Source organism: Ixodes scapularis, unplaced genomic scaffold, assembly GCF_016920785.2.
Source record: "Ixodes scapularis isolate PalLabHiFi unplaced genomic scaffold, ASM1692078v2 PGA_scaffold1__304_contigs__length_218370807, whole genome shotgun sequence".
Taxonomy (NCBI): Eukaryota; Metazoa; Arthropoda; class Arachnida; order Ixodida; family Ixodidae; genus Ixodes; species Ixodes scapularis.
Window position 1 is genome coordinate 149074175 of NW_024609846.1, and position 110677 is coordinate 149184851.

The 110677-nt window shown below is 43.4% G+C and overlaps 1 protein-coding gene across 1 annotated transcript; it reads left to right on the plus strand.

The window, feature by feature from the left end:
- The first annotated feature begins 30121 nt into the window (after window positions 1–30121).
- LOC120848059 (neprilysin-1-like) lies at window positions 30122–97160 on the plus strand. Its single transcript, XM_040219989.2, has 21 exons — window positions 30122–30215; window positions 43479–43541; window positions 44228–44290; window positions 48548–48709; window positions 55293–55379; window positions 56608–56822; window positions 64468–64662; window positions 65694–65780; window positions 67773–67903; window positions 69852–70086; window positions 72026–72124; window positions 76976–77053; window positions 78458–78570; window positions 82310–82368; window positions 83167–83218; window positions 83846–83913; window positions 86575–86705; window positions 92244–92309; window positions 93186–93287; window positions 95560–95636; window positions 97024–97160. Exons 1-21 carry the CDS (start codon window positions 30122–30124, stop codon window positions 97121–97123), a joined length of 2277 nt encoding a protein of 758 aa, XP_040075923.2. The 3' UTR covers window positions 97124–97160.
- The last annotated feature ends 13517 nt before the right edge of the window (window positions 97161–110677 follow it).

The window sequence follows — 110677 nt, forward strand, 5'->3', positions numbered from 1 at the left end:
AATGATAGGATTTTGCAAAGTGGGACGTGTGTGGCGTTTCCAAGGTTCATGCTAACGCTTTCTCTAACAATCCACCAATGGACCTTCATGTAATTTCTTTCACTATTTTTTACCTCAGCCTCTCAGAGTACGACGAAGCCGTTGGTTACAGTCATTCTTTTCTTTGCAGATGGTACCACTCTTTTATTTAAGGTTAAACAACCTCTGAGATCGAAAGTACGGCGGCAGTTGTTCTTGAAAATCTATACTTATGTACGCAAGTTAATGGACTAAAAATAAACACAGACAAAACTAAATGCGTACAGTTTAGACCACGGAATCGTAATATATTGTTGCCTTTAAATATCACGATGAATTCATCTCCCTTAGAGATTGCAAAATCTGTTAAAATTCTTGGTGTCATTTTTACCGAATCACTCTCTTGGACTGAACACGTTGAGTATATCGACTGGAAAGTTTGCAAAGCCATAGGAATAATATCAAAAACTCGTTTTATGTTTCCTGCTCGAGTGAAGTTGCTCTTGTATTACTCTCTGATCTACACACATTACGTGTACTGTCCCCTGGTTTGGGGAACCACAACAAAACAAAACGTAACAACACTGCTACTAACACAGAATAAAGTATTTTGCATAATTGAAAATGTTTCTTTTTTTTTCATTCTTCTGAGGAGCTTTTTCGTAAACATAAAGCTGTGACAATTAATCATTTGTACAACTATCGTTTGATGGGAGTCTACAATACGGCAGTAAAACAAAATAACAACTTTTTTCTTTCTGTACTGTCGGGCTTGGAGAGAACAACCCAGACGTATGAAACTAGACACAGTGAGGGCTGGTGTGTTACTACTTCCCGCACGAACTATGGACTAACTTCTTTAAAACATACACTACCGTCACTTTTAAATGACCTCGAAGGTGAAAATATTGACATTACTAAAAAATCAAAGGGTATGCTACACGAAATGCTCTAGGAAAACAGTGTTAACGACTTTTGTTTGTAGATAATCGATGCAATAAGGTGTAGTACTTTGTTTTTTGCTTTTCTTGTTTGAAATGTCTCTGCTGCTTTGCTACACGGAGTAGGGCCTCGTCAAGCTGCAAGCCACGCAGCTTTTTGTCCTATCTCCCTGCTTTGTAAATAAAGGAAAATAAATTAATTATTATTATTAATTATCCGTATCACTCGAGGAAAAAAACATATACCACTCGTGGAAGGAACCGCATACACATCACTCGTGGAGGAAACCGCACCCATCGTTTCAACGACACACAGACACACCACCCGCCCACGCACCGCTACTACGCAAACCTAGAGCGAAGAACATCCGGCGATGGGCAAAGCGACAACGGAGCACGCCCGCATTCCACCGCCCCGAGGCGCCTCTTGCTTTCTAACTCTGCCCCAGCTGTGCGACGCTCCTTGACGAAAACTAAAACGCTGGTTGTGACGAAAACCCGGCGGTGTCTGTGAGTTTTCAGCGTATTTACATCAGTAGTTGGACCAACGGTAGCGTCGCACGCGTCACCCTCTCCTTCTCCTTCTCCCCTCTCCCCGGCGGTGACATACTGACAGGCACCACCGGGTTTTCGTCAAAACGAGTGTTCTAACGCTAACGCATTAAAACAAAAACAATTACTGGATTTTTTTTTCCATACGGCGCCCGCCTTCTAACCGCGCACGCTCTGACTGGCGCAACAACCAACACATGGTAGGAGTGGCTGTGTCAGCTTAGGAAATTGTTCCTATGGCGGTCAATGAGCTGCAGTCGCCGTACGGAAGGCACTCTGAGTGCCGGGGTCGCTGCCACGATCTTTCTGTTGTTACTGAAAGATGGCGGTAGTAACATCGGCTGTCCGGAATGGCGGCGATCGAAGGAAGCTGTGTTGACTGCATCGAAAACCGCCAACGCTCGGGAAAATAAACTGGCTATGAGAATACAACTGTATGCGTACCGTGCCGAGGTTGGCATTCTCTTGATTCACTGAGTCGGAACGCCAGTGCAAATCCTAACGCATGTTGTCGAGAGTCAACGAAGCAACAGGAGAGCTTTCGGCATCATTGTTTTCTTGAGGGCGGGCTCCTAGTTGCTCAAGTTTCCCCCACTAGGTGCGTTTTCTAGGAACCCATCAGTATCAGTGTAGCAGTCGGTGTTTCTACCAGGCGCTGCGTTTTGCTCACGTGAATAGTTTTAATGCGTTAGCATTAGAACGCTTGTTTTGACAAAAACCCGGCGCTGTCTTTCGTTTGTCAGCGCCGGGGAGAGGGGGGAATCACGGAAAGAGGGTAACGCGTGGGACGATTTGATTGGTTCGAAGCGCTGACGTCAGCACACATTACTCTCTCTGTCCCTCCCCAGCGCTGACGTACTGACAGACACCGCCGGGTTTACGTCAAAACTAGCCCTTTCATTTTCGTCGAAGTCACGCCCACAGCTGGCACGGAGCTAGAGAGGAGGAGGCACCGTTCAACACCTCCTAAATAATACTGCCGAAGTGCTGAATGGGTTGGCTTAATCGGAGAAGGCCAGCGCTCTACACATACTGGAAACCAGTGCTTCGTCAGCGCTCGGCTTTAAGTCAAGTTTGAGCCGAATGTTGACGCAATCGTCGTGTCCAGTCTATGCCCAGCGTTGGCCTTCTCTGATGACGCCATCTCTTTCAGCATTACTGCTTTGTTATCTAGGAGGTGTTGCGCCGCGGCGCGGTGGAATGCGGGGGTGCTCAGTTTCCGCTCTGCCATCGCCGTTTGTTCTTCGCTCTGGATTTCCGTAGTAGCGGTGCGTGGGCTGTGATGTGTGTATGTACTTAAAACGATGGATGAGGTTCCCTCCACGAGTGATACCGATGCGGTGTCTTTCACGAGTGGTATGGATGCGGTCCTTTCCACGAGGGATAGGAATGACGGTCTCCAAGGGCTTTGACGTACTCTGACAGGCAGAGTGTGGAAATGGGATGAAAAAAGATTCATTAGTAGATTCTTAGGGAATTCGTTAGCAGGACCCTTGGGAATCGCCATCCAAGTTTCATTTTGGGAAACGCTACCAGTGTCCTCGTAACGAGGAAAAAAGAAGAGGCAGCAAAAAACAGAGGATGCAAAAGATAAAGCCAAAAGACAAGCCAAAAGAGAACGCAAAAAGAAAAAAAGTGAAGGGGTCAGCGTTAGCCTTTCCCAAAGGGGGTGTTTTCTACGGTCATGCTAACGCATTCCTTAAGAACCTACCAATGAATCTTCCAGTAATTATTTGGAGACTCAGCGAGTTTGCCTATTTTGTGATGGATAATTTATACGAACAACCATAGCCTCCTCTATACTCACAAAGGCTGGCAGTTCAATGTCGGAGCCATTAAGTGCCCCGTAGCAGATTTGGAGCGCGAAGATCTGGTAGCACAGAGCATTTCCCGGGGAGCCTGTATTCAGCGCACAGCTTTTGAAGCGGCGAGGACCCGAAACATGGTTTTAAAACCCGATGAGAAAAGAGGCGGTAGCCCGAGGAACGCGAGAAGCACGAGTGGACATTCCATTGCTCGGGACAAGTGTGTTTCGGCGTCTCGCCGCAGCGGCGCGCCCGTTACACGCGTCTTGTCTGCCACTCTATCGTTTCACTTTTGGCGGCCGCATCTCGTGGCGATCTGCCAGGCTTGGTCAGTATAGAGGAGGCTATGGAAGAACTTACGACAGTGTAATTTTGTTTCCTACGGAAGAAAAGTGCGCAGGTGATGCCATAAACGCCTTACAAGGAGGCTTCTCGAAGTAAAATACAAGTTTACGAATGTTTCTTGCGTTTTAAACAACGCGAAGTGTTGATTCACGATGAATATCGTTCAGGACGTTCTTCTAACAGACGAACTGAAGAAAGTGGGGCAAGAATGTGTTAAGCCATCCTTAATGACCTCAGTCGTATCATTGCTGAACTCGTTGAGTTGATAGGAGTGTCATGAAGTTCCAATCAGTGAAATTCCAGGTCATACGGTCAACCAAGGTTTCTTTTTTTTTTTTTTTTTTCTGGGAGGTTTTAGAAGGTTGCGTGGCGATTCGCCACCATGATTTGCCACCATGCCACCATGGCTGGTTTGCCCACCATGACAATGCGCCTGTCAACACCGCGCTGAGTGTTCAGCAGTTTTTTGACAGAAATACGGGCGTGGCCCCCGTACTCCACCTTCCCTTTTCACCCGACATCGATTTTTATGGCTCTGTACAGCGAAGCTGTATATGACTCGTTGATAGGGTTTTCCTTGTGTCCGTCGACAGAACAGTAGTCGATGGAAAACCGTCGAATGCCCCTTATCATCGCTCGCGCGCGCCTTATCGTCTATCAGTTAATTTTGGCACATAATTTAATAAGAAACGCACAAAATAAGTGTCAAAACCACATGATAGATGATAAAGTGCCTGCGATCAATGCGAAGCACGTAGTGCTCCGCATATGCGTTTCGCAGTTAAGATTGCGGTCGCATAAGCTGCCACCGGAACGGCGGAGTACAAAGTGGGGAGTGACGTCATTAGCCCCGCTAAGAATGCGAAGCACGTAGAGCTCCCCGCATCCGTTTCCTCGGTAAAGATTGCTGGTGCATAAGCTGCCACGGCAACGGCAGCGTACGAAGTCTTTCATATATAAGAACATTTTTTTGTACAGTGCATTTACTTTTCTTTCGTCAATAATTTGGTACCGACCCTTTCGCTGTTTACAAAAATGAACTGCTGCTGTGCCCCAAGCCACTTCCTGTCGTGCAGTCTTTGCAAGCCTGTTGAGCTTGCTTATGTCACAAGTGCTAGAAAGTATCAATGCGACACAGGCAACAAAGTTGGACATTTAACGATGGGCTTTGGCTGTACAATATTACATCTTGGAGGAGGCAAGTTGGTTTACAAGAATACTCGAAATATTTTATCAGATCTCGCACTCCACCGTTCTTTTGGTGTTCACCTGGAGAATTGGTAATTAAACGTTTTATCTACATTTCAAGCAACGATGTTTAGGTGGCATTTGTTCATTCTTTTTATAAACCGCGAGTTGTCTGGAACGTCAAAGACTGGATCACCACCTGGCGGCGCTTGCCATAAAAAGGGTATATAGCGGAGTGGGCAATCCTTGCAGGAGATACCACAACTTCGCTGGTCAACCACCCTCAAAGCGTGAATGGAAGCCCCAACTTTTGTTTTTTTACCCTGATGAAAACTTTTTTTTTATCAAAGCAGAACGGTTTGCCGATCTAAAAAAAAACAAAGGCAGAAAAATTGAAGGGCATTTAAGTGGATGATTTAAAAAAGTTGTCTTGATCATTGTAAGAAACGTTTTGACAATAGCGTGTATTGCATAAGGCAGAGCACATTTTTAAGGTCACTAAAATTTGATCGTGTGAATGAATACACATACACGATTTTCAATAAAAAAATAAAAAAAAAGTAACAACAACAAAAAATCCGGTTTCTTGCCGAGCTCAAAAATATCAACAGCATCAGTTTGAAGTAAGCCATTTTCCTTGGAGTAAATTCGGTTTCACATTCCTCACGCCGGAACGCAGTTGTGAAACTTGAGGCTTAGCTGCACGTCTTAAATAAAGTGTGAAGGCGCAGAAAGCAGAATGGCGTAGTATAAGTTCACACGCGTCTGGAACTTACAGCGTTGGTGACAACCGGCAAAAAATATTTCACTATAAACTTCGCGCACCGTTGCGCTGTGTTTAGATTATCAGATTTTTGTGCCGTTTGTGTGTGTGTGGAGACGTGTCTAGAAACACCACCAACATCTGACATGCCACTCGAAGTAGTTTCGTTGTTCAGCCCCACGCGAGAACGCAGTTATGGAGTGGAATACGTTTTCGATTAATACAGAGTCTGGACAGTGGACATGCTCACTGTATCGACTGCCCGTGGTCATCGATGAAAGAAAGTGCTCGACACCAATCGCGTGTGTCTTTTGTATGGAGCTGTATTTATGCCGTTAAGTTCTTGTTTTCTTTTTTGTAGGATCGGTACATTCGCGTAAGATCGATGCTTAATTGTTGGTCTGCAGTCAAAGGATTCAGTTTCTTTAGTAAGGAACATAAATGTTGGAGTTAGTTTTTGTTTCTATCAATGTCACCTCTGGCTGACTTGCCCCTTTGAGCAAAATATTATTATGCGCGGAGAGAAATAAAAATAGTATTTCCATAGACGTGAGAATTGAAAAAGACTCGGTGTATATTCGGTTAAGGTAGCGTTCAGGTGCAAGAATTGTCGATGTGTACTCTAAGAAATGTGCTTTTGCGTGTTTTGCGTGCGGATGGTCCAAAACACGAAACCACCAGATCGATGTCGTCCGTGTCAGGAACGGTGGACTCGCATAGCCTCATGTAGTCTATGTGTCGTCGGCAATTGAACGTACCACCGGGAGTTTTCATTCGCACTCGGTAGGACAGAAGTGCTGCCCGATACAAAGTGACTACTTTCAGCCAACGGTCTCAGGGGCGGGAGTTCTTGACATACACACGCTCACCAACTGCAACCTGACGTTCTCAATGACCACCGAATGACAGCTTCCTGTATTCTGCGTTCTGGACATTTAGCTCAGTGGAGGGCTTCAAGCGATTCAGGAGTGTGGTAATGCGACGTCCAAGCAGTAGTTAGTTTGGACTTTGAAGCGTGGTGGAATGTGGCGTGCTTCTGTATGTAGAAGAAAACTAGCCAACCTAAGGTTGAAAGGGTGACCTTTTGTATCTTTTCGCAGGGCCTCTTTAGTGTGCGAGCGAAATGATGCGCTAATATATTGCTTGATGAATGATAAGGTGCGGTCTTCACATGATGCACTCCGTTTTCTTTCAGAAATGTTTCGAGCTGGTTCGACATAAATTGCTTACCATTGTCGGTTATTATCCCATCAGGTAGACCAAAACGGCTAAACAGCTCTCTCAAGTTGCCAATGGTGGCTTCTGCTGTGGTGGTGCTAGCCACGAACACTTTGGGCCGTTTAGAATGGGAGTCGACAACGATGAGAAAGTGAAGTCCCTGGAACGGCCCTGCAAGGTCCAGGTACAGGCTCAGCGAGGGACGGCTGGGCCACGACGGGTTTCCACGAGTGATATAGCTGACCGTTTTCAAGAGCGACGACGAAAGACAGCCGACGCCACGCTGTCATTGAATTGAATCCGATAGAAATGAAAGCGCGTTTCCATCTGATGAATGCCACTGATCATAGAAAAAAATGTTTTTGCGGTTTTTGTAACAAGGTGTGTCTGTCAAGTAAGCTAGAAGCGTCAGCTGAGCGTTTGTCTGGTATTACCTTGACATTATAAAGCACTGAAGCAGCGATGTGTGAAATCCAAAAGACGAGGATTGGTTCGCAGGCAGAGCTCGTTTGTCGGCAAATCGAGCTTAGTCGAACGTTGTGTGGATACAGTTTTGTAAAAAGGAAGCATGTATGAATGTTTTTCTTTTTTCAATAAACAAGTTTTCGTCTTGCAAACAAGCAATATTTATGCTCCTGTTTTGTAATTTTGCTGATACATTTTAGTACTAAAATTCAGTTGTGCTAGAACTGTGTTTCATTTAGACTGCCTTACAGCTTAAAAACGCTCTTCAATTCTTTTGAGCAGTGGGTGGTATTTTCCAAAGCCATTAAGAATCATCGTAGGATTTAGTAACGCAGAGCCTGCTCAGGTGTGGTACTGGACCTCTCATCCAACGCCGTTTCATCAGACGCCGTTTTATTGAACGTCGTTTCATCGAATAAGTGGAAAATACATCGAACGCTGTTTCATCGAATCGCTTGACGCCGTTTTATCAAATTTCACATTACCGAATTTTGCAGGGTTATAGTTTTTTTATATGTTTTACTTTCGATTTCGAATTGTTTTGGTGGTGATGTGGACTCAACAGAAATATGCTTACTACTCTGGTGACCTTTTTATTGATTTTTTTTTACTGAATTTTAAAAGGTATCAACAAAATAGAACTTGAGTGCGTATGCGACATGACTGTTTTCTGTTAAGATAAGCGGCCGTTCTCCAACACACGCTTCGCTATATTTTTATCTCCCTATTTGATGAAACATGAGAGGCACTTTCTGAAGAGAAATACAACTTTTCTCCAAAGCGCCATATTTATTTTGTATTTGTGTGTTTACTTCTGTGTTAATTCCATTCTTCAAGAGTATATCCCTCTTTAAGACATATGTTGAAATGCCGGCAGGTCCACAGTACTGCCGATTATAAAAAGAAAAAAAGTGTAAAGGAGAGAGACACGTGTTTTTTTTTGCTATTTCACGGGACATGAAGAAAGGTCACTGCTTTTAGGATGTCTTCGTTCTTCAAGCAGAATACGTCTCTTAAAGGGCGAGATATGCCCGCGAAGGGATGTACCTTCGGCACTGCACCCAAGGATCACTTGCTTAAGAAAAAATGGAAATCAATGTATTCTTTTTGCTTTTATTTGCCACAATGGAAGCACAAGTAATCAGTTACAATGAGAAAAGAAAGAAATAAAAGGCGTAGCATGGAAAATATATTTTTGTAATATTACATACCCACTTCGGAGGAAAGGGAAGTATATCAAATATAATCATTGATATGACACCGCTCTACTTTCGGTGTTAAAATAAAACTATTTCCTTGATTCATCATCTCTATTTCTCAATTTTATGTTCGGCGTTCCATGAAATGTCGCTCAATAATACGACGTTCTTTAAAGCGGTGTTTCGTGAAAAAGCGTTCGATGAAAGATCCGGAGCCCAGTTCAGGAGTTATGATGATAGCTTGCAAATCGCTAGACCGTTAAATGCCACAATCACTAAAAGCTGTTTTTCAATCGATGAATCTTTATATCCCCTTGCTTTAAAAAGATAGACTGATTATACTCCTTCTTGTGGTTTTGGCTGCTACAAGTCGTGTGGGCACCTGAAGCGTTGACATATCACGTGGTGTTACGTCCCGCTCAGTTTACAAGGACGCAAGCCAACTAATCTTATCGGATGAACGTACAGCCTCCATCTATATAAAACACCCAATAGGGGCGCGCTGCCGAAAGCGTGGCCCTGCGCGGGCGTGGTGCGCGTTTTCGGCAGTTGCATATTTCTCTGAGAAGAGCAAAACTCGATAACGTGGCCGGTTCTATTTTTTGTCTTTTTCAGAGATGCTGAGCGGTTAGTAAAGTATGTGCACTTAGCTTGAACTTTCCTCTTGCGTTGGCGCTGGTTAATGCACGTATTCGAGAGCTCGTCGAGCCGCCTAATGCGAGTGGTTTTCTCTCTCTCCACCATTTACTTGAAGTATAATTAAATCATTGTATAATTACTATAGACCTTGTCGGGAAGCACTGACGAAGTCCCTTGATTCGCTTCAAAGCGAAATGGCATGGCACTAATAGAGTAACAAGGTGAATGGCGGAGCCAGTGTAGCCTTCCTTTTCCCGTTACAAACTCAAAGCAAAATGCAAAAAAAAAAACAAAAAAAAAAAAAACGGACACAACACACAAGGTTTTAATGAGACCTTGGGTGTTGAGACCCTGTGTGTTTTCTCCATTTTTTTTCCTCGCCTCGAGCATGTAATGGAAGCTATTGACCAGCTCAGCTGTGTTTTCCCCATTACTTCGCTCTTCCTTCTCCTTTCAGCACCAAATTCTTATTTGCGGAGTGAGAGTCAATGCACCAAATATGACCAAAATCACCAAAATCTCTGTGGAGCGCAGGGTTTTGAGACGCAACATAGTTTCCTCTCGGCGTTTGTGATATGTAGAGCTTAAAGCTGGTTTACACAGCACGGTTTTCGCACGTTTTCTTAACATACGCATAAGTCACCGAAACATTCGTCTCTTGAACGTCGAGTGCCAAACTACCTCCTTGAACTGTTAGCCTTGCTTAATATAAATCATATATGCTCCGGTGCCTTATGGTGTATTTAGAAATAAGCTTTCGTAACGGAACGTCGTGTAAGAAAACGTGTATTTGTGAATCAGACTTTACACTGAAGTATGACGAGGAAAAAGCTTTTTAAACCTTCGGACCTTGTGTGTGGCACTTATACACGATTGATCGCGTTATTTTTCTAAGGCGAGCCCTATTTTAAAACGACTGTAAACATGGAGATGACGACTCGGCGCAATCTCGCGCGTTTTCCGGGGGACAAGGTCTCCGTCGGCAGACGTGCCGGGCAAAAGTTGATTTGGGCCGAAACATATTGTGTACCTTACATTTGCGAGAGAATCAAATTTATAACACCTGCCATGTTTAGAACACTGACGCGGCAGAGAGCACGAGCGGACACCATCTCAGCTCTCGAGGCCGATTGCGCAAGACACACGAAGGCGCATGCGCGGCGCATCTCGTCGTACCCGTCGCGTCTCCTGCATGGGCGACGGTCGCTTCCCGCAATATACTTTGAGGCGGACATTTGAGACCGTTGCAACTTTACATGCTCCGCACGGAGCATGTAAATTTGCTATAGGCCCAAACTGAGAGCAGCTCTTCTAATAGCTGCTGTCTCGCCACGCGCTCTGAGTGAATTCTTTATATCGGTGTAGGCGCTACGTTTTGTTGTTATGCTTTCGCGGGAATCAGAAAAGTATAAAACAGCATTTTATGCAAAATAAAACAAATTATCCCCACGATTTCTACATGCACATACGGTTTGCATGCGATAAGTGCCACAGTTTATACATATATGGGTCGCGCTGCAGAAGTCAGGGGATGCTAGGTTCAATCCCCACCTTTGCCCGTTTCGATCTGGATGAGCATCGTACCGGCGTGCGATCGCGTATCACTACTGTGTGATGCACGTTAAAGACCCCAGGCTAGCGGTTGTTATGCACTGGCTAAATTGCTCTTCTACAGCTGGGAGACTCGTCGCCCGTTGAGGCAGACCAAGTTCTAGGCTGTATAAACATACACACTACCCAATTTTTTATACATATATGAAAGGGACATACGCAGACTCGACAAAACTATATATTATTTCACCCTAAAGTGAGACTGACGGGGTATTTATTGTCACCAAGGCTTTTATTCGCACTGTCATATGAGAGTCCAGCTACCCAGAACACAACCTCCGGCTCGAAATTCGTTCCCTTTTCGCCTGAAATCCGCCGATCGAGAACCGGCCACTTTGAGTCGCGGTCACCCTCTTCTTCGTTGTTTCGTTCCGTTCTTTATGGTTTAGACACAACCGCCAAATATAATGAAAGTCGTGGGTTACCGAAGGCACACATTCCATATATATATATGGGTGGTTTCATCTCAAATCGTGCAGGCAAAAAGGGTCGAATTTTTAATTTGGATGAAAAAAATATATGTTATGGCGCCGTTTCTAAAACCGCAGTCGACACAAACCACAAGTTCGTCGGATTTTTTGTTCTCGACTTATGAATTTTTAAAGAGGCCGCGGCGAAAAGCAGTGTTTTTCACACCCGTCGTGGGTCGGATGTTTCGCTTGATCTCCCGCCATGGATTTTCAGTCCACATTATATTATCTTTTTTTAAGCACTCTGTGGACACATTTAAAAAGCTCCAATACCATGAAATAATTTTAGGCCTTTTGCTTTTTTTCTGTAAAAATGTCAAAAACGCCTCCTCGGTCAACTGTTGACGAACTTTGACAATTAATTACTGGCGATCTACTTGGGTTACACCAATATTTTTTATTTCCATGGAGAGCCCAAAACACGCTCTTTATATTTATTATAAAATGTCTTGGCTGTATAAAATATCCTTTGCGGTACGTTTACGTTAATATTATGCAAAAACCAAAAAGTACCATTTTTGAAATTGATTTTCTCAAAAAACCCATTTTTTATTTTTTTTATTTTTTGTTCAAATGTAGATATGATAGTTGTCTACACGAAAATCAAGCCTAGAAAGTGTATATATTGTTTGTATGTTCTACATTTAAGCATCAATATCGTACAAAAACGTGTTTTTACAGCTCGAAATGGACTTGCGAATTGCGCGTCTTCACAAGCTTGGAAATAGTTTTTTTCTTTTTTTCAACGTTCCCACATAAAAATGAAATACAGTATTTCCACCCTGATATGTTTATTGATTATTTAAATTTTATTATAGGCGGCAAGCTACATCGGAGGAGTTCCAAAAAGAGAAAGCAACACTTCTTAACAGACCAGCAGGTGTCGTAAATTTTTAACGTGTGGGAGTCGGCCGACGTCTTATTGATTTGGGGCCCTCATTGGCCTGCATGAACGTCCCGCCCTTTCGGAGCCAGCAGATGACCACGACCTTTCGCGCTCGTTGTGTTAGATGGGACGGCCCGTGACAGTAAAGCGAGCAGCGCACCCTGTGTCACGAGGAGTGAAATGGTACGATTCTGTCGTTGACGCGGCGAACAGTGACAGCCACCCAGGAGGAGTCAGTCAAAGCATTGCACAAGGGAAAGCAAAGGAATCGTTGCCTGAAAGGATGAGGACACCACGGCCATACAATGTCGACGGTCATCAACTGTTCTGCCAGCCAAAACAACGCCGCGTGCGCGCTAAAACCGGCGGCGCGGGACAGAAATCCCGCAGACGCACACACGAAGATGGGCCGGTTTCGTTAGGGATGTGGGGAAATTTGAAACCAGCCATCCGTGCATGCGTGAAACGATACCGCCTGTTTGCCCTAGCTTCGAGCGCCCTATCCTTACCTTGAAACGGCCGTGCTCTCTCTCTCTCTCCGGGGAGATCCGATAGCACCGAAGGGTTATCTATTAAACTTGAGGAAGAAAACGAGAAGGAAGTGTTTAAGTTTAATTATCCCCACCAACCCACTCGTTCTGTCCTTATAAAGGGTTATCTCTTTTCGAAACAGCAAAGCCTGGAGACTGACATTAAAACGAGCGTGTTGGTAAATATACTTGTGTTGTATTCTGCCCGGAGACTAGTTGGGTCGAAGTCAGCCTCCTTGTCAACTATAGCCGTTTGTGAAGAGTGGGCTTCTCCCGGGATGAAACGTTAGCGCCGGCTGACGTGTTCTTTTGAAAAAGGGAAGGGGAAAGAGAAAGTTTGAGTAACTGCAGAAACTACCTCGAAAGGCTCCTCTCCCGATATGAAGCTTGAAGCATAGTATCGGTTACCTTCTCGCGCATCGCCTGCTCGAATCTATTCTTCACTTTCTTTCGTACAGCCACTGTTCCGCACAGCCGTCGTGGATGTGCGTAATAGAGGGAGGAACAGATTCCAGCATGATCTGGACGCCGTCATTATGCCAGACTTCAATGTCGTGGGACCGACTCGTGTGTGTTTCTTCGCCCCGCTGAATTTTGTTTCTCGGGTGCGGTTTTTTCTGAACGCTTTTTTTTTTTCAATGTTTTCTTATTGTTTGTTAGCACTGTTCAGTTGTTGTGTTTATTTCGTCATGGCGTAGCGGCCTGGCGGTGATGTAGAGAGCGTGCTCGCACGCATTTGGTTGCGTCCCGTTTAGGGAATGCCCGGGGGAGTTGGTTTTTGTTCTTGCCATGTGCGGCTGAGTTTTCCCCTCTTTATTAAATTATTGATTTTTTTTTTGTTTTACCTTTACGTGCCGTCGACTTCTTTGTCTGACTTTCCACCAGGCGTGGACCTATCGCCTTGCCACCACTCGTACATACTTTTTTTTAACGCAATTTTTGTTAAGATCGGAGTTGGGCAATTTAATTCCTATTTATTTATTTTTATTTCCTACCCCTCTCCATGACACACTCTCTGTGTGTTTCGGAATGTTCCTGTGTCACCACTTTTGTGTATTACGGAAGTGAAAGGACATTCCCTGGTGACCTGTGCGATGTGCGGTGAACAAGCACCAGTGTTTGGTTTCGTAAAGAATTGTATATAATATATCGACGATGTGGTGACTTTCTTTGTCATAGTAATATGACAGCTAATAGCTAGTCGTGCTAGTTTATTTTGAAAGGTTTATAAATCGAAACAATACAACGTCTGTGCCTTTTGGCTATTGAAAGTCTACTAGGCCTGCTGATTTGGTTAGATACGTATCTCATGGTTCCCGCTCTTATCAAAACATACATAAATATTCAATACCACAAAATCCGTATATAATCGATTACAAAATGCAGAAGAAAATTCAAGAAAACTTTTTCACAATTCATAGAGACGCATGGGTCGCTATGTCTGACTTAGGTCTTGCAAACCAAAGACGTCTTTTTCCGATATTGAGGACTAAATATAAAACATGCAAACAATATATACACTTTCTAGGCTTGATTTTCGTGTAGACAACTATCATATCTACATTTGAACAAAAAATAAAAAAAATAAAAAATGGGCTTTTCAAGAAAATCAATTTCAAAAATGGTACTTTTTGTTTTTTGCATAATATTCACGTAAACGTACCGCAAAGGATAATTTATACAGCCAAGGCATTTTATAATAAATATAAAGAGCGTGTTTTGGGCTCTCTATGGGCATAAAAAATATCGGTGTAACCCAAGTAGATCGCCAGTAATTAATTGTCAAAGTTCGTCAACAATTGACCGAGGAGGCGTTTTTGACATTTTTACAGAAAAAAAGCAAAAGGCCTAAAATTATTTCATGGTATTGGAGCCTTTTAAATGTGTCCACAGAGGGCTTCAAAAAAGATAATATAATGTGGACTGAAAATCCATGGCGGGAGATCAAGCGAAACATCCGACCCACGACGGGTGTGAAAAACACTGCTTTTCGCCGCGGCCTCTTTAAAAATTCATAAGTCGAGAACAAAAAATCTGACCAACTTGCGGTTTGTGTCGACTGCGGTTTTAGAAACGGCGCCATAACATATATTTTTTTCATCGAAATTAAAAATTCGACCCTTTTTGCCTGCACGATTTGAGATGAAACCACCCATATATATATATATATATATGGGTGATTTCAGATAAGATCGACCAAAGGGTGGCTGGTCGACATTTTTAAATCAACTGATGTTTTTATATGACATTGTCTAGTGTCTGGTATAAACGAATCCACACTTAGTTTTGATCAGAAAAAAAAATTTGGAGACAAGAAAAATCGTAAGGCAGGGAGAGGTGGACAGTTGCAATAACGCGCACTGATGGAGGAGGCAAGTTTGAAAGTGAATAATTAAAACAACAAAATTAGGAGAATTTTAAAACTTTTTACAAACAAACTATGGGTACAACTTGCTTGTAATATAAAGTAATAATATTTATTAAAAATTTATTTAGTTTTCTAAAAATTGCCAAACATGCCTGCTCGAACGACAAATGGCAAAATTTGGAAATCTGTATCTCATGAAATAATTTAATCATTATTACATAACTTGCAGACATTATTTTACTAATATATGGCTATTATTGAAAAAATAAATAAGGTATCTGAGTGACACAATAGTTACAATATATTTAGGCAAACATGGGAAAAAAATCAAACAAAGAAAAATTCCAATGCGAATAAAAAAAAACGCCACCTTCGATTTTTTTTAAATTTGGGTACCCTGCTATACTCTATTTCAGCATTCATTTCTATTAAAAACATGTTGCATCATTGCACTGTGAAAGAAGAAACAACTCCCCAAAGTAGGGTCCTTTTTCAAAGCCTACACTTAGCAGTGTCCTATACAAGAAGTGACTCTGAGTTCCAGTTTCATAAAACTTGCACAAATCTTTTATATACATTTATTCAGATGAGGTTATTGATAAAAAAAGCGATCGGTCACACAGTAAAAGGAGGAGAAACTATATACAGCATTTTACATAAGCGTACAAAGTGGTATCATATTAGAGACTAATGATTTGAGAAAAGATGATGCAGTGTGAAGTTGTACCTTCCGGTATATTTTACATCCAGAGTAAAATAAATAAGTTTACTTCCACACACAAAAACACAGATATAATAGTAAGATATTTAGGTTGGCTGTGTATTTACGATTACAAACAATTTCAGGTGACGGATGCCACAGTGCCTAACTGGAGCAGCTTCGATGCTCTCGGTGTATGAATGAATCGTGGCAAGCCGATATACTTTATCCTGCTCGAGGATAACATTTTGGGATTTTTTTTATAGTGATCATATAAAAATTATTAGTAACCACCAACAAAAACAGTAGGTTAAATACTCAGTGAAGAAAAATGTGATAAATAAGATGTCCCTGCATTCAAAATAAGCAGTCCTTGGGAAATCAAATTCGGCACTTTACGCTAAGGTTTTCCTCGCTGTACCCATTTAATAAAGTTGCTTCCAAGCAGATCCGACTGTCCGTGCTACATATACGTCACAGGTCCCTTCTGTTGATGACTTGCTGAGCCGCCACGCGTGCCAAGACTGAATGCCAGGGAAGGCGCGCACCGTCAGCCACTCTTCTTTTTTTTGTTCACGATACCGAACAACCTCATTTTCGTCCAGATATACAATATGCACGCCTTTCAGTTTCTTTGATAGAACGCTCACCATTGTCCTGGCCGTCTGAATTGCGCTTACTGAACGTTCTCTCAGGTTGTTCAGCGTGGCCTGGTGCTTCACGAGTCCGCCAAATCCGTCACATGCATTTTTCCCATGTCCAGATGCAGAAAATAACCACTGGGCTTGTGGGCAATCGTCCTTTGCAAATTGGTGAAGCTGGTAGTGATTCTTGAAATGACTGGCGGCGCCGTCACTTACGTACGTCACGTACGAGTATACCGCAACGTTGTCTTCAACCCACTCCTTCACTTTTTCTAGAGCCAAGCAAGCGTGAGCGGCGTCGTGACACAGGTCCTCACTGATGATGGCAAAGCTGTTTGTAGATTTTCTTGTCGTCACTACACATGTAAATATCGAAACTTGTTTTTTTTTCCAGTGATATGCTTGCACTTCGTCAGGAAGCACGATGGTCCAGTTTTCAGCAAAGTCAAAATGAAAGACAATGCTCCCGCGTTGCATGCACTGTTTTTCATCGTAGATCGCTTTACCTTGCGTTTGCCGGATATGGTTGTGAAGTTCCCAACTTCCAACCGTCACTTGGATGACTTTTAGGAAAGTCTCAGGTTCCAAAGTTTTTTTCACAAGGTCGCCGGACTCCCATGTTGCAAGCACAATCTCTTCATCCTCCGGGATATCAAGTTCCTGGAGTGTAAGAAACTGGCCTTTTGGGCAGTGATCACAGTCTCCTTGAAGGCACAGTTCTGTTGCTGGGTCGCACAGAAATGCCGAGTTCATTTCACCAGTGTTGAATGTTGAGCCTGTAACGTTCTCTAGCGCGGAAATACAAAGATAATAATTGGCGCAGCGCACACAAACGCACACTTCCTGGTGTGGAATACATTGGACCCATCTAGGGCGCAACGAATAAAATTTCGTTAGCCCAACGCCGGAATCGGGATGCTTGTCTCTGTATATACGGAAGGCCTCTCGTATTGAGCGTGTCATGAAGCGCTTTGGCACGAACGTTTTCTCTCCGTTGAGCATGACAGAGATGACGTCCTTCTGGTTGGGACTTTGGCGCTAACATTGTAGCTCGTCTTTCGTGAAGTACTCTAGAACAGCAGACAGGTTCTCAGGGCTCACCTTGCACCTCGTGTAAGGATCCGGCTCATACCACACGCCATGCTTTTCTTTGAGTTTTCGGGATTTACTGATGAGGTACATTGAGGCCTGTGGAATCATCTTTTGAACCTCATTCTTCGTCAGTGTTGACGGCAGGAGTGTAAGCAGTTGACAACGTTCCCGGAGAGAGGTGGCGGTTTCAAAGGCCTGCCGAAAGTTGTCCACCCACTCAGTGAATGTGGAGCATGTTGGTTCGAACGAGCCCAATGGTGCGTCCCTGTCGTACGCAATACGTAGCCTTGAGCGTATATTCTTGACAGCAACCTGCTCCAGTTCTGTCTGCTTTCTCTTGACATAGGCAGGCCTGTCCCGACTTCTTACGACGCTTGGTTGTCTCAGCGGCGACACATCTGTAGGTAGTATGCTGCGATTTAGATCTTCAATTGCTTCTTCAGCTGGCACAAATATGTCAGGGCACTGCTCTGAGCTTCGCATCGAGATCTCCTTAGTGATGTGCATGAAGCAATGGTAGCACAGGTAGTCCGTCGCACTCACGTTGGTGGAACAGTCAGGCGGAAGAATTTGCTTCAACGAGTTTAGGTCCAACTCGCCAACACTTCGAAAATTCCGCTGCTTTGGTATAGTCTTTTTGTGTTTGCAAAAGTAATCTGCACAAAACACTCGTTCGGAGCTCCAGGACGTCTTCATAATGTATACATAAATAATAGAAATGAAACCCCAACTGATGGCATATAATTGCCAAGTGAAAGAACTACTGGGTGCACAAGTGACAAGTCCGAGGCTGAGGAGCTCACTCACTGCAAACGTACATTTGAAAAGAGAGGTCACAACTGAGGCTGTCGGCAAAGCTTGATCCACGTCAAAGGAAGAAAGAGGGAAAGTCTCCAGACAAAAAATTGTGGTCAGCGGCCTTCGAAAAAGACTTTCCGGAATCGCACTGTCGTCCCTCCACGCGCTGATATGAAAGCACCCGAGCTTCTACCACGTGGTTCATGACACAGCCTGAGCCATGTCGGCGACCGGTTCGCGAGGGGTTGGCAATGGGGTCACGTTGATGGTCACTCGGATTAGCCCTTGCTGTACTGAGCTACCGCCTGCAGTGCCTTATCGCCGGCTGGTGTCAACAACGAGAACACACACACCCTGTCTACACCAAAACTACAAGCGTTCACCACACACGCATCGCCGCCGCTTTTAAGCTTTTGTGAAATTGCTTTCGTTTGCCGCGGAGAACCGCCTTATCTTAACTACGCGCCTGAAATCCTTCCAGGCGGGCGTACACAATATCAAGCGTTTCGAGAAATGCCCGTGGAGTAGAACTATGGGAAAATTCGGAGCCCGCGATGTTGATATCGTCGCCGTTGTGTTAGTACGCCGTCGCGTACTGCAGTCCCCCGATGGGGGAGGGGGGGGGGGTGGGCGGTCTTACTACGATAACATGGCGACAGCGTTTACACTCTATGTATTTACGCGAGGCTCGAGTATTTGGGGATAATGCTGCCGGTTGGTGTGCCCCTTTGTGCCTGATATTATCGCCCGTGACGCCAGCGAGTGAGATGGCGACAGGCATGACTGCTCAGTAAACAGGCGTCGGCGGCTATGTTTTGCTGGCTGAAGCGAACCCCCTTGTCCTTGACAGCGAGCGGGGAAATGCGAAAAAAAGATTGTATCGGCCGTTTTGCCAGAACTAGCGACTAGTGTCGTCTGCGGTTTCCGGCAACTATTTTGCCATAATCGTGAGCTTAGCGAGGAAATGATTTTTGCTAGCCACAGAACACTACCACGCAGAAAGGGAATGCTTGAACATGTTTTTGTTCTGGATAAATATCAGGGATATATATGAAAGAGAGAGAGAGAGAGATGAAGGTAGAGCGGAAGAGGGAATAGCATATAGTGTCGCAGGAGAATAAAGTAAACAAAGTTCCTAGTGGCCGATGGCTGCATGATCTTTTCTCGGATCACTAGTCCGTAATATGATACCTCTTTGTACACAGTAGTTTCTCCTTAATTTAAGTGTGTGAACGATTTCTTTAGTTATCATTGACCTCATCTGAATAAAAATATATAAAAGATGTGTGTTGGTTTCATGAAACTGGAACTCAGAGTCAGTTCTTGTATAAAACACTGCTAAGTGTAGGCTTTGAAAAAGGACCCTACTTTGGGGAGTTGTATCTTCTTTCTCAATAAAATGATGCAACATGTTTTTAATGGAAATGAATGCCGAAATAGAGTATAACAGGTTACCTAAATTAAAAAAAAATCGAGGGTGGTGTTTTTTTTTTTATTCGCATCGGAATTTTTCTTTGTTTGATTTTTTTTCCATGTTTGACTAAATATATCCTAACTATTGTATCACACAGATACCTTAGTTATTTTTTAAATATTAGCTATATATTAGTAGAATAATATCTGCAAATTATATCATGATGATTAAATTATTTCATGAGATACAGACCTCCAAAGTTTGCCATTTGTCGTTCGAGCAGGCATGTTTGTCAATTTTTAGAAAAATAAATAAATTTTAAATTAATATGATTACTTTATATTAGAAGCAAGCTATATTCATAGTTTGCGCCTAAAACGTATTAGAGTTCTCCTAATGTTATCGCTTTAGTTATTCACTCTCAAACGGGCCCCCTCCATCAGTGCGCGTTAATGCAACTGTCCACCACCTCATGCCTTACGATTTTTCCTGTCCCCAAGTATTTTTTCTAGTCAAAACTAAGTTTGGATTCGTTCATACCAGACACTAGACAATAACATATAAAAACATCAGTTGATTTGAAAATGTCGACTAGCCATCCTTTGGTCGATCTTATCTGAAATCACCCATATATTATATGGGTGGTTTCATCTCAAATTGTGCAGGCAAAAAGTGCCGAATTTTTAATTTCGCTGAAAAAAATATATGTTTATGCGTCGTCTCTAAAAACGCAGTAGCCACAAACCGCAAGTCTGTCGGATTTTTTGTTCTCGACTTACAAATTTTAAAAGAGGCCGCAGCGGAAAGCAGTGTTTTTCACATCCGTCGTGGGTCGGATGTTTCGCTCGATTTCCCGTCGTGGATTTTCAGTCCACATTATATTAACTTTTTTCAAGCACTCTGTGGGCACAGGTAAAAGGACTAATACCATGAAATAATTTTAGGCGTTTTGCTTTTTTTCTGTAAAAATGTCAAAAACGCCCCCCCCCCCCCCCCCCCGGTCAATTGTTGACAAACTTTGACAATTAAATACTGGCGATCTACTTGGGTTACATCAATATTTTTTATGTCTATGGAGAGCCCAAAACACGCTATTTATAGATATTATAAAATAATTTAGTTTTATTAAATATTCTTTGCGGGACGTTTACGTTAATGTTATGAGAAAACCAAAAAATACCAATTTTAAAATCGATTTTCTAAAAAAAAATTTTTTTTGTTGTTAAAATGTAAATATGATAGTTGTCTACTGGAAAAGCAAGTCGAGGAAGTGTATATTTTGTTTGTATGTTATATATTTAAGCCTCAATATCGGAAAAAGGCGTCTTCGTTTTGAAAGACCTAGCTAAGTCAGACAAAAAAAAAAAAAAAAAAAAAAAAAAAAAACTGTGCGCTTATATGAATAGTAAGAAAGTTTTTTTTGAATTTTTGTCTGCGTTTTGTAATAAATTCTAAACGCATTTTGTGGTATTGAATAGTTATTTATTTTTTGAAGAGAGCGGGAAACCACGAGAAACATATTTAATCAAATCAGCAGGCCTAGTAGACCTTCAATATCGAAGAGACACAGATGTTGTATTTTTTCGATTTATAAAACTTTCACTGTAAACTAGCATGACTAGCTATTAGCTATCATATTACTAAGACATAAAAAGTCACCACATCATTGATCTATTATATACAATTCTTTCCGAAACCAAACGCTAGGGTTTGTTCACGCGCATCGCACAGATCACCAGGGAATGGCCCTTTCACTTCCGTAATACACAAAAGTGATGGCACAGAAACGATCCGAAACACACGGAGAGGTTGTCACGAAGAAGGGTAGGGAATACAAATAAATGAATAACAATGAAATTACCCAACTCCGATCTTAACGAAATTTACTTTAAAATAATAAAAGATTTAGGTTCGACCGGTGGCGAGGCGATAGGTCCACGCCTGTTCGGGAGTCAGACAAAGACGTCGACGACACGTAAAGGTAAAGCAAAAAACAGAAATTTCATTAAGACGGAAAAACTCAGCCGCAGACGGCGAGAGCAAAAACAAACTCCTTTGGGCTCTCTCTAAACGAGACGCAACCAAATGCGTGCGAACACACTCTCAACAGCAACGTCAGGCTTCTACGCCATGACGAAATAAACCCAACAAGTAAACAATGCTAACAAACAGTAAGAAAACAAACAAAAAAAATCGTTCAGCGGAATTGTATTCGCGAAACAAAGTTCAGCAGGGCGAGGAAACACACACGAAATAAAAAGAGTCTTAACTGACCGAGTCCAATCCCACGACACTGAAGCCTAGCAGGATGACGGTGTCCAGATGGAGATGTCACCACGTCGATCGGCGAGACGGTCTCCGGTGCACTACACTCACGCCGCGCACGGCAAACGCACACCACGATGGCAAAAGAGGCAGCTAAGGCCAAAACTGCGCCACTACGGGCAAAACTGGGGCATCAGCCCGAAACAATCAAAAAAGCAAACTGGAAAACTCACGAGTCTACAGGAGGAGGTCAACGAACAGAGAGGCGGCCCCTGACCGCACCCTAGCCTTCCTTTGTTCGATAAATACTTATATAGACACTCGCGACGAAAACAACTCTTCGCCCGACCTTGTCATTCGAATGTAACACACTCTTACAGATCCTTGACCGTGACTCTCTCCCCCAAGTAGGATACTTAACAGACCACAGTGTCACGAGGATGAGTCACTAAAGTTGATTATTCAGCGGGCTCCGAGGGTCACTGTTGTACTAAACAAAGGTAATACATAACCAAACATCAATTCACGTGGGACCTCGAAGCAAGACAAAAAAGAATATATACAAAACACGCATCTTTTTCGAATGCCAGAAGGCCGGACAGAATAAACTAAGGAAAAAAAAAATCCGAAATGGGGGAGGGAGCCACGGCAGCAACCCATTCTTCGTCACCTCCCGGCCTGAGGAAAGGAAAGGCAAAACCAAAATAAAACAAATCATACTCTGGGGATTAGTGATAGAGAAAGAGAGAACATTCTTCGAAAACAGGCTAACAGCATAATAATAAACAACTTCGATGTTACCGTCAATTAGTTCGGGGCTTCTGGCAATGTTTATACGAGCCACTCTGTCCACAGTTGTATTGTTGAGTCAGCCGGCACGCACTCACTGATGATATATGTCCGGTTCCTGCGGTGCTTCACAAACCTTTTCTATGATGGCGGTACGGTGTAGCTTCCTTCCTCCTTCCGCTTCCTCCACACGTGTGATGATCGAATTTCCCCCCCCCCCCCCCCCCTTTTTTGGGGGACTTTCCTTCTCCCACTCTTTTTTCTTTGATTTCCGGAAACGAGTGATCTCCTCTTGGCATATCGAGAGTATAGTTATTCCTTTGATTTTCTGACTGAGTGCTTCAACGAAGGTTTGCGCGTTTGTTATAGAATTTGACTCTGTAGTTGACAAGTTATAAATTGATGCATGATGCTTGAGCACGCCGCCCACTCCGTCGCGCGCGCTTTTTCCGTGACCTGACGCTGTGTATATCTTGGTGGCAACAGTCTTTTTTTGAACTCGTACATCTGGTGTCTGTTTTTGAAGTGGCTTGGAGCGCCGTCTGAAACATAAACGAGCTCAGAGGAAATAGGCAGAAGTTCCTCCAGCTTCTCTTCGATGACGTTCAGTGCGAACACCGCATGCGCCGAATCATGGCAAATGTCATCGCTTACGACACCAAAGCTTAGCGTTCCTAGCTTGCTCGTAGCAACGCAGGTAAAGATTGACACCATTTTGTTTTTCCAATGATATCCCTGTACGGCGCGTTGGATCACAACACTCCAGTTTTCAGTGAAATCAAAGTGCAAAATCACAGTATGTGGCTTTACGTGCGCTTTCTCCAGCCATATGGCTTTTCTTTGAGCGCACCGGATGCAATTGTGGGGAATATACTTTTTCGCCCACTTTTCAAACTCGTTGAGGAATGCCGTGGCTCCCAAATGTTTTTTAACTAACTCGCCGCCACCTTCCCACAAGGCCAACTCCAGCTCTTCTTCCAGTTCAACTCCTAGCATAGCCAGAGATACGTTCTTCTTATTGGAACAGACTTAACATTCTAGCAGGAAGCACTCTTTCGAAGGGTTTTCACACAGGAACAATTTCTGAACATCCCCAAAAGTCACAGACCGTCCAGTTCCATTGGAGAGGGAGGTAAGGCAGAACGAGAAGTTAGCGCAGCAAACGCATACGCATTCTTCGTGAACCCGGCGCTTCTTTACCCACTTGGGACGAAGAGAATAAAACTTCGTTAAGCCGATCTTTGATTCCGGATGGGCTGCTTTGAATTCCCCATAAGTTGCCCCAATGGATCGTGTCAAAAACCGCTTAGTGACAAATACTTCTTGACCGTCACTAAAAACCTTCACAACGATTTTCTTATTGGGGCTTTGCCTCGTGCAGTCAGTGGCATCTGATGTGTAATAAGAAAGCGCCAATGCGATATCCTCTTCGTCTAAAGGATGTCCCTCATAAGGATCAGCTGCCGCCCAAACTCCCATCTCTTTCTTCATCTTCGTCGACTTATCCAAAGTGTGCATTGTGGCTTCGGGGATACTTTTCAAAATATCCTTCTTTGAAAGATGAGATGGCAAGAGGGATAGGAGGCGGTAGCGTTCTTGCTGTGACGTGCACCTTACATAGGCAACGCGCAAATTGCTCATCCATTCTTCGCACGAGGAACAAGGCTCCTCCTGATCCACATCTATGTGTGCTTCGTAGACATCGCTCAGTTTACGGCCAATTTTCTTTGGGAAATCCTCTGTTGCCTCCAACTTTTTTCGCTTAACGTTGGTCGTGCGAATGGTAGGACGTACGTTAGATGGAAGTTTTAGTGGTGTGACACTCACTTCTGCTGCATCGATCGTGTCAGTCACTCCTTGGAGCAGAAATTCCTCGTCGTTGAATGACGTGTCCGCTGGTGGAAGGGATAACGAGGATGAGGTCGATGATGGCGTTTTTTGTTCTCTCTGAAGTTCTTCAATGTCGCTCTGGAATCTTTGGAAGCGATTCACGCAGAGCACGTCTTCAGTGCTTACACGTTTGGCGCTTTCAGCCGGCAGCACCCGTTTCAGCAACTCGATGCTCAGCTCTGAAACCTTACGTACAGAGCGCCCGCAATCAATCTTACTTTTCTGCCTCTGTAAATAATCGGCACAAATTAGTCGTTGTTTACTGAATTTGTCACTCATGGCTCAAGTCTGCCCTTCTGGATTTTCTAAAACACAGGATCAGTTTTCGTTCACGACGGCAGTGCGGAACAGAGTGAAGAATAGATTCGAGCAGCGCAGTTCTATGCGCGAGAAGGCCAGTGATACGTAACATGCCTCGAGCTCCCTATCGGGAGAGAAGCTTTCGAGATAGTTACTGTAGCTATTCAAACTTCCTCTTTTCCCTCGCCTTTTTCAGAAGAACACGTCAGCGTCGCTAATTGTTCATTTCAGGAGAAAAGCACTCTTCACAAACGGTTATCGTTAACAAGGAGGCTGACTTCGACGCAACTAATCTCCGGGCTTTGCTGTTTCCAAAAGAGATAACCCTTTGGTGCTATGGAATACCCGCGGAGAGATATAGAGCACGGCCCTTTCAAGGATTTATGGCTCTCGAAGCTTGGGCAAATGCGCGGTATCGTTTCACGCGTGCGCGGATGGCTGGTTTCGGGACTTGCCCACATCCCTATCGGAACCGGCCTATCTTCGTGTGTGCGTCTGCGGGATTGTTGTCCCGCGCCGCCGGTTTTAGCGTGCACGCGGCGTTGTTTTGGCAGGCAGAACTGTTTTTGACCGCCGATATTGTAAGACCGTGGTGTCCTCAACCTCCCAGGCAACACTTCTTTGCTTTCCCTTCTGCAATGCTCTGACTGATTGACTCCTCCTGGGCGGTCGTCACTGTCGCCGCGTCAACGCCACATTCGTATCATTTCACTCCTCGTGACACAGGGTTCGCTGCTCGCTTTACTGTCATGGGCCGTCCTATCTAACACAACGAGCGGAAAAGGTCGTGGTCATCTGCTGGTTCCGAAAGGGCGGTACGTTCATATAGGCCAATCAGGGCTCCAAATCAATACGAAGTCTGCGGATTTCTACCCATTAAAAATTTACGACGCCTGCTGGTCTTTTAAAAAGTATTGCTTTCTCTTTTGAACTGTTCCAAGGTAGCTGGCCGCTTATAATAAAATTTAAATGAGAAAATACATATAACAGGGTGGAACTACTGTATTTCATTATTATGTGGGAACTTTGAAAGAAGGCAAAAACATTTCCAAGTTTGTGAAGACCCGCAATTCGCAAGTCCGTTTCGAGCCGTAAAAACACGTTTTTTTGCGATATTGAGAATTAAATATAGAACATACAAACAACATATACACTTTCTCGACTTGATTTTCGAGTAAACAACTACCATATCTGCATTGTAAAAAAATAAAAACAATAAAAAATGGGTTTTTTGAGAAAATCGATCTCAAAATAGGTACTTTTTGATTTTCGCATAACATTAACGTAAACGTACCGTAAAGAATATTTAATACAAATAAACCATTTTATAATATATAAAAGAGCGTGTTTTGGGCTCTCCATAGACATAAAAAATAATGATGTAACCCAAGTAGATCGCCAGTATTTAATTGTCAAAATTTGTCAACAATTGACCGAGGGGGCTTTTTTGACATTTTTACAGAAAAAAAGCAAAACGCCTAAATTATTTCATGGCATCAGAGCCTTTTACTTGTAGTTACAGAGTGCTTTAAAAAAGTTGCTATCCTGTGAACTGAAAATCTACGGCGGGAGATCGAGCGAAACATCCGACCCCCGACGGATGTGAAAAACACTGCTTTTCGCCACGGCCTCTTGTAAAATTCGTAAGTCGAGAACGAAAAATCCGACGAACTTGCGGTTTGTGGCGACTGCGTTTTTAAAGACGGCGCGATAACATATATTTTCTTCAGCGAAATAAAAAAAATTCGACCCTTTTTGCCTGCATGATTTGAGGTGAAACCACCCATATATATTTGATACCCATTTTTTTGTGGTTTTTAATATACTGCAAATCCGTTTGCTCGAAAGAAACAAGAAATGGCAAAGCCACGTGAATTCCAGTGACTCTCTCTTTTATATTCCTTCTTTCTCCCCAGTCCAGTTTCAGTTTCGGTTTCGAGCAGTTGCGTTTTTTTTACTTGATTAAAAATATACGTTGTGCTGTTTGGAAAACATTGATTGGGCAGACTTCTAACACGATAATAAATCTCCTGGCAATATATCTTTTTTTTTTTTTTGGGGGGGGGGGGGAGGGGCATGTGTGTTTTTTTCCCCCTTAAGTCCAGACACAGCCAAAGCTACGAGCTAAAGGGATCTATCAAACAGCGTGAAAAGCACACCACCAATGTGTTTATCGTGTTTTTGTACGTGTTTATCATCGTTAAAACCAATCACAATAAAAAAAGGCCTCGTGACTTGCGCTTTTGATGCTCCCTGATTGATCCAATTACCTCGTAGCGCTGACTGCGTCTGGATTTAAGCTTAAACGAAGTATAGCACGAAAGCGGAACAACCACCAGTTGGTGGGATTTCTGTGTTATGAATCCGCGGACAATTGAACTGCAATCAAGTCGTAGGTTACCACTTTAGTATTAATTCAGGTTGTAAGTATGATGCTTTTTACTCCAATAGCTCGCTCGAAAAATAAGGTTTCTTGACAGCATTTTTTAGTAAAAAGTATTGCTACAGACGAAGTAATTCGACTCATTTGTTAAAGGAGCCTCTATGAAAGCTGTTTCGAGCCGGTAAGTTCTTGCTTCCCAGACTGTAGCGCCGCAGTCTTTCGCAATATTTTTTCACCCTTTATCGAAAGCTGCATTACAAAAATAGGGCTTAGAGAGGTTTGGATGTGCATAAGTTGTCGAATGAAAATTTTTTTTTTTTTTTTTATATCTTTAAGGATGTAAAAAGACTAATGCAGTCTGCTGTTCGGTGTATAATGTGAACTACGCAAAGATCTTTATTTCTCATCTTTGAGAATTCACCTCTTCCCATATATTGTGCTGTAACCGAACCCTACTAACTGTCTAGGGTCACTCGCAGACCAGAAACGAATACATTGGGGAACTGACGTCACCGTGAATCAGAGATTGAGGAACTCCTCGGGGCTGGTTGAACATAAATTACGTTGAATGTGTTTGGCTTCCTGCGGACGAGCCCAGACGAAGAGGTCTTGTAGTGGAATCTGAAAATTGCAACGTATATGTGCGATATTTTATTAAGAAATGTCGCACTGAAACACTTTCACAAGTAGAAACAAGCAAGAGCGATCTCACTGTGACTCGAGGGTACTTTATTATAGACGATTAAAATCACCTTCATCGTCTTACCTCTCCCCGGTAGAGCCATCTTCAAATCAGTGCGGAACCCCATCAACGTCGACGCGGTCCCGCGGATGTCCGCGGATCACGTCCGGGGATCACAGTTTGAGAACCATTGTTCTAAATTCTTATCACCAAAAAGCCAGCGTGCAGCGCAGCCGTTTTTCCTCCGCGCTTTGATGGAGCGACACTGTCCGCTCAACACAATGATCGACCTGGGGTGGATGTCTGCAGCTGCAACGGCGAAACATCGGCAGTAGCCTCATTGCCGGAGACAAGTCCATTGAACGAGGAACTATGGTAGCCTTTGGGGAAAGCGTAAGTAATTCAGGTATTCCGTTGATGTTCACCACAGTTTGCTTAAAGTGTTCATGTCGCGCACATCCAAGCGTCGTACTGCGAGTGGTATAGAGAATACATTTGATCCAGCGGGCTTTTTGTATTAGTCGATGAACCAATGCGAATGATTTTCTTGAAAAAAATTCCGCGGAAGGGGAACGTTTTCGAATAATCGAATTATTTCTGTTTTCGAGAAGTAAAGACGCCGCTGTAAAAAGCCCGGCCTAATTTTTATTAGACCCGATTTGATGAAGATCGTTCAGTGAAGCTGGTAAATCGTGGATGCTTTCATAATCGAACCTTAAATGTCTATTTAGTCGATTGTGTCTGTAGCAAAATTTAGCCTACGGAGAAGACCGGATCTATCAACAAGGCCCCTTCATAATTCAGTGGCAAAGTCCGCATTCTCATCGGCACAACATTATTTTCATTGGATCGAAACCTTCATTTTTTACTTTGGTTTTTATTATTTGGCCACTGCAGCTATGCAGGTTTTTCAAGCTTTATGTGTTTGTTTAAAATGAAATGGAAGCTAAACTAATTCGCTTTGTGCCCGTGGGTTATACAATTAGTGGGACACAGTATAAACGAAGATTTGTCAAGATAAGTTGGATAATTAAGTAGAATGTGTAAAGTAACTTTTAGTTAGTATAAGTAAGCATGGTTCTAGTTAGAGACTTAATGATCGACGTCGTAACCACCAAATCAGCAAATATTAGAAGTACGTTTAAAAGACGGGAAGCGTGGTAGTGCACTAAAATGATCACTCGTGCAACAGACACAAGGCTGCAAAGCAAAAACGCAAAAAAGAAAATAAAACAACAACAACAACAACAACAACAACAATAACGGAAAACACGCGTGTCCGCGCTTTGGAACTACTAGCCTTGAGCCTGTTGTCTTTGCGGCGACCTTAGTTCACTAACACGCTTCCTACGCGCTTTAGGCATTCTATTCATAGAAAAAATCGTGAGGGTGCAGGCGAGCTGGTGAATATTAACCAGGTTGAATTAACCTGAGAGTGGGGTAGAGAAGAAACATCAAAACGTAGAAGGGACAGAAAATAGACAGGACGACGCCTCAAGAGACGTCGTCCTGTCTATTTTCTGTCCCTTCTACGTTTTGGTTTTTCTTCTCTACCCCAGTCTCAGGTTAATTCAACCTGGATTCTATTCATGATCTTTACTGACTTAGTGGTTTGAGTGGCGCACAGGAAATGTCAAATTGTAACGATATGTTTATTTTCACCAATTTTTAAGTTAATGAACACATTTTTGTTGATTAGTCAACATATCGTAATGATTATGCACTTGTATTTTGTCACACAGGCCGAATAACTCAGCTCGAAAGACCGCGTTAGTGCAGTTTTAGCGGTTTAAAAAGAGTCTGGAAAGTAAACAAAAAAAAGCGTTTTATAAAAACCAGTTAAAATATTTTTACATGCCACGTTTTGTGCGTAATAGAAAGCACATATCTTTCTCAAACTAACAAAGATCAAGTGACCACCTGCTTCTTACAAGTAACCTTTGAGATCTCGTCATGCGCGTCATGACGTCATCTTTCTTGTTTGTTCATATTACAAGGTACAGTGAAGGCAAGCAAAAGAAAAATGCTTTCTCGTTTCCGGCCTAATGTCAGACTGTGTGCGTGATATTTCAAGCGTGCAAAGTTCGCCGCCAAGCCGTTCGTTGCTGAGAGTGATTCGTTCGTTTCTTCAGACGGGTTTAGGAAACTCCGTGGCGGACAATCAAAATGCCACATGGTGATTCTAACATGTGTTTCTTGGTATGGACGTCGCTGATCATTATGTCAGAAATTGTCGGCGCTGCCCCAGCATCAAAGAAAGGTGAGCATAAATGACCGTCTTTTTAAGCTATATTTGAAATAGAGTCGCAACGCGCCGATATTTTATAATACACTCCAACTTAAGCGTAACAAGCGTTTGGTTCAGACTACGCGCAGAAACATGGCAGTGCACAGAACTGACGCGACGTTCGAGTGTGAGAGTGTTAAGGTGTCGGCAACTCTTACGTATGTCAACGATACGAACTATACGTCTCAGCCAATGCGCGACAGGTATTCCTTTTAGTTCCTCCGATCATGAGACTTCCGGCCTCCCACCTCCCCACCAGCTCAAAGCAACGGTTGCTGCCGACTGGCCAACAAATGTTTGGAGGCTGGCGTGCAAAGTGAACGGATTTTAGCTCCTCGAGGTTTTCCATGCGCATTTTATAGTCAAGAGGCAGTGTGATTTTCTAGCTACGTAAATTCTGCGCCTTGCATACTTTCGGGGCCGTTGTGAATACCTCAACCCTCGTAGTGATCGCTGAGAATGAATCGACAGCGAACGTCAAATCCAGCTGTTGTGGTACACTCTAAAAAAGTATGTGCGTCTAGTTTCACGCACAACACTGGGAGAGCCAATGAGCGCAACTTCTGGAGGCAGCTCAGCGAATGACGATGCCGAAACATATGTTTAGACCAAAAACTTTGTCTGAGTTGTGATATTAAGCAATGCAAAACGTCACGCTTGCACTGCTTAATGTCACAACTCAGTCTGCGTTTTTTGGTCTAAACAGATGTTTCGGCATCGTCATTCACGGAGCTGCCTCCGTAAGTTGCGCTGATTGGTTCTCCGAGTGTTGTGCGTAAAAGTAGACGCACAGACTTTTTTTAGAGTGTGATTTCAAAGACCGGCCGAACTTCTCGCATCCATGGGTCTGCCTCAAGTAATGTAATTTCAGATACCAGCTCTAGTATACTTGGGTTGATCGGGTTCAATTTAGCCAATTGCAAAACATTAGTGTCGTGATGTAGGCGAGTTGGTTCATGGTAAACGGAAATAAACAGCGCGCTAAAATAGACAAGGACAAAGGGAAGATGGGAACGACAGAAGTGCTGGACTCACAACTAAACATTCATTGAAAAAAACACAAACGAAGAAACCGCACTTCACCACGTATCAAGATAAGCAATTTCTTTTTTGTGAAGAAAACAGATGTTTGGCTGACAGATGCATCTTGCCCTTCTTATGTTATTGCATACGCTTCCAATAATTCTCTGGTAATTTTATCTGTGCCCTCCCGATGATGATGATGTTGTTGAATTGGGGCTGGCATTTACAGGCAACACAATGCAGAGGCAAGTGACCCCTAGTGGTCGACCGGAGTGACCAGTCATGTTCACGTGCCCTGTCATTAATACCAGTGTCGTGGAGTTGCCACTCCGGAGTTGGAATGATTCCCGGAATCATTCCGCATTTTCACGACCCCGGAATGGAATGGGAATGGAATGGCGGCAACGTTGAAGGGAATGGAATGGGAATGGAATTAGGTGCCTTTTGCCCGGAATGGAATGGGAAAAGAATGGTGGCACTGTTCTTCTTTTTTTTTTTTTTAGTGTTTACGGTCAGTTAAACCGAGCCAGTCAGTGAGTCAGTTTCTCAGAAATAAAATGAGCGGGAAACTGCTAGCCCGCGAATAGCCCTCACAGACTTATACGCCAACAAAATGCAATACAAAACAACAAGCGTCAAAGCAAAGAGCAAAGGGAGAAAGGGGGGTAACGTGGCGCCTTTCACGGACGCGCAGGCGTCGGGCTTCGATGGCGTTACACGAGAGGGGAACAAGAAACCGAGCACCAAGCAAAAGAAAAGGAAGCGGCAAAGAAAGAAACCGCCGTGCACAACTCCTCATCGTACATCTTGTCATGCTTTTTTTATTGTTGTTGTGACGATTTGTAGAATGCACGCGCGCGAACAGACTGGGATCTGGGAGCGGAAGCGACTCATAACTCGCAGAACTCTGATAACTCGTTGACTTGGGCGCCGTCGAAAGATGATCAGGTATTGTTTTCTTATAGTTCGAGGCGCGTTGTTTAACAGGCAGCCAACCCTGCTGCCTTCCATGTTCATTCGTGCGCACTCCTTTGAAGTGCGAAATGAGGGTTTGCCTCGGCATTAAAACCAAAGCGAGATTCACTTCCCTCTTCTCCTCTTGCGTTTTGCTCCGAGGCTTGTTTTTTTTTTTTGTGCTGCATTTGTATTGTATGTCCGCCTATTACTTGGTCTTTGTTCCGATGCTTGTTTTCTGTGTCTTATGATTTAGTGGGTTGGGGTTACAAGCAAGCTAGCGGATTCCCGCTCATTTCCCTTGACTTTAGTCTCTGCATACTTTGTTTCACCTTGGGATGGACCGCTGCGGACGCTACGAGTTAACCTTGGGCCTAGGCAATGCAGCACCGTGAGCGGGACTGCAGGGTGACGCAGCAGTCAGAAAGCACTGGATTGGTTTCAATGGCTCTCGTGCTGTCTGTTGAGGTCCATCGTAAGGTGAAGTAGACTATCGTCACCGCTCTTGGTGTGACCGAACTGACTAGACCTGCAGAAAGACCGTCCCGCGCCAGACGAGGTGCGACCGTTGCTGTGAGGGCAACTGAGAAGGAGAGCCGGGTGCTAGCTGCCACTGACGTTTTGGCTTCCGCGCGTCTCGGCTGTCCGGTCTGCATTTGCGTTCCTTGTCCTGGACCCTATTTGAGGCGGTGAGAAGTTAGTTGGACAGTGTAAATGAGGGAACACGGGGAATGTCAATTCGAACGGTGCGGTGTTACCCTGTTAATTGTATCTTGATGTGAAGAGCTTTGTCAACGCTGACTTCCCTACCCGTCGCCACTACGCGAACAACCGACACCTAGGTAGAAGAATGAACCGGTTGGTACCGTCTGCTGCCTGAACCCGCCACTCGATCAGCGCGAAGAGGAACATCACAATTCGGACGAGAAGACAAGACAAAAACAGATCGAGTCATGGCATCTTAGAATACATTTTTCTATATTAGTCGCGAAGAAAATAAACAAGCTGCACGCTGAAAGTTGTGCAACGAAACTACACACGGTGCAGTCGGCGTATATTATCGAACTTTATTTGCCGTCTGAAGAGGAAACACGAGAATGAGTATGCGAAGGGTGGAAAAGGGCAGGCGAACCAGCCAAAAATTGAACTGAATATGATAAGAATTATCGAGATTCGTAAAGCAAGTGTGAACTTATGCGTTTTAAAACACGTTTCGTGACATGGTCTATACGGTCCCTCGTGCTGCGCCGCAGTGGTTGCATTTTGTCAGAGGATGTGTTCTGCCGCTGTGCATGGAGTCGCTTCCAGCAGTGTACTAGCCGTGTTGCTGTATTTGAATAATACAGTAATATAGCTTATTCCTGCGCCACGCACGAACTGGATATTTTTTATGTTCTTATCAAACAAACACGCTGGCCGCGTATGTCTTAAAAGTCAAATGCAAAAAAAGTTAGAAAAAGAAAAGAAAATGAGTGGATTTAAGTTTTGCTGTTTGTCGCGAGCGACGTGGTCGCGAGACCGATGTCTGAAACAAGCATTGACATATCAAGGGGCTTTCTCGATGTTTGCAGTACATTGTAAATAAACACTTTCTGCAACCAGCGGTCCGCTTAGTAAAAATCAGTGCTTTTTTGAGGAATTTAGCTTTTCTTTTTCTTTTTGCAATTGTCTCTGCATTTGATAATGTCAGCTTTATGCTGCTTATGCCGGCAACAAAATGTAGCTGCCAAGTGCCAATTTTTACGTTTAGGAATTCAAGGAATGGAATGGAACGATTCAGCCATTCCATTAGTGGGAATGGGCCCAGTGTCCCCATTCCTAGGAGTTGAAAGGAATTGAATTATCGAAAACTCTTATTCCTCAGAATGTAATTGGAATGGAATGGGGGTGCCCATTCGGCAACACTGATTAATACATCGGCCAGCTCGGCCGACGTACACTCTCCCGCAGCTTAGTGGTATCTTGTATACAACACCTACCACACAATAAACAAACTTGTGCCTGTGCTTTACGGCACATTTCCTCTTGCCCCCAGCCTTTTACGCAATTCTGGGGGAGAGCAGCACCAACTTTCGATGTGCCGAAAAAACAACGAGGACGTTAAACCGCCCAGCTACCTAATCAAACTACAAACTTTTTACACAAACTTCAGCAGGAACTTTTATTCGAGATCTGTTGAAGAAAACTGGAATCTTTTTCAAAATAAAATAAACAGTCTCATCAATATTTTTATACCAACAGTCCTTATTAAATCCGACGGGAACCACCCCTGGTTTGATAAGACACTAAAAATACTACGAAACAAAAATAAACGTATGTATCGCAAAGCTAAGCGCACTGGTCACGTTGAAAACTGGAACATACACAGTCAACTTTCAAAGGAATATGCAAAAAAAATTAAATGGGCTAAGAAAAAGTTTTTATCTTCCGACATGCCTTGCATTCTTCGTTCTAACCCAACCCGATTCTGGCAACTCCTGTCACCCAAATATCACTCCCAATCTCTGTCGCTGACAGACAGCAATAAAGATCCCATCGTTGAGAACGAAAGCGCGACAGCCTTAAACGACTTTTTTATTTCTGTCTTCACGGACGGAGGCCTTGGTGAAGTAGCATCTCCCCGCTCATTGTCTAGTGCCATCATGCTACCTATTGTCATTTCATCTGCTGGAATAAGTGCCTTAATTGACAAACTAAAACTATCATCATCTGCTGGCATGGATAACATCAGCACCAAAATCCTTAAAAGCACCAATATAGTTTGAAGTGAGTATCTATCACTAATTTTCTCCCAATCACTCTCAGATCGCCAAAGCCCAAAAGACTGGAAAATTGGAAAAATCATCCCCGTCCATAAAAGTGGTGATCGATCACTTGTATCTAATTATCGCCCCATTTCTTTAACAAGCGTTCCTTCTAAACTATTAGTCAGCCCGAACATAATAAGTCACCTTAACTCGATTAATTTTTTCTACCCATACCAGCACGGTTTCCGTAAAGGTCTCTCGTACGAGACCCAACTTGCAGAGTTTACTCATGACCTACTTGTTAACATGATTATTAATTACCAAACAGATGTAATATTTCTCGACTTCGCGAAGGCCTTCGACCGTGTTCCGCATCGTCATCTACTCACCAAGCTTTCAGTTATTGGTATTGATTCGACTATCATCGCTTGGATTCAGGATTTTATCACCTCAAGAGTTCAGTTCACATTGGCCAATAATAACAAATCACCCCTTGGTAAAGTAGCATCAGGAGTTCCCAGGGGTGCAGGACTCTCCCCACTACTATTCTTAATATACATAAACGACCTTCCTCATGACATCCTTTCGAAAATTAAGCTATTCGCCGATGATTGCGTGATATATCGCCCACTCACAAATGATTCAGATCATCTCATATTGCAGGACGTCAAAACACAAATTAATACCTGGTGTGAACAATGGCTTATGCCTCTCAACCTAGACAAGTGTAAAGTAGTTTCGTTTACCCGGATAAAATCTACAGATACGTATTTATATTTACTCGGCGGCACCCCAATTAATACCTCATCTTCTTATAAGTACTTAGGTGTAAATTTAACGTCAACGCTTTCTTGGGTACTACATGTCGATAATATTATAGCTGAGGCATCACACACACTTGGATACCTGAAACGTAATTTAAAGTCCGCGCCCAGTCACCTTAAGAAACTTGCATACATAACATTCGTTTGACCAAAGCTTGAATATGCGTCATCCATCTTGCACCCTTCTCAAGCTTACCTCTCTGATAACCTGGAACGCATACAAAAACGCGCAGCCCGATTCATCGCATCAGCTTGTATTCATGACATCAGTGTAACCCAACTTAAAGAAACTCTAGAACTACCCTTACTGTCCAGTCGAGGATTGAACTCTCGGTTATGTTTATCGCATAAGTTCTACTATAACTATCCATACTCCCATACCACCCCTCTTGCTCCTCCAGACCGAGTATCATCACGCCTTAATCACAGTCAATGCGTCAAGCGTATTGCAGGCAAAACGCTTGCCTTCAACACTTCCTTTTTCCCTCATGCAATAGCCATCTGGAACTCCCTTCCCGACGGCGTTGTAGTCATTACTGACCCAATAAGGTTTCGCCAGGAAGCCTCTTTACACAACCACTAACCATTCCCGACTAAACCATATCAGTACTTTGTGTTTTTTACTATTGTTATTTTGACTCTCACCTTTCCCTATGTTTTTCGTTTTCAAGCGTCAAAGTGTATTTTAGTTCTCGTCTACTCCCCCCCCCCCCCCTTATGTAATGCCCCACCCGGGCCCTTAAGGATAAATAAATGAAATGGAATGAAATGAAATTGTGCGAGGTTTTAGGCATGTAAGGGAGCCCCCGGGGTCTCGTTGTGGGTCTCTCTTTTTTCTGACTTGACCTTTCCTTAATATTTTTTAACAACGTCTGCGTCACTGCCAGAATAACTGACGCTGGGAAGTCAGCATATGTCAGCCGCTGTACCTGCATCCTAAAACTTAGTGACATTCAATGGTAGCGGGACCTTTCCAATGTGGTCTGGAGGCAAAGGAACGCAATGCTCCTTTTTACAAATCTTGAGTGGGTAGAATAATAAGGAATAGACTTCTTAGTCTTATAGACTTCTTATTCTTAGAGCATGGCTGATAAAGCCAACACACGTAACTTTTTCCACAATCTAGTGTAAAGTCTAAAAATCGGAGATGTGCGCCATCCTGTATAGTCCATGCGCAAACCTTAGCCCCCCAGAATGCCGAGTGAACACATCCAACACTGCTTTTACATTCCTGTCGTCAGAGGCAGTTTCAGACCTTTTTGTGACCACTAGACAATCGTCAACGTATCTAAACACTTTCTTAACAGACTCATCGTCTAAGCTTTTTTTTTGATTCCCTGATCATATTTGGCCAAGAAAATGTCACAAAGTACCGGCGCTACACAAGAGCCAATCCAAATTTCTTCTTTTTTGCACATAGTAATCATCGTCATACGTGAACAATGTCGACTGCAAATAAAACCTCAGTAGTTCCATAAAACTATTGACTCCTACGCCACTCTCACTTTGAAAATCAATGACACCGTTTTCATCAACACATGAAAACTTAAACGAGGAGTGTGTTAAGAAATTGTTTACGTACGCACGTTGACGATTACCTAGTGGTTACAAGATGGTCTGAAGGTGCCTATGAGGACCGGGCTGTAAAAGCAGTGTTGGATGTGTTCGCTCAGTACTCCAGGGGGGACTAAGTTTTACCCATGAGATGGGGCACACCTCCAATATTTAGACCTTAGACTAGATATTAGAAAAAGTTCCGTGTGTTGGTTTTACCACCCACGCTCTAAAAAGGGGCTCCTCCCTTAAGATTCCGCCCACCCTAAACTCATGAAAAGAAGCATTGCGTCCTCTACCCTCCAGACCGCCCTGGAAAAGTCCTGCTACCATTCATGGTCAGTAGGTTTTAGGATGCAGGCACAGCGGCTGACAGATGCTAGCTTCCCAGCGTCAGCTATTCTGGCAGTGACGCAAACGTTGCTAAAAAGATTAAGGGAGTGTTAAGTCAGAAAGAAAAGAGAGACCCACAACGAGACCCCAGGCACTCCCTTACATGCATGAAATCTCGCAGAGTTTGAAAAAGGTAGCTGGGTGGTTTGACGTGCCAGCTTTTTTTCAGCCCCTCGAAAGTTGGCGCAGCTCTGCCCTAGAATTTCAGAAAAGGCTGGGTGCAAGAGCCAACTTGACGTAAAGCACAGGAACAAGTATGTTGATTGTGTGGTTGGTGTAGTATAGAAGATTCCACTAAGTTGCGGAAGAGTGTACATCGGCCGAAGTGGCCGATATATTAATGACAGGGCACGTGAACATGACTGGACACACCAGTCGACTGCTGGAGATCACTTGCCTCTGAATTGAGCTGCCTGTAAATGCCAGCCCAAATTCAACAACATCACCATCATCGGGAGGGGCACAAATAAAAGCATTAGAGAATCATTGGAAGCGTATGCAATAGCAAAAGAGGGGCAAGATGCATGCGTCAGCCAAACATCAGTTTTTTAGAGCGCAGCTCTTAGGGGCCCGTTTCTGGCTTGAGCGGCGTCGGCGTCGCCGTCGCCGTCGGCGTAACCAAGGTCATCTCAAGGTCACAGGACCCCCAAGGTCACCCCAAGGTCACGTGACCCCCCGAGGTCACGTGACCTCCCGAGGTCACGTGACCCCTCCTAAGGTCACCTCAAGGTCACGTGACCCCCTGAAGGTCACGTGACCCCAAGGTCACCCCAAGCTCACGTGACCCCGAGGTCACGTGGCCCCCTCCCCAAGGTCACGTGACCCCTCCAAGTCACGTGGCCCCTCCAGGCCACGTGACTCCCCGAGGTCACGTGACCCCTCCTAAGGTCATGTGACCCCTCCCAAGGTCACGTGACCCCTCCCAAGGTCACCTCAAGGTCACGTGACCCTTAAGGTGACCCCCACGTGACCCCCAAGGCCACCCCAGCTCACGTGACCCCCCCCCCGAGATCACGTGACCCTCCCGAAGTCACGTGACCCCCCGAGGTCACGTGACCCCCCCGGGGTCACGTGGCTACCCGCAGGTGACGTGACCCCCCTCAGTACCCTTCCCTACTCCTCCTCAAGAGCTGCGCTCGCATTCGGCGTTACAGGGATTTGTAAACGGCTTTCATTTTTTTTTCACAAAAAAAATTGCTTATCTTGACATGTGCTGAAGCGATAGTGCGGTTTACTTCGTTGGTGTTTTTTTTTTTTTTCAAGAGATGTTTAGTTGTGAGTCGAGCGCTTGTGTTGTTCGCACCTTCCCTTCACCCTTGTCTATTTTTTCGCGCAGTTTATTTCCAGCAAAACATTCTAGCGTCAGCAAACGTCGTTTTGCCAACTTTAAGTTTTGCGACCTCATTTGGCGCAGAACAAATTTACTTGTGATCATCTTTTAACCTCCTGAAAAATTTGCATCCTGCCGAAAAATCATTTTTGGAGAGAGCACTCATCTACTATCAGCGCAAATGCTTTGTAAGAGTAACATGTATCTACGGGCGTTATCTGGACAGTGCCGCATCACCTATATGACATTAGTTTTCTCGCGCTATTAGAGCAAGAGCATGAATGTCTATGTGCGTCTTGTACGTGGACTGCAGATTGTACTGAGTGGGTTCATGCCTACTATGCTAGAATCTTAACAATTTAGCCCTGTTGAGAGTGGGGCGGTAAAATAAATATAACGCAGTTAATACCTCTGCCAGACGGGCACTTAAAAGAGCCTTTACGCCAAAGGCCTTTAGGACTTTCAAATGTCCTTTAACTTCTGCCGTGCCAGACACCGCAAGGAAATGCCGTTTAGACGATGTTTACAGCGATTAAAGTCTTCTATCTCGTCCGAACGCATAAATAACGTTCACGCCAGAAAAATAATATTGTGGTGATATAAATAATTTTTTAAAGTTTTTTTAAGCAAACAAGTTATCAAGCAAGACAAAATGACGAGTTCAGTCGAGTGATTACAACAAAGCCCATTTTAAGCCCAAGCAAGGCGTTTTTTTTTTTGGCAATTAGCGGCAACCCTGAGCGTCTCCCGCTCACTCAGTTTTATCATTCAGTTGCTCAGTGCTCCCGCTCCTTTCCACGCTTCTGCTAAGCTTTTGCCCTATTCGGTTCGGTGCCATGCTCGCGCTTGAGGTTCATCGCACGCATCGAAGGTCCTCCAGGCGATCCTCCCAAAGTCGTATCAGTGCCCAGGTCGCCTCAACGCTCCACTGGAAGCGCGGTGATCCCTTCTTCGTGGACGCTCGCCCGTCGTTCGACATATCGCACGATGCGAGAGTGAGACAGACATATCTATGTACAAATAATATTAAATATATACAGTGCAGTTAGCAATACACTATTACAGGATGATAAATTATAAAGTAGATAAATGAAAGCTAGATAACCATGGTTGTAAGGAAGGTGGAGAGGAGGAAAACCTAAGTGCCAATACGGACGACCGGATCAGGCGGGCCGCGGGACGACGACGAGGCCTGCTATACTAAGCGATAACTTTTCTTGGCAATGCAGTGGAGGGTACAGGCACGCGTTCCCTATCCCATTTTGAGCACTGGATATGGCTGTGCGAGGGCTCTCCTCAACTTCCAGTGCATTGCCAAGAAAAGTTATCGCCGAGTATAGGTAGCTGGGGCTATGAGTACAGAAAACTATTAGAAGAGCGTGTTCTGTACAAAATATACGTGAGAACGCTCTTTTTTAGTAATACACATACCAAAAATTAATTTTAGATATCAGTCCGATCTTTTTTTTTTTTTTTTCAATTAGCTTCTCTAGCGTAGACCGCTGCTGACGAGAGTACGCCTTCAACAGCCGTAAAAGAGTTGCGGGAACTCAGGTTCACGAAACAGACTTTTACGCTAAATGCTACTTGAGTTGCCGTGTGACACTGCTTAAATTACATTTTCATTAAAGATCATTTGACGCAATGGTCTTTTTAGGTTCCCGTCCGACAGGGGTATGACTCATCTTCCGTGCCGACCAAGGCCGATTTGATTGTCTGTACAGAAAAGGGCGGTCGAGGAATAAGATATGGCTTGCTCTGTTCAATAAAACCATTCTTTCAATCGCGAGTGTTTCGTCATTTTTGTTTATTGTTAATTGGCTGGTTTATATCTGCAGCGTCTAACCAAGCAATATACTGCAGTTTATAAAAGATAATAGCATCGGCAATGCATAAGTATTCGAATTATTTAGATGTCTAGGAATAATGAGGCATGCTGAGTAGGTTGGTACCTATAGGTCAGGGAAACGATCATTTGAAAGTAATCCTTCCGAGTCATAATGATTGAAGTACCTGCGAAACTGAGTACACAACTGCGTGTACTTCGGCGCACCTTTAAATAGAGTTTGAAAAAGGTAAACTTCAACATGACTGCTTTATTAATAGACAACCTGCTGCAAAGGTAGTCAACATTATTTGGGTCCTCTCTCCATTTCCCGAATCATGAATGAGTAAGTTAAATGTTATTGGAATAGATGTATCATTCCATAGCCTGTAAATTGCTAAAAAATTTGCCCAGGTTTTTGCGTCGTACATGTTTAAGGAAAACGAGAATACCTTTAAGAGTCACTTTTCATAGCCTGTGCGCAAACAATCTCCAATCAAGCTGACAACATTACAGCACCTTAGCAGGTCCTCATGACTCGTATTTCGAGTCGTCGTTATCTGTTAGGAATACTCAACTTTTGATACTAGTCAAAATATTCCTAGTTGTCCTATTGCCTTGAAACTACGCAGATATGTATTAGTTTGAAGTGTCTCTTCAGCCTTTGTCGCAGCCTCAAACGCTAATAAAAAAGTCACGTGGTGAATTGAGCTTAACCTTCTACTAAGAATGGTAATAGCAGGCAAGCATTGTCACTTTGTCCTCTCCTTCGTGTTCGTCCTCTGTGTTCGCGGATGCAAGCATACTGAGTATTATGAACCAACTAGCCCAACAACAAGTATTCCTAAACTGTCACATTTTTCACTGGACAAAACACTTGCGCCTAAAGATCACTGAAGTTTGAATTATAAGGTGCCCTGATTTTTGAAATATAATCGTGCCGTTTAAACATTAAGGTATATTGCGGTGCAAATCCTTTCCTCGCTCAACTTTCCTGGCTCGAACTTGGGTACATATACACGTTTGCAAGTGGGATCCCGGCTTAACCCCGAACCGCGCGTCGAGGTGAGGCGGACCTACTCTCTAGGCACGACGTTCCTTGCTTGTCGTACAATGTTGACAATCGTCTCTTGCGAAAGAGAAACATAGATCTTAAAGAATTCAAGAATAAAAGGACAAAATGAACCTTCCTTGTTCTTCGAAACGTTTTAGCACGTGTTACATGGCTGTTTTCATCCCAGTTAAAACCAAAACGAAAACATAAACGCTTCCAAAGAATGCAAACGGGAAGGACGTCAGGAGCCATATGGCCATTGCATCAACGACTGCTCCGCTCGCGGCATCGCTGGCTTCCACATCGTGCTGCAACAGAGGCTTCGATCGTTATAAAGTCAACTCGGACCCTTAAACATGCCCCCTCTTACAATATTTGAAGCTAAGGTTGTTTATAGATACCTTCCCCTACGTTCCAAAACAGTATGTTAGTAGGTAACGCTGGCCATCGGTGATGCAGCAGACGTCGCCATCTTGTCCTCGCGCCCATCAATAGTGTGCTCCTAGCCCACCTCAACATGGCGGAAACTACGCGGCGCAAAGCTCGCTCAAAATGGCAGCGCTCAGAATGCTTTCTTTCAAACGTGTATAAACATAATTTTATAGCTGCTTGGACTAGCGCAAATACGCTTTAGTAAATTGTCCTCACCTAAGTGTTGCAGTCCCCGCGGAGTTTTTGCTAATAAACTGTCAAGAACATGTATTTCTTTCTTATTATCTAAATTTACTTATGAGGCTGCCATTTTCGCACTTTAGATAAGTCCATTCTAAATGCGGCTTGAACGTTTTTCTTAAGTTACGAAGTCACTGTTGGATATTATCCGCTTACAAACTTCAAAAATTATTACATCAGTCGAGAGGACGCTTGAAATTCATGGCTCACAGTTAGTGTCATGCTGTAAAGATGAAGATAAGATACCAGTGGGCCCTTTAGGGAAAAAAAAAGAAAAAGATTATCCTGAGTAATTTCTTCTGCTTGGGTGGCAGACCGGATTTCTTAACTTACAATGAAATTATGCGTTTTGTAACTGCAGAAGAGTTATTTAGTTGACCAGCTCAATCAGATACAAAAAAAATAAAAAAAACATAGCTAAGTTCTTATTCCGTTCGTATATCTTGCACATAAACTATAAATTAGAACGTAGACAAAACAACATATGCAAAAGTTGGCGGAGCTCGCCATATTTAATAAAAAAAATTCTACGTTAATGGCGAGTGACCGATATACTCTGTCGTTGCAGTATAAGGGAGGGAAGGCAGGCAGGAAAGCCAGAGCGACAAATATTAATTGTATTTCTGCGATCTTTTGTTTCGAGGCCCTGGTTTCAGGACGTACGATTTTCTACGTGATGTGAAGAATAGACATAAAAAAAAACATATAAATGCGTACAAATCGACATATAAAATTTTGCAATCCTGGGAAAGATTGAGTTGACTGTCTTCGATGTATTAATGTTTATCATTTAGAATCTATGACACAATGCCTAAGAGATCGATCGCGTAAGTAATAATTTTGCTTATTTGCTTTTACAGACACCCAAATTAACGGAACAACAGATCAAAATATTTACAATACGACTGATTGTCAAACCAAAGGTATAGTTTCTTTTACCATCATTTCCCAACCTCTCCGGTTTTAGATATACTTATATTAAATGTGGCTCGTGTGTGCACATATGAATATAAATTCCGGGGTGAATACCATCCGATTTCCAAGTTAAGGTATGCCCATCAGTAAGAGGAACGTTTGGAATTGCTAGCTTAGTATTTCGAAATGCTCGTTAAAGAAGGAAATGTGATAATATGACACCGGCGCAGCCCTTTAAGATGAAAGGAAACGTAACCCTATCGCATTTCTTTTTTGTACTTCTTTAGGGGGCACTACTCCAATGACGATCCCAGTTGTACTTTGGTATTCCCATGTAAAATACACGTTCTGTTGTGAGAAAGCTCATATTTAGCTGACCACCTCGCTGAATAGTAAGGAATGTAAATGTTTTTATAAAATAAAAAAAGAATATATAAGAAAGCTTTTGTGATGCACTAAATTATTTAGCTATATTTACATTTTGATGCTTTTCTGTTGAGGTGTTCTTATATCAAGAGGCTCAGTTTTTTTCGTCAATTAAGAACATACAAAAATGTAAATGCATAAAGGTCGAAGTCGATGCATTACAGACTATGTAAAAGTGTTGTGGTGTATTTTTTGTATGTATATTTTTAAGATTTTTTAATCTAATGCAATCTCAAACCTAAGTGCCAAGTGTGGCTCGCTTTTGCAGATGTTCACGTTATTGAAACAGGAAATCAAAATATATGCAATACAAGTGCTTGCCAAACCAGAGGTAGGTTTTTCACCCTGGCCCGACCTCTACTCCTACTCCCCTTCAGCAAAAGCGCACACGAGCCTGGATGTTGATGCTAAGGACGTGATCTAGACAAATGTTTTTTTTTTGAAAATCTATAAACTAAGACAGAAGGAAATATGGCAACGTTCCAAATATGAATGCCAAACATATGAAGAAATTCGACATCCCCCCCACTAAAAAAACATAAAAAACATAAAAAAGGGTGTGGGGAATGGAGAGAACTAGGTTGTTTTTTCCAACATCCTCCTTGCCAAGTAAAAAGTCAAATCGAAAACCTTTAGTGATGTCAGCCGTAGGGCAAATCTAGCTGTTTTAGTTATTTTGTATTCAGCAAGATGAAAAAGGTCAGCCTACTGGCGCCTATTGTAGGCGAGAAAGTAGAGTAGAAAAGTCACGAGCATGCCCTATGCGGTGTTTTGTACGCATGCCTGTAGTGAACGCGGATTAGACCTTTCTTATTTCTGAGCTCCTCGCATATCGGTGTCTAATTGGATGATACGCATAGAGTTTGGGTCTCTTTTAATAAAAAAAAATGTTAACATAGTCCCGCAAAAATGTTTTTGTTTTATTGTTTACGCTCCATTATTAGTGCTCACGCACATAAACGTATATATAAGCAATGAATAAAGGCTGTTCAAGGGACTCTGACTGCGTAATTGCGCTGGCCAAGGATTTTATTTGTATATTGCCATTGAAGCCCAACTGCCCAGAATATAATTTGTGGCTCGAAATTCGCTGTCTTTCCACCCGAAAACCGCCGGTCGAGAACTGGCCGGTTTAAGTCGTGCCCACTCTATTTTCTGCGGTCACGTGCCGCTTTCAACGGTTTAGACCAGCGGTGGCCAGGCTGCGGCTCACGAGCCGCATACAGCCATTCGCATGTTAAAGTGCGGCTCGTGGATCCCAAATAAACATACCCCCCCCCTTTTTTTTCCTTCCGGTCACACGAGCACTTCCCCAAAAAAAGAGACGGAACGCGTTTTAAATTGAAAGGCCGGTTGCGGTTTGGCAGTCGATCTTGCGCTACTGCTAACGTGCTCACAGATGGATTGCTTTTGACTCGGGTATGTCTAAAGCTTTCAAGTATCATTTATTGCTCTGGACAAAAGTTTGCCCCCCCCCCCCCCCTATTTTGCTGCCTCTTCTCTTCCAGGCGGCTCTTGGAATTTTAACGGTCTTGTTTACGGCTCTTAGGCCGGGCCAGCCTGGCCACCCCTGGTTTAGACACACACACCTAGTATAATCAAAGTCTTGGGTCATCGGAGGCACACACTCAAGATTAAAATAGAAACAAAACATGATACCCATTTTTTTCTGGCTTCTAAAAAAACTGAAAATATATTGATTGAAAAAAAGAAAGTCCGGGACACCTAAGCACTTTTTATGAGTTTTGAATGCGAAAGCAGGCGGCCTGTGACGTATTGCTTCCGCCTCGCATTGTCGAAGGGCCTCGTCCTCTTGCCGCGTTAGACGCTTTGAATCGTGATCCGTTTGCGCCTTCCGAGGGCAGAGCGCGCGCTCTCGTGAAGTGGCCGCGCCGGCTCGGCCGTGCTTCGTCTTTGGAGTCTGCCCATGCGGGCTCTGAAGGTTCCGCGACCAGACGGTTTCTTTTATCGGCGGCCGGGTAGCAGCGCCGCCATGGAGAGGGCTCTCTGGTGGAGTTCCTTGGAACTACGCCGCGCAGGAGTCAATGGGAACGTCATTCCTTGGAACTATGACGCGCGCTAGCCAATCGGAGCCTATCCATCCGATTTCTGCTACAGACGACACGCCTCGCTCCAATGGGACAGGGGAAGGTGCCGTTTGGCGCGGCCTCAAAGGCTGATGACGTCGGTTCGCTCCGTGGGACAGTTAATGCTTTGGAATTAAGAAGCTCTGCAGAGTACCGAAAGAAATCTGTGCATTCTCTGCGTAATTCTCAACATAGCGTCCTGTCGCTGCGGGAGTCACGGGCCGAACGATGCGGACTAAGCGATGGCGATGGACGACGGGTGTGGGACCTCTACTTCAGAACTGTTGTTCGAAGTACCAGCGAATCTGTCTAGCTTTACCGATCAAAAGAATTAGCATTTATTCCGTACAACACTCCCGACCACCAAGCTCATTCGCACAAACACGTCACCGAGTCGTCGCCCCTTCTCCCGTGTATGAAACACGCGCAAAAGTCAAGCACAAAATGCTTGACTTTCGCATTTTTTTGTGGACATGCGGCATGCCCATTTTTCAACCACTTCGCACTATCGTAAAAAAAAAAAAAAAAAAAAAAAACGGGGTCGGGAGTAGTTACGCTACTTCCGGCAACTCTCTCGAGATTTCTTGTTCATCCCCTGTCCAGTTTCTGCTTCCATTTCGAGCAGTACCTTTTTTACTTTATTAAATATAGTTGCGACGCTGCACCAAAAGTTTGATTGGGTAGTCTTCTGACACCATATAAAATCGCGTAACCAAAAATTAAAAAAAAATAAAAAAAATTTGGGAGCTCTCAGTGTCCTTCCAAGAAGCTACACAAGGCAGATATATGACATTATAAAACAGAAGAAGCAACAGCTTACGTTGTTTCTGCAATTATTAACATGTAACCTATTCAGACGACTAATTTGGGTCATTAAGGTTACAAAAGCTAACAAAACGGTTGGCGCGTCTGTCATTGTTATTTGAGGTAAACTCCACTGCGCAGTCAGCACGAAAAACCAATGTCCAGGTTTGTGCGTTTTTACCTTAGAATAGAAATTCTGTCGTCGCGACTCGAAGTGTTGTACAAAGAGCTCATTTAGGACACCCAATGTAGCGCTAAAAGTTTCTGACAGTAAATAATCTATATTACTTAAAACGCAAAAAAATAAATAAAAGAAAGTGCGTTTATTGAATATAACCTTGTGGTAACTATGTCGTGAAGTGTACACGAGTGAAGAGGAATGATGCCAGAAATGTACAATCATTACATGAACACCAGATAAAAACCTAATGTTTTATATACGTCACAATTTCGAAGATGAACTAAAGGGCAATGACGGTTACTGAGTTTAATTTGAAAGTACCCATAAGATATAATGTTTTATGAAAACGCTACCGAAAAGGAACCTTCGCATGCTCTTTTTTTTACGTGAAAAACATAATTTATTAACACAATATAAAAATTAAATTTAAATTCAGATAATATTATTGGGGCAAGATAATTATATTGTTTTAAGGAGATATATTATGGTATATTATAAATGCGTGCATATTTAGAGTTCCATGTAATATGTCTTATGATGTTATAACTGTAATATTTGCGTCTTAATATTTTTAGACAATTCATATTATAAATTTGATTGACAATTAAATTATATTGCACACGATATAATTTGCAAAGTTCTTGGGACATACCGAAAGTTTGCAATTCAAAGGTAAGTAGTTGCAAGATCAAAGCATATGCCGTTTTTATTTAAGCAAATTCTTAACGCATAGTTAAAAAAAGGTATGTTTTTAATGCGAAGACATTAACTCTCCTATGCAGCGAAGCACACTCTAAAAAAAGCCTGTGCGTCAGCTTTCCCGCACAACACTCGGGGAGGCAATCACCGCAACTTACGGAGGGAGCTCAGCGAATGGCAATGCCGAAACATATGTTTAGACCAAAAAGCGCAGTCTGAGTTGTGACATTAAGCAATGCAAGCGTGACGTTTTGCATTGCTTAATGTCACAACTCAGACTGCACCTTTTGGTCTAAACATACGTTTCGGCATTGCCATTTGCTGAGCTGCCTCCGTAAGTTGCGGTGATTGGCTCTCCGAGGATTGTGCGTGAAGGTAGACGCACAAACGTTTTTTAGAGTGCAGGCGGTGTCTGTAGCCGTTGTCTATAGCATCGAAAAACGGCACATAAATTCCCATTTTCACATTGGCTGAGCGAAACGGCACCTAAACTCCCATTGACTGCGACGCGTCATATCAGATGCTTCGTAGCGAAAGTCGGAGGGGCCGCTCGAGGTCAAAGCGGACCTGCCACAGACAGAGAACACAAAGAAAAACACAGCAGCGCAGATGCATCACCACGCAAGCCGTGGAGCCGGCGGGTGCGCCGCGCCTGCGCAGTGTGATGTCACCACCGCGGAGCGCCGTGTGAAAAAGGAAGTCGTGACGCGTTGCTTGTAGGAATGCGCTGCGTGTAGGAATGCTTTCGCATTCCTACACGTAAGCTGTTTGAAGTGTCTTCTTTCTAACATGTTTCTATATATCTGTTTTATTACAGCCAAACTTATAAAGAAACTTCTAAATGATGACATTGATCCATGCACTGATTTTTATGGATATGTGTGCAATAATTGGATTTTTAACGAACCGATTCCTGATGACGAGACGGTCACGAGTAACCTGAATAATATTTATGACCAAATGTTGAATGATTTGAAAGGTATGTGATGTGGGAGCGTTTGAGACAATTATGACAGCTTCATACCGTTGTGTATGGAATTACAGCCCACCACATTTCAAATTGTCACACCGTTTCTTGTGGAATGATTGTTCTAGAATACCCTAATATGGCAGAGTTGATGCTTTCATGCTATAGTGGAAATTAAACGTGAAGAACGTGAAGGAGCGTTGGATTACAGAATATGGGAGGGAGTTCCCAAAGTATGGTTTCGCAATTCACTTCGCGTTGTTGTACGTACGTTACAACAAATTACGTCCAAAATACTGCTTAAAAAGTTAAAAGTTTGTTTATTAAAAATAAGAGATTAGTGTTTCAAACAAAGAACATTCGTCACGACCTCAATGAAGAATAGCGGATGAATATAGACCCCCTGATGATCTCAAATGGCGACCTACATCATGACTAGAAGGCCTGTCCTCCGAAAGAAAGCGGTCACCAGACTGCGATCGTCTGCACTGGAGTATGAAACTTCAGATGGAGAACTGTGGACCGGATCGTTGTCCTAGAGAAGGCCAGGTGTGCACTCAACATGTAATAGAGACCGCGTACTGGTGGTGTGAAGGTAAAAACGCTTTAAGTTGATACGCGTGTTGTTCATTTTTTGTTTTTGGGTTGAATGTCGGTAGAGATGCTGTAATCGAGCCGTTGAGCTCATCGAATTGCTCAACGACAATGGACCTGTCATACAGGCCAGGTTTGTCACCGTGCGCTGCTCATCTTAGCAGGGAGGTCTTTTTTTTACTGCTAAAACATTCCGGATGTAAATGTGTGCCTCAGGTAAACTGAAAAAAAAAAAACGACAACTTGAGTATTGTAAATATTATGAGGCCACCATTTCTGTTTTAACTATGGCAACTGCTTCGCCGCTAAGAAGTAGAGATTTTTAAAAGGTTAAAACAGCGCAAATGACCAGGGACGAGAAGCAGAAGGACACATACACAGCGCTGACTCTCAATTAAGTTTTTATTCATCGTGACCCCATAATAAAGATTTGCTTGGTCAAGACCATAAAAATGATAAAACCGTGATGCATCAACACCACAAAACCACCGTATCGCACTTGCACATTTACACTAGTGACGAGTAAGATAATCTATTTCACTGTTAGATAGGGCAGTAGACGGGCAGCTGACAGACTCGGCGCTTAGTTGGTCGTAATGGCGTTTCACTATTTTATATTGCTGGAAATCCGGACGAGAATCACAATCGCGACAATGAACGCCAAGATGGCCACATACCACCAAGGTCACATTAAAGGCGTGTTTCCTTAATCTTTGATTGAGGCAGCGGCCAATTAGGGAAACACACCTCGAATGTGATCGCGGCGGTATGTGGCCATCTTGGCATTAATTACCTCGATTGTGGCTTTTATCCATATTTCCAGTAATGCAAAATCGTGACACGCCATAACGACCAACTAACCCGCGAAATAATCGAGGCGTTAAAGACATCCAGATTAGGTGCCGAGTGTGTCAGCTGCCCGTCTAATGCCTTATCTAACAGAGAAATAAATTATCTTACTCGTCACTAGTGTAAAACGTGCGCGTACGATATGGTGGTATCGGGGTGTTGATGTACGACTGTTTTATCTTTTTTATGGTCGTTTGTGCGGTCGCGATGAATTAAAAAAATGAAAGACGTTTACGATTCCCTGTAATGTCGATTTAGACGCAGCCCTTGAGCAGGAGGTGGGGAGGGTACGGAAAGGAGGGTATAGCCCTCCTTCGACTTGGTACCCTCTATTCCTCGTCCCTCCTCCTCTCCTCCTCCTCCGCTCCTTCTCCCCTCCTCCTTTCTCCCCCTCCTTTATTCTCCTCCTCCTCTCATTAACCCCCCTCCTCCCCCCTCCTACTTCACTTCTCCTCCCCTCCCTCCCCTCCCTCCCTCCTTCCTCTTGACGTCACTCGTGACCCTAGTGACCCTCGTAACGTCACTCGTAAAGGCTTCTGAAGGTCGTGAGTTTCGCGACCCTCGTGACGTCACACGTGACGTCACATCTGACGCCATTATGGGAAACGTCCCATAATGCAACGCGCAGTTACGCCGACGTCGACGGCGACGGCGACGCCGCTCAAGCAGGAAACGGGCGCCTATGAGCTGCACTCTAAAATTCAGTTGAGAATCAGAGCTGTGTATGTGTCCTGCTTCTCGCCCCTCGTCGTTTGTGTTGTTTTAACCTTTTAAAAATGTCGCACCAACTAGCCCGAGCTTCAACCTTAGATAAGTATAGGTTTTGAATCGTAACAAGCCTGCTACTATGCAAGGAAAGTTTATTTTACCGAAAAGCGGTTCGTCCCCTTCTTAATAGGAGGAAAATAAAATCATCATTGTCACCATCATTTGTGTATTTTGTCGGCTCATGCACAACTAACTGCCTAAATTATGAGGCACCTAGAAAACATTGCATATTTGAAAATGTGGATGCCCGCTCAATGTTGTCATAAAATATTTAATGGGGGCCATAGAACCACTAGGGGCGTTCCATAAGTTTTCGCTTAACACACGAATGCGAGCACACAGACGAAGCAGATGGTCACTTAAGATTCGTGACGCCAAAATTAGCGCGTGCGCACGATGCGATTTTCTTGTGGCGGCCGCCAACAGATGGCAATCTGCGCAGTGGCTCTAAAATGAAGAAAGTGAAGGCGAGTTTGGTGATTGAACATTTGTATCGGAAAAAAACCTAACTCCTGCGGGCATCCATAAAAAAATGGTGGCGATGTAGGCGTACGATGCCCCATACTATTTCACGATGAAGAAGTAGGCCGCGAAATTCAATAAAACACGTGACCTCGGGGGGTCACGTGACCTTGGGGGTCACGTGACCTTGGGGGTCACGTGACCTTGGGGAGTCACGTGTGACCTTGGGAGGAGTCACCTAAAGGAGTCACGTGACCTCAGAGGGGTCACGTGACCCCTCCCGAGGTCACTTGACCTTGGGATGACCTGGAGGTCATGTGACCTTGGGGGTCGCGTGACCTTGGGAGGGATCACGTGGCCTGGGGGTCACGTGACCTTGGGATGACTTTGGGGTCACGCGACCTTGGGAGGGGTCACGTGACGTCGGGGGTTACGTGACCTTGGGGTGACCTAGGGGTCACGTGACCTTGGGAGGGGTCACGTGACCTTGGGGTGACCTTGAGAGGCAGACGGCGACGGCGACGGCGACACCGCTCAAGCCGGAAACGGGCGCCTAAGAGCTGCGCTCTAAAATTGGAGAGCCTCGGAGACGACCCTTGCCTTGGCAGCCGTGCGGAAGTGACCGAGCCAGAAAGCAACGACCGCGTGCACAATGACGTAATGGCAGAACAATAAGTAAACACCCGAGCCATTGCACAAGTCGGAGGCACCTCCAAAGCCACAGTTCAGTGTATCTTGGCCCGAGATCTTGACATGCACAAGGTATCAGCCAGACCTCTCTGGTTTGACCGAAAAGGCACCCGCTACACCACAGCTAAGGACAATCTAGAGCTGCTCAGGTAAGATGCCGTAGGCTTCCGCGCCCCATTTGTGAACGCAGACGAAATTTGGGTCAACCACTTTGAGCTGACAGCAGAGCCCTGTATAAGCAGTGGATCCCCCCCCCCCCCCTCCTTCGTGTCTACCGCCGCAGATGGCCAATCTGTTCCATTAGCTGACAATGTGATGGCTACGCTTTATTTTGGAATTTGGAAGGCGTGCTGCTTAGCTATTACCTTCACAAAGGGCACACAATCACCGGGAACTACAACGTAACCCTTAATGACCGCCTGAGGGATTCTATCAAAGCCAAATGTCGAGCTTTGCTGCGGAAGATTCTGCTGTTCAAACAAGACAATGCACCCCCTCCCTCCCCTCCCCCAAATTCTTTCTGCTGTGGCGATGGCTGCCACATACTCCTGCGGCTTTACTGTCGTCAACCATCTACCATACTCGCCAGCTCTAGCCTCATCAGACACCCATCTCTTCCACTACTTGAACAGAAAAATAAATTTAGTGGTGTTCGCTTTTTTTTTGGCGATCAGGACATCATTGATGCTGTGACCCACTTTTTGGAGTAGCGAACTTCCATTTTTTTAATGAGGGATCCATGCACCGAAGCATCGATTTGCGGAGTGTGTAGGGATTAAAAGGGTACTATGCCGAATAGTAACATATGCTCAGAAATCTCTGTCACCTTCTTCTGGATGAGGCCGATAACTTTTGGGACGCCCCTCGTATAGTCGGTGACAGGTTAGGAGCAAAGTGGAAGCTCTACCCACCTGTTACCACTTTAGCTGGGCGAACGCTGGAGAGGAGGTCGCATCCTCTACAGAGTTGTTCCGCTAAAGGGGAAAGAGGTGGGAGGAGCTTCCACTTTGCTCTTAAGCTGTCACCGATTGTAGAAAGATCGTATAATTTAATATATTGATCAATATAACTCATTGGGAAGAAGCTCTGTGAACGGATTAAGAACTTTTAATAGAATAATTTTTGACATTTTCGAAGAACAAATCGTTCAATCGGTCTGATGGAAAGGGTGTGGAAGTGCTATTGTATTGCATGATTATACAGAACAGAGTATTAGCGTTGTACTTCAAAAAAGAAATAACGTCAAAACATTATTTTGTTGCGCTTTTCGCATATATATTTGCTTTAATCGAAACTATTTACACTCAGCTTGTAATGGAAAGTTTAGTGCCAATTGCTTTGCTCATTCATATAGGAGCTGGTTTCGACTAAATGAGCATCGTAGTAACGCTCCGCCGCGAAAACACATTTACATTCCGAATCACTGTAATCGCCTGTACGATGTTCAGCGTAAAGGCTGTTTGTTGCCTTTATATAAATTGGAAACTTGGTCTTGTGGCGCTTTTCACAATGTCTACCACAAAAATTATTCGGGGATTTTTTCAGAGCGCAGCTCTTAGGCGCCCGTTTCCGGCTTGAGCGGCGTCGCCGTCGGCGTAACCAAGGTCAACCCAAGGTCACGTGACCCCCAAGGTCACGTGACCCCACCAGGTCATGTGACCCCTCCCAAGGTCACCCCAAGGTGACGTGACCCCCCGAGGTCACGTGACCCCCCGAAGTCACGTTACTCCCCTGAGGTCACGTGACCCCCCCCCCCGATGACGTCCTCGTCACTGATGACGTCACCGGCATCTGCATCGTCATCGTCATCATCACTGATAACGTCATCAGTGACGTCACTGACGACGTCACCGGCATCCGCATCGTCATCGTCATCATCACTGATGACGACATCAGTGACGTCACTGAGATCCGCTTCGTCATCGTCATCATCACTGATGATGTCATCAGTGACGTCACTGATGTCGTCACCGGCATCCGCATCGTCATCGTCATCATTACAGATGACGTCACAGATGACGTCACCGACATCCGCATCGTCATCGTCATCATCACTGGTGACGTCATCAGTGACGCCGCTAATGACGTTATCGGTTTTCATTGTCACTAATGGCGTCATCAGTGACGTCACTCATGACATCATCGGCATTGTCATCGTCACGTGACCCCCCGGGTCACGTGACCCCCCCCCCCAGTACCCTTTCCTCCTCCTCCTCAAGAGCTGCGCTCTAATTCGGCGTTACAGGGAGTTGTAAACGGCTTTCACTTTTTTTACTTCATTAGGGAGTTTTAGAATAGCGCACGCTAAAGCTTTGCGCACGCAAAGAATAGCGTCGTCGCCACTGCGCATGCTCCGAACGCAAACCAAGTTTCGCGCTTTGCGTGCGCAATTTTAGCGCGCGCTATTTCTCGTAAAGAGCGTGCGTACGCAAAGAGCCTTTGCGCTTCTCCAAGGAGGATCCATGATGAGACGTTGGCTATAGCCAATACGAGCAAAGTTAAACAAAAATGGCGGCTTCCAGGATTATGTCGGCGGCTGCTTTGGCGACGTCGTGAGTGCGACGTCGGCGGCATCCTCGCGACTGCGATTTTCAATACGAGACAAAATTGTACTCGGTTTGGCAACGATCACCGGCAACTTGATGCTTGCGACGCGCGAACACTTCTCGCGGAAGGTCAGTACACGAGACCTCTCTTGCCGAGGCGACGCAAGCGGGCACGACCGGTCAACCGCTCGAGTCGCATTCTCGTGTTTAAACAAATCTAAAATGGTACTCTGGACCAAAAGACTTGTTTCTTTCTAAAGTTACAGCATTTCGTGTGTGAAATAAAAATTGTGACTATCTTGGTGGCGTCGCAAGCGCGAGATGCTTGGGCTTTTGCGTCGCGACGGAGAAACGCTATTCTAAAACTCTCTTGCGTCGCGGGCGCTAATACAAGCGCTAAATTTAGCGCTAGCGTGCGCCAAAATTGCGTACGTTGTTCTAAAACTCTCTATTAAATAAACGAGGTAATACTTTGGCAGGCGCTGTTTTGCGTCCGTTATGCTACGTGTTAACGTAATTGTTAAGAATTGTATCTTACTCCTGTGGGTATTCAGATATCCCATTTTGTTGTAAGAGTCGTATCTTCAGTGTTTAAGCAACGTACAATCTCCAGCCCCAAAATTTAATAACTAAAATATTGCAGCAATGAGCGTACACTATCAGTTGCGTGTATTTTTTGTTTTCAGATATTTTGGAAAATACAGCGTACAAAACTGAGAAACAGAATGCCACAGATAAAGTTGTGGTTGCGTATCATAACTGTGTGAATACCTGTAAGTTGGTAGACTTTACTGAAAATTGTGCTTTCTAAATAAGTTGATTTTTCGTTCTGTTAGTTCCAAATGTGTATGGTGCAATGAGATGTGACAACGCTTTAGAAGCTTCTTGCAACAAAACCTATTAATTGTGCTCACGCTTTGATATAGCATTTTTATACTCTCTATGATATTTTGGTAAGATCATCAAGTATAGTTTTTTGGCCAATATTTGCTTTCGTCTGCAAATTTAGGGCCTGAAAAAGCCCGAAGACGCAAAGGTAGAGCCAGAATTGCCATTTTTTGCAAATAGTCAGGATGTCTTGTCCCTTATTAACTGAACACGTCCTGAAGTTAGGCCTCACTGCTGGTTGTTTAGTTGTAACCTGGCATCTTCGCTCCTAAATTGTCAAGCAAGTACCAGAGTTAGACTTCTCTTCTGGTTGTTCTAATTTCATGTTGCAATTTTGAGCCAAAACTGCCAAACAAGTGCCATATTTAGTATTCACTGCTTTTTTTTTGTTCATAGCGGTATACTTGTAGAACATGATGGTAAACTTGAGACTACCTCAGTCTTAGGTTCGCCATCATGTTAAACTTACACCAGCTCACCTGCTCTGATGATTTTTTTGTTAAATAAAATACTGTACCAGTAGCGCCAGAGCAATACCGTACTAGGCTCATGCTAGGCCCCTAGGATTGCCAAGCATGTGCACAGTTAGGCCTTTCTCTTGCGTGCTGCCTGTATTTGCACCGGAGCAATACCATCTTCCAAGCAGAAATTTCATCATCAATAATAGATACTTTTTATAGCCTTGCATCACCCCATTAACAAGTAGCAAAACAGCAAACATCATTAGAATTATTTTTGCCTTCTCATACTTACAATGGCTGCATTGTGTCAGTGTCGTGTTATAAAATTTTTAGCAACGCAATATTTACAACTGGGGTTAGCAGCATTTTAGCCAGAATCAGATTACCTGAAACGTGAGAAAAAACACATGTAAAATCCTTTCAATACTGCACTATTCACTATAATAAACTCATTGTAATTTATTTGGCACTCTAAGATGTCTCGTGTTACAAAACCATCTCAATTAGTTTTGTTTTGACAAGAACTATTATTTTAAACTTATGATTTGAGGCGATTTGATGATAAGTGACATCGAAAAGCCTAAGAAAAGCGTACAAGTCCATATCCTTTGTGAAGCAATAGATATAATCAAATAATGTTTCTTTTATGCAGCAATTCACGAGGCCATTCAGTTTCGTGCTTTGGAAACTATTCTGGAGAGCGTTGGTGGTCAGTATTGGCCAATTTGGCCACGCCTTCGAGATGAAAGCGTCGTACCTTGCTGGCAGGACCTCTACACCAAAATTCACAATGAGATAAGCTTCAATTTGCTGTTGATTGTAGGTGTCTTTGAAGATCCAACGAACGTCACGAACAATGTATTGTCCGTAAGTTTGTGCAGTGCAGTTTCTGAGTACTCAAACTCGAGGAATACTATTCTGCAGTACATAACAATTCCTTATATACTGGTGCGTTTTATCGCAGAGCTCTGGCGGATGAACAAGCAGCTTTGATACCACGATCTAGCACATCATCGGACGCCGCATAGTTTTTTGCTTTGTTTTTATACTCAACATGCATGCTAAGATATAAAGTTTTCTCACTCCTTAAAGTCACTCTATTTACCTCACTTGAATCTTGATATGAGCTACTTCGTTTCACCTGAAGTCCTGGCGCGGCCGGTGCTATGAAGTGATGGAGCCAAGCAGACTGCGTCAAAAGCGCCCGATCATTGTGCTCGTCATGTTTATCCACGTCTTCTATAATCGGTGATATACAATCTATAATCGGAGATGGCCCAGTGTCTTCCGTTTTAGACGTTGCTTGATTGGTCCCTGTACCTCGTTGCGTCGGCTGCGTCTGGACTTAAGCTGAAATGAAGTATAGGAGGAGCAGATAGCAAAAATGAAAGACGTTTACAACTCCCTACAATGCGGAATTAGAGCGCAGCTCTTGAGGAGGAGGGGATTATACGGAGAGGAAGGTATGCTCCTCCTCCTCCGTACCCTCTCCTCCTCCCCTCCACCCCCTCCCCTCCTTCTCTCCTTTTTCTCCCTTCTCCTATCCTCCTCCTCCTCTCAATTTCCTCCCCTCCTCCTTCCCCCGTCCCTCCTCCTTCGTGATGTCACTCGTGACCGTCGTGACATCACTCGTGAAGGTATCGTGAAAGTCGTGACCTTCACGTGACCTACACTGTGAAGGTCGTGACCTTCGTCGTGAGTTTAGAAGTAACCTTCGTGACGTCACTTGTGACGTCACTCGCGACTTCAGTAAACCTCGTGACGTCATATGTGACGTCACGTGTGACGCCATAATGGGAAACGTCGCATAATGCAACGCACGGTTCTGAGTGACGTCGCTCGTGACCCTAGTGACCCTCATAACTTCACTCGGGACCCTCGTAACGTTACAGGTGATGTCACGTGTGACGTCATTATGAAGAACTTCCCATAATTCAACGCGCGGTTACGCTGACTGCGACGCTGACGCCGCTCAAGCCGGAAACGGCCGCCTAAGAGCTACGCTCTAAAAAGTGTTGACTGACTTCCTTACATAAATGTTTTGGGTTAATTGAATTTAAGGGTCAGCATCTTTCAATGCTATGACTGAGTGTGAGGAGCTATCTTAATTTTTAGCCATTAATTGTTCTCCGGCTAGAAAATAACTCGAAGGGCTGATGAAGCCATTAAAAACAAACTGAGAGGAGGTTGGTTTCCCATATGCCCCGTTTCTCCCTAGGCTGACAGTGCGGTGGAAGCTACGTGCTCGTGGGACCAGTCGTTCGCCGATCTTTCGCCATGTGATCTCGCTCCCGCCCATTGCCACGCGCAGAAAGAGCGAGAGGGAGAGGTCAGGTGATAAAAAGGAAGCTGCTCACTGGTCCGGCGAGCGCGTAGCTCTCACCGCGCTCTCAGCTTAGGGGCTAACGAAGTATCTCGAAACACATTCACAGTTATCCTACCCGCGGAGCTGAATGTTGGGAAGTGGTCACACAGAGAACAAACTACGGCACACAAACGCTGAAATACGCTGTTCCTGAATTACTTAATCTGTATTTATTGGAATAAGTTGTCGCTGAGTGGAAGTAAGGTCACCCTTTTTGCGTTGATGCGAAGTGCAGTTACTCTCTTTACTAGTGTTCGTGTTTAGTTTTATTACTGTGGGCTTATTTGTTTGCCTGCCATGCCCAATATGTCAACAACGTAATAATCTAACGTCTTGTGCTTATAATGTTGTGACAGCGATGAGTGTTTGTCATTTGTGTTTCTATTTTGATTACTCTACTATTTCCTCACTCTGTTGCTGCTGCTGTAGTCGGTCAGGAGCCCGTCAAGCTGTATCACACAGCTTTTGTTCCTGACCGCGTCCAGCACACTTATGGTGAAAAGAAACATTATTATTATTATTATTAAAGCTCTGTGCCCCCCGAGTTTGATTGTCACACTTGAATTAAAACCAGGTAAAAGTAAATCGCGATTATTTTAGGTGTTCGAGCAGAAATTGCCGCCACACATGCGGGGTTTTCAACGGCCGCCTATTATCTGTGAAAACGTTATTAAAAGCACCGTGACTTTCTTGTCGGCATTTTTCGAGCAACTTACAGTCGAGGAAGAGTTATGTGATGCTGCCGATGACGTCCCTTTCGCAAGTTTTCTATTATCTTGCTTTCCTGTCTTGGGCTGAGAGCGCAGCAGCAACAAAATTTTAATTGGCGATCACATTTCTCACCCTAAAATAAAAATAAAAATAGATTACACAATACATTCTAGGTTGCTATACATCGTAAAAAGTTTCAAGCATTTTAGAAAAAAAAAAACATAACTGCAGTTTTCATGCAACGTTGAGGTGTCACGTAATTTAAAGCCTTTTTGTCTTCAGGGGTGTTCGTAGTTTCGGTAATTTTGTTTTTATTTGATGCGAAAATGTCTTCTAGAGCTTTTGTTATCACATTTATATCTCTATTTAGCACGCTTTCGGAGAGTAGTATTGAGCTAACCAGTCGGCAACATCCGGCGCACTGTTTTTCGGGGTTGCAAGATTCCTCCTATGAACACCAACGATGCAAACCCGCGCGACCAGAGCAGTCCCTATGTCCTGACGCCAATATACTTCGCATTGCCAGCATGTAGTTGTTCGTTACAGGTCGTAATTTATAGGTCACATGGTAGCATGTGTTGTGTATCTATCACTGGTGGCTTTGTAAAGGCTTGAGTCTGATATTTTCTCAAATTTTCCTGGAAGCGTTCACAAGATCCGTTTAATTCTTTGATCTTGGTATTTTGTTGCTGGTAACGGACGTTTTCAGCAACCTTAACTTTTTTTTTATAATTTAACTTACGTTGAAACTTCGCGTAGCGAAAATGCTTGAATCAAAAATAGATTTCTAATGATATGACACAATTTCGAGCATGTCTTTGGATAATATTTTGTTTTTGTTTATTTTGAAATACTCCCACCTTTTACAAGGTTATAGCAGGGTTGAGACACAAAAGAACATCGGCCTCAATACGAAAGTGAGGTTGATAGGGCCTCCGCACATACAACATATACAACGGTATAAAAGCACCATTTCAATATGATCGGTACACTTAAGAGTAAATGCAGAAAGGACAACATAAACATCGAACATATTTAACAATATGCTCTAAATCTCACGTATGAGGTTTCCTTGCTCGAACTCTCTGACACTTCCTGGGAATCTATTCAAATTTCAATACAGTTGGGAAAAATATTATCTTGAACAGTCCAGTTAAAAAGAAGTAAGGGGCAATGTTGAGGCGATGGCATTTTCTAAACTCTCAGAAAAAAGGGTGTATTCTTACATTCTTTGTCCTACGTAAGACGCCCCAAAACTTCAGTTCGACTTACAGCGCACAGACGTCTAACCGACGGTACAAACTTGCACGAGAGTCTTGATAGATGCGGAGTACAACTTATTAAAAACACTAATGTACCTGTTCCTGGCCGAAAAAAAAAAGTTTTTTCGAGCTTTACACAAAAACCTCTGTTTTTTCTTTCCGTTATTTTTGAAACGTACTTTAGCAGTTTAATAAGTTATATCGTACCGTTATCAAGCCCCTCGTAAAATTTGAGGCCCTCTGTTTTACTATAGTGCGCTGTATGTCGAGCTTAAAGAGGCACTCACGCATCGAAATCATATTTTTTTTTACTATCCGAAACGATTGAAAACGATGCCGGGAAATTACACTAGAAATTGGAAACTTGGGAATTCAGTATTTGTGATTTCCAAATGCAGAATTTCCAAATGCAGAATTCGAAGTTCCCGCGCGATCTGCGCCGGTGCGTTGACGTCAAATATTGCGGAGTCCTGAGAGTCGACTTTCTTTCACAACTTCGTGCTTTTGCTACCGCGACCCGAAGCGAGGAGGAAAGGAGCGGGAGAATAAGGGCTACGGCAGACCGAGAAAAACCGGTTTTATCCCGTCGGTGCCGCCTGCCAAGGCGGCATGTTTTCCGAGGGAGGGTACAATTCCAGAAGGTGGCATCACACCGGACTCGGAGTTCGGTATTTCAAAAAGATGGGCCGTAGTGCGTTCGCAATTGCGTTAAAAACATGTTTTACGATTGCCGTTAATAATGTTATATAAATGTCACGTATAAAGCTTCCAAATTTTATGATTTTTGACGTCACGAATCAAAAGGAGCGAAAAGGCGAGGAGCGGGAGAGGAAAAAGCCAAAAATAAAAAAAGGCGGGCGCGCGCGTGGTAATATTTTTTTTTTCTTTTTGCGACGAGGTTTTTTTGTTTGTTTATGACTACAACTTGCATCGTTTTAGACAATAAAAAAAGATACGACCCTTGGGGTGTCAATGCCCCTTTGAAGGGCCCTGCAATCATATTTAAGCGTCTACCTTTTTTGCCGTTTCCACATCTCTTGGGGTTCGGGCAAGCCAGCGGGCACGGAGAGAGTAACTAAATATCAGTGCGTCATATTTTAACCGGACGACGCGGAAACCTCCTCCCCTTACGGGGACGACCCACGGTGCCGAAAGCACGCGACATGTGACGTTTTTCGTCCTGGCCTTACTACTGGTCAGAGCCGCTAAAAGATTTCTTTTTAGTTGAAATACAAAATATAAGTTACGCGAGCAGTTTCAGTTAGTTATGAAAGCAGTTTTTCTTCAGTATTTTAAATGAGAAAAGAAACAAATGCAGTTTACAAAGTACGGAAACAAGGAACGACGCGTCGACATATTCGCCACCAAGCGGTGGAAAAGGTGGCGGATACTAGAAAGGGGTGGTGGGATCCCGGATGTACGCCGCGGCGCTGCGGTCGAGGATCCAACCGGTTTCGAGCGTTCCGAAGGCCTTCGGTGGCTTCGGCGAGCAGGTTCGGCGGTGTGGCAGCGCGAAGTAGCTCCCGTTCTGAACTGATCTTCACCCCGTATTTGCTGTCGTTTCTGGCCAATGAAGTGTCGTGGCGAATTAGTGTTTAATCGCGCAACAAATGCAATGAGAGCCGCCTTGGCCTGCCCGCTTCATACAGCCTATCCAGAACATGCTTTAGTGGCGCCCTCTCGAGCCATCGACACGGAGTGCGGCAGCCGTGAGCGCTCGCTGAGCTCACTACCCCTCCTCTAGTACACGACCACTCAAGCAACCAAGGACGTCATGAAGGAAGTTATTTTTTGCTGGTTTTTTGTAATTTTAATTTGCCTATAACTTCTAAAATAAAGCGAAATTTGAAAAAAAAAAGATAAAAGTTTTATTAAGTTCCTACGTTCCGTGCGTTCAGGTTCGGTGCAAATGAAAAATCACTAAAGAAGTCCTTGCAGGGCCTCTTTAAGTTTTGGGGTACATAATAGGGGACAAAAAGATGTAAGACGACACCCTTCGTTTTTTAGAGTGTACTTGAACGGGATTCCTTAAATGACAAGTAACGGGAAAATGGGATGCAAGTATCATTCCTTGCGATCTGATATAACATTTTTGAGCGGACTGCGACTCGCCTAGGCGAGAGCAGCTGAAGGCTTAGCTGTTCGTTTTCATATGACGGGGGAAAACCACGACCATACTCACAACGAATGAAACGTATTGCACGTCTCTGGACGGCTTCCAGTTTATTTAGGTCACATATCCTGTGAGGATGCCAAACGACAGAGCAGTATTGAAGAAGTAGTTGGGCTAATGCGCTGTATGCTAACAACTTTGTTTGTTTAGATGTAGGACCTAGTGTTCTCCTAAGGTACTCAGGCGCCGTAATGCCTTAGAGCAACTTATATGAAAATGTTTCGTCCAGCTTAAATTGGGAGTTAACGTCACGCCCAATACCTTGTACTCAAACATTAGATTAAGATTTTTATATAAAAAATAATCACATGACAATGAAGTTTATTTTTTGGTAAATTACATAAATACAGTTTTGCAAAAAATAACTTTCATTTGCGAGTCATGGCTCTAGGAGCAGAACCGCCCAAAACACCGTTGAAGCAAAATCGGGTCACTGACTGAGACAATTTCCCTATATAAGTTACAATCATCCGCGTAAATGCGGATTTTATCAGGTATATTTTAACTACAGAAATAATGTGTAACAAAAAATAATGGTCCCAGAACCGAGCCCTGGGGTCACTTGAGACAAATACTTATGAAGTTATTTATTACATTTAAGGTAAAATTATTTTTTCATTTCGTGCCTTGTCATTTGCCGCGGACAAGAGGGCTATTTTGAACGAAGGGTTATAGGGAGCTTTATCTAGAGTATGGTTTTCTATTTATTTTCAGCGAATATATAGAGCAGTAAAATAAAACATTTGTTCAGGTATACAATTAAAACGACATGTCATCTGCTTTCTTGCTTTTTTTTTTAAATTTACTAAGTTTGTTAAAGTGATGCTAATTTTATTTTTGCAGACATTGGCTCAGACACGTGATGCTCCATTTATTTTTGCTGGCCATCTTTATGACGTCAGAAATGGGCTGATAGCGTATATGACGTAGTCTTAGCTCCATTTACGTCGCTTTGTCCACGTTCAGAAAAAAGTTGTCCGGATTGTTTATGATATATACTTTAAGCGGCGCTTTTATTATAGGTATTAATATATAAGGAAAATGTTTTCACTTTCACTACTTTATAAAAGGAGGACTGTTCGAGATTTAATTTTTCTGCACTAGGTTGCAAATGGCGTAGTTGATTCGGCGCAATTTCTTGCGAAAGTGAACTTCCATATTCCAATCCGAGTAACCAGACACTTTGTTTTTATGATCGCTCGCCATGTAATACCTCACCTCTCTTACGGATTATGCCATTATATAATATCTTCGCTTCACCCCACCTTGACCTATCTGCAACCATCTCTATGTACCGTCACGATCTGAATGATATTATCTTAGCCCCTTAGCATTGTGTTTGTGTTAGATGTTTTATCTTTTTAGTAAGCGTGTTTAGAGCCTATGAATTTGCTTGCTGATTTTGTTTGTTTGTTTCGGTGCACCAACGAGAAGACCAATGTGGTTGTTTTTTGGGCACCCAGAAATAAAGATTATTATTATTATTGTTATTATTATACCGTTTGGTGACATTTGACTCCCTGGCTGAAGTCAGAAAAAAACAACATTTATTTCCTACGTTTTCTAGACGTGTATTTCAAAACTTCATCGATGTTATTTCAGCGTCTTCATCCGGTATGTGTGTTGCTCTACTAAGGACCGCCGATATACCAGCTCGCATAAACCAGCTTTTTAGGCCCGATATTTAGATGTTTTATCAATACATAAAAAGAATAAATGAAAAGCAATATTTGATTTAATCAAATATTTTATTATCTTTTTTAATATCAGGTTTAAAAATCATGTATTCGACGCGATAGCAAACCTAAAAAACGAAAATACTAAGGTCTTACAAAACGTAAATTAAATAACTTATGGGTAATCGAATGAGTACCCTCTATGAATTTAAAAGGAGTAAAGTATTGTTTAGTTTGACGGATCAAATCGAAAAAAATTAAAATAACCTTTCACTGCTTTTTAATTCATCGTATTATATTTTCTTGCTGTTCTCCCTGCTCACAGATAGGCAGGCCGGAGTTTGGAAGCGCTGCACAAGACATTATGGGAGTGTCCGAGAAAACTAAACTCACTCCTGAACAAAGAGCTTACTTGGAGCTCATGGGCTCAAGCATCAAAACTTTCTCCCCGAGAAGAACAAACGAGGATATTTTAATTATTATGCAAGACATTATATGGTTCGAGGGTAACATTACAAAGGTGAAATGAAATATTCAACTTAGTTTAGAGTTTTAGTTTATATCCATTAATAAAGAGTAGCAACTTTAGTGGTGACGTCGTTGCCTCTTGAAACCACCTAAACCTGACTTGATAAAGATGGCGAAAAATCTATTAAATTGCGTTTGTGTACAACCGTAGAACTGAACAATCGAAAAAAGGTACGAAAACAAACAAGTCGCTTCTATATCCTTTACGCGCATGAGTCTTAACAAGACAAAAGTCAGTAGTTTTTACTCACAAAAGAGCTTTAAAGTGTTAAGTTAAAATTTAAAGCTGAACATGACACTATAGTCGGTTACAAGTCAAGAAGGTAGGAGAAGCTCCTCCCACAAGCGTGATGCGCCCGTTTCAAATACCTCCGCCAGTCGAAAGAAGAGTTCACTGGAAACGCTCCTTGTTCCGCTTCAATGGATAGATAATGGCCACAGAGTGGTGCCAACTTTTCTTCGACCCCCACCTCTTAAGAAAGCGACCTTTGTATTCATTGAAGGGGGAACCGATCCCCTGAAAGCAGCCTTCGTATCCATCGGAGGGGGAAGCTAATCTCCGAAAGTCGTATTTGTTTCCATCGGAGGGGAAAACTCTAATCTCTCTCTCGTGGCTTCCGGAATGCTAAGTCAAAGCCGAAAGACAAAGAAAATATGTACAGAAAGGCAAGACTCTCCTCGCGCGTTGGCAGCGACGTTTCGGAAACGATGGGCCGCTAATTGATGCGGAGGTGGCGGAGGGATATATGATTCCCCTTGAGGGGCATTTGCCGCTACCTTCTTAACCTGTAACCTGCTATGGTCTGTGCAATCTTGTTGAAATCCAGAGATAACCATCTTCTATAATCCTTGGTACTTCATCGGACTGTTACCTACTCCGCAACTAGAAACAGCCCCCTGTTTCTACTTGCGGAGTCCAATTTCAATAGCTAAGAACAATTAAAATCCATAAAATATTGTTTACACACAGGTACCGAAGTAAAATTTGTAATATTTTATACTTACACGTTTATTCCCGCGCAGATTCATCGGGAGGCAGAAAAAAAGTATGGAACTGGAATTCATTTCGTCAAAACGACGCTAAAGCAACTTTGCAATGTGTCTGAAGAGGTTAGTCTAAACATCCTCTTGAATGTGACGGTGCCAATCGTCTCATATATAATGTGCATAATATAATTGCTTTATTATGACCTGCAGAAATGATGTTTTTTGGCGATGAACACTGTGGAGTTACGACGTGGCTATATATTTGATGCTGATTAAGCTTAATAATCCAGTGACAAAATACTGAGTTCCAGACGATTTCGAAGTCATGAGAGAAGCTAAATTTGGTCAGTTCAGATTCGCCGTTTACATACCTGGCGACTTCTTGAAGTGCACACTCAAGTTAGGACGGACACTGGGAGTGATAGCTCTACCCTCCAATATTCGCACGTATCGTGTTCTCCCAGAACACATGGAATAGGAATTACGGCAACATCCATTTTTTTTAGAACTACATGACCGCGAAAACGTCTTTGGTTTGGAAACGGGACCTGCAAAAGGGCATAATGGCGTGAACCGCCAGGACTAGTGTCCCATTGCAGATGAAATCTTAGACTAAGGCTCTCTATTCAAACTTTATTTTATGCTAATCAAACGCTGTAATTTGAGATACATTAAAAACTCGACGAATAACCTTTGTCTAGAAGAAAAAAACAAAACATCATCATCAACTAAATGCAACGGCATAGAAACAGATTTATTAAAATTTTGACGACAGGTATTTGTTTTTTGCCGCGTAAAGCAACGTGCGAATGTCGAGAGAGAACGCTGGTGATTCATCTATTATGATACGTAGAGGCGATGAATTTACGAGGGTGAATAAACATTTATTCGCCTTCTCTCCGCAGAATTAATTTTAATCAAAGCCTTTCCAACCTGAAGCCTATCATGGAACGTTGCATAGGCAAAGTTTGACCGATTTGCAAACGATTTCACGCGTCACTCAACTTCACTGAGTCTATCCGATAAAATCACTGCACGTCCACGCTCAACGTTGTCATCAGTCATGGATGTGGATGGGCATGTGGCTTCTTTATGGTTCACAGTTGTGCGTCCTTTGAAATTCTGTATTTATTCTAACACAAAGTTTTCTTTTTGTGACAAAACACTTGTGTTAGAGCTTTTTTGTGACAAAACACTTGTGCTCTGCACAAGTGGGGTAGCCATTGTCTGTTGCAACGCAGTCAGAAGAGGTCTAACATGCTCAAACCTGCGCAGCAGTGACTGAAAATAAAAGCGACATTTTAAGAAAAGTCCCAATAAGACAGTGCATCTAACATAAGCCTTAAAGCAACCGAAGTGCGGGTATTCTTGGAATCACCTTGGTAACAACGCCAAAGTTAGATTGATAGTGTCTGATACTTTAACTGTCATGAGTTCAAACAAGAGCGTTTATTAACAACAGAACCAGCAGCAGTGAAGTGTATTAGCATTACCAATATTTATGCTGGTATAACTTCATGTAGTGCGCATTGATGGCGGCTGTCTATATTAGCCTCAAGTACATAATCATAAAATAACCTTGTCACCGCATTTGTGTAGGAGGGATGGGGGGGGGGGGGAGGGGGGAGCAGAAGAGGGGGTCGAGTTGCGAACACGATTTCAAGATTTCTTGGACGCCGTGAGCACTTAATGACTGCGCCCGATAGAGTATCTAGCTATCCCAACTATAATACGGTAAGTCAAAATATAGCTTTTGTATGTGTGAAAATATATCCTCGTCATCTAGCAAGATCAATGATGTCTTTAAACACTTATCAGACGCTTATTACATCACAATCAACGTCTCGTAATTTAAATGCTTTAATATGATTGCTGTTTGCTGTCAAGCTAAAATAAAAAAAAAAAGATAAAAAAAAATGCGGAGAGTATATATGCACTTGCTCCAACCTGTCTCTTCAGACTTATCGTTTTGCTTGCTGTGTTTTTATTAAAAATCGCGGAAGTCTTATTTTTCGTACAAACCAGAAGAGCATTGACCTTCACACGTTAGTTAGCTAAATTGAGCGTTAAAGCTATCTTGATTCCTGAAGCTAACGTGTTATATCATTGATGTAGCTCGATTGGAAGCTTTTCCTCGAGAAGATATTTGACGCAGTCGGTATCGAGCTTCACCCTGAAGAGCCAGTAGTCCTCGGCGACGAATTCTACATTAAAGAAATAATTCGATTTTTGAGTAAATCACGCAGGTAATTATTATATTTTTTTGTTAATTAGTGCTGTATAATTTACATTTAGCAGAATGAAGGATTGCAAATAAAATAGCCAAAGAAATGTAAATGACTGGGAGCGCTTTGAAACACCTTTGTTTCTTTAACTGATTGCGCTTCCCCAGAACATGAATATTAGTTGAGCCAGTACATCTCCTTTGCATGTTGCACATTCTTTGTATGAACCGGAACGTCTTTGTTACAAGCTGAATAGAGCAAGACGTTTGCCTTCGAAAAAACGTAGGTTCAGTATTTAAATCAAGCACATCTTATGAAACAAATATAAATAAAGTAAAAAGTCTTTTTTTTTTGTTTTTGTTTGGAGAAGTTAGCAGATTAAAAAAAAACCGTGGCAATAATTATTTTCTTGAGACGGTAAGATTTTAATAAAAATCAAGCCGTTTTAATTCTTTTTTAGGTAGTGTCCTGATACACACGCGTACTCGCCACTGCAAACGTGTTGCACACATTTTTTGTTGTTGTTGCTTATTACACATTAGCAATAGGTAGGAATTTGCTCAGTGCTTTGCATAACGGAGCTTCGCGTGTCAAAATAAATAAAATTAGACGTTTATTTTTAGACACCGCAAGGTCGGTCTGCCTTTGAAATATGGCGACAGTGGTTGACGGTGCAGCTGAGAAATTTAGCCCGTGTTGTACCAGGCTACTCTAGTGTCTTTATTTCTTCGATGTACGGTTGAATTTCATAAAAACATTTCAACTTAAAGCTTTGTGCATGGCGGTAAGAAATCCCAAACATTGGCTTTAAACATTTTCCAGTCAATTGGCTAACTTTTTGATGTTTAAATATAATGGTACAATTGCGAAACCAATGTTTACGCGGGATGAAAATGGTTTCAAAATGTCAAAAGTTTAGAGTGAACAATTTACTTTTTGTTCTAAAATAACTAAGAAATTTTATATAGTAACGTGGTGTAACAGCTGGCGTAGTCAAATTTTCAATCATAGTGAATTAGTCAAGATCTTAGTCAAAATTTGGCTACGATCAAGTGTAGTCGAATTTTCGTCGGAATTCTTTGAGCGCTTCGTTTTTGAGAGTTCCGCAACACCTGCCTCTGTATATATTTGTCATCACTGCTTGATTGCCCAGACCCTCATCTCAGGGTATGGTTGTAATTATTATGTCAGAGATTTTATGTGTCAAAAGCAGACTGTTGGTTTCATTTTAATCTCATAGACACAACTATTAAAGCTTTGACAGTCATAACGTTTTGGTACAGTAGGTTCACGTTATGTGCAAAAAATACAGGAGAGTGATCCGATTCGACGTGCTTATACTCACATTTTTAAATAATTTTGGATTATGAGCTTACAGACGCGGTACAATGGTTTAAGAAAGCAGTGCCACCATTGTTTGTCAATCGACAGCTTATGAATGAATATCGGTATTAATAAAGTTGTTTTACTTCTTCTTGGGAACTCATAGGCAAATGTGCACACACGTTGTTTTGGATTAAGGCCCCCTGTTTAATAACTGCGGAGTACTGATCATATTAGGTTGAAAGCGCATGTTCAACGGCATACTTCCAGCGAACTAGAGTGGTCTTTAGAAAAAACAACAACAACAAAAAAACACTTTACTATTTTGATTTTAGTGCGCTGTAAGGCCGCGGTGGTTTCAGATTGATACCTCTATCCGCTGCACTCTTAGACCACGTTTTTTTCTTTGGTGGCATCATTCTGAAACCACCATACCCTAAAGGGTTAACGTGAATCACGGAGTAGTGATACAGGGGCGCTTGCCAGTATGGTGCTCATCCCATCTATATCAAAACGGGAAGGGGCGGGGATTGAACCAGGATTCTTGTGTTCTGCAGCGCGAGCTTTGGCTTTAGGTTCTCCGGGCTGCGGCGCCATGAAACACTGAACCACTGAACCCCCCGCTTCGCGTGACATTCTGCTTCAGATCCACGGTGTATAACTACTTTATGTGGCGAGTGATACAGCGCTTCGCTCCCCTCGCCCTTCAAAAGTTCCGGGAGATGACCTTCGTTATGACCAGCCTCTCCACTGGTGCCAAGATGGACCATCCCCAGTGGATGCACTGCCTAAGCTACATCGCCGGATATTATGGCATTATGGACTATGCCGCCGGAAGGCTCTACGTGCAAAAAAAGTTCAGCGCAACCGCAAAGAAGGATGTAAGGTTTTGTCTTTTAAACATCATTCTACGCGCAATTAATTGAGTAACCTTGTGAACATAACTTGTCGCACAAATGATGAAAAAATATCCGTTTCTAAAATAGTAACAAACCCAGTAAGGATTGCAATCTATTGAGTATGATTATTCAATAGAAGAGCTATACGATTCGATTTCTCCTGAATAAGAAACGTGTTGTAAAATATTCCCGCAGATATCGTAATCTTTTGACTTGACGCTCCAAAATTAAAGTGTAGAAAAGTGCAGAAACAACCGGAAGCGAAAAGTAGGTTTAATAGTTAAGGCACTTTACTTCTTGCAAAATTAGAATAATGAGCGTGTTTGGAAGTGTAAATAAACAAAAAGAAAATTATTACACCTTCGTAGTAAGCATAAAATTAAATCGTTGGAGCGTAATAATCCACTTTCACGGTCTAGTGTCTATTCTATTTTTGTTCTCAGTAATAGTTTCTGAGAATAATATCCGAGCAGATTCTGCTTTTGTCTCGATAAATAAAGAAATGCAAACTGGATGAGCATAGTGTCCTCATTGTCCGAGGGCCAAAAATATGTGCCTTTAATTTACTATTACACACCGGTGATAACCTAAATTTATATTGCAACACCACATCTGTTTTGTCGGTGCCGCATTCTCCTCTTGTAAGGTCGTTTCCCAACGGCGGGTTTCTGCGTATGATTTAGGCAAAGAAGAAATATACTTTGACTGCCGCATTCGTGTGTTATGCTGATAGATTCTTGTTTGCTCAACCAGCAGCCGTACAAACGGAATTAAATATTTCAGCACTACAGGGCAATGCCGCCTTTTCACACGCATATCGTAGACATTCACGTTCCACGCACACTCTGAAAGCTCTGCATATTATCCTCTCGCAATGTGGACGTGCAGAATGTGAATGTAATCTAGAGACGAAATTGGCCATCTGACATTAAGTTTGAGAAATAAAATAATAATTTCGACGTGGCACTGGGACGACGTGTCTCATAGAAACCTGATACCCATGTTACAATTTAAATTTGCAAGCCGAAATAATCTTTCAGCTTTGCCATTCGGTACGCTTTTTGTGCAGACCATCGAGTTTTGATTTTTGTGTTATCTTTAAAGGAGTAGGGACACTCGCATTCTTTGGCCTGTGCTGGTGTCACTCTCGATACTAACGTGAAGATATCAAATTTCCTAGCAAGTATTTTTTTTTCGTAGTTATTCTTTGATTTCACTGATTGACTCTTAGCGTGTTATGCGCAGAAGTAAATCTCCGGCGAGCACTTAGTGTGTTTTCCTGAATGATAACGACATTCTTAATTGATTGAGAAAAGCGGGTCACAGCTAATTCCTCACAAAGTCACATTCTGCGCAACATATGATGTGCTCCAACCATGGATTGTCCCAGTTTCTATCGCAGATTGTGTATTTTTTTATTATAATGAAATCATTGAACAGTGAGTAATATTAATTATAATTCAAACATTTTAGTTATTTGTTCTCGGTTTTTAACTTTCAATATTAAAATCTACATCAATATAATTACTTGCCACACGAAGTTGTCTTTTATACAGTTCAAGAAACCCTGTACCAGCAAGAACCTGCTCATCTGTGTTTCGTGTTTTCTAAAGAAAACTTCTAGTTTAACCGAGTGTTTTTATCCTGGTTACCTAAATAGGTGGTAAAGTATTATGTACAACAATACGCTTTATGATAATCTGCGAAAATAGCAATGTCATGATTGCGGAAACCGTGTCGCGCATGACCACTAAAGCTAACTACCTTTGTAATATTTTTTAGAGTGCACTAATTCTAAACTATTATTTAATACGAAAAGTATAGTACTAAAGTATTAGCTGTTTGTTAAACTAATTCAACTAGGTAAATATTCGCTATTCAGATATCACACCAATAACCTGCCGTCTATTTTGAATCTTAGATAAATGGCTTGGTTCTAGAGCTTAGTGAATCTTTCAAGAAACGCCTTTTGGAGTTAAGATGGATGGATAAGGAAACAAAATCGCAGGCTTTGGCAAAGGTAAGTGCCATTTTTTAGGGCTCAATAATTATATAATGTCCTCCTGCTTCTACTTTTATTTGCTTGGCTGTATGAATCGAATCAATTACACGTGTGCTGTTTCTCGGGGGTTGAAAATTTGATTATATATTTTGTCAATAATAAGCCTCTCAAACCAGTTTACAGCGTGATATCAATTTCAACATGCCATCGTAACCTTGATGCAAGATAATATGAAACATCTTACAGTTGCTGTAGAATCGTCAAGTGCGTGGTGTCTATTAAAACAATTTGCACTTCATTTTTAAATTTAAGTCCAAAAGTTTGCATCGTCGAACGCTCTGTATACGGACGAATGTAGATATAGCGGTGCGGTTCAGATGCCAAATTCACTATGCTTACCAGCATCTAACTGAAATTTATATGCGATTTACAAACATTTTAAACAAGAAATTAAGCTTGGTTCCCGGTAGCTCACCCCCTTCACCGTCCCGTATCCGTGGTGTTCGCTGCACCCCATTATCTCATTCAAAATGAAAAAGAAAGTCGCTTATAACTTTCGGATTAAATAGCAACAAGCTCTATACCTCTGGCATCTTCTCCAAACAACTAGGGCTCATTCGGACGTAGAGTGTTCATTCGACAATGCGTACTTAACATGAGTGGTTTTAGCAAGACGATCGTCACAAACATCCGACTAAATTATTTAAAGAGACATCCCAGCGGTTGACACCCCCTAAATTGAAACAAGATACAGGATTCTGCTCATCCATAACATGGTCTGAATTCCGGCACACTCCTTCCCAGCTACGACAAGAAACCCCTCCGTGGGAACGGTGCATGGCATAGCCGGCGAACACTCCCTACAGATGATTCGCACTAAGGTGGAAGCAAGAAGGACCACCCTGGACATCACCTGTATGAGAAAAGGCACATCCATCTTGGTCTTACTTAACGGCCCAAATATGCCATAACACGTGACCCTGGGGCTGTAGTGGTACAGGGTTTATGCGGCTAAAAAACAAAAACACAAGGCTCAAACAGATCGCCATCACGACCGGCAGACCGCAATGGAGGAGCTCGCGCTATTACCAATCTCGATATCGAAACCGCCGCAAGGCATAAACATCACTTGATGGGCAGAGGTATTTTCGCGAATGCACTCCATGCCGGCCGAAGCGGAAAAAACACAGGTCACAAACCACCGAGGCGGAGTGCAGAGCTCTCCGTGTGCAACGAGCCCACCACCTACATTAAGTGCCGCGGTGCAGCTGTACCAGTGACGGAGAGGGAGATCCTTCTCGTGACGCAGGGACAACAGGATACGGGGAGACATGGACGCTCGAGGGCACCGATCATCGTAGAACTGGAGCCACAATCAGAAATTCCCGGGTTCATATCTGGTGGCACACCGCCACCAGATATGAATCCGGGAATGGACGAGCTTTTCACCATCGCGGAACTGCTGAAAGCCATTTTCTCCATGACCAGGTCGAACAGCGCTAAAGGGTTCGACATGAACAGCGTTTCGATCCTTCTAAATCTGCCTGAGCCAGAGATGCGGGAGCTCCTGGGTGTTTTTAACGAGGCCTGGGGCTCGGGCAGACTTCCCGCCACCTGGGGGCAAGTCACCATCCTGCCAATCTCCAACCTGGCCCGAGATTTGCGGCAGCTTTCCTGCATGCGAGCGATCTCCCTGACGCCACAGACCGGGAAGCTTATGAAGAGAATGGCGCTGACGCGGATGGAGTGACACGTAAAAACCAAGACGTCTAGCATTCATGCCAGACCGGCTTCCGCTGTGGCCTTAACACGCTAGAGGCTCTCGCCCTGATCGCGGAGGACCTCGCCGGCGGGCGCCCGCGCTACGATATCAAGATCGCTATCGCTGTGCCACTGAAAAAGGCTTTCGATACGGCCCTGTAGCCGACCGTGTTTGCTGCCGCCTCAAAGGCGGGTCTCACCTTCAGACGTTTTCAATACATTAAAGCGTTCCTCGGTGGGCGAACATACAGCACCTCGGTAGGGGGAGTCCAAGCTCTATCATTTCCGGTAGGGAGGGGGGTCTCACAGGGCGTGGTGCTATCACCGCTTCCCTTCACTCTGGTGTTGGCGGACCGAAACCCCCGCCTCGACAACCTCTCCGGCGTCCGCCCCGCCATCTACGCAGACGACACCGCCATATGGACGACAGGCGGCCAAAGCTGTCCTCAACCAGATTCCGCACAGGAGGTACTAGGCGCCATCAAGGGCTTTCTTGTTATGCGGGGCATAACTCACTCCCCAGAGAAGACCCAGTGGGCCGTGTTGGGCAAAACCATCGCACGCCGCGAGGTGACGCCCTGCATAGACCACAGGTTGGTGGGCAAAACCACCCAGGACACCAACGTACTGCAAGTCATCGGAGTCGACTCCTCACCATACGGCCCACCCGTGACGTCGTTGAGCAAAACAAAAGCCTCCGTGGACCAAGTGTTGCACCTCATCCGTCGCACCACTGCCAACTATTCAGGCCCTGACTCGAGCACCCTCCGCATGCTGGCCCTAGTTAGTTAGAGTATTGGGAGGAGGAAATCAAAGGAAGTGTTGCTGAGCCGGAAGATGCTGGCCCTTAGCCTGGCTCAAGCCAAGATTTCTTATTGGGCATAGCACATGGGCATCATGAGAGGCAACCTGGGCCTTGGAGGTCCTGAATCGGAGGGCTATGTGCGTCGTCATGGGCCTCCCGAACTTTACGCCGATCCTCCAGTTGCATGCGCATGCGGCACTGAAACCCATTGGGGGACCTGCTTGCTGCATGAGGCGCGCCTTGGGCAGCACCGCCGCCTCTCGTGCAGCAGACAGGGCGCGCCATTTTCGGGCTACTGGGCCTTCAGCCGACTGAGGGAGTCCTTCTACTCGCCACGTGGCCACGTTCCTGAAGCCTGCCGAGCCTGGCTAATGACAAACCAACACCGTCCCGATCCCCGCCGAAGACGGTTCCGAGCGGTTGCGCATGAACGCGCTGCCTACGCAGATGACCCCGAGGTCCGTAATTACTACCGCGACGCGCCAGCGGATCCCGAATACGGCATCATTGCTGCCGATGTCTGTTGCCCGTCCCCGGGGTTGTCCTCCAGTGTCGAGCTCTCACAAGGTCTCGACTTCCTTGAGTCTGAACTCCGTGCGATCCTGTTGTGAGCGGATCTGGCGCTCCGCGACCGGTGGCGATCAGTTCATCGAACGACGTTTGATCGACAAATTGTTTCATCGACACGCGATGTTTCAACCTCACCGACCCGTACACGCCGCTCAGCGGCGTGTACGGTTCGGTCAAGTGGTTTAACATTTTTGCAATGAGCCGTCGCATCGTGTCGTCGCGAAGCAGCGTGAACGCAGGCGCGAGGGAGGGGGGGGGGGGGGTTAACGCGCGCGCCAGTGATACACGCGTGACGAAGTGTCCATGCAGCGTGCAATTCGTTTAACGGGAGTCAACGAAATTATCATGTCGACGGAACGTGTGTCCATGAAACGTGTCTTCATGAAAAGTTGTCCACAAAACGTAATGCCAGGAAAAGAGTTTAGACGAAATGATAGGAACACCCCTCCGCAACACCGCCACTTTTGGGCTCCGGTGCACCCACTGAAGTACTCATCCACTCCTACTATAGCAGGAGCAATCGAGGCGTCCCATTTGTCGGCACCTCCTAGGTCCTCGACAGTAATCTTCCTCCATGCGGCTGTGGCGTGGTTCGAAGTTTCCCTGGGGACCGTCGCAAACATAAATGTCTTCGGGGTTGCATGCCACGCGGGTGTCTGGTGCAACGAGGCGGCGCACCGGCCGGCAAGGGCGTTCTTGACTCTCCCTTCGGCCGGTCATCCGCTGCTTGGCCCCTCGGTCCCCCCTCCCTCCCCGGCTCGGACCGGGACCGATACCTGGACCCTACGCCCCCTCCCCTCCCCCCCCCCCCCTCACACACACACACCCGTACCGAGGCAAGGTGGCGACAGTCCACTCGACTGTCCCACTGTGAGGGGCAGTCGAGTTACCCGCATATACCGGTGGTACGCGCAGGCCAATAAAGCCCGGCTTCGTGTAATCGACACCGGCTGTGCATTGACGCCGCATCGCCCGGCCCGGCACGGGCTAAGATCGTCCTAGCACGCAACCGCTGTTGCCTGGGCCATCCGGAATTGCCACCGGCCCAGCAGCGCCACCGCCACCACCAGCTGCCAGCCATCTGGGCCGTTCGCAACTTCACGCCAACTCCTCTCGGAGTGCTCAGCGAGGCGGCGGAAGAGGGAGGAAGAACTCGCCCAATTGGGCCAAGTGACGCCTAGCTTGGTAGAAGCCTGGGCAAGACTGGCTGGCCCCGACGACATCAGAAAGCGGCTTCGATTTTCTCTTCAAATATATGAGGATGGCCTACCTCACGTAATGCTTCGTTCTTTGACTGTTCCCCAGCCTTACAACCCGCTCCCCTACCCCTTCTCAGCAAGGCCCGTAGCCGGCTGAGTCGTATTCCACAACTGTAATCCCCTTAATTTAATAAAGACGTTTCCCGACAACAACAGTGTCTTTTTCCTCGTGGAGCTCGACCACAGCACGCTTTTCGCGTTTTGAAGATCTCTGAAAGCAAGCCTTGCTTACTCTCGTTCTTAAATTAGGGTTAATGTAAGATGTAAAAAGTCCACTAATTTGTGCCAAAACGGTGGTTATATTGTTACCAAGGAGCTTGTTTGTAGTAACACTCGTTTTCTTGTTTTCCCTATGCAACAGTTCTTATGTAATTATGTGTATCCCTGAACAACAATTAGTTGTGTAAATCAAATATATTATCACCCAATCATAAGAATGTATTTTTACAATGCTTGTCCGATTTCATTCAACAGCTTACTCATATGGTTAAACATGTGGCCTATGATGAACAGCTGATGAACGACACACATATGAATTACATATACCGTAACGTAAGTAATTAAGAAGGTTTTATTTCTTAAAATATTGCCATAAAATATATCTTCCAGGACTATGCCAACTGTACAAAATAGTAAACACAAAACACAGATGTTCCTTGGCGGTTATGACATAACATATTTAACGGGGCTGCACTCCAATGAACTAGTTTTGGAACAAAAAAAATCTAAAATAAAATATTTCGCATTAAGGATAGTTTTGGGGGCTGAAATATATACTGTATTCGTTATTTAGCTTCAGAAAGAGTACTTTTTTTTCTGAGATAAAGAGCGAAATCGGCAGTACCAAATTTTCTTGGAGGATTTTACGGATTTTAAAATAAAATCTGTACACTAGGCCGTTTTAATGAATCTCAGCATGAAGGAAAACCCTACAGAAATAGAAGTAGACTAAAATGCCTGAAGTAATTGCGAAATTTATCGCCAGACCACTGTGATTGTCAAATTTTGATCATTTAGATTTTCCACTAGAACACTAGACGTTACGCCCAACGTTACGCTGAATCTTTTTTAAATAACGAATTCGCAGTAGCTTCTAATACTGCATTAAATTCATCAGAACTATGCAGTATAATATGTGCTCAGGTGTAGTAATCCACATTATTAAAAGCATTCAAGTATTTAAAATAACCTTATTGTTTATACTTGAATCCTTTCGAGCCTTCCTGTCTTTCGAACCCTACTGATATTTCTAATATAAAATTCAGCCTCAATTTTTCAGTTTATAATTCTTCTGCGAAATATTGAGAAATTCAAAGAATGGGTAAAATATTCCTTGAAATATATGAGAAATATTTATTTCGCATCAATTCATTGGTGCCAGCATTATGTCAAAGCAGACACCTCTGATCAGCATATTTGAACACTAAATACTGATTGACTTACTATGAATAGAATTGTACTTATACAAAAATAAATAAAAATATAACTAAAAAAGAAAAATATAAATTAAATAGACGCTCACTAGTGCGTCAATACAAAGTTTCTGTCAAATGAACAAGGCAGCAAGAAACGTTTAAATCTGAGGCCATAATAATTACATCGAGCATTCCGAGACCGTCATTTAGTGGTGTTTATTTTTCTTTGTTCCCATTTTTTACGCCCTTCATGTTCTTATGTAAATTCACTCCCATTGCAGTATTAAACACATTTTTGTTTATAAAAAGCACGTGTTAATATTTGTTGTCGGCAATAGGTTAAATTTTTGCGCAATTGATAGGTTAGTGCAGCAAGGGCTACTAACAGGACATCTCGATGGTTTTAAACTTATTTTACGTCTGATTTGTGTTACATAAAATATTATACTGTCAATAATTGCTGTCAGCAACATTTGATTTTTTTTTTCGTTTTCAATGCATGAGGGGCATGCACAAGACTTTATTTGTTTTCTTTTGAAAGGTGGGGCGCGTCGATCTTGGTGAGCCTTTTATTTTGTCCTACGTGAATTTCCGTAAGCAACTTGGCCTGGAGAATTTGAGAGAGTTACGTGTGAAGAACAACCGGACAGAAGAGTAAGTGAAAAAGTTATTGCTTTATCGCTGTTTAGTAAAAGCTTAGTTTGAACAGTTTACGTTTTTATTTGACTATCGTTTTACGACAGTTTTATGAACTTGGAGGATCTGGAGTGTTTGTTTATTTAGATAACATGTCTGCGTGTTCGTCAAAAACAGATGTTTTTTTAGATCAAAAGAAAATCAGCGTTGTTTTAAGAATGCTGTGTTCGTTTTATTGTATATATTTATCACGATTTGATGACAAATTACAAACTTGAGCCTACTTGTAGAGAACCGTAACGTATACTTTTGTTGTTTTTCCGTCTCGTTTACGGCTCTGCGTAAAAGAAAATAGATTTGGTAATGTCGATGGGACAAGCGCGAGTGTTAAAAATCAAAGCGTGCACGGAAGAGTAAATTACAGTAGAGGTCTTCTCTAACAAGTTGTGGGCCTTAGGGATATTAAGAAAATATTTCAATATACTAAAGAAATATTGCACGTTTGGTCGTTCCATTAAATGTGTTTCAATGCGGTAGATTTATGGCGTGCGTGGTGCTCAGTTCGAATGGTGCCTAGGATAGGATGCCCCCTCGTCTTTCAGTACTTACTGTGCGTGGCGCTTCTAGTTGAACTGGTGGGCTGGGAAGAGTTTCATATGGAAACATATTACGTTGCACCATCATCTCTTTATTATGCTGCGCGCGCTTCCCTTCAGAACCACCTGATACAAGCCTTTGCGCCCAATTTTCTGGGCGCAAAGGCTTTGTACAGGACTTGCAATTATCACTTAGGACGATTGTGTTTTGCGTGGAGTTGAGTACTGTTTTATACGTGTACAGCACTTGCAACTATCGCGTGTTTTGTGTGTGTTCTAAGTGTCTTCATAACACCAGTTTCTTTGCGTATTGTGTGCGTCGGGTCGACGCCTTTTTGAGGCGGCGGCATGTGACGGTGTCGCGCGAACGCTAGGAGAAAAGGGAAGGAAGAAAGATATCGAGCAGGAAAAGAAAAAGAATGTCACCACGCCTCAACGGAGCCGAACATATCCCACATATCCCACAACTTCAAACGGATAGCTTCAAAGTATGAAGTACCAGTGGTACTATCAGCTCCAAACAAACTAAGAAAAAAATGTGTCCTAAGATTAATTCGCAAAATGAAAATAACAACTGCACCGTCAAGCATACGCACAAGTACGTCAACTGCAACATCAACGTAGTGTACGAAATTCCATTCACATGTGGGAAAGTCTACATCGGACAATCTGGGCGCTGTGTGAACGTGAGATTTCGAGAGCATCACCTTTCTCTGAAATCATCACCATCGGGACATCTCGCCATGCATGTCCGGGACTGCCACTGCACACCCATATTCCAACAGACTAAGATCCTCAAGCATTACCATAAAAAAAGATCCAGAGAACTCTATGAAGCGAAAACCATATTGTCTCTCGGGGGAGCTTGCATAAGCGCACCGTCAATAGCGTAGTCCGAGAAAGAGATGAGATACCTCGACCTTTTTTCGTAACGCAGGTCGCTTTGATGTTTTATAACCTTATCTTTGACCTGCTGATTTTGTTTATACTTCTGAATTTTTATTACATTCTTTTTTCGCTAGTGTCAAGGGGTGAAGTCAGATTTAGTTTAAAATTTTTAATGCATCTATAAACTGTAAACAATAATTTTTCTTCTTTTTTACCTTCACGTGCCTAATTCTTCTTTTATGTCTTCCTCGGGGAATGCCTTAAACTTCCAGTTGGAGTAAGCGCTCCGTCCTCTCCCCTCTTTTTTTCCTTGGTGTTTGCGCTTTTGAATTTTTATACAATGTGTAGCCAACTAGCCCAACAGTTAATTTTGATTCACCAAGAGAGGTGAAGCGATTTCTAATTCCCCTCGTTTCATGCACTCTTTCTACATCACCAGCTTTTGCTCCTTTCTGTTGAGCGGCATTGGCGTCGCCGTCGGCGTAACCGCGTGGTGCATTATGGGAAACGTCCCATAATGCAACGCGCGGGACCGTCGTCGTGACGTCACTCGTGACGTCACGAGGGTTACTGGTGACGTCACAAGGGCGACGTTTCGACATCCTGCCGAAACGTCACCGTGCCGAAACGTCACCGCGGTGCATTAGTGGACGTTCCCCATATTGCACCGCGCGGACGTTTCGGCACCGCGCGGTGCATTATGGGAAACGTTCCATAATGCACCGCGGTGAGGCGCGCGCTTTGCATTATGGGACGTTTTCCATAATACACCGTGCGGGAGGGAGGAGGAGGAAGGAGGAGGGAGGTTGTGGAGGAAGGAGGAGGGGAGGAGGAGAGGGAGAAGGAGGGGGAGCGAGGAGGAGGAGAGGAGAAAGGGGGAGGAAGCGAGTAGATGAGGAGGGAGGAGGAGAGGGTACAAATGAGGAGGAAGGGCATACCGTTCCCTCCACACCCTCCCCTCCTCGTCCTGAAGAGCTGCGCTCTCATTCGGCATTACAGGGAGTTGTAAACGTCTTTTATTTTCTTTGCCCTGTCCATCCCTTCCTGCGCCGCGCTTTTTTCCACACCCCTGGTTCTGCTGCTCCTGTTCCTGAGTGCTGGGTCCGTAGCTCTTCCGAGCATTTAAAAAAACAAAACAAAAAAACTGGGGCCGTTGCTCAGTGAGCAGCGCACTCAGCTTCCACGCCGGTGACCAGGCCCCGATCCCTGGCCAGGTTGCCGTCATTTCAGAGATCATTCAGCAGTCACGGACTGACCGACCTACATTTCGTGCTTACGCTGCTCCTGGGGTCGGTTTCCCAAAAAAGCTACTGCTAGAAAAGGCTACCGCTTTAATCGGCACGTATCCTGGCAAAGGACATTTCTGTAGTGATCAGACTAGTAGGGTTTTCCAACATAAACTGTTTCTTAGACAAGACAGTCTTATTAAGACATTAATTGAAATAGTGCGTAGGCCAATACTATTCTCGCTATACTACACATAAAATGCAAAGAGGCTGCCTCGTAGTTCAATTGGAGTATTATGTCTATTGAAAGGTCGCATATATACCAGTGTAAGTGGAGAGATAAACTTAGAAATAGTGGGTTAAAATGTTCCGGTATGTGCTTATTTAACGCTAAGCAGAACAATCTCCACCACGCGTTCATTCTTGGCTTTTAACAAAAACTATCATATATGTAAAATTACGTCAAAACGTTCTTAGCCAATCAGAGACACATTAGCTTTCGCGCATGTTTAGGTAAATTTGCAAATATGTAATGGTTACAACAAACTTCATAATTATTTATTAAAACTGGAACACAAAATTGAACCGTTTGTTATTTCTAAAGTTTCCAACTAGACAGTTAGTTATATTACGCGTAAACTAATGATACATACATTACTTCGATCATTCAACGATTAGGTAGAAAAATTATATACAAATTTGGTTGAATTTGGTCCTCATTTTTTGTCGTTAAAAGTAAAGTTTATACAAATAAATATACTGCGAGATTGCCAATTCAATTGGTTAGGCGTATTACATGTTTCCTTTCGAATGTTTTGGGTATTTATGGTTCGTTTGATGCACACTAAACCACCCTCTCAAAGCCACTGGCGCGAGCGTGAGGCTTGATCTAGTGTATAATTTATGCGAGAGTGCGTTCAATGAGTCGCTGAGTACAGCCACGAGCTCGCACCGTAATCTTTGAAAGCCTTGTTTGCAATATGGAAAGAGTATGTTATATCAAGAGTAGATATACATATTTAAGGTGCTTTTTTGTTTGTTTCACAGCTGGGCGTCAGCCCCCGCTGTCGTTAATGCATTTTATTCACCGCAGTCCAACTCAATAAGTAAGTTGCTAACATTTTACACCCCTCAAGGCAGTGTTGTTTCCATTTGCGAAAACAGGAACAGTAGCCTGTTTCTCGTTCCTCCTTTAAACATGTTCCCGTCACAACTTTTGTTTTCAAAAAGATTAATGTTTCATGTTTGAAGATCAGTGCTATGCGGGGCATTAGCCTTTAATTTACGTTTACAGATGTTAATCTACGCAATATAGAGTGCAGATACGCACAAATAAGTTTGGTTGTGGGCAATTAACGCCTTTCAGAACTACTTTTAATATGATTTGTAAAAATTTTATTTACACCGGAGACGTACTCGTATATTAATATAAATGTAAACTCATTTATACACATGTTATTTTAGAGTTTACAGCGGATCAGCATACTTGACAAACATACCTCCGGCTGGGTATTACATAGGATAGTGTGCTTGCATTAGAATGATAGTGGTAGTAGCAAGGCAGGTTTATACATTTTCTTGTAGTATAAAAGCTATGTGGTGTTTTTGCTCTCATAGTGAATCTTACTAGTTTTAAGGAAGATATGTGGTTTAGGTGCTCTAAAACTATAAAATAGTATATTCAAAAGGTAAAACAAAATATTTTCTGGAGCATTCGTTCCTTTTCTGTCTAGGAGAGCACTACTCGCTGGGACATTTTACTCTCTTTATTTTACTTTTTTTCAGACGGTCAAAATTATTAAATAATTTCACTTGGTTAATTACCCTTTTTAATATGTGTCATTTTTTATGGAAGTTTTTCTTCTGGAAGTTCACTTACTGAAGCTATATCTTTTTTCTTTCAGCATTTCCTGCTGGTATACTTCAAGCACCTTTATTTGAATATGGATTACCAATGTAAGCCATAATAAAAAAAAGAATCTGTAGAAGATTGCAAAGTAATGTAGAGTCACGCAGAAACTAAAAATCTCTAATCGAGGGGCCGCTGTCCCCCCTTTAATCAGACCACGCTGAGAAGACGCTGATGATAACAGCAGCAGTTTCTTTGCTTTGATCGGCCCCCCCCCCCCCCCCCCCCCCCCGTCTGCTTTCGCGTGAACGAGTCCTGACGTCAGCACTAGTACGAAGGAAAACTGCGAAGATAGCGCTCCTCAAAAAACAAGCCTTCGCTCGCCTGGAGCTATGTCGTTTCTCCCTGGCTGCACATCGCGAAATTTACGCGTGACACGGTGTACTCTTGCTGTGGATGTAAATTGACATATTAATAGCTATCCGTGTTATATGAACTAGAAATACACGCACTTTTACATCCAATTTCGTCGCGTATTTCGTTCAAAACACGGTTGGTGCTTTGTTATGTTTTTTTTTTATAAAGCTAGCGTGTTCCGTCAAAGAAAGCTTTCAGATAGTTGCTTTAATTTTTAACGAGCTTATAAGACAAAAGTTACTGCAAAGATTTTCTGCTTCAAATGTTTATCACAATTTGTGCGACATAAAATATAAAAGAAATTCTTTTTTTCATAGGCATATCAATCTTGGAGCAATAGGAACGGTTATTGGCCATGAAATTACGCACGCCTTCGATGACACAGGTAACTACACTGATATACTATGTAGCGATGGAAACACGCAAGTAGGAAAAATAAACGTCAAACGGTTTGTAGTGATTTGACATGAGCGACCGTTTAAACGTTGACATTCATCCGTTCACTTGAAGGAATAGGGTGTAAGACGACTTGTGAACATTGTACCTATTCCACAATCCTACAGGCACCAAAGAGATAGGGGAGAACGTAGATACACGCGCTGCACACGTTCGCTTTGTGTGCTCAAAAACATTTTAAAGTAAATAACCGATATAAGGCGTTGAGGAACTGACGTGTGAAATGCCATTCGTTTTATGTTTGCACTAGAACTGCTACCGCTGCAGTCACCAGCACGTGCGATGCATCTAAATACACTCGAAGCGGGCTTCTTATGTGTTGAGATTGTTTAGCGCAACGTCTACTTGAGGGTAAAAGATTTTTTTCTTTTTTTTTTGCGTCAACGCTTAGAACATTTGCCAATATCAACATCATTTATATCATAAATAGAACTACAGTGTGGGAAGTAACAATATCAAGATTAACTGATGCTTACTGCTCACACCCGTAGTTTTTAATAACTAATCATTGATATTAAATAGTGTCCTGCTCGAAATGCAGGTAATTCGATTAAATGCTTAGTTACTTTACAGGACGGTAACCGATTCATTTGGTTCTTTGCCATGTTTCTTATGATTTGTTGGCTCATAGTTATTTTACAGAAACCACCTGCTAAGCAGGTTTTGAACCAACATCTACAAACTGTTTCCTTAAACGTTATGAATGTTGATAAGGCTGATATATTTTGGACATAAAAACGTCGAAAACACTAATCTAAATTGTAAGGAGTTTTGTATTAGACCAGGCTTAAATAATCGAATTCCCGGACTGTTTCGAACAATTTGCAATGTACTTTAAAATAATAAACACTAGCAAAAAAAAAAAGTTTTTTACCAGTTTTTTTTCGAGGTCGCCAAAACACGATATCTTAATTCAAAAATCACGAAGATGTGTAATGGTCGCAACCAATTAAAAAATACAGTTTAGAACTCATCTTTAATAAACACTAATGTATAAATCCAATATACGCCTTAACAATGCCCTCCAGGTTGCCTATTGTAGTAGAAATCGAAGGTCATTTTTACGTGGAAAATCTTTATCTTGCGGCGACACGTAACTTACGTAAATTTGTGTTAACACAAAATTATTTCAGGTTGACTCAAAATATTTGCTGATGTCAATACGCAACATTTGAAGGCCTAATAAGCTTACAAAAAACGCATTTTAAGTTTTTTCTTTTTTAGTTTTGTATAGTAACAACATTCGGCACCGAAATCTGCTCCGAATCGTTTTTAGTTTAGCTTTAAATATGAACCTCCATAGTAAGGTGCCTAGAGCGCGCCTTCGACTGGCGGGTTTACCGCGTCCAAAAAAGTGGACCCTTTAACTCCGCCCGATGACGTCATAAAAGAGTCACGCTGTCGCCGACCGCGATCCTGGCGGAGCCCCAACAGCCGTGGGGTATGTGGCAGGCGCCCGTTCTGCTGCAGGTCGCTCTCCAGTGCGACAGTCCACCAAAGTTTCGGCAGCCAGGGGTTGGGACGCTGCGACGAGAGCGAAACACGCGTTTGCTCGTGCTTTTTGCCGGAACCTCTACGGTCCACCACCAGGGTCGCAACATCCGACAGCATGACAGCCCGGCTTTTGTGACCTCATTTGTTGACACTCCGGGACAACTTGAGAGGCATGGGCGGAATAGAACGCTCGACACACAAGTCAGACACGCGTTACGGGCACAGTCACCAGAGTATAGGAAATAGTAAACAAACCACGCAAAAAGATGAGAAAAAAAAAACAACAGAAAACGCGGACATCGGTGAAAAAACAAACAAAAACAAGCGGGAGAACAAAATAGTTACATTATTTTATTTGATAACACTATTTGCGATTTTCCATTAGGTTGCCTAAGCCCATTTGACTGTATTGTCCCTAAAGTCCGGATTACCGTACAGCAAAAATAAAATGTAAGAAACACTAAGAAAACGGGAGCAATTTTTTAAATATAATAATTTTCACCGTAGCCTCCCCTCTACTGGCAAAGCCTGGCAGATCGCCACAAGAAGCGGCCGGGAAGTGCCACGCGACGGGCGCCCCACTGTGGCGAGACGCCGAAACACACTTCTCCCTAGCGATGATATGTCCTTTCGTGCTCCTCGCGTTCCTCGCGCTACCGCTTCTTTTCTCGTCGGGTTTGAAAACCATGTTTCGGGTCCTCACCGCGACAAAAGCTGTGCGCTGACATCCAGGTTCCCCGAGAAATGCTCTGTGCTACCAGATGCTCGCGCTTCAAATCTGCGACCGGGCACTCTACGGCATCCTTGGTCGAACTGCAGGCTTTGTGATTATTGTATTCACTTACCATCACAAAATACGTAGGGGCATATAATATCCATCATTTGCAAGATATATATATATATATCTTATACAACACGAACCTTCAATATTAGGTAGAACTGTAATATTTGAGAAGAATCCGACTTGTAGTCAATATAACCATTTATGATGGTATTGTTGCTGTGACGCCATATGTAGCACGATTGATCTATTTGTGAGCAGCAGTAAGATGCATGCCTTAAGAATAATCTTATTTTTAAATTCGGCTTCTTACAGGCAGTCAGTTTGACGAAGAAGGTAATTATCGAAACTGGTGGACGAACAAAACCAAAGAGAAGTTTTTGAGAAAAATTAAATGTTTTGAAGAGGAGTACGGTAACGTTACGGATAATAGAGTCCACGTAAAGGTATGTACAAAGTAATACTTTTTTATTATTCTAGGCCTAAGTTTCCCGAAACAGGTGTGAACGGGTTAGAATTTGAGGCTTTATATTGATCCTAAGGTGTTTTCCCATGCCCGACGGAGTAACCGGCTGAAACGCCATATGTATGGTGTGTGGCAACTGAAATCTTTTTAATTAAAAAACAAACGTTTTAACCTGAAAATGTAAAATTTTACGGCCTCGTACTTAAGATAGCTTTATGATCATGCTTGCTGGTCTAGATATTGAGCCCGCGGCGGTATTGAAAATGAAGACGTGACGGCGATCCCTAGTCTGTGCAGCCTACTCCGATGTGTTCGATCCTCGCGAAGCACAACTCACGCTCCGAAGCTGCGCCGGTAGGAAGCCGGAAGTTCTGTCACTGTTTGCATTTCGTTTGAACCGCATAGTACGTGGCTAATCCCATTTAGAGAAACTCTGTCAAAAAGGACACAGGAGTTCTGAAATTGGGTTTTAGCAGTTTTTTTAAAAATTAAAATCAGTTTTATGACCGAATTGGGCAGGCATGAAACAAACAAGCATTTGTGGTGGCAAACTGTTTCAACACAATAACATTATTATTTTTTAAATATATTAAAAAAATACATTACTACTTTGAATAGATCTACACAACAAAACACAAGAACAACATTCTCATCACACTCTACAATTATAAAAATGAACTATAAGAATAGTAAGTGTATATGCAACACAATTTACTCAACGAAGGCCAATATGTGGGAAACCGCTAAAAAGAGATGGAGAGTGGAAAATAAGGGAGGGGGGTATGTGCCGTTGTTCGGGTGCGCGACACTATTACGCTACAGGAGAATGACGAATCAACTCGTGGCCTCCTGCTACGAATACACGCGACATGGAAACCGCTTCTGCTATATGCGGATGTAAAAAGCTCAGGTTTGAATTTCTACAGTGCTTTTTCTACCCGATCAAAAGCGGTTTTATCCATTAATGAAGCGAACAAATGTCAATGTAAGTAACGAAAACCCTGAGTTATTTTATATTCTAGACCATGCGGCAGTGGCATACTTGCGCTAAGCGAGCGTGGTTAGCCTGAGTAATAGGCGAGGCCACACTTAAAAAAAAAAAAAAAGTGAGTTCATGTTGCTTCAAAATATGTAGGCAGCAAATCACGGCCGACAATATATGTTTCCAGTCAGGGATGGGCAGTATTTCAAATACAAGTATTTGAAGTACGTATTTTAAATACTTTGTGCATTTTGCATTTGTATTTAATTACAAATTGGGTAATGTATTTGACGCGTGTATTTAAATACTAAAACGTGGGTATTTCAAATACAGTTCTAATTGAATACAATTTTGTGGGCGAAAATACATCCCTCAAATTTATGGTCACTGTCCAGAGCAGGAAGAAAACTACTTTATGCACCGAATGCAGTGTCTCTCAATCAAGCATAAACGTTTGGTGACTTTGTGATTACGGTGCTAGTCCAGGGCAAGAATAGTGACGAAATAGACGTTCACAGGCAGACTGGCTAAATAAGTGCCTGTGACAACTTGTGATGCTTTCCGGCCTGATTTCCATCCACATTTTTGCCTGACACATTCTAAATGCGCGGGTCGTCCAGATTTTCGTAACTGGTGCGCGTTGCAACAATAAAAAATTCTCTAGCTAGTGCTGCGCATCTTGGTCGTCTCGGTTCTTTGTTGGTCCATACCAAAATGTAATCGACAAAAAAAGCTGCTTGGAGCTCTGTACTTTTTTCACCTATTACGTCCAAGCTGATTACATTCTTTTGTGATTATATTTCTATTACGTTACTAGAGCCTCGCACACTAACTCCCGAGTGTGCAATGAAAAATTAAAATGAGATACCCAGAAACCCGTTGCAGGTGCCCTGAAGTCGCTGACGCACATTTTGAGGAATGTATTTGGAAAAGTATTTGTAGGAGACCATATACATTTGGTTGTATTTGTATCTTGTACACGAATTCTTTTTTGGAAATGTAATTAAATTTGTAATTAAATACATTTTTGACAAATTATTTTGTATTTGTATTTCGATGCATATTTGCATGTATTTTGCCCATCCCTGTTTCCAGTTAATGATAAGCCTGAAAAGAAAACTAGTTCTTAAAAAATTAGAGGAGGACGCTTAGGGGGGAACTCCCGCGATTTTTTGAGCAACCCCAACTAACTATATATTTTCTAAATCGCCGTCCTTTACTCTTTTCGATATGCTATTTAGTATCGCGAAATTCAGAATAGTTATTGTGAAATCGGCAAATGAAAATGACGCCAAAACGAAGATTTGAATATTCCCGCGCTTTTCATTGCCCTGACGTCACGGGTGGGCTGGCTCGTGGTTCGAGCGGGCAGCCTAAAAATGAGCTATGCTGAGCATTTGTATCGTGCTCCTGTGCGGGAGCTGGAGCGACCTTCTAAAGCATTCGTTTGACACCATAAAACTGTTTGTAATCAGTTGGGAACAAAGTCTACAGCCCAAAGAGTGAACTCCTGCCCACCCATAACGTCACTTTATCAATGTTGCCATTAGAGCTTTTCACTTTGAAAAACACAATGAGGACCAAAATTGTAAATTCTGTAACTCCGCGAAAAAAAGTTATTTTGTCCAAATATTTGGGTTACTAGTTGAGCGATTGGTGTGGCTAGCAAGTTTTTAGGCATCGGGGACTATGAAGAACACGGCGCACTGAGCACCATTATATTGGGCGGTATTTTGCGCCAACTAGTTGAAAGTGGCGGATGCATAGGAAGGCGTGTGGGCCGCATTTCTTCGCCAGTGTCGGCCATGTGGCACAGGTTACCCAGTTCAGAGGGGCGCCTAATAAGATGTTAATTCTCAATCGCAAGTGCGCCGCCGTCTTTTTTTTTTTTTACTGCTTCCTAACATTTTAACTTTGAATTTAAACAAAATGACTTCAAGCACGAAATGGTAATCAAAATATGTTTAGAACCCACTTGTAGAAGTATTTGCTTCGCTTATGTTTATTGACTTTTTCTACGCATCTAAGCGTTCGTAATGTAATAAACCATGCTTCTGCCCGATGGAGACATGTCTACCAAAGGCGTAGCCCATTTTCCTCACCGAGTCTGGTTCTGATTTCGAGCGAAGGACGAGTTTGTAATCTACACACCAAGTTTGCGGCAGAAGTTGAGCCGCGATGAATTAAAAAAAATTACCTTTGTTCTCTTCCTTTCAATGTAGCGGTGATTCTCTCCCGCTATGTATAGAGAAAAATGAGACATTATATTTAGAAGAATAGTAATACATGAGCCAAAGTAGGTGTGTTTAATTATTTGTCCAAGTTAAGGTTCGAAATTTTAGTATGTACTGTGTTACGGCCCAAAATAAACAACATACTGAAAATAGACTACCTAAATTTGAATGTTCGTGGCATTTTTTAGAGTGCAGCACTTAGGCGCCCGTTTCCGGCTTGAGCGGCGTCGGCGTCGGCGTAACCGTGCAGTGCATTATGGGTAAATTTTCCTGCTAAATTTTCCGCTAAATTTAGCGGGAAAAATATTCCGCTAAATTTAGGTGGGAAAATTTCCCCGCCAAATTTATCGGAACATTTCCCCCGCTATGTTTAGCGCGGAAAATTTCCCCGAAGAATTTAGCGGAAAATTTTCCCCGCTATATATAGTGGGAAAAATTTTCCGCTGAATTTTGCTGAAAATGTTTTCCTCTAAATTTAGCGGATAAACATTCCTCGCTAAATTTAACGGAAAAATTTCTCCGCCAAGTATAGCGAAAACGTTTTCCCCGTCAATTTCAGCAGAAAAGATTTCCCCACTAAATATAGCGGAAAAATTTCCCCGCCCAATTTAGTGGAAAATTTTCCGCGCCAAATTTAACGGAAGAAATTTCCCCACTAATTGAGCGGAACAAATTCCCCGCTAAATTTAAATAAACAATTTTCGCGCTAAATTTAGCGGAAACAATCCCCCGCTAAATTTAGTGGGGAAATTTCCCCGCTAAATTTAACGGGGAATTTTCCGCTAAATTGAGCGGAAACTTTCCCCGCGGAATTTAGCGGAAAACATTCCCCGCTAAATTTAGCGGAGAAATTCCCCGCTAAATTTAGTGGGAACATTTCTGCGCTAAATTGAGCAAAAAATTTTCCCGCTAAGTTTAGTGTAAAAATTTCCCCGCAAAGTTTAGTGGAAAATTTTCCCCTAAATGGTTGCAGGGGACGAGGGGCATACCATCCTGTCTGAACTTTACACTCCTCCTCGTCCTTCTCAAGAGCTGCCCTCTAATTTGGCGTTACAGGGGATCCTAAAAGTCCTTCATTTTTGTAGGTTTGGTATGCTTGCAACATATCACCATAATTGCATTTGTTTAGCACCAAACGGTGAGATATGTAGCGTTATGAGAAGCAAGCAATTTCGAAAATCATCAAGATTATTCTAAACCGAACACAATTTGAGTACACAATGGAGCTAGTGATGGTTAAGCACAATGAAGTGTACCCAAGACTGGGCTTCATCAGAGGAATAAAAAAATACAGACGTTTCAAAAACGTTTATAGCTATGCTTTAGACGTTTATGAGTGTCATTCCGTACGTCTCCGGTACTTTGAACTATATACAATTGGAAACAAAGAACTTTCAGCATTAGCCTCATTCAGTTTACTTTGACTTACTGCGAACTATTAAAATTTTTGTGAGAATTATTTTATTAGATAATTTAAGTGAGAGATTTTATTACATTGAATAATATCGTTGTCCTTTATGGACAGCCTTACAGACATTATAAAGGTGAATCCCATGATCGAACAGTCTAATTCTGCCTGAAAAAATAATTCTCTTAAAAGTTGACACCCGTATTTAAAATAAGCTGCATGCCATGTAGCTGGAAGTAGCAGCAATGATTTGTGTCTAATTTTTTTACTGATATACGCTCAGCAGCCAATGGCCACCACAAAGCATTAGGCCTATTGTCGTCCAAGTCTATCCAAACCCGGCCGAGGGAAATCTCCGTCATCATAGTTTACAGCACACACCTTCGAAACGTAAAGGTGAACAAGATAGGTGCAAAATGTAGCTATGCTCCGTTTTTAAGAAGTACAAAGTATGGATATGCAAAATTGCCCAGCAAGCGGATAAAACGCATTGCATAGTCTTAATATCATTAATGTGTTAGCCAATCTGAAAAAAAGCACAAGGGAAATTTATAACTTCCAATTGAATAGTGTATAAGGATGGGTACCGCTCTAGATGCTTAAACGAGCCACTGACACACATATATTGCTGAAGGTTGTATCCTAAACTCTTGCATCATTATAAATTAATTTATACGGACAGTAGCACGAAAACAATAAAGTCAAACCATCAAACGCGTAATAAAATCGATTGCCGTGCCGCGAAAGAAATTGTTTTTTGACAGAGTACCTAACCTTAAGACCTATGTTTGCCGATATCAGTTGCCCTCTCGTATCTCGCTTTAAAATGTTTAATTACAGGGTTCGTATTACACTTAATGTGACTAACCCATTTTATTTGCTTCACATGTTCAGCTCAATGGAGTCCAGTCAAAAGGGGAGAACATTGCAGACAACGGAGGTCTTAGGGAAGCCTATCGTGTGAGTAAAACAACGCTTTTATTAGATGCGTTCTGGTTTCCAGGGTTAGCAATCTTAAAAGTAGTATTTTAATACCTTTGTTACCTGTATTGATAGAGGGAAAAAACAGTAACTGCATTCGAGATTATTTGCAAACATTTTATTTGTATAGAGGAAGGTTCCGCTGATTATTTCAGTCCTCAGGATCTTCGGGAAAATTCTTCTAGCTAAACTTAATGAATAATTAAAAAAAAAAAAAACGAGAAGAGGATAAGTAGTTTTCAAAAATATATTAGGAACTTCTATAAAGAGCTTATTCATATTGCAAGCTTTTATATTAACGGCGGAAGTTACTAGATCATCTAAAAGTTTCTTGTCATTAGCTTATCACCTATAAATCTGCTGGTGTATAGTGGTACAGCTCCAGACCTGAAGACATTTTAAATCTATTTACGACGTGTTAGTATAAACTCAGAAAGTATCTCCAGAGACAAGTTTATTGAGTGTGCACTTAAAATAAACTCTATATATATATGCTCGGCTTAAGGCCCAGAGTCTTCATATTAATAATGGTAAAAGTACTACCCCCTTCGTCACAAATAGTTAGAAAATATTAGCAAATAAAACTAAAACCGAAAACACGAGTTTCCCGTGTACCTCTCGGATAAATAGCACGCAGAGCAAAAGCGAAAAACCTAGACATACTCGAATTCTGTTTACTCCTCTTTTCTTTTTTCTTCAGGCCTCACCAGCATGCCAATGGTAATTGTGGAAGCATTAGGATCACACTGATTTAAAGCAGATAGTTATGTTAATGCTTAGTGAATTCATAACAGAAATATTCTCCCAAAAAGCAAAACATGTGTTTTAATAGTGTTTGATTATGTTTATTTTTAGGCATACCGCAGCTGGGCTCTAAAGACGAAATATGGAGTAGCGCCTTCCTTGCCAGGACTGAACCTCACTAGTGATCAGCTTTTCTTTGTATCATATGCACTGGTATGTATCCCAAGCAACTAAAATGCTCGGCCAGCCCCAGAATTTATGCCAGTGCTTAAACTTAACACTGTGATAATATTTAACTTAAAGTGAGAGCTAGTAGTTCGGAAAGAATCGTGATTTTAGTTCCGTTACAAATATTATTAGGTTATTAGTTTTAATATACAGGATGTCAATTTTTTATTTAAGGAATATTTTTAATGGGATGAGATTTATATGGGTGCCGTCTTCACCGTACAATCATCAGTCTCAACGGACGTCAATGGAGTGAATAACCATCACGATAGAGATGAACGTATATCTAGAAAACATAACTACCTTTTTTTTAATTTTTATGTTATAGGTAATGTTGGAATTAGGGTTTTACATTTCGCCATTATAAGGAGCTAAGTCAATTGATACAGTCTGCAAAATTCCATCTGACATTCGTCGATCAGTTTTTGAATTTTTGGTAGACTGATTCCGAAACTGACCGCTGAGGTGCATCGGTCTTTTCGTCCAAAATAATGCATATAAGTGCGTCGCAGTCGTTTTTGTGCTACGTCATCATCTCAGTAGCGTGACTTTGACGGACAAAGAAAGGCGGAACTTTGCAATTCGATGGAATGACACTTGAGTCAATCATTCCTTCGAAAATAAGTAGAAATGTGCATTGCACTTTTGTCAATTTCCTACGAAGTTCAGTAGAACGCGTACCTTAATACAGGGGGAATAGATAGGGATTGAGGATAAAGTTTATTAGTAACAGGTCCTTCATAGTTTTTCTGGTAGAGTGAAGCGCAGAATCTGAATATGGGTTGGCTAGAAAATAGTATAATGGGCTATTTTCTATGGTTTGTTCCTTGAAATATGGCTTACACTAATTCGTGTCTAACATCGGTACTATAACCAAATGCCAGACAGGAACAAAATATATAGCGGTCCGCTTTTAACCCAGTTGTTTCGAAAGGTGCTTCACTTTCTTTTTAGAGATAAAGATTTGACAAAGTTACATTGAAATTTCAAGAGCTGTTTTTTGAAATAGGGGTTTTGCCGAGTGATTCGGTTAAACGTTCTACAAACCCCTTTATATTCATTTAATGACTCAAGTTACGAGGACACTGCAAGTCTAGTTTCCATAAATATTCCCTCAATTGCCCAACGCTGTTTTTAAACTTCTTTATGCTTGCGCAAACTGCCCAAAATAAATGGTCAACGGAGGGATACAATATTTCACATTGCGCTAGAGTTCACTGAAAAGCATGCCAGACGTAAGTTGAAGTAAAATTATACACCTTATGATTATTTTTAATATAAACCGTTGTGCTGTGTGTTCTCAACAGCTATACTTTGTCTCATCCTACGATGGACTAAAGGCGAAAGCCACGGGCAGTCCGGTCCAATCACGTTCCACGCTTCACGCTATACTATGAAATGCTTAACATTGATTAGGGGTGAACAAATGATGCTCGAATCTAAAAGCGCCGCATCATTTCTATAGGTTCGACGCTGCATGCAAAGAGCCAATATGTCGTGACCTTCTTTGCAATGTAAAATTCTTGAGTTACTCAGTGCTCTTCGATTCGAACCACTGTCAACCCCTCCCCTCATCAGTAATCCTCAATGCGGGCACCGATCCGTGCATCGAAGCGAAATACCGCGCAATTTCTAAGTTGCTCGTGATTGTATCTGGCGGTCCTTAGTTTTGCCTTTAGCCCATCGTACGGTAAGACGAAGTATATGGACGCGTCTCCAGTGAATCCCAAGTTACCTGCCACGAAGCAGGAGTCGGATAGCTTGAGGGTTGCTAACGTCTCTGTTTAGTGAGAGTTGTTCGCTCGGGGAGCAGCAGTTATTGCTTGTCGAGTACCATGACTTGTCAACATGTGTATGATATTGACAAGCCAGTGCCAACGCAGGCATAAATATGTCAATATTAATGCCTACTAGAAAAGAGAGCGCGCGCACTGTTCCAGGAGATGTTTCCAAAAGATCCTCTGGTTGGAAATAAAATAAAATATTTTGAGATTGCGGTCTTTCGAACGCTAGTAAAATACAGTTCCTACAGGGAAGGAAGTACACCCAGTGCTATTTGTTCAGGCCAACAAACCGATAATTGAACATTCAATAAGAACAGCCGTTTCTTAAGAAGGCAGAAATTCCACCATGGTACTGCTTATTTCTAATGCAGAAGGTGAGAAGTGACTTTTGAGCAGGCTAACTATAATTGGTCTAGAGATTAAAGTTATCGATAGACCAGAAAACATATTAATATGCATTGTTTTTTTTCTAGACATGGTGCACTAATATTCGCCCAAAACAACTTTTGTCACAAATACACAACGATCCCCACTCTCCTGCGCGGCACAGGTAATGACCTTTCTGCTTGCTTCCTTGAGTTTGAAGTGTAAAGGATACCAGATACAACCGATAATCCTATAACAGAACAGGCTTAACGCAGCATTTTGTTAGTTTTGCTTCGACAAGCAGCCATTTATTGTCTGGAGCCCTTCACCATCCATACGTTAGAGTTTAATGTGTTCAAAAATGTTTGATTGAAAGTATGGTAAAAGCTTATAAAGAAACTTCCCGAGGCTGGTATTACTTGAGGCAAAAGGAAACAGTTAGTTGTTCTTGTTTTTGTATCTCGCATTGTCTTACTAGTTTCAGTGTCATTATTTGTATTCCTTCAAATTTAATGAAAGCATAAAAGATAACTATCCTTATCCCATGTACTCTAATATTTATTTGTTTCATTCATTGAAGTGGTTTGAATCATCAGTGTAATGGCTTCCCATACAAAACAATGTTATGGCAGTTCAAGCGGTCACTACTGCATATTTTCGTATTTTTAGTGGAGCATAAGCCACAGTAAAGCTAATTGCATATAATGGTAGAAGTGCAAGTTGAATTGGATTTGTATTTATACACAAGCCTCATATAAAGAAGCAAATTGTGTAAACTTTCAGCCGCTTACTTATGTTTTGTTTAGCGATGTCTTTTACTTTTAAACAAGTAATTCATACACAAGCTTATGTATTCCAGCAGGGTCTACGTACTCGTTATAAAGTTTGAGAAAAGTTCTGTTGATCAAAAGGAGGTACTAACTGTGACCTCCCAAGTTACAGCATTATTCGACTAATACGGCGGTCGCGGGGCTACCGGGTTTATTGAGAGATGAGTTCTGGTTCATAAATGCAAGCTCTACTTATTTTGAAATAATACTTAAAAAACAAGCGAGCTGGTGATGATTCATGGTAATAAAACCCGAGACTCAGGAACACAGAAGGGGACGAACACAACACAACGTCTCAACGTTGTGTTGTGTTCATCCCTTCTGTGTTCCTGAGTCTCGGGCTTTACTACTTATTTTGTTTTCAAAACTTACATAAAACAATTGATAAATTTATAATCTTAATTTTCATATTATTTGCCGGCACGTGAAGACGCACGACTCACGAACGACATTAAATTATGTTAATGGGAAATAAAAATAATAATTTTGCTGCAGCATTTGCAACAATGTATGTTTTAAACACACATTTTAGGGTTTATGATACATAACAATAATCGTGAGCAAGGGACACAAATAAAATGTGTGGTTATTACTGCATACGTCTTACTTATTTTGCGCCTATAGCTTCACTGGTTTTGATTGTACTAAAAGAGATAGCTCCTTTTCGCAGGTGAAAACAAAATAAAGCACAAAATACTGTGTGCTATTTGCCAATAATGGTTTACTCATTGCCTGTTGCAGGGTAAATGAACCACTGAAGAATACGAAAGCATTTTCAAAGGCATTCTCATGCCCTAAAACCTCGCGCATGAACAAGAAAGACAGGTGTATCTTGTGGTGAAGTGGAAAGTGGAGCCACTTGATGGCGCCTGGTCAAAGAACAATTCAAAAAAGTAAATTAAAAAAAAAATGTCATTAAGTATGCAGGGGAATTTTGTCTTGCTTTTTGAAGCAGTATTTTCTATCCAGGTGAAATAATAAACACAGTCGTATTTTATATAACATTTTGTCAAAGTGTTCACTGAGAAGTAAGCCAACGACATTGGAATGAGATTATTATGTATGTTCCCACCTTGTTCAGTTACGTCGTCAAGACTAAGGCAAAACAACCTCTTCTTTTTTAATGATATGTAAAACGCTCTAAGATAACTTTCAAAATAAAAAAAAAATATAGAAACTTTTTAAAACATCTTAAATGACGTTACAGATATAATATAGTAGTAGAAACAAAGTGGGATCAGAGATTACATAAGTGAGAAAAATTTTCGGAAGCAGCCTGGCAAAGATCCTCCAAATTGCCGGCGTGGGCAACCATTGCGCTAACCACTCATGAACTCCCACGAGATTTGCAGGAGCAAGTGGAAGTCAAGACACCAAGGACTGTCGAAGACTTGCTCCAGTCCTTGCTATTTTTTTCCAACTTGTTTGTATGAGAGAGTGGTAATAAACTCGTGGTGGCAGCTGGTAATACCCCTGTGTTCTACTGACGTCTAACTCCTGGTTATATCATTTCGTGGAGCGCTCCACTGGAAATGGAGAGGTTCCTGGCTCGATACTAGGACCAGGGGGATTTGTTCGGTCGCGCGCCTGTCATCGGGGATCTAGCTGTGTATGGAGATTTGTGTTCGTCCTTTGTTCGCCTTGTTCCCCTTCTCCAGGGATCATTATCGGCATTCTTGTCCAGGTCGCTTGCACCTTTGTATTAATTGCATTACCACCACACTCATGTGTGCCAGTAGTGCAAGCTCCATTTTTTCGAGATGCAATCTGTGGCGCAGGCGACCCGCCAAAGATGTTCCGCAGACTCCTTTTTACTTGCCTGCAGTAAACTTCCCAAATGCGCAGAAGGGCCAAACCTCAACCATGTCAAACAAAGAACACACACACACACAAAACGATCTCAGCATGATCCGTCTTCAAAAAGAAAGGAGAGTATCTGCCTAACATTGTGAAATTTTCCCGACATGCATGTTGCAGTAAATGGGCGACCAATGCAAGCTCTCATAGGCGCTTGCATTGTAATATGCAGAATAAAAACATTAATAGTGCATTTAACGAAACACAAATCACTTAACACTTATAAAATTTAGAATACAGGCTTAGTCTTATCTTGAGCGATTAAGGTGGGCGATCCTTGAAGAAATATATACTGCTGGAATTGGAGCAATTATTATCGATGCTACTTTAAAGGGCGTGGGCTTAATACACTCATTAAAACCTCGGTCTATATTAAGGCTATAAGGCCTTACTATATTAGCATGATTAGAATGCCTCCACTGGCTGCACAGAATTTTCAAACAGTAAGCCGAGTATATTTATAGGGCAACCATAATCGGCTCCAAAACAGTTAGCGCTAAAAACAATGGACAGGAACGGTCAGATGACTGAAAGAGAAGGACAAGTCTTGTACTTGTCCTTCTCTTCCGCGCTAGCTCTTTATGGGATATTTAACGAATTACGATAGCAACTTATATTGTTGTAGCCATAGTCAACCTGATGATCGAATATGTGTTTGTGTATATTTCCTAATTTCTGCAGCGACACTGCCTAAGTCCAGGTGGACGTGCTCTTCGTCCTTTTATGCGGAGCGTACGTTCGTCTGCTTCTTTTGCATGGGCACGTCCGAACACCGCATTGGCTCTGATTGAAGGGTAGTGGATAGAACTCAAAGCAAGCTGCCTTGAGCTCTAACCACTACCCTTCATTCAGAACCAATCAGAGCTCGGCGTTCTGACACCACCACAACCCTTCAAAAGAAGCAGACGAACTTGCACTCCATAAGACGACTTGCAAAGGTGCCAGACTGCAGCCGCCATTGCTGGCCTTCTCTTTTCTAACCCAGATGCCGCGAGCCTCTGAAGCGGGCGTTCACGGGCCTTTACAATTGTCTATACCGAAGAAAAGGACACAGTATAGACGCTTTGCAGCAGCTGTGCGTGGACGCGGCCCTAATTGACCTTCAGTTTTTATTTCCTCTTATTCCGTTTATTTCACTTGATCATTACCATAGCAGGCCAGGTTATTGTCATATTAAATTCAACTGTGTCCTTTTCTAAAGCATCGGCCTTTGTGTAGGGTCGTCAACTACCTTTTCAGTTGCTCGCGAGCATCTCGGTAAGACAAGAGAAGGTCAGCAATGGCGGCTGTAATTTGGCGCGTTTGTAAAGCGCCTATAATCTAAAATGGCAATAACGTGTCCTGCTGCGGTAATGATGAAGTGAAGAGAACAGAATACGAGGGAATAAAAAAAAATGAAAGACGTTTACAGTTCTCCGAAATGCCGAGTTAGAGCGCAGCGTGAAGTCACCCTCATGACGTCACGAGGACATACCCTCCCCGCCGTACCCTCCCCTCCCCCTCCTCAAGAGCTGCGCTCTAACGTCACACGTGACGTCGCCCTCGTGACCCTCGTGACGTCACATGTGACGTCATCATGGGAAACGTCCCATAATGCAACGCGCGGCTACGCCGACGCCGGCGCCGACGCCGCTCAGTCCGGAAACGGGCGCCTTAGAGCTGCGCACTAAAACATTAGCTCCCAGCCAGGTATTTCTAAGAAGGCCTGTGTGTTTTTGGAGATCATGCCGGAGCTTCGGCGTTGCAGTTTTTACAGCGGAGCGGTTAAGGGCCAGTTTCCCAAGTTTCGTGTCCGGTGTCGATGTTGACACAGAGCTACACATCCATTGCCTCGCAGATGTTGACACAAAACTACACAAAACTCTTGACAGCTACTACTATATATGAGCGACGGCGGCAACCAGACAAGCAATCTGGTTGCCGCCATCGCTCATTGATGGCGGTAACCTTTCCAGCATTTCCGTCAAAGGTACGCGAGGGTCCGGTGGTCGCAGTCGTGTACGTCCCCCCGCGATGCCCAAGATATACATTGAAGTATTCATAATGGACGTCTTCGACTGGGCCATGCTCGGCGACGACATGTTTGCCGTAATGACGGGTGGCTTTAACGTTGACATTGCATGCCAGGAGGGAAAGTGGTTAACTTCATTTATGTTCGGGCGCTACGGGTTTGCGTGTGTGAACGAACCTAGGATGCCCACGACCAGGCATCGGACTTGTATAGATCTCGTCTTCACGTAGAACGTGCCTGCCGTCAGCGTACACCCTATGGCGGTGTACCACAGCGATCACAAAGCAATGGTCACTGTGGTTACGAAATAAACAACAACCCCGGATCGTTATATAAATGTCGGATTCTTTAATCGCTTAAATAACCAATTACCCAATCACACCTTAATCCTTTCATTTATAAATACTTCATTCCCACCATGGTACAGCTTCGCTGGTCTTCCTTCTTCGCCAGAGTGTAACGGCTGACAGTTTTTTTTTGTAATTAAATATCCTGTTCACACAACAGAACTTTGAATGGGTAGATGTAGCACTGGAATTCCACTCCCACACAGTGAATATCAAAGCCTTAGCGATTGAAGAAATGGAGGGCACATTGCTTTTGTCACACCCAGACATGAAGCAGCTGAAACTAAACCGCTACCGAGACGACACTTTTTCGGTTGATCTACCGCCACGGAGTTCGGCACTTTTACGAACTCCTACCGTCTAATTGTCCACCATCAAGGCAACATATGATGTCACTAAAAGCCTTCCGCAGCTGGTGTGCGTGGAGGAATATGCACATAGGACTGCCAAATATGATCTGCCCTTTGAGCTTGAGTACAAAATCGTGGTGAGTATATAACTTTACAACACGAGACGAGAAAAAGTTGTGGCCCCAATGCAAGCCTTCCGTTTTCTTTCTTTTTTAATATTTTATTATTCTTTCTGAAATGGACAGAGGTCCATTCCGTCTTTGCACAAATTTGAGCAGTTTATCACCAGGCATCACTCATTTCTTTTCCATTGCCTCGCATCGGCGCTATAATTAAAGAAGCCGAAGAGCGCAAGTACTTTTCAAGGATTCCCTTGTATAAAGGGTTCTGGCAGGTACCTCTAGGAGAAGATAACAAGTTCCAAACGATTCTATTGCCATTTAACATCTTAGAGCACAGGCGCTTACCATATGAATAAAAATATTTCTCCTACAGGTTTCAAGAAATTATGTAAGCGGTCTTGCCCCTTTGCCTCGGAAGGCTCCGCAATCCCAACGCAGATAACATTATCACATACAAAGACAAAGAGCGAGCATGAGACAATTCCGGCGCCATCTTGTCCGTTTTGTGGGATGCCAAGATGATAGAAAGCCTCAATAAAGGTGAATTTTTCAAGAACAAAGTGGTATTCATGGGCATACTTCTGTACCGTGGAACCAAAAAGCGAAAGTAAGAGTCAGTTTCCTGTATGTCTCAACTTACGTAACCCTCCGAGGTGCACTCGGTTCGCGTGTTTATGCGCCCCGCCGGGCATTCTCAGGCATTTATTTAAGACGACTATACGAAGAGTCGTGTCTTGATCAATTTGACTCAAAAAGAGGCAAAGTGTGAGTGTATTCAGAAACGCCAATTTGAGTAGCACGTCCTTGACCGTATAATCTCGTGGGGTACTGTCTTCGTTTGCCTAATTTAAGGCTTCCAATTGAGCGTAACACCTACGCTTTACACTACTCTACAGGTGGAGTGTGTTAGGACGTGGTAGTAAAAAAAACAACCTCCCAGAAGCTTCATGTTGTGAGTTATCACAGCAACAGATTCACAAAACATAAGTAAGCGACGCCACTACTGAAAATTAGGCCCAAGCATTAAAGGCTCCAGTGTTTTATTTCCTAACTGGAATTATAGAAATTCAAACTTATTAATGATAAGAAAGTGCTCACATTTTGACCCAAAATGACGAAGCCAAAGGACAAAATATCTCGATGGATTAACGAGCTGCAGCAGTTTGACTTCGAAGCAAATCGACGTCCTGGTTCTAATTTCAAAGACGCTCATGCGATGTCACTGTTTTCTAAAACCCACCTCTATCGAATCATTCATGACTATGAATATTTGGACACATTCCCATTCATGAATGCTTCACATTCGTGAATGTGAATGTGAGTGAAAGACAAAGAAGAAGCAAACAAAGACGGATTGCTACCTCTGGTCCCCGTGAACAAGGAGCCGAGCCGGCTTCGAAACGTCAGGCACATTGAAGAAATTAGTCTACTAAGCATCCTTTCTTATGACTGTGAATGCCTCAAAACTTTGGGAAAGAGCACAGCGCCTCTGACAAGAGTCAGATAGAAAGATGCACGTTCCGTCTACAATTGTGCCCCACATCCTTGAACAAGGGGTCTCCAAACACTACCCGCGGGACAGACTCGGCTCGCGGACGCGTTTCTGCGGGCCCGCGAATGGCGCGGCCTTTCTAGTAACGCCAGCGCCGCCAGCGCCGCCGGCCCGCTGCTACAAACACCAATATAAGCGCGCATAAGAAGCAATAAGAACGGCGCAACGCGCACAAAAAGCGCAAACGAAGATATCAGAAATAATGAGAGAAACGGCATTATCAAAACGTGGATCTCTCGCCATAATAATGCTTTTTTACACTGCCATTACCATGCATTGCAAATGGTAGTTCACCGTTTTATGTTTCTGTAACTCGGATAAAATTCCTTTACGTTCTCATATATATCGTACTTAATGTCGTGCGTCAAAACTTACGCATATTGTCATCATTAGACGTGCAGTCTCATGTCTTCTGCTCTGTCTGAATATGCCATTGTTCCCATGCACTCTGATTTGATATGTGGAAATATTCGCAATGTCAAAATTGCATATTGCATTTAAGAAAGAAAGTACATGTATTCCTACCTTACGTTTCTTTTTTTACTTTCTTATTTTTTGTATTATAATTCTCACCAAGGCTTATTTATTTCGTGTTTGCTCATTTTTATTGTCTTACTTATTTACCGGCCCTCGAGAAGGTGGCGGGTTCCGGATTCGGGAACCTGTCACGATACCACTGTTCTAGAACTACAGGGTGAAACAAGGAGACGCCTTGCTCTTTAAATCGACCGGAAAATTCGGATTCTTAACCTATCGCGCTACGACTTTGTGCAGCGTTGTCTACAGATGGTGCATTTGTTTTGTAAAATTTGCAAAGAGCGAACTTACCTGAGGAAAAAGTAAACAAAGAAAAATACTTAGCTCCTATGGAAACGCAGCGACGCCACCGATCTTCGAACAACACGACGCCGTTTCGCACGGGACTCAAGAGATGGCGCAACGAACGCCGCCAACGAACGATCATACGGCGCCGAGAGCCAGCGTCTTTAGCCGACAATCTTTTCGACTCAAAAGCGGCGCGCGTTCCGCAGGCGGCGACAGTCGCAGAAACAAAAAAGACAGGCGTGGTAACAGCAAGGAACTGCAGGTCCTTGTCTGCAGTGCTAAATACGCCGGCTCTCGGCGTCGTCTGCTCGTTCGTTGGCGGCAGTTGGCGTCGTGACCGCTTGCGCCATCTCTTGTCTTCCGTGCGAAACGGCGCCGTGTTGTGTGAAGACCGGTGGCGTCGCTGCGTTTCCATAGGAGCTAAGCCTTTTTCTTTCTTTACTTTTTCCCCAGGTAAGTTTGCTCTTTGCAAATTTTACAAAAAAAATAAATGCACCATCTGTGGTCAACGCTGCACAAAGTCGTAGCGCGATAGGTTAAGAAACCGAATTTTCCGGTCGATTTAAAGCGCCTGGCGTCTCCTTGCTTCACCCTGTAAATCCCGAAAGTTTATATACTGGAGGTTATGATAAAATATGTGGAACATACATGCAAAAAAAAGAACAAAACACACACATACACACACTTTATATGGCTAAACACAAAATATAACACGAAAGAATACATCACGTCTTGTCAGGAATGGCAAATATGAACAGTGAAGCGCGAAAAACTTCCTGATATAATTATAATGGCCGAAAGTCTTTGGAGTTACTTCACCTTAGTTTCGCAGAATAAATTTAAAAAAAATGCAAGGGGGCAAACCAGGGCGTTAAAGGTGGGTGAGGGCGAGTGGCGAATCCTGTGCGCCAACATCTGGAGTGCCGAGTAAATGATCGCGAAACAGCGCGACAGAATACGAGAAAAAGAAACCAATGTTGCCAGCTGAAGGATGACAGTCGCAATAGTAACCGCGAAGACTGAAAACTCTCAGAAAAATAAACAGTGATAATTTAACGTTGTGAAATAAATTCTGAGCTATTCTAACTCCTATAAAATGCAATATACTCATTACGCAGCATCATTACGCTGCAGGCCACGACAGCGGAAGGGGGGGGGGGGGGGGGAAGGAGCAGGGTTGGTTTTGGTTTTGGGGTTTTTTGGCGCAGCAGCATCGGGGCCATACTGCGCCAGAAACATTGTGTAAAGGAAGCCTACATTCTTTAAGGACTGACTAAAGCCTCAAAGCGGACCTTACTAGGAACTAGACTTATAATTTTCGCAGAATATTAGTTTCTTCCAAAAAATTTAAAACTTGTGAGACTGGGACAAGAGGCTCGTCACCCAGTAAAAGAGCCAAGTGAAATGGTACATGTTCCCGATAGAATATAGAAAAACAGGTTCGACGGTTCTCTTCGAAGTGTGGACAAACTATCAAAATGTGAAGTACACTTAATGGTTCAGAACAGAAGTCACAGGTCGGTACACTCTCTCTACGCAAGAGATAGCTATGGGTAAGGTGGGTATGTCCTATTCTCAATCGGCATAAAACTATCTCATAAAAACGCTCTCGGTGTCTGGCACTGCGCCACTCGCTCAGGATGGGCTTAATCATATGGAGTTTGTTTTGCAGCTGGGAATCCCATTCCCTCTGCCAAGCATATTTTATTTGCCTTTTTAGTGGTACTCGGTAATCAGTAGCAGGGATGCTGTTATGGTCAACTGTCCTATCTACACACGCAGAAGCTGCACGGTCAGCTAGCTCGTTGCCTTCAATGCCAATATGGCCAGGGACCCAGCAGAATTCTATCTGTATTTTCTTTGCCAGTGCTTGTGTTAGTGTATTACAAAGTTGCACAAGCAGAGGGTGCTTCCAAGATGTTGGAGAGTTGAGTGCTTTCAGTGAGCTCAGAGAGTCGGAGAAAATGACAGACTTTCTATATCGATGTCTGACAATGTGGTCAACTGCAGTTATCAGACCATAAAGCTCGGCAGTAAAAATTGAGGCATTTTCGTTTAACCTTTTTACAGATCTGTAGCCCTCGCCGATAGCAGCACAGCCAACGTAGTCTGTGGTTTTTGATCCATCAGTAAAGAAGTGCTTGTAGCCATTGTACGAGGTACACAGCTCTAGGAATTCTTGCCTCAGAACACTAGGGTCAACTGTATCTTTTTTGTGCTTGGTCAAAGAAAGATTACAACAAGTATTGGCAACTTTCCAGGGTGCAGTTCTTTGTTGAATTTCAAGGACAGGAGAGAGAGCATCAAAATTGTATTGCTCTGTAGCAATTCTTACACGTAGTGCATAGGGAGGGGTTACAGATGGTTTGTGCTGAAATAAGCGCGCATAGTTTATGTTTCTAATTATTTCATAGGCAGGATTTCGCGGAAAAGAACGGAGTCTTAGAAAGTACTGAACAGCGAGAAAAAATCTACGTCTCTCGAGCGAGCACTCATGCGATTCAGCGTACAGGCTAAGTACCGGCGACGTACGGAATGCCCCCGTTGCCAAACGGATCCCCTGGTGGTGAATAGGATCAAGAATCTTGAGGGTGGATGGTTTCGCAGATCCGTAAACAAGGCTTCCATAATCCAGGGTAGAGCGCACCACAGCCCTGTAAATTCGTAAAAGACATACCCTGTCCGCGCCCCAGGTGCGATGTGAAAGAACTTTTAAAATGTTTAGTTTCTGCTGGCATTTCAGTTTCAGTGCCTTGATATGAGGGCCGAAAGTAAGCTTGCTGTCAAACGTCACACCGAGGAACCTGTGTTCCGGCCGGACGGGAAGGGGTGTGCCATTTATGTGAAGCGATGGTTCAGGAAACATTCCCCTTCTCCGGGAGAAGCAAACAGCCTCGGTCTTCTCAGCAGAAAACTTGAAACCATTCTCATCAGCCCATTTACTCATGTTATTAATGGTTATTTGGATTTGGCGCTCACAGATAGCTAAATTACATGACGAAAAGGAGACCTGGACGTCATCAACATAAAGCGAGTAGGAGACCGAAGGTGGTATTGCTCGGGACAGAGAGTTGATTTTAATAAGAAAGAGGGTAACGCTCAGGACACATCCTTGTGGGACTCCATTCTCCTGGATGAAACATGACGAAAGGGTTGTTCCCAATCGCACCTGAAAGGTGCGATCCTGCAAAAAGTCTGCGATGCAATTAAACATATTCCCACCAATATTCATCTTGATAAGGTCTTGAAGGATACCGTACCGCCAAGTGGTATCGTAAGCCTTTTCAAGGTCAAAAAATACTGAAAGGCAAAACTGCTTGTTTATAAAGGCTTCTCGGATGGCCGCTTCCAATCGTACGAGGTGGTCAGCAGTGGACCTGGCGGCACGAAAGCCACACTGTAAATTGCTTAAAAGCGAGTTCCGTTCAAGAATGAAGATAAGCCTATTGTTAACCAGCCGCTCAAATGTCTTTCCCAGGCAGCTAGTCAGGGCTATAGGCCTATAGCTGGAGGCTTTACTTCTGTCTTTTCCCGGTTTGAAGATAGGGATGACAATAGCCTTTTTCCACACTCTCGGCAGCTTCCCCTCTGCCCACACTCTATTGAAAAACTGGAAGAGAATGACGAGGAATGCTTCAGGCAGATGGGAAATCATAGTGTAATGAATGTCATCAACCCCGGGAGATGTTGCTTTTGCTGTGGCAATGACTCGACGCAGCTCAGTAAGAGTAAAAGGCCGGTCATATTCTTCGGCACAGCTATCAGATCGGCGGATCGGGACCTTCTCAGCTTTGGTTTTAAAGCGTAAAAACGTTTCCGTATAATTCTTAGAGCTGGAGACCTCCGCAAAATGTCTACCCAGTGCATCAGCCTGTTCCTGCAAAGATGAAAACGCCTCTCCATCGTCGGCTGATAGCAGGGGGATTGAAAAGTGGGTGTAATCACCATCGATTCGCCTTACCCTGTCCCATACAATTTTGGCTGGAGCAAAACTATTAATGGAGGAAGTATACGAGTGAAAGGAACGGCGTTTCGCTTGTCTCCTGTCGCGTCGGGCTTCTGCTCGCAGGCGCTTGAATGCGAGAAGCTTGGTGGGGGTGGGATACCGCCGAAACTTTGCCCAAGCGCAATTCTGGCGATTTCTGGACTTTCGGCACTCCCTATCCCACCAAGGCTTTGGGCGCTTGGGTAGCTTACCCGAGGTTTGTGGAATAGCAGCAAGAGCTGCATCAACAATGGCAGTTGTGATGATTTCATTTTCTTCTTCAATAGAGTGTGCTACAGGCAGGACAGAAGACGTTACACATTCCTGGAAAAGTTCCCAGTTTGCTATAGAAAGTTTCCATCGAGGAGGACAACAGGGGAGAATAGGTGGGGGCTCTGTGGGGATGAGACGGATAGGGAAGTGGTCACTGCCACGTGGGTTGTTCAGGACAGTCCAGGTAAAATTTGTAAGCATGGATGAAGAAACAATGGATAGGTCAATGCAGGAAAAGGAGTGGTGAGTCGAGCTGAAATATGTGGCCTCACCAGTATTTAGGAGACTGGCAGCTCTTCGGGAGAGAAACCTTTCTATAACAGATCCTCGGCTGTCGAACCGTTGACTTCCCAAGAGCGGATTGTGGGCATTAAAATCTCCTAGGAGAACATAGGGTTCTGGAAGCTGGTCTGCAAGGCGTTCAAGATCGGTCAGTGTCAGGGAAGATGAAGGGGGTATGTAGAGGGAGCATATGCTAATAAGGCGATCTAACATCAGCCGTACTGCGACAGCCTCCTGAGAAGTGTTCAAAGAAATTTCAACAGCTGGTACCGTTCCATCCACAACAATGGCAACTCCTCCGGAACTGCCAGACGTTGTTATGCGATCTTTGCGAAAGACTTGAAATGATCGCAGGAAATTACTATTCGACGGTCCCAAATATGTCTCCTGGAGACATACTGCAGAGGGTGTGTACTCCTGAAGCAAGGAGTAAACATCATCCAGGTTGTGAAAATGTCCTCTGCAATTCCACTGTAAAAAGCCTACTGCCATAAAAGTGTGTTGAGCTAAAAGGGGCGTTAGGAATGTGGACCAAAATATAAAATCGATAAAAATGAATAATAAAATTAATATTAAAAAGCAAGGTTATTCTGATCTCAAAATATTTATCACAATGCAATACACATAAAAAAGTAGACAATGTGAAATTGGAGAGCTCCAGAATTAAAATATATGGGGTATATACATGAAGAAAAATGCATGGGGTAAAATTAAACGCCTTGGGTAGAGGGTTCATTTCGGAGGCTTAACAGGCGTTTTTGCTTTGTTCTTGGGTTTTGGGGTCTGCCAATCCGTGTCTTCGAAGTCAGACAGGTCTGTGGATGGATCAGCAGCCTCAGCTGCTACTTCAACCTCCCTAGTTTCGCAGGCAGGTTTGCCTGCAGGCTTCGGTTGATCGGGTGTTCGAGAGGGCGGTTGCCGCCCTCGGCCCGATCCACAGGGAGGAGTGGAGGAGGAGCTGGGCAAATTGTCCTGCTCCATCGGTTCCACTCCATTAGAGCCAGGGGCGGTGCGAGAGTCGCGCCGCTCCCTAGAAGAAAAGCCCCTCCCAAGCGAGTTGGAGCGAGGGCTTCGCTCCTTCTCCCTCAGGGAGGGTCCAGGAGGGACAGTGGGCACGGCTGCCGCCGTCCCACTCTGTGAGAGGACAGCTTGCGTGCTCCCTCGAGGTGTCTGAGGGGGCAGCTGCCTGCGTTCAGGAGTTGGGGCCTTGAGGGCCACTGCCAGCATCTCTGGCGAGACCTGGGTGGCCCTCGACTCCGAGCGTGGTGCAGGGCCCCTGCGCACCACCTCGGCATAGCCTCCCTTTGAGAAGAACGACAACCTTTTCTTAGCCTCTGGATATGTGATATTTTCCTTGGCTTTCAGTGAAAGAATTTCTTTTTCTTGTTTCCACAGAGGACAGGTGCGGGAGTAGGCTGGGTGTGGTCCACTGCAGTTACTGCAGCGGGCCACTGCGTCGCAGATGTCAGCGACGTGGTCCTGTCCTCCGCACGTCGCACAAGTCTCTTTTCCTCTGCAACTCCGTCAACTGTGGCCAAATCGTTGGCAGCGGAAACATCGTTGCGGGTTGGGGATGTAGGGACAAACGCGGCAGTTCAGGTAGCCTGCTTTGATTGTTGCGGGAAGAGCATGTTTCTCGAAGGTCAGGATGACGTGTCTTGATGGGGTTTCTCTGACATCTTTTCGGAACATTATGCGTTTTACAGCGACAGCACCGGCGCCTTTAAGTCCTTCAAGGAGTTCTTCTCCACTTGTTTCCAGAAGGTCGTCCTCGGAAAGAACTCCACGAATGGTGTTGAGTGTGCGGTGAGGACTCACCGACACTTTCACATGTACAATATTTGTGAGCTTACATAATGCTTCGCTATGAAGTTTTGTATCCACCTCAACAAGGAGGTCTCCAGAGTGCAGTTTCTTGGCCTTATACGAGAACCCGATAAGGTGTTCCAGAACCTTTGACACAATAAAAGGAGATATCTTTGCAACGGGTTTTTGTTCATCTAAAGAATGAACAACAAAGAACTTGGTAAAGTTTTCCACAGGAGGGTCTTTTTCGATGGTTTTGTGCTCAAGGCAGCGCCTTTTCCAGGGCTGTCGTGAGCTGGGTTTAGGAGGAGGGGCAGCCATAAGAGGGGGAGAGTGTTCAGAACCTGTGGTGTGCCGCCCACCACGGAGCCCAACAAGGGAATAGTTAACGGACCATAACAAAAAGGGCTTTGCTGGAACCGTTAGACTATTAGCACTGCCCAGGTACTATAACCAAGTGTGGTTTTGGACAAGGGGTCTGTCGCCACCCAAGGTTAGCTCTTGCCGCCAAAGGAGTTGAAAAAGGAAAGAAGAGAAATGAGGACAGTGAAAAGTATGAGAAGATAAGGGCGAAAGAAGGGAGGGGATAGTAGAAGTGGCGACTGACTGAATCATCCTGGTCGGGCCAAGCCAGGACTCCCGTCTACGGGAAGCGGGGGCCGAAGTGGTGTATTGCCTCGTCCGGGGGGCCCCGAAGGGTCCGAACCTACCCCGAACTCGGCTCAACCACCAGGATGCCCTTTTCCCCGGACACGGGAAAGCCACGCACAGCCAGACGTGGGCGGGCGAACCCGCATGGCTCGGGGTCCGTGGAGACGCCACTCTCCAAACACCTGCTTTCACAGGTGCCCCCTGCGGGGGGGAGGGAGCAGGGGGGGGGGGGGTGGTTCGCAGCGAGCTACAGCTCCGGTTGTATTTGAGCCGATGAAGCAGCGCTGATCTTGGCGTGAGGAAGCGGCGTGGGTTCGAGGACAAAGAAGTGGAA

Coding starts and splice junctions, on each gene's coding strand:
- LOC120848059 (XM_040219989.2), top strand. CDS start 30,122: ATGCCACATGGTGATTCTAACATGTGTTTCTTGGTATGGACGTCGCTG. Junction 43,542..44,227: donor GACTGATTGTCAAACCAAAG/GTATAGTTTCTT, acceptor TCGCTTTTGCAG/ATGTTCACGTTATTGAAACA. Junction 67,904..69,851: donor TTTTTGAGTAAATCACGCAG/GTAATTATTATA, acceptor ATTCTGCTTCAG/ATCCACGGTGTATAACTACT.